Raw genomic sequence first — 121,896 nt, 5'->3', positions numbered from 1 at the left:
TAAACATACAAATGCATTGTAAGATGTACAAAGAAAGATTTGATCCTCCTTCATTTTATTATTTCCAATAGAGAAAGGGAGTCAAATTTTACATCAGAGTATGACAAAAGCACCCTAACTCAGCTGAAAGATTTCATTAGTGTTCTCACAAGTAAACAGGTTGGATTTATGCTGCAGCAAACAAAAAAAACCCCCTGCAGATTTCATGAGCACAATCTGTACATGTTAAGAGTCATTTTTGTGTGCTAGAGGTCCAGCTTTGCTGTATTTAAATCCTCCACGTCTTTTACTTAAATTATGTTATCTGTCTTGATAATCTCCAAATACATGAGCTAATCTTTCCATTTTCCTGTGAAAAGCTAAGGGTGTTTTTACAATTTGTACATAATATCATCTATGTTTTTTGCGAAGAACTAAATCCTTCTCCTCTTAGAGTAGCAAAAGAATTTGAAAATCATGATGGGAAATACTGTACTTAAAACATCTTCTTAAACTACTCCAAAACTTCCACCATATTATGAATGACCCATACCAATAGACCTGCTCATAGAGTTACACAGGAACCCATTTTAAATTCTGTAATAAAATTGGGTAAAAATACATATCAGATGTTCTGTTTTAATGCTGAATGCTGAATATTTATATCTGTATATAAGTATATACATATATACATACACACACATAGGCTGGTATGCTTTCCTGTCAGATACAGAATTTAATTTGGTTTAACTGATTAAATAGGGTTCCAAATAAGCAGTTGTAGACTGGTCTTCTCATGCAGAGGTACAGGGACATGCTAAAGGCTAGAAATCTCTAGCAGAGTATCTACTGATACATCAAGAAAAAGTCTGAGTTATCTAGAATACCTGTTATTGCCACAAAAAACAGAGACCTCAAAAACTCTATACTGCAGGTTTTTTTCAGCACCATTTTTACATGGTAACATTCTTTTTAGTGGCCTGAATCCCATTTTTTCTCTACTTAATTGCCCCCTTTTTTTTTTTGTTTAGGTGTAACCTGATTTATCTTATTGAGTGAGATTGTTTCACATGAACCTCGCTTTTTTCTCCCAGTTGTTCTACACATCCTCCCTCCCTAATTCCATGCAATTCTTTCAAGGATTCTTGCCAAACTTTTGGGTTTGGAGGATGGAAATGGAAGGGAAAATGGCCATGCAGGGAATTATCATGCAGCTGACCTGTATTCATATCAATGTATTTATAAATTGACTGATAGATTGCCAAAAGTTAGTTATGTTAAGCTTGAAACTGGCTGTCAGTTTCAAGAACTGTATTTGGACAGAGGAAGAGAGACTGGCAATCCAGCCACAAAAGCAAAATTATTTTAGGAAAGGTGGAAAATAAAAGTGCCCCAGTTTGGCTCAGATCCATGTGCTTTTTAAAATCTTCATTTGCATCTGCTTAGCAGAAATGGATTACATTTCATTAGATAGCTTTCTAGAGAGTGCTCCTATCTTCTCCATGGCAGCAATCACTACTCAGTGATTCTTATTATTAAAGTCTATTGTGGTGCTAGGCACAAAACCTAGGGGTGGGCAGAGACTCTCTTATGATCTTTCTTGTACGAGAAAAATGTGGATCTGCATCTGCTTGAAAAAGGGGAAAGCCCAGGGAGCCAAGACAAGGATATAGGAAAAGGAAAAGATAGTAGGCTTAGAAGCAGAACCACCTTGAAGTGACTGAACAGGGCATTCGAATTTGGAGAGTTGTGGAGACTAACAGATACATAAAGAAGGTAAAGATTTATGGAGTCAAGCACTAAGAACTCTAAACCACCAGATTTTAGCTGCACATGCAATACACTTCTCTCTACACATGCACTATGATAGTCTATGTTCAGAGCAGAGCTCACATTGACATTAGTTGCAGCTTTTGTTATTTTGCATTTTGGTAAAGTCCAAATGTCAATAGATTACCAAAATAGTGTCAATAGTGTTACCAAAAAAAGAAAGGCAAAATGGTGAACAACAAGAAGAAAGGCAATACTGACCATGTAAAGATGTTAGATAGAAATGATGTGACCAGCCATAGAAATGCTTCAGCAAGAACAGACAATCCACTTCTCTGTGCTGGATTCAATTGATTCTAGCCTTCATCCCTTCTCTTCCTTTGGTTCCCTGCCTCATTCTTTTTAATTTTTATGTATGCTATGTACACAACACATGCAACAAATAAATCAGAGGAATTTACAGGCAACTCACTTCTAAAGCCTTGAATCATTCCAAAGAAAGTATGTTCCATCCACTGATTAAACCAGCCTTATGCTTGTATTTAAATACTTTTTGGTTGTAATATGTAAAATTAATTTTCATTTTTGAGACAACACAGTGACAATACTGTTTTTCTAAGAAGTGAAAGGATTTGCAGTCACTGCAGAAGCCAAAAACTCTCCACGTTGATGAAGATGTCCTTATTCCTAGGTGAACACCTGCCTTTTTAAAAAAATCCTGTGCACATATTAGCACTAGTATTTGTATCTAGAGATTCATAGGCCAGCTTGTTTTCTCATTTACATGTCATAAAACTACTGCTTGCAGAGGAATTATTCCACATTTATATATGCATAGATGAGAAGAAAAATCTGCCCATCTGTTTTAATTTGGATTGATTTGCTAAAAGATTAACTAGATAAATCATCTTAATAAAATACTTAAACAATATTAGGTTGAAAGTCTGCTGGTCTGACCTTCATAACAACAGATTTCAGAGAATACCACCACCCATGCCAAGTGTACCAAACAATCCCGTTGTCTGTCTTCGCAGTATAGGGGCCTTTGTAGTACAAACCGTTCAAGTTGGCAGAGTGACACCTGGTGGAAAAGTAAAGGAAAACAGAAATAAGGCCCCCTGTAGGAAAGTTGCAAGCATTTGTAGTTTCTGTGTGAGTCAAAAATTTTGCCATGTTGGTAACGGCCCAGTTTGACAGCTGCAAAAATTTGCATTTGTGGACTTCAGTGCACCTAAACAATAATAGTTTAATTAGGGCACAACTGCAAGTGTTCTTAGCTTCTTTGAAACAAAAGTTCTTTTTGTTCTTTCCACATGTTTTCTGACATTACTAGCTCTGAGTTTTGCCTGCTAATCTGTTTCCATGGAGAAGTATTCCAGAGTTGTTCAGGTCATGTGTGGCAGCAGGGCATACACCAAGCAAAACTCTGGAAAAGAAATACTGTTCTGCCTTTTGTTGCTCCAGAGTAGCTCCTCTTAACTTTTGCAGTTACCCCACATGGTGTTTCATATGACAAAATCTGAATACCACCATCAGTTTGCCTATTCAGCTGTGGACTTCTATTTGCAAATAGATGAAATCTGACAGCTAATTAAACATATGTACACCAATTCACTGGATCCTCCGAGCTGGCTTTTTATTTGACTGTACAAAGTCCTTTTTTTTTTTCTTCTTTAACACACTGAAGCAGAAATGCTGTTACATTTCAATAAATACAGTGGTTAAACAAACAAACCCTAGCAAAACCCAAAAAGCTGGAATAGGGACTGGCACAACCTTGATACTCATTTGGTTTCTACAAGAAAGAAGTTTAGATCCTTATGTGACCCTATGGAGAGCAAAACGGTCGTTTCTTCTGCAGGACATTGAAATGAATTGGCTTGGTTTATCTGCCAATTCAGTATTTTGTTGTAAGTGCTGTTAATATCTAACTGTCGAACACCATGATGGATTTCAAAAGCAGACTTCAGAAAACATGCACACAGAAAACAGTCCAAATGAACCTTATGGATATTACTACTGGCAAATCTTAGTCTCTTTGCCTTTGCTTACACTTCATTAACAAGTTTTTGAGAACTGAAATAAAAACTGTGATAAAAGCCTCATAGGACAACTCTCATATATTTATGCTTATTTATTGCTTACAATTTTTAAGCTCGATTTTGGTAATGTGTTGGTTGAAAGCGTATAAACTGCAGATATAAAAAGTTATTTGTTTTTAAGAATGACAAACTTCTATCAGAGCTGACATAATATTTCTAGCCATACAAATTCTGCATTGAGCAGGCACTCTGTCTACTTTGAATCAAAATACAGGTTTCAGCAGAAGAATCATGATTGCTAAGAGGTATCTAGATCAACTGAACTGCTTCTTTTACTTCCTTTGATAGAAGAAGGCAAAGCGTGATTTTTGTCAACAGCAACATGAGCCAGTAACAACTCTTAATTAGTGCTGGGAGGCACTAATAGCAAAAATATACAGTATTCTGTAACCGACTGCATGCTGTCTGAAGTAACTGGACATACTAAAGAAACAACTGGCATGTGATTATTGATATGATATTCTGAAGCAACATTCATTATTCACAAGTCAATAAACACCTTAAAGTTAGCCTATGTTCCTCCTTTCTTTCTGATAGGCTAATTTTTAAAGCAAAAAACCTGCACTGCAATAGTTTCAGAAGTACAGTCAACTTCCAATTTTCCATGGACATTTTATCTGAATTATATATTCACTGTATGACAGATGTGGAGAGATGGAGTTGGTTCCCTAAAGAACTGTTTGAATTCTACTTGGACTTACTGACTCCAGTATGGCCCACTTGGATGCAGCTATGCTGTCTCCAGGATGATCAGTCAGGCAGGAAGCCTGAGTGAGTGAGACCTGTGGCTCCGACTTGATGCCTGGCAGATCCACTGTGATCATGGTTTAACTAAAACTGGGAGTGCTGGGGAGAGAATAAGCTCATGTCCAACTAGACTTGTTAGCTCTTCTTTTACCAGTTATGAACCTACTGACCTTTGCAACACCCTGGAGCAGGAAAGCTTATGACCTTGGTGAGTACCAGAGTGAACCCAGCTCTGTGGATTTGCATCCAAGCTGAAAAATCTCTTCTAGAGCTTTGCTTACAAAAGAATGCAGAGAGGCCATTTTTCTGCAGAAGTCCAGGATAACAAGTGCTGAGCTGGAGCAAGACCAATGGCTTTAAACTACATCTGAGCTACTTCCATGTAGCCTCACTTGTGTCACATCCCTTGGTATTCATATTATCTGGGTGTTTCTGTATTTCATTAGTCCAGATAGCATAAAGCTGGCTATAAAACATTCCTTCATAGCTGGAAGCTCCTATAAAAACCAGCCAAGAGCACTAATTCCTTCTATATTTGCTAATCTGTGCATGACAAATACGTGTTCCGAGTGCTTTCCTCTCTCTGCCAGTACTGTTCTTTTGGGTAGTATTTAAGGATACTGAAATTTTATAGTATTTTGCAGTACTCAGTCTTATGTTAGGCTTAACATAACAAAAGTCAGTAGCGAGGCAGTTGAACAACACTGATTAGTAACTCATTTTCATTATCCAGATAGGCTTTCACTTTAAGAGCTTGAGCTACACAGCCATAATAGGAACTAGCCTGGTAGGAGTCAGCTATCTTTAGTAGTTATGTAGCACCAACTACAAGGTATTAATAACTGTCAAGTTCTGCCATACAGCTAGTTTCGCAAAGGGGTCATTCTTTTGCCCAGACTAATCCAATGTTTAAAAAAAAGAAAAACATGTTTCTAAAAGACAAAAAATGTATGCAGTTATCTAAAAGCAATCGGTGATTCACTTTTAATGACTCCATGGCATGGTATCAGAGTTTTATGCTACTTGAGGTCTAGATATTCCTTTAAGTCCATGAAAGTTCTGATTTCACAGGAAAAGGATCTCCAACACAGTTGCCTTTCTCTTTTATATCTTAGCTTTCGTAAGAACTGCAAAAAAAATCTTTTTCTACATGTGATTTTTTCCCATATGTCTCAAACATTATGCTGGCCCACTATCCATGCAAATATATTAAAATGTATTAAAATAAATAATTAATTGTGAAACATTGAGTTAATAGCTACATCACATCAGCTAAGGTGGTCACAGACTACTGATGGAAACAGAATTTGGAAAATGAGGAGTTAAAAAACAGAAACAAAGGATGACACAACAGAGAGAAACAATGGAGTTGATCCAGCCTGGCAGCTCTTGCCAAGTGAACTGAGATCACAGTGAGAGACTAGTATGCTTCCCTGAGTTGTATTTTAAACCTCTCTATTATACAGCTAGATTGCATAGTTTCTCTTCATGGCTGTATTTAGCTAATTAATTAAGGGAAGGAACACAGCTGCCTCTACAGACAGTGCTAAGGCTACCAGTCAGTTTTATCCTTTCTTTTTGAATTGGTATTTTTTATGTAAGTAGGATTTTAAAATTCTTTTACTGAACACTATTTAAAAAATTATTCTCCTCAGTCCAGACATGCTCACTGACAGAAACTGAGTGGACACTTCCCCTCTTGATATAGAAGGAATAACAAGAATGAGATGCTGTGAACTGAGGTGAAAAAAAATAAGGCTTAATAACCCAGCACTAGTTTAACTTGTCAGATACTCTGCAGTATTGCCACATCTGGTCTAGTGCAACGCAGGAGAAATGCAAGAATGAAGTACAACACGGATACATCTGCAAACTCTATGTGAACTACTTGTGTAAAACCTGGTTACCTTAAAGGGGCAGAATTATCTTCTCCTTACTGTCTGGTAACAAAGATGACAAAGCCTATGGCAAATACCATTATCACAGACCAGCTTGAGCTGTGCAGCAGGCGCTGTCCCTTCTAAGGTGAGTTTCAGTCTTACCAGCACTGAGATCTCTGGTAGGGGTCAAGGTCAGATTGCAAATATAATAAACAATGTCAATCCTATCTTCTACCATACGTTATTATTGTTTGAATATGCATGAAGCAGAATAGTTGACAATACTGATATAAAATCAAAATACCTGTTAAACCACCAGCCAGCCTTCTCCTCTTCAGCACAGTTCCCTTCATAATTGTCATTATCCCTGTCTCTAGTACTGAATTTCATTCCTCGATGGTCAGCCCACCATTGTACTTCAGGATGAAATCCGCCAGTAAGGGAATCACCAGCTGTACCAGAGTATTCACCACAACTCATCTTGTACGAATGCTAATGAAAAATGTGAAGAAAGGGAAAAAAAAATTAATCCAAAATGTCTTTAACCTTTAGTATGTCAGAGAGTAAAACCCCAAAGAGGAAACTTATCTGTTCCTTTTGCTACTATTTTTATGCTCAGAAGTGTCATGCCACTTAAACAATGTGTACCAGATAATGAAGGGGTGTAAAGATGCTTACTAGGGGTAAAATTTGTCAATAACCTTATGTAGAAATGACAAAATAAAAACAGTATTAGTTTGCAGTACGTATTAACAAATCACAACATCATGTAACATTATTGTTGCTAATATCAACAAAAATAGAAAAACTGCTTTTATCCATGGCTGCTAAACCAAATGATTCATACAGCTTACAGAAAGTGTGAAAGTGACGTATCAATGTAAACCACTATTATTACATATTTGAAAAACCCAAGCATTTGTAAGAAAGAAAATATGATAATAAGGTTCTATACAAACTTTATGAAAATTAGGGAACCTGTATTTTTATTAGCTGTCTACAGAATGCACATTTTCATTAAAAACCCTAGTCATTATTTAGTATTTTATTACCTCTTCACCTGCAACTCCGAATCTTTCATATTGTGCAAAACGCCGTTCTCCTTCAAAATCAGTTAGATCAATTCTTAAAGTATAGTTCCCTTAAGAAATAACAATACAAATTATTTTGGTTAAACTAGCCTATCTCTCTACTTTTCAGAACAGAGTGTTATAGTACAAGATTAAAATACTATGATTTTATCATGAATCTTATCTCTATCATCACAGCATATTTTATGGGGTTTTATCTTCTTTCTTTATGTATATGAAAGCATATCTTGCTATTTATTGTCTTTATTCGCCTGATTCATCTTAGAAAATTTTGGAGTTATTCCAATACGGGTTTTCAAGTGTAGACAAAAAATACCTAAAAAAAAATATGGCCTTACAGGATTTATATTTTAGTAAGGTGTTTGAGGTGGTAATGAAAGGATGGTGAGAATCAATCAATAAGCGTACACCTAAGAAAACTAGATTTTTATACTCTAAAGATAAAAGAGTTAAACTAGGACCATGTCCTGGAGGCACTGATTTCCATATGAATTAGCTGGCTAAGTCAATGGGTAAGTTTTGCATATGCAGCATTCTACAGCAAAGCAGAAGTTATCTTAGACTGAGTGACTATTAGAAAGATGGAAATAGCTTTCTAAGACTAGCCTAATCAACAGGACAGGCCTAGATTTACCTTCATGTAATAGCCTATGCAGTCATGTAAAGCCCTGACTAAATGAATTGGTACAGCTTATTACCTGACTCTGGACTGGTAGTGATGCTGACTGTGAAATGGGTAGAGACAATTTTTTTAAGGTATACTCTTGGCTACCGTTCCCTGTTTTGTGGGGGCTCCCTGCATGCCATTGGCCCAATGACAGTTTTGAACCTTTGGTTAGAAAACATATATTCAAATGTGTTTTGTTCTGAAACTTGGACAAGTCTATGCAAACTAACAACAGAACTCAGGATTTATGCTAACAAAAAGGGTAACAAAAAATGGCCCAGAAAAAGCAAAGAAACAGAAACAATAGAAGACTATTGTTACAATATAAATCTTACCTTGATTAGTCAAATAATGAAGATTTTTATTTCCAAGCCAATATTCACCATTTGTCAAAACAAAATTTCCAAAGCCTTCTTCATAGTCAGTCCAGACTCTGAAAAGAGTATAAATTACTAATTTATCAAAAAAGCAATTTTGCTTGGATGTTTATTTTATCATGCAGTCATAGTTCACAGAATAATTCAAATTGGAAGGAACCTCAGGAGGTAATCTAATCCAATGTCCTGCTCAAGGCAGGTTCGGCCATGAGATCAGACCAGGTTGCTCAGGGCTTGTCCAGTGAGGTCTTAAAAACCTCCAAGGATGGAGGCTGCACATCCTCTTTGGGCAACGGGCTCACTGTTCTCACAGAGAAAATGTTTGTCTTTATATCCAGTCTGAACCTCTCTTGTTTCAGCTTACGTACTTTGTCTCTCATCCTCCCACCAGACACCAGGGTGAAAAGCCTGTTTACTCAAATTGCTCTGTTTTCTTAGTAACTTCCTTGTAGGTACAGGCAGGCTACTATTAGGTTCTTCTGAAACCATCTCTTCTCCAAGCTGAACAAGCCTTAGCCTGTCCTCATAGGGCAAGTGCTCCAGCCCTTGATTATCTTCTAGTCCTCTGTTGAACTCTTTGTAGGTTCATTATATATCAGAACATTAATAAACAAATATTTTAGACTTTATTATCTTATTTACGTTATTGATCTTCACAGAGTTATTTCTATTTCTCATATGTGAAAGGCTGAATCCCACACTACACCGGTCACTGAATCCCAGTCGAAAGAATAGCTCTAAGAGGTACATTCAAAGTGGTTTAAGATTAACAGATTTTAAGACCAGAAAAAAACCACATTAGCACAGTCCAATCTCTGGTACAGCACAATTTACCCAAAGTGAAAACATTTTTCTTGGTTAAATCCAGAGGATCTAAGTGAAAGTATAGGCGTATCACAAGCATTGTTTCTTTATTTTCTGTGATTCAATTAAGCTGTGAGACTCCTGCAGCTGGATATATAATTTTGTAAATTGAGCTATTAGCTAGCCGTTTCCAGCTTTGATGTATTGACTGATTCTAACAATTTTTGAGCTCATACTGGTGCATAGTTTCAAGAATTAATGTGTGTACTGAAAGCATTGAATCTTTTCCCTGTCTACAGTAGCTTTGAAACACTTTCTCAATGGTTTTGGTTTCATGACATGTTCTAATAGGGACAAAAATATGATCTATTTCCCTGATGAGAAGCAACTGTATTTCAACCAATGGGTGAAAGTATGAGGCTGTGGACAGTCAGTCATAAGAGAAAGCAGCCTCTGTGTCTTAAGTAGCTGGTAGTCTCTGGCAAGGAAGATGAATGGATGGTGTGTGGTGGTAACAATTGTAAACTGCTACAGATTGCTTTTGTAGCTTGTCTAACCATAATTTATAAAATAAGAATAGCAAAGTTTTCTTGGCTGGATTGCAGTTTTTCATCCTCTCTGGGGATCACTTCTCTATTTCATAAGGGTATTGTAAAGTTAGTTACAGTATTTATAAACACAGGTAAGACACAAATCCACAGAAGGATGCAGATATGTGAAAAGCAAATTGGGAAAAGTGGAGGTCCTAAAAACCTTCTTGTTGCTTCTAATATCTGTAAGTATTTGTGGGGTTTTATATTCAAGTCTCACAGCACCAAAAATTTCTCTTCTGGATATTTCCCAAAAATGCTTGAGTCTTGGCAAAGACAATGATGTTAGGTGTCCACACATCAAGTTCCCACCCATCTTATCTTTCCTGGAGGCATTTCACCATGAGCTACAAATTACTCTGTGGTGGGTTTCTCTCATACTTGCTTGCTGATGGTATTTTGGTTCAAGCAGACAGCTTACTTTTTTTTTTTTTTTTTGATTTTTACTCTTTGCAAAGACAAGGTAGTCCTTTACTTGTCATTAAAAGTTCTTGCTCCAACAATTGTTAATGCATTTGACATTGAAGCATCCTCATGTAAAATGCATAAGCTGTCAGACTAGAAGAGATGTCTCCCAGAAGAGAGCCAGAGCCAGAAGTAGTATCTCATCTGGAGGCTGTCCCGCAGAATAACCATTCCTTCTTTTTTTCTGAGATAACAACTTATTCATATAATTCTAAAGTAAAGATTTAACTTAGCTCCATCTGGTTTAATGTTTCTCCACTTTGTTTCCAATTTTAATGACTAAGTCTAGTACCTACCTATCAAAATTCTGGCTGCCATCAGAACGTCTCTGAAAAACAGTCCAACCACCCCCTTCAGACATGTCACAGAAGGCAAGGAATTCAGTAGGACTCTGGATAGGTTTCATCTTATAAAACCCACTTTGCTTATGGCCATCATTGTAGATTTCTGCACAATCTGTTCACAAAACATTCATTGGACAGTTTTTTTAGTCCTGTACTTACTGGCAAAATCAGAAATCAAGTCAAGTCATACAAGAGTCACATATGAACCATGCTAATACAAAGGAAATACCTCTGCAAACACATTTTTATCACCTTTGCACATTTACTTGTATATGTGTTGCTTTAAAATTTTATGGAGCTGTAATTATTTTGACATTTCTTTAAATGAGTCTTTTTTCCACCATAAAATACTATCATTTTTGTTTTCATTTGACTAGCAAAATAATTCCTCTGGTTTAAGTGGTGTCACTTTTCATTTACAATGGTATAATCCACAGTAGAATCCTGTTACAATTGTATAACTTCTCTACATATAAAACAAACAGTAACTTTTAACTTGAAACATATACTTCTATGTCCAGAAAGTCCACAGGAGAACTGCCAAAACCAAGAGTATGGAATCACCAGTGTTAGAAAAGGGAAACAATTGCTGGACCTGATACTGTTGTCCCTCGTACCAAAAAGTAGCAAAAATATATAGAAGACTACCCCCAAAAAGTGCAATGTATGTGTAAAATGATACCACTTCAGCTTGATAACATCTACAGTCTTGTCTCCATTGGTGTTAATGACTAATCAGAATTTACAGCAATGACAAAATTCAGAGCTCATGAAAATGTAACAGCAATGTAATTGTATAATCTTATCTTTTTTCCTCTAGGAGTTAAGAAATTAAAGGAGTTCTTTGTTTATATGTAATCTACCATCAAGCAGTCATACAGGAAAGACGTATAACTTTCAACATCTCTGTTTTTCCTGGCAAAGGTAGGGCTGATTAACTGTGAGATTGTCCCTGAAACATTTATGAATATGTTGGCTGAACTTCCAGGCCAATTTGGAACTTTCTGAACTATTGTATGTCTTCTCAGTGAAAGTGTCAGTGAAGATTACACATAGAAAATAAACACTTTATACTGAAAACAAATAGCTATGCCAGGATTTGAATAAACGCTAATAGAAAACATGATTTAAATAACAGCTAAGTTGTCTTTCTGGAGAATGTTTGGTTGGCTTATAGAAAATAGCTTTTCTTGTCCATTTTTTTCTTAGTAGGTAACAAAACACTTAAGCATATGTTCATTTTTAGCAGGTGTATGTAGTGTGGATTTTTACCCTCACTATCTAACCCCAAATTATCCAGCTCTGTTTACATTAAAATGCTACAGCAGTTTGAATGAAATAATGAAGTATCAACAGGGAAAAGCATTTTCCAAGCAACAAGGAAAGTGAAAAAATAACGGAAAAAAAAATCATCAGAAACTGGAACAACTTGGATCTGTTATTTAGAACCACATTTTAAGAAAATAAACTGAGGCACACGCTAAGAAATGACAAATAGCTTTCAGCTAAAAGTGGGTTTAACAATCTTTTCCAGTAACAAATAAGTCAGCCATAATAATAAAAAGAAACTATTCCATGATGCTGAATACATAAATATACAGCTAAAATTTAAAGTCAAACTTACAACTGCTTTTAATTTCATTTTAATGGTGCTTTATTATATTTGAGGCCTTGTTATATGTTGTGATTTCTTCCAGCAGCATAAACACTACAAGTATGTTCAAACTAGGCTATTAAAAATTATATATGTTTAGACTCTGTAGCACTGGACAACTAGAAAATAACACCATCCAAGTATCAGGCCCCCAAATTGTATTTTCAATCCAGCTATTGGTTTGGATGGTGGTTTATTATTTTAAGAGTTTGAGCCTCATTCCAGCTACTATGGGCTAACACACTTTGCCTTCTTCCACTGCAGAGGGACTGGATCACCATCAGAATGCTGGTGAGATTACAAAAAATTACTTAAATGCAGTATTTTAGAAGCTGTGATGTCCTGAGCTGAACCTAACTCAGTCAAAATGGTACAACGTACAGAATATTATTAAAGTGAGATGCAGATGTCATTATGCCAGGCTTATGTGTGTAAATATGGATGGCACAGGGACTTTACAGATTAGAACAGAGTTGGTGTGTGCTTGTAACCCATGCAACCTTGCAAATGTGTGAATGTGAACTGACCCTGTGGGTTAGAACTTTTTGAGATTAGTCAAAGGTTGTTTAGAAATCTCTAACTGTTTATTAACATTTTGTAAATGTCTATTACTGGCTTTTATCTGGTTTATGGCTGATATTTATTCTGAATTTATTGTTCACTGATTGTTTTTTACTTATGTGCTATTAATAAATCAATAAACCGCTTCAATCCTAATTTGATTTATACCATGTGACATTAACCATTTTCCCCTGCAGCAGTACGCCTAGGTAAAAGCTGAACACTGTGTTTTAAACAAACAATTTTCTGTGAGCTTTTACAACAATAAGTCAATGGGCCCAATTGTGCTAAAGCTTCTGGTTATCATTACAATGAATGGAAATGAAAAGAATAGCTTCATTTCTAACCTGAATACTGTCTTTTTCCTCCCAAGTCAATGACACTGTTTTCATCTCTTCTGTCACTGTACTGAATCTCTTTCTTCTCTAAAAGCTGTATAATTTTTAACTGCTGCTGTTTCACACGATGTTCCAGAAGCCTCACCTGGCCCTGAAGTCGTATTTGCTCTTGAAAACAGTTCTGTAGATCCTATAGAAGAAAACATATCTTATTAGAAAATAATTTTTTTGTCACATTTAACATGTGACACAAAAACCCAACCAACCAAACCGTAAATAAAATTCAACTTGAATAAAACATTTTTATCACAATTTCCTATGGACACTATGTTGACTTCCACCTCAATTGCTACCTCTGTTGAAAATTCATATATTACAAAGTGTCCAAACATATACACGCTTTGCAAAGAGACCTTCTCTGTAGTGGCTGTAACTACCAGGTCTCACTGCAAAGATGCAGAGGGGATTTTAGGGAAAAACACTACAGTACAGACCCTATCATAAAGATTGCTTGTTCTCTATCACCTGTCATGCACAGTGATTTACTATCTAGTGACGCCTGCTACTAACATTGGGAAGGTTCTAAAATTCCAGAGTTTTAAAGAAATACAGTCTACACTGATAAGTTTTCAACTTCATTGTGCACTTTTCAAATGCTTTTAGATTACACACTTCTTATGATAAGAATCTTAACATTGCCAACATAAATATTGTAAAGTTTCAAGCTCATTTTTGGCATGCTAAAATAAATAGTCCTTAAGAAGCTGTGAATATGCATGAAAAATAAAAGTTAAAAACTTAAAGTCAATATTGTGCTGTGACTTGTACACTCAATTTTGCCATGCAGAGTGGATGAGAAATGTGGCGATTCTGATATGGTGATACCTAGCACTCATTTAAACCTGGTGCAAATACGGATACACGACAAGAGAGCTGGAATAACTGTTCCAAATTCAAACATGCTGAATGTACACAGAGCAATAAATAATTGGTTTTAGATTAACACAACCTAATCTAGGGAGCTTAGATTAAAACATTCTGTACAGTTTCAAATAGGTATTAAACAGATTTGATTTCAACATGGGGAAAAAAGCCTTTGGGATTTTATGATACATTTTACAAATGTGACATGAGGTTTTGCATCAGTAACATTGTGTCAGCAATTTTATATGAGCAAAGAGACTTCAGCAGTTACGGTGCTTGCATGGAGCACAACTAGCACTGTAAAAGCAAAATCAGAGGGCAACTTTTTGGAAATCCGATATGCAAGATCCAATATGCAGTAGTTCTAAATTGGTGCAACCTTATTCATAGGGCAACATTATTTACATGAGCTAAGGATGTAGAACTGTAACATTTGGCATCCATATGGGAAAGCTGATCTCTTAGAATGTTGCCCTATCACACTGAACTATAGAGAGATCTGAAATAGCATACTGATGTGTACCTCCAGTGGCATCCACATACTTGTATCAGGCTCAGGCTTCACCTATTTTCTGTACACTCCCACCAAAAAGTTTCTTGTCACTTTCTTGCTGCAGTGATTTTGTTTTTCTTTTATCTGAAAAGCTGATGCCATTCTGTAAGTTACTATGCAGCAGAAACAGTTCTGACTTCCTTGTGGTACCATTCACCAGAAGTCCAAGAATAAACTTTGTGACTGAAACTAACAGTATTAATTAGAATCTGCATTTTATAACTCTATTACATGCAGATTTTTTTCATAATTAATTTGTGGTACTAGTTAAAAAGCAGAGGAACTTCTGGTACAGTCAAGAAACATCCATATAAACTGTGACATGACTATGACCAGTTATTTCTGATAGAAATAAATGTTTCAGGCCCCTTTGCTTTTTCACTAGAGAGGATGCAATTCATTTTCAACAGATAAGCAAATGAACTAGAGACAATTCAAGAGTATTTGAAGATAAAAGAATCATTGTCGATGAGTTCAGTAAAATGATTCCTAGCCATCATGTTCCATTGGCCTGCAATATTTAGTCACACTGAAAAATCTGATGATCAGACTTTGCAGAACAATCCTGAATATGGGCCTCTAGTTCAAGTATTTCTGAAGTGTATCAGATGCTTGCTTTAATTCATGCTTAACTGCAATCTAATAGTCATGGTGGAATAAAAGAATGGGCAATACACATGTGGCAGGACTAGGCAGTTTGTCAGTGACCTGTTCGAGGGGAAAAGGTTGACCTGCCTCTCTGAGTTTGGGCTGCCCATGTCAGGCTGCTTTGACAGCAGGTGTGTCTGCAGACTCCAACTGTCTGCTTGCTACCAGGTCCAGAGAGGCCATTAAGATGCTTGGCCACAAGGAGGAGCTGTAAAGTAAGAGGCATGTTTACCAAACGCTAACATTTTTAGAAGAATAAACAAAGCAGTCAATGACCTAATATCCCTAGAGTCCTATCTTATTTAAGAATACTCCCTTGAAAATCTTCTTCAGTTGTTGATAGTTATACGAGACCCCTAGTAAGCCCTCCTTTTCTTTCAGCACGAAACGAGAAAAGAAAATACTTAAAATACATGCACTTACAGAGACAAACTTGCTACAGTGGCTTAGAGGGATGTTATTTGACTATAAGCACTGGTTAAGTAATGTGTGACATGTTGCATATTACTATTATGCAGTCTTTCCAAGGCAGTTGTCTCAACTTGTATCTGCAGCATCATATAAACCCTTCACAAAAGCTGAGTTGAATTGGGAAATTCAGAAGAGGATTCCTTGACAGGTCTCTGCAAAGTCTCAGACTAGTCCTGAGCACATACAGAAAATTATGGTGAACTGGTAAGCTGCATAGGTGGGTTGAGAAAGAGTGAATAAATCATAAAAAAAAAAATCTTCCAGGCTCACCCTGCTGAGCTAATGCTAACTATGGAAGTAAAGCTGTCAAAAAAAACCACGTTAACAGTCAGACCAAATAGTAATCCTAATCATATTAAGTTAAGAGTGATAAAGGAGCCACCATGCCTCACTTACCAGTTTTATTACAGCTTTTGTTTATTGAGAAAGTTAGCCTTTGTCAGTCTTAACTTGGTACCTTTGAGAACATGGTAAAATACAATAGGAAAGACCTGGGTGATCCTGGAAATGGTGGCCCCTCTCACCAGGCCCTTGCAATTTCATAGGCAAGACTTCAGGTGAGTAGTCTCTTTAAAACATGGCAAGGTCTGAGCCACGAACAACTGCTTTCAGTTCTGGTGGGAGCATGAGTCTGTGTGTGTGAGGAGAGGTAACTACAGGCAGCTAAGTGTGTTTCTTTCAAATGTAGTGAAAATGTATCTATCAATTCACCTATTCATACTGTTAAAAGCCATTCTGCTATGGTGATTAAATTATATAGTAAAAGTACAGAACTTCTCAAAAAATATTATTGGACCTTAGAAAGACTTGGTATCTAAATTCAGTATGACACTACTTCAGATACCACCATAAAAGGTCCTTTCCTCTGAATCAAAGTAAACACAAGCCTGCAACAGGCTATGTCTCTAAATATTGTTCTTAACTTTGCATTTTAAATTAATCTTCTCTTTTTTGTTTACTTAAAAATTGTGAATTAATTCATAAAAATTAAAAACGCTGAGCCGATTCTCATCTGCTTTACAGACAATACACTCATTATGGGGTAAAGAATAATATATCTACATTACACATAGCAATTTCCTGATGAAAAGGATTTAAGCTCACAGTGCTGGTAAATAGTAAGTGACAATCAAGAAATCACCAGCCGTACTGAATAGCTACACAATAAGAAATGACTGAGCAGAAATAGAGTTTTGAAAGTAACATACATATGAAAAGTACTGGTATCTGATACTTTGCTTTCTCTTCCTGACTGCAACCTCCTCATTGGTGTCTCTTTCTGTCAACTCCAGACAAATACTATTACACTTTGCTGCTGGACAGCAAAACCACAATTCTTGTATGTGGAATTTTTCCTATTTTCACCTATTTTTCCCACAGGCCAATCACAAGTTAGCTGTGTAACTTCAGGGTGGCTCAATGTGGCTTTTAGATCTGCAGGTTACCAGAATGTTCTTTTAATGTACTACTACACTTTTTCACAGGATAACTCTTTTAAAATCATTGGAGTTAAATCAATGCACAGCCAGAGTAATATAGAGGCAAAATGTAACTCAGGATTATAAGAATCAGCATCTACAACATGTTGCTATTCCTTTTGTTAGATATGGACCAAAGTTAAACTATTACAATGCTGAAATAATAAAAACCCCGTGAATTTTATTGTTACTGTCTCCAGTGGACAGTAGTGCCCACTGATTGAAACCAGACTGAACATAATCTGCTCTGTTTCAGTGAAGCAACTGTTTGCACTACACACTGAGAAGCAATTATCTAATAAGTGCTGACAGCTCTGCTCTTGGACATGCAGTCCCATACTTAACCAGCTGCTGCAATTAATGTGCATTCACAATCTTTATTTCATTATTGTGTGAATTACTTAGCAGGTAGTGACCTTCCATTAAAATTGATGCTATAAATTAGACTCTGAATGCTTTATGAAAACTATAAAAATACAAATTTTTTACTTGAGGTGTTATTTCTTGTATTTTTAGAATTTAAATGAGCTCCAAAAAAATCTCTTTTGAGATTAGTGCTTTGCTTTAATGAGATTAAAACGTGAATACTTAGAGATAAATTTCAGAATATTCCCAGTTTTTGGTCACAGGGTCAGCTAAAGCCCATAATACTCCAAATGAAAAAAATCAAAAGAAAGCAAATGCATTTCATTGTAATGCCTTTTTCTCAGTAGGCTTCTATAGAAATCAGTAATATTTTTCTCCACTGAGCAGAAGTGATTACAGAGGCAGGTGCTTCCTATTCTGTCCTTACAGAGTTACTTATCTGAACAAAAGGCTTCCCATAAGGTAATGTAAGCCACAAACAGTGATGCTCACCTAGTTGTAAATTCAGCAACCACTTTGACCTAGGCAATTATGAATCAACAATTCAATCATCTCCCAGGTCCCTCCTAGTTAGGACCTGAATATCAAACTAGGAAGGAAAGCCAAGATAGATGGTACAGGACTGGTGAGGTTAGAAGTATTTTAAGCAGTGGAGTAACAATGATTGTGTTAGGGGTTTTGTTGGAGAGGCAGAATACATAGCAGAAGGTTTTGGGAGCTAAAAGTAAAGGAGCTTTGATCTTTGTTTCTGAGTGTGAATTATAGTAACATCAGAACAAGTAAGAATATGAAGCTGTGGATCTTATTTGAGATGAAGTTATATGGCAAGTGAACAAGGTAGAAAAGAATAGAAACATTCTTCATCCTGAGTGTCAATGACGAGAAATACTACTGTGGCAGCTGCTGCTTTAGGAGTTCCTGGGGTTTGCCTTTCTGTAAGTATGCTGCTCAAAACTAAAGGTGTTATTCTGAGTTAGCATTACCCCTGAACAGTAGTATAATTTTCTTGTGTGCCTTCTGTACCACATGCCTGTTAATGCATCATATGATACCTTTTTAATATTCTATTACCTTCTATTTCATGTTGGATCCAGTAACAAACTGACTGGATTACTTTCTTTAGTGCTATGGCCCAGTCATTTATCTTCCCTTGTATATTTATGCATTTGTTTCCTCTTTCCTTATCAGAAACTTGTCCCCACCGAACATCATTTGAGGTTATTTCCCCAGTCTTTCAGTTTTGTTCTGAATTCTAATCTTTTCCATCAAAGGTTCTGCCATCCTATGTAGCTGAGATACATTGTAAACACTACGGAGGATAAGGTATGAACTATTCTGAAGAAACTCTATAGGCAAATTTAATTACTAGAACTTACAGAGCTGCCAATGACATCCATCAAACTAGCTGCAAGGACAAAATCAATCATTATCAAAATCTTCATTCTTTGGAAGCTGTGAAGTAGAGGAAGAAACGAAATAACTAGTTAACTTAAACATTAAATATTTACACCTGACATCCTAAATTTTGTTCAAAAGAATCTATTTAAGCTATAAATATTTTCATACATATTGTAAATATAATGTATATTTAGGCTTCATTACAAATGTATAAAATAATGTGATCAAGTATAACTCCAAAACCCAGTAAAAAAAGAATTTATCCTTTTAGGCCACTTCATATCAGAGCTTTCCATGTATTTTAGGTCAGCTATTCAAGATTCTAACCCATGCATTTTATTGTGAAACATGACAAAAGCAAAATAGCATTTTAAAATTATCTGAAAAGCAGGGCAATATTCCTTGTTGGCTCTTGAATGTAACAGAGAGCTTTCTCCCAACTTTAAAGTAATTTAAACCTGAATTGGGCTAGTTGTCCTTGAACTAAAGATTTGTGCAACTTTTGTGTGCCAGGAGAGAGTGGAGATGATTTTACTGTTATAGAGTAATTTTGGGGAAAAATGCATAATAGTTATCAGCTTTTATTGTAACAGTGACAAGGATAACACCTTTCAATGGATAGCTATGCATATTTTGTACTGTATGACCCACAGGATTTTAAATCCCATTATTTCATACGAAAATTATTTTATATACCAAAACAATCATCATTGTATCTCACTGCCTTGCAAACATTAGCCAGTATAACTCACAATTTTCTGTAAGGTAGCTGTGTGCTTTTGGGCTCACAGATAAGAAATGAAGGCCTCCAATTACTAAAATATTTACATAGATTATACATAAAGCAATTCTAAATTGATTAGGTAAACTGCTGCAAGCTATCAACTGAGGAATTTTTCTTTTTGTTTTTAAACTTAAAATATTTTCATTTAGCATATGCTAATGCTGTTTAAATGAAAATGTGTCCACTCTGCTTTTTCTACTTATTAAACTAAATCAGCTAACTACATGTTAAAACGTTTGTAGATAGACAAAGCGTGAGACCTATAATAGAGATTAATGATTCAATGTCAGCACGTGCTTATTGAAACACCAAGTTTATGGATTGTTCTCCTGTACTCAGCACTGGTGAGACCACACCTCGAGTCCTGTGTTCAGTTTTGGGCCCCTCACTACAGGAAAGACATTGAGGTGCTGGAGCGTGTCCAGAGAAGGGCAACCAAGTCGGTGAGGGGCCTGGAGCACAAGTCTTATGAGGAGCTGCTCGGGGAACTGGGGTTGTTCAGTCTGGAGAAAAGGGTGCTGAGGGGAGACCTTATCGCTCTCTACAACTACCTGAAAGGAGGTGATAGCGAGGTGGGTGTCAGTCTCTTCTGTTAGGTGGCTGGAGATAGGACAAGAGAAAATGGCCTCAAGTTGTGGCAAGGGAGATTTAGGTTAGATATTAGGAAAAATTTCTTTACTGAAAGGGTTGTCAGACATTGGAACAGGCTGCCCAGGGAAGTGGTTGAGTCACCATCCCTGGAAGTATTAAAAAAGCTCATGGACAAGGCACTTCAGGACATGGTTTTGTGGGCATGGTTGATGGTTGGACTTGATGGTCTTGAAGGTCTTTTCCAACCTAAATGATTCTATGATTCTATGAAATTTCCACTCATGTTTCTACAGGATTTAATATAGAACACCAGTGGAACTTTGGCAGACTCTGTTTTTTACTGTACCAAGATAAGCAAGGCGCTTATGTGAAGTATGTTTTTAAGATCTTGTAAAATTGGATGAGTCCAACTTTATTTTCACCAACCTCAGACTACAAATTATAGCCCAGCCAAATTTCAGGTTTTCAACACCTACCTATAAAATACTTAGGATGATTTTTAAAATTACAGTTATCTTATTTAAGTAAGAAGCTTGTTTTTATTCTTAGTTCTGAGTTTTGCTGGTTTGAAAGCATCATATTCGAAAGCATAGAGTTGTAAGACCTGAGTATATCTGTATAAAGCTCATTATACCACTTCTTGCACTGGACTGATGCAGACACAAGGTGTTGAGGGTACTCTGTACCCACTGACTCATATTACAGACAGCTCAGAAGGTTTTTTTAAACATCTTGGACATATGCAACTTCAACCATTAAGCTGCAAAGCACTATACTAAGCTAGTATCTATCTCTAAGGAATCCAAAGGAATCCATTAAAAATTACCTATAAAATGTTTCTTGAGTACAACTGTGAACTGAAGGTCTCAGGCTAAGTTATTTCTATGCCATAAAATTTCTGAATTTTAAGTTGTAAGTTGTTCTTAATGCTTACCAAATAAATGTTATATCATTTGAATTAGAAACTTTATCATTCAATGCAAGAAGTTCTGCTACTGTTTGAAGTGGTGAATCCTATGAATTTCAGGCTTAAAAAAAGGAGGGGGGAATCTGCAAGAATTGCCAGGATTGAATTCTGTTATTAATTTAGATTTTGGAGGTTTCTGCCATGATAAAACATGCACTTTCACCTTACAGCAGTAGTAATTATGGCTATTGCAGCCACCACTGTTTTGAAAGCAGCTGTTGCCATCTGTTGCAATGGCACTGTCTGTGAGAGGAGTGACCAAAGAGTACGTTAACTATCTGGCCAACCTACAAATCATGTCTCTCTGATAATTGCTGTCCCAACTCCATGCGTATCTTAAATATGTTTTCCAAGAGAGAAGGGACTATATTTTTTTCACCAGAAGATTCCTATTTAACCGTTCTGCTTCATTCTCTGTTATTTTCATTATAAAAGCACACTGTTCTCCCTCACATTAGTCTTAATATTCTATTACTATAACTGTTCTATCATGATTTCAGTGACTGTGAATGCCTGAATACCACAATTAGTCCTAAAAGGGTTACACAGCTTTACAACTATGGTATTCTTATTTTTTTAAAAAGACTATCAAGTAAACATTGCATACCGTTTAGAGAAATTTATGTTAGTAAAAAAAAAGTAAATAAATTAGACGACCATCAGGCACAATCAAGGCAGATCACGTCCCTTACAGCATGTGTGAGCTACTATGAGCAAGTTGCACAAAAGGATCAAAGAGCTGTGGAGCATAGAGTGTGTGCAGTTGGTTTGGTTTGTCATCTTCAGATGAAGTTACCTTTCTATTTAAAGGGCACCTCTTTCTAAAGCATGTTCCTGCTGTGGGAAGCTTTGTAAGGGCTGCACTTGAAAGACAACTTTGCATGTATCAGCTTTAGTACTGAACTAAGATATGCTCAAAAGCCATACTGAAATATAGGAATAGTCTCATAAGTAAAATTCTAAATGTGATGATTTAAATACATTGCTCAAGATATTTTAATCCAGGAGTTTAATTTTTAAGAAAGGATATTGGACAGTAAACCCAAGATGGATTATTGATCCTGTAGTCACTTGCAATATGAGCTCACTATGGTCGTAAGAGAATTAAAAGGCGTATAAAGAGCTCCATTTACCAGACCTGTCAGTCAGAAACAGGGAATACATTGAAACAGAGAGGACACAGGAAAAAGAAGAGTGGACCTGAAGTAGGAACAAGGGGTAGGGGGACTGTGCTGTTGTCCTCTCCCAAAATGAGAAAGGTCAAGAAGACTAGGAAGAGACATGAAAACTCAAGCTCTGAAAGGAAATGGCTGACCTAATGGTGTTTCTCTGCTTCTGTCACTGCCTAGTAGGGAGACTCAAACAAGGTAGAGGACAAGGAACAGTGCTGATCCTGGAAGGGGCAGTACCTTGTACCTTTGAGCCAGTTTCTCAGCAGGTATAAACTCCTGTAGTTTATCTGATTCCACAGTTGCAGTCACATGAGATTCACTGAGTGGTCAACTCTACAGTGATAAGAAAAGTCGTAAATAGGGTCAAGGCCTGTATATGTTCAAAGCGCTTTGCATACACTAACTGAATCAACAGGTTCAGTCTTGGAATAACTGTTTACTTCGTTTTCCACATTTCTACAAAAAGTTTCAGAAAAGGTTGTATTAGTAACAGTTCTCTGAAAATGTACATCCGTGGTCTTTGGTAATATGTAAAGCTAAAGTTTTGTTCAAGGGAAGCTTAAAATCTTGCTCTAGAAAGACTGCTTTGAAAGGCAGTTTCTTAAACTAATTTATCCACTCATTTAAATATTTACCCTGGCTGTTATATAACTATTTAAAATGTATTCTCCAGAAATGTACGTGGAGGGTAAAATAATTTAAAATTCAGAGAGAAAATACAACCACTGATAAACATTCACACACAATGCAATAAAAACATTCACTCAAAAAAAAAAAAGGCAAAAAAAATTACAAATCTTAATCCATGTCTCAGATGAAAACAATTGCATAACTTAGCAAATATTTTTGCGTTGTTGATGCTAGTGAATCCAAAGAGTTAGTAAGTGCTGAGAGACTTCCAAGACTTTTGTGATAACACCTGTGTTGGTTTAACAAAAGCAAAAACCCAGATTCGTGCAGGGGAGGTCCCTTTCCAGGAAAATCTTAAGATCAGACAGTAGATATGTGGATTAATTACCACACTTCATGATAGAGTGAGAGAAACTTAGTGTAGTATTATCAAGTTGAAAGCACAAGCCCTTAACAGTTAGCTGAAAAAAAATATTAAAAAATCACTGTTTTAATAAAATTGAAGTTTAAGGACAATTTTTGTGAAACCTTGAAATTTTATCCATATGAGATTACTCATTTACTATTCAAAGATTACACCTGGAATGTGCACTCGCACAGCTGTGCAGAAAGATTTCTCCAAAGCTACGGAATAAAAATTATAGAAAGGTACTTTTTTCCTTCTCTGTGCCTGGGCTTTCTTCACAGGCTACTCAGACAACCAATCCTATGTTCAAATTTCCCCTAAATTTGATGTTTTCCCAAGTCTTTCTGTAACAAGTTACTAAATAGATTTAATGACATTGGAGAAAATCTGTGCTATGAAAACTCTGAGCTGTCAGCCTGTTTTCTTGTTCTTGAATTCTGGAGACAGCAAACTAGATAGAATTCAGAAGCCTATTTCTGTTTGTACAGTGTCAATAAGAACTGCATTGCTAATAATTACAATAATAATAAGTGAGAGTCTGCCAAAAGAACAGACAAGGACTTGAAAGAATTTTGTTTGCTTTCTTAAAATTCAAACCGATTTTAATGATTAAACTCACGCACAAGTTTTGCTTTGTTTTCAATAGGTAGTGTTACAAATATTGCCCCATTTTCCTCATCTGAAAAATGGACAATAATTCATGATTTGAACTACTTTTAGGCTTAAAAAGCAGCCTTATTCATACAGCCATACATTATTATAAATTTAGAAACTACAGATTTGAATATGAGGTTTATTAACTAGATATAGTAGCAAAATAGCTAGATCCTGCTAAAACATTCATACAACATTGGCAACATTGCACCAGTTTTATGGCCTTCAAAAACATATTACTTTTAAACCATAACTATAGCAATTACCCCAAATTCTTCCTTCTTCCCTCACAGGTACCTAAAATGTTTACCTTTACCCTCTCGGTAGAACTCAAAGTTGTTAAATCTTCTTAAGCTGATGCAAAGAATTCCAGAGCCCTTCCCAGGCTGCGATTGTTTTTGCTATTAAATTCTGTAGAGTTGAGGCTTACATCTGCTATGAGTCACTGGGCAGGAATGTTACCGAGAAGTTGCAGTTATCAAGACTAAATTGCAACATAAGAAGACGACAGTAATTCTCTGCCTAACACAACACTTCTGAAATAAAAATAGACCAAAAATAACGAAGGATCATCCATTCCCTTTTACTGCTCTGAACCAGGAAATTGCTCTCAGCATCATATTCAGATATATATACTCTAGTGCTTTCCTGAATCGCAGCCTAAATCTCTTAGGCTTCAGAGGTATAGAGAGAGCATAACTGATTCAACGGATTTAAAAATAAAACATAATCATTCAGAATAGAAGTTACATGTTAAGGTGATAAAATAAAAAACAAATCTGCTAAAAAAACCTGAAAGTAACACACATAGCACAGACAAAGCCAAAGGGAACAGAAAAAAATAAAAAAGAATCTTGTTTGATTTAAGTCAGTATTTTTTAATTGGAAGGCACTGAGAAACACATGAACCCAGTGACTTGGTTAGACAAAATCACTTTCTTTATAAGCTTTTTAGAGCCAGATGAATACATCAAATAATGTTTTAAAATGCAATTTAGTTTGAGTGTTTGCCCTCCTTCTATGGTGGCTCTTCTCAAAAAGTTCCACAAATGAGTATGCTTAAAGGAATGCTGCTGGGAAAAGTGAACTCTTAAGGACATACTGAACAAAAGCAGTAAAAGGAGTTTTACATTCCACAATACAAATATTCACACCATCAACTTCCTTTTGAAGACTAATACTTGTTGTACACTTCCTCTAAATAATTTCTGGTGTATTATTTGGAATCTGTTTACCTGGAAGTACTTCTCTTTACTAATTACATTACATCAACTAATTAACTTCATATTCTGAATTTCAAATATTTAATAATTGCAATAAATTTCTCATGAGTAGCCTACACTAAGAATCATTCAAAATTTAAAAATCATTCAGCAAGTAATTTTTACTCAGAATCTTTATACAGCTAATGACTTTTGTAAGGAGGGAGATACCTGTTCATAGTGTAACTCAACTGATTGTTACTCAGTGGGTGGGCTGTGAATTTAGAAAGTGGAAAAAAGGCATGGCATTTTAAATTCAGATTTATTAACCATTTAAACAATTTATTGAGGGTTACAAGTAGATTCTCCATCACTTGAAGTATTCAAACAAAAACTAGATGGCTAAAATGTATGGCTGTGGTTCAGTTAAATAAGAATTATATCCAGCATCAAGTCAGAGATTTGTATTATTCAAGAAGTCTATAGGCTACCCATCATCAGAAGGATTTTGCATGAATAAACATATGAAATAGAAGAGTCTCAAAGAGTATACAAATGGAAGTCATAAAAGCACAAACAGAAGAGAGAAAGGTCTGTCTTAGACCTGTTGGATACTTCCAATACTGGAAACTGGCAAATGTCATAGACCTTAATGTGGCCAGTAAAGACCTGGCTGTTCAAACAAATCTTACTCAGATTTGCTGCTCTTGGGAGAGTTTGCACAGAAATGAAGCAAAATATGGCAGGGTTCATCAACTATTCTTTTATCAGTTTTTTGACAAAAGTATATATAAAGGATAAAATGCTGTTCCTCACTTCCACACTGAATCAACATGTTTTTTACTTCCTATAAGCAAGGTAAAAACAGTCAGTTGTATTAAATCCATCTTACATCCTTTGTGGATGTTTAAAATAGCTAGCACAAGAAATCAGTCATCTTTGTTTCCATTGTATTACCACTTTCTGACTGACTACCTTCCCAGGTATTTAACTGACAGAAGTTTAACAGCTTTGGGCAATCCCAAACATGGATACAGGCTGGGTGATGAGTGGACTGTGAGCAGCCCTGTGGAGAAGCACTTGGATGAAAAACCGAGTATGAGCCAGCAAGATGCGCTCGCAGCCCAGAAGGTCAACTGTATCCTGGTCTGCATCAAAAGAAGTGTAACCAGCAGGTCAAGGGAGGTGATTCTCCCCCTCTACTTGGCTCTTGTGAGACCCCACCTGGAGTACTGCATCCAGCTCTGGGGCCCCCAGCAAAGGAAAGACGTGGACCTGTTGGGGTGGGTCCAGAGTAGGGCCATGAAAATGATCAGGTGGCTGGAGCACCTCTCCTGTGAAGACAGGCTGAGAGAGTTGGGGTTGTTTAGCCTAGAGAAGAGAAGGCTCTGGGGAGACCTTATAGCGGCCTTCCAGTACTTAAAGGGGGTCTACAAGAAAGATGAGAGGGACTCTTTATCAGGGAGTGTACTGATAGGACAAGGGGTAATGGTTTTAAGCTGAAAGAGGGTAGATTTAGATTAGATATTAGGAAAAACTTCTTTACTGTGAGGGTGGTGAGGCACTGGAACAGGTTGCCCAGAGAAGTTGTGGATGCCCCATCCCTGGAAGTGTTCAAGGCCAGGTTGGATGGGGCTTTGAGCAACCCGGTCTAGTGGAAGGTGTCCCTGCCCATGACAGGGGGGTTGGAACTAGATGATCTTTAAGGTCCCTTTCAGCCCAAACCATTCTGTGATTCAAAAATTGGCAAACACAAGATAATGTGTTCATAATATCATCCTTTTATCATGCAGACTCAAAAGAAGTTGCAAACACAGAAGAAGCTCTCATAGTACAAGGAACCACTTTTTTTTTCCTTATAAGCTGTAACGGAGGTGTTAAGCACCCTTTATGAAATGTAATGCTTTTCTTTTTCTCATGTGTATGATTTTTATCCAGGAAAGTTCTAAATCACCTTCAGCTGCCACATAAGAATATGGAAGGGCAAAGATTGTACAACAACATCGTAACTCGATGTTTGTCAAAATGTACTTTCATTCCATCTGTTATGAATTAATTTGTTTATGCTTTTCTCTGCATTGCTTTAGTTCACATAAGGCTAAGGCTAAAATAGAAAACATGTAATGGACTTCATTCTAGAATTGGCTGAAATCACTTATTTGAAAATGTACATTCAGCATTGTACATCCAACAAGATGATGATTAAATGGTCTTTCACATATGGTAGACAGTAACAATAATAAATTGAAAATACTTTTACATGGAATATGCTGCTTGGTTTCATAACTTAGACACTAGGCTTTTTTCTGAGGGGAAAAAAAAACCCAAACAAAACACCCCCCAACCCCCCCAAAAACTCAACCCGACTAACTCCATCAAAATTATGATGTCTGAGTAAATTTAATGTTGGGGTTTTTTTTTTTATTTTTTAACATATAAAGTAGTAGCAATGTGTTACTTCCATAATAATATTTTGTTACTGAAACAGAACTGAAATCAAAGATAAGCCAAACTCAGCTTTATGACTAAAAATCTCTGTATGTCCATGTTTTTAAAGGTAGCTTCCTTTCTGAAAGTAAGTGTATAATTTTTTTTAATAGACTGACTTATGAATTGCATGGTATGTTTACAAGAAAATCTGGTTAGTTATCATAATTGGCAATGTGCCAGTTACCAGAATACTATTATATCTTCCCATTGTAAGTGTATTCCACAAATAAAAGCATTGCGTAAGAGTTTCACACACATAATGCTGTGGGTGTTTGCATAGCTGACTGACATGTTAAATGGCTTCCAACATTCCACGGCACGCTACTGATGAAAGCGAGTACAATTCTATCTGCTTGAGTGGAGTTACTTTAGAGTGCTCAATAGTTCATTTTAACTATATTTATATAAGAGGTGGCCCACATATTCAAGAGAATAAAATGATCAAAAAGCTACACTGGATTTAGTCAACAGTTTGGACTGCTGTAAAAATTTATATCCACCAAGCTTTTGAAAGTTAAATATAGTTATTAGCTGTTAATATTTTATGTTTATTTGGAGACACATAAAAAACCCAGATTATGTCATACTTACTTCTGCATTAATAGATTCTCAAGGTTCCTTTTTACTAAAGCAATTTGGCATTTCCAGATTCCTTTGGAATAATCTATACCAGTTTAACATGAGTCCTACTTAGTCATATGACAGCAACTGTCTTTGATGGACTCTGTCATTTATATACAGGAAGCTTGCTCCGAAGTATTGAAATAGTTACAAAACAAGATCAAATTAAAGTTACATGCCCTTGGCAGTACAAATCCCTAAAGTTCATGAGATCTTGATGATGAAAGTCCTTGATGTAATTCTGGTTATTCACAAGGAAGCATATGAAGAAGTCCTGTTGTACTGAACACAACAGAAATCAACAAAAGGAAGCTGCATCACTGCTCACTGTTCCAATTCTCCACTTACTCAGTACTACCTTTTTCTCAGGGTTACTGATTTTTTGTCTCGCTCTAGGACATTGTTGCCTTCTTCCTATATTTCTGTTTTCTGCTTCTTTCATTCCACTGACATGCGTTGTTTCATGAGGTAATGTTCAGTGTCACTGCAGTAGTCTTCAGGCTTCAGGCATGCTACCTTAGTGTACCTGATCCACCACAGACTTAAGTCTTTGAAGCAAACAGTGGCCTTTATTGTTGTACTTGCGTATTTCTTTAAGGGATATAATGCACTTGCTTATGTGTGACAGTTACCCATCTCTCTCATACAATTTATTAATAATATTTTACTTTTTCAACATTGGATGATTTAGAGTGCTACAAGCCAATACTTTGCTTACTTTTGGGCAAATAAGAAACATCAGAGTATTTTAAAGCTCTTGATTCTCTTAACATGCTGTCTTCAAAATGCTTGCCACAATCCTAACAAAAGGAGTGGTAGAAACAAATTATGGCAAAAATACAGAAGTCCACCTATAAACTTATGAAAATTTCACCTACTATATAAATACATTGCACAGAGTGACCAGGGCCTATGACTGCAAGCTGAAGCATATGAATAACATAGCTCTAAAACTTGCATAATCACATGATTAATCTGAAATATTAAGACAATAAATGTAATTCCCTGATAAGCCCAAGAGATAAGCAGAAAAGAACTTCCTGCTTATTCTGAAATGACAGAATGAATGCACTTTATTTTTTGGTGTATGGATATAATATGCAACAATAAAATGCAGTTTTTAAATAGTTCACCTGGTTCTTGTGTAGTGTTCTAAGAAACAGGTGCATAATTTAGTCATTTCAGTCATTTTGTAGGCTGTCATTTCAGATACACGGTACGGAAATCAGCAACACACCTTTATTATCATGGATTATAAAATCAGCAAATTCAACATATTTAGACATTATTTCATCACACTCCAAATAGGGCAACACCCACCAATTCTTATCAGAAATATAAAACGAGCAGTCCCTCCCATCTTTTTCAATAGACGATAGCAAAGACAGTATTACTAGCATAGATGTACACACCACAGAAGTTAAAGATCTAACAAACATCTAGATCTGTCCAAATCTCCTTTGCAGAATATAGAAAAATAGTGGATTTGGTGAAGGCCTAGAGTAATTTTTAAAAAAATTATCACAGTAAGTTCCATTGCTCGTGTTTGTCTTCTGTTCATTAACCCCAAGATCATAAAAACATGCATTAAGCTGTGTTGTGAGGAAACGTATATGGCAGACAAGTGACTTGTTCAAGATCTTCATGTGAGAGCCAGGAAGAGAACGTAGTCCATAACCTTCTGCCTTACAAAAACAGCTTATATACCCTGCTTTCTCCTGACTGCCTCCTTTACCCATGAAGCTTCCTGCTGGCCCCAATTTTCCTTTTTTTCTCTCCAAATACATCCTTCTCCTATATTCTACTTTGTGAAAAGTATGTGATCTCTTTGGAAAAGTGCACCAACTAATATCTCTTCTTCAGTATTTATCAATTTAGTGTTGTTATCCATCTGTACCAACCCTAATCAGCAGTGTAACTGGAAACACTTAGCACTGAATCTCTATTACCCCTCTTATCATCAGGGGGAAAAAAAAGGAACCACAAATGCAATTTTATTAGAAATGTGACAGAAAGATACAGGTTACAAAGTTATTTAAAACACTTCAAAGTTACTCTAAATCCTTGCACACATATATATATATATTTATAGTCGTTAGATATGCCAGGCCATCATACTTTACTCAATATTTCTATATTTGCAAAACCTGTATCAGAAAAGCAAATACCTATTTCAAAAACATTATTGCCAGAGGATGAAATGCAGTTTATCACAAAATTAATCAACTCTGTGCAGCTACAGTGGAACTCCTTATAATAGCTTTTTTATAAAAAGTCAACAAATACTAGATTATGAACGTAAAGTCATGTAATTATTAGGAATTTTTAATTTTTCTGGATCAGATGTTCACTATCAAACTGCATATTGGCTATAAAATGAGCTACAACTTCGGCTGATTTTTTTTCCATTTGAAGAAATATGAACATATATGAAAATAAAAATTAGGTGGCTTTGAAGAATTCACTGTAGCTTTTATATGCTAACTCTTCTAATGCTGATATGCTTTTAACAGAACTGAAGCCATAGGGTGTAGAGAAAGCACTCAGTTACGAATATGCAGGAATGACTGCTATCAGATACATTTTAGTTTCCAATTACAAAAGAAAAATTGGAAAGTATCTACAACTTTTTCCTCTTAGAATGAACTCTCAAACAGTTGTACAGTATCTTTCATTCTGTACATTCAGAATGAAGGAAAATAAAAAATGTAAAATTATTTCTTTAATTACAAAGTGGAAAAAAAAATCTGGGGCTAGGCAGAGAGTCATAAGAATTCTTGGTTCTGAACATTTCTTTATAACATGTGGTGGTGTTGCTTATTTCTTCCATATTCTCATCCTTTGATTCAGTTCAGAGGGAGAAATTCATGTGGTATTTCTGAGCCATGTAATCATTTTATCTTTCTCCTGCTTACTTTTTAATTTTTTTTTTTTGTTTCAATGTAGCACATACGTAGGTTGTGACTTCAGAAACCTAAATAATGTAGAATTGGCTAGGCAATATCATGATATACAATGACTCTCCAAGATATTATGAATTAAAGGTTGTTCCTACTCACTTTTCTGAGGAATCTGCAGATATGCTTATTTAAGTCAAATCTCTCATTTCAGAACAACGGAAGTATTTTGTTTCTTCTTAGATTGCTTTTGTTAGCCAAGGAATAAACTGAAGATGTTACTGGACTGGAAATACAAAAAAATGAAAGACAAGACTACGTAACTAAGAGTACAGCATATCAAATATAATGTTAGAGGGACATCCAGATTAAGCGCTGTATTTGTAGATTGGTTGTGAAAGTGCATCTTAATTTCTTACAGTGAAATAGTCCTTATGACCTTGCTAACTTCTGTGCTATAGAGACCTCTTATAAAATGATTTTCAAAATTGGCTTTAACAGAGCCTGACTTCAAAGGGGACAGTGAGAGAAATGTGGTCCTAGGGCTTCTAGGCAGGGCAACAGTGGTGCTCCTGATGTGTTTTGCTTGTGTGAAGTAAGCATGCTTAATAAACCAAAACTGGTTATGCCTCGTGGCTCTACCCCATCACTTTTTAGCACTAGGTTTGATACCAGTCACTAATATTTTACTAGAATGTAATACCTCGAGTGCATGTAAGAGCAAATATTACAGACTGATGAGATAATACCAGTGTCAAGAGGATTACTTTCTCCACCCTTATGGATGTGGGGAAGATTTACAACAGGGATCCGTTCCATTCTTCAGCTGAGACTCAGGTGCTTTCCTGGGGTCTGACCAGGTTAGCTAATACCTAGCTCCCAGTTAACTCTCTTCTTTCCTTTATTGCTTCTGATGGCTATTATGCTTGAGTGGATCATCAAAAATTGCTTTCTTCTTCACTGGTAGTGAATTGGCTAATCCTTGACCAGCTTAACGCTTGGCTTTGGGGTCTTAAGTGACTGTGCCTCTGCCCTACACCTTCTTAATTTATTATCAGACCCCATAGGGATAAGTGGACACTTTATCTTCCTGTATAAATCAACTCAAAACTCTTTGTTAATGGCTTAAGAGATCTTCCCAATCTAAAGTTACGCAAAGAAAGAAAAACGATCTTTAGTATAGTAACCTGATAGTCACTGTGTAGCCATATTATGGTAGACTAATCATTTTTGGCCAGTTAAATTTTTGCAGGAAAAACCTCTTTGTCACAAAATCAGCAGAAAAGCAGACAATTACTATTTGAACCGAATGCCCTACTAATTACTGCCTTTGTTTCAGGGCTTTTAAAAATCTCTGTCAGCAACTACTCCTCACATCCCCTCTGTCTCAGTAAAACTTTAATCCTTCAGTTCTTTTTGTCTCTAGTCCTTACATGCTGTATTTTGTTTACTTGCTTTCCTTTCACTCTGGAAGAATAAAGTAAAATTAACAAGATAAAGCCAGCAGGTGTGCAAGGAAAAAATCATCACGTCTCTCACATAGCTTTCAATCCTAATTAAATTGGGCTATCTCGAAGATAATCCATTCAGTTTCTGTGAGGGTGAATTCATTAGCATGTCTGCTGATGGAAGCACTTATAACAGAGATCTTTGTAGGAGGAATTAGTTACTGTCAATCTAGAGGCTCATTAGTCTTGATATAGGCAAAGTTGGTTTTGTTTTTTTTTTTCATTAACAAGACATTCTTTAAGCCATATTAACTTTGGCTCACAGTCATTCCCAAATCCTGAGATTTATTTTACAACAGTAGTGGAGAACCACCTACTGCACCTACCGGAAATTATGCTTCTTGACATGCCATCCATGATTCCTTAATGCTTACTGTATCTTTCTTCAGTCCCTCAGTCCCCATTCCCAATGAAAAATGGCTCTGAGGAGCTGGTACTGTTTTATTTCTTTGAAGCACTTAAAAAAACAAAAACAAAACACACACACGCTCCCCTCCCCCCCCCCCCTCCCCCCAAGTTTACAGCCAGTTCCAGATGAGGGACAGAAAATAAGAGGAGAAAAGTCAACCTGCAAATGTCAAGCAGGAATCAGAGTAATGATGCTGTAAGAAATATACTACCAATATATGACATGCCATGGTAAGGAAAATATGCAGTTACGACATGTATATATGGGGACTATAATAAAGACATTGTTACTAAAACATACTAAAACGTACTAAAATCTATTTAATGTACTGTTTTTCCTTAATAGTGGATTATATTTTTACAGAAGATTTTTTTTTCCTTGCAGGAAACAATAGGAATGAGGGAGATGTATTTTAAGAATAAACCACAGAAACAAAAATGATAGTAATTGTATTAAGGCACTATTTTCTCTTATATTCTGCCTCCTCCTGCTGGGCAGCGGGAGGTATGCCACCGTGACAATATAAAGCCTCTTGCCAAGAGCAACATTGCCAATATTGTGCTGAGTATCCAGACACGGTACCAGAATCCAGGCTGAAAGGACATTAGTTAAAAGTATGATAAAAAAAAGCTCATAAATGACCCTCTTTATTAGCTGCAGAATTGCAATACAGATGAATAATATATATTCATTACATAGAGAGCTTCCATCAAGTTGTTGAAGATTCTTTTTAAAGTGTTTCAGTTATGGATATAAAGTTATTTAGCCCGCGGTAGAAATGGGAGAAAAATGCTGCTATAACAGGCAGTCTTGTGCTCACCTCTTTTACACACTACGTATTGTCCAGAACTATTCCTTTGATACAGGGGTGCCTGCTGGAGAAAAAAATGATATTTTTATTGAAACATTATTTCACAGGTTTTCCAATCATTTAGTTCCTTTTCTAAATTACAGATAGATTAATGTGTCCTTGAAAAGGATTCATGTGTCGTTCATTTTTTTTGGTGGAGCAAAATACACAGGTGTAAGTACTAACAGAGGAGAAATGAGGGGTTAACTACATTTTCATGTAGTACCAGTAGAATGTTTCTCGCCTAGGATGGGTTGTGAGGCCTATGTAAATATTTAATGCTTCTGCATTTTCTGTACTTCCGACATCGCAGAAAAAGAAGGGTAAAAGGTAGAACAGACTACAATGATTTCCACCTTTTCACCGCTGCATTTTCAGCTGTGACTTCCTACAGGAGACCAAACGCAGGCAGGAACAGACTCTGCAAGTCGATGCTGCCCCAGACGAGGACAGGAGCTGATCCTCGTCCACGCTCAGGCTTTTGACATAATTTTACCACTCTTCCAGTCAGGTAAAGCCCTTGACAGGGCTTACAACATCGTTTTCCTACTTCATTTTACGAGCAAAACGGGCCCGGCGCTTCGCAGGCCGGCGGTGGACAAACCGCTCATCCCGTCCGGCGGCTGGGCAGTGCCCTGACTGGAAAAACGGCCGGCGCCAGGAGGCCCCGCCCCCGCCCCCGAGAGGCGCTACCCCGCGCCTCGCGCGCTGACGATCTGCCGCGTCGGTCGCCGCCGACTGCCGCGTTCCGGTGCGCGCGGACCCGCCGCCAGCAGGCGCCTGGAAGCGCGGGAAGGGCCGCCCTGCCGTCACGTGGCCCGGGGAAGGCGGCGCTTGCGCGGCGCGGAAGGGCATGGCTGGACGGAGGTTACTAGGTAACGGTGTGTATCCGTCCGCTGGGGCCCGCCTCCCGCACCCCTCGCGAAGTGGCGGCCAAGATGGCGGCGGCGGGGGAGGCCGCTGAGGCAGGGCTGTGAGTCCCTCCACCAGCGCTGTTCCGCGGCGTTGAGCGAAGCGAGGCCGCTGCTCTTCCCCACTGCCCGAAGGGGAAACGTTCGGCCGGATAGCCCGGGAGACCCGCGGGTAGTGAATCGGCGGTGGAGGAGAAACGGGGCCTGGGTGACCTCCCCTCCGCCGCAGGGTGAGCCGCCCTCTCCTCCCTCTGGCGCGGCGGGCTGCCCCCCTTCTCTCGCCGGCAGCGGAGCGCGGGGAGAGGCGGGGGCCGTCGCTGGTGGGGCAAGGCCGCCTGGCTCGGCTCGGGCCGGCCTTTGGGCCCCTGCGGGCCCGCGTGGGTGGGCACCCGGCCGGCGAGGAGAGGGGATTAGCCTCGCTGCCCGGCCCGGCCCGGGGGGTGGGGGTGGGGGTGGGGGCGCCGGGACCGGCAGGCCCAGGGAAGCCTGGCGGTGCCAGCAGGTTGGGTGGGCCGCTCCCCTCAGCCCCGGGAAAGGTTGCGTTACTCGCTCTCCAGGGAGACGCCGGCGGGGCCGTGGCAACGGCCGTGCTTCTGCCTGAGGCGCTCTGAGCGGAGCCCGCCTCCCCCGCCCCGGCGCCCCGCGTTTTGGGGCCGTGAAGGAGCGGGCTTTCTGCGCGCCTCCTGGCCGCCCCCGGCCCGGGGAGCGCCTCGCCTGCCTCACGCTGCGGCTCGGCCGGCAGAGCCGCCGGGGGATCGCTCCGTCTGCCGGCCCCGTTGGCGGCGGCGACACCCGCCGCGCCTGGGCTCGGCGTCCCGCCGTGGAAGTGGACCAGGTCGGGCCGGCGGGACGCCGGGAAAGGGCTGAGGTGCGCGGCTCGGCCCCGACTCCGCAAGCTGGGAGTGCTGGGCATACCCTCCTGGGTCCGGGTGTTGGGAGTTTGCAGTTCTCCTAGCGCCTTGCTCCTGTGAGGGCTGTCCGGTGCAAGAAGAGAGGCCTTGCTGCGTTGTCTGCTTCTGTTTGATGATATTGTATGGTTGGCTGTAGGCATTTAATGTGTTAATGTTAAGGTAATGCTCGGTGAGGAGCGCATGTCTTAAAAAGCTAAACTGAAAGAAATGTTTGATCCAGTTTCAGTTTCTATGGCTCTATGATTACTTTTTGCAACTTTCTCTTTCCCGTTTAATTTTTAATTTTCAAATGTTTCTACGTGCAGGATTAAGTGCTCTTCAGAGCTCTTGCAGTTCACATGAATGCTCTAGGAAAAAAACCCTAAAAAACATCTCCACTGTAGAAAAAAACCCTTTTAAAGTATGTGTCTGGTTTGTTAGCATGTTTTGTAGTGATACGTCTGAGTGCTTTGCATATTGCTATTACAGGTACAAAATATGTTTTGCCGACAATCTTACGTTTTGACTACAATCTTAGATGTTACCTTAAGTTGTTATTTGTGTAGAAAATATTCTTAAAAGGTTTTGGTTTTTTTTTTCCAAGTCCCTAGTAAATGTTGTCAGGCAGTATACACATGGTCAAATAGAGCTTTTATACAGATTCTATAATGTACATGAAGCTCAGATGGGTAAGGAGTTGCTGGAAGTAGCATAATGGGAGGATACCAAAGCTTTTATAAGACAATTTCTTCTGGGAATAGATGGTAAAATGAAAAGTAAGAAAAAATACAAATCAGTGACATGTGTGGGGGGAGGTGAAAAACACTGCTTCATCTGGGAGAGTTTAAGAAAAAAGCAGGCTGAACCTCTTTGTGTTTTTTTTTTTTGTTTTTTTAACTGAGTTGAAGGGTTAAAATAGCAGTATAGCTCTGTGATCTTAAGCTTACTTGAATATAACTTATTTGGAAGTATCGAAGACTATAATACGAATGTTTAGAAACTTGCTGTCTGGGAAGGGCACAGTTCTGTTAGAACACTTCAAAATCTGCGTGCTGGAAGTAATTGGGATGTTGTTATTTTTGAGCTGTATTTATTAGGGTGCATTGGTGTATGCCTACTGTCCTTGTTTGAGAATATTCAGAATGTTCCATCTGTGGCAGTGAATTTACTTCAGAGGTAATTGGAGACTCCTACAGCAAAAGTAGTTGAAGATAGCTTTTGTGAAAGTTTTAAATGAAATCAATGTGAATAGGTATTTGTGTTATATAAAGATGAATACTGCCACTTGTTTTTGCAGCGGAAGGTAGGGAAAATCTTCTTTTGCTATGGTTTTAGTAGAATTGTATAACATGAGGATGAGGAAATGGCTTACTGAACTGGATTGTAAACTCAGATGGCCTCTGAATCTGGTCAACATGAAATCACTATGCTTAGTGGCATAGGTCAGGATAGAGTGCCAGTTGAAATGTTGGGTCTTGAGCATCTACGAAGCTGAACAGTTTGTCTGTAACTGAAGAAAGTTGTTACAAAACACAGCTGTTTTCTAAAGTAAGTTAAACTGATAAATATGCATTTGTTTTGAATGCTTGTCAAATTTACCTTGGGTTGCCAGGAGAGCTTCCCTGTGAATAGAGGATGCTTCTGCTTCTACATGAAAACAAAGAAAAAGTGGAAGGGCATTGTGTTCTTATTTGCTAAATAAATATGACAGTTCACATGGGTGAAATTTGCACAAAAGGTGTGGTTTTACAGTTGATCTGTCTGGGTTTCGTTCCTCCGGATGACATGGCTTTTATTTGCTTTCCTTGAGCCTACAGTTCTTATATAGTCATAAGGTTAGCCAGATCAGGGAGCTTATCCAGTTGAGAACTCATCTATTTTTTTTTTTTAATTTCAGTTTTATTCGTTGGCTAGCTAGTTTATAGAAGGTACCCTCTAACTGCACAGCCTAGTGGACACTTCTGTTGGGATGAAGAAGGGAGTATGAATGAATGTACAAGGACAGTAGGGGACAGATCTGCCAATTCCCAAAGGAGCAGGCACTTAACTTTATCTGTGTTGTGATTCTGATTGTGAGATGCAGGAGCTGAATTACTCCTAACTGTGTTAGTGTGACTTAGGTTGGTACACTGCCGAGTGGAGATGTGGTTATGGTATAATGAGCATTCCTGGTAGATCCCCTTTCCTTAATGGTATAGTAATAGGCTGTGTTTGCATAAAAATACTGCTTCGTGCATGTGTGCCTACTGAGAGGGCTGTACTGTGTGATTTTGATTGAATATACCTAAGCAAGATAGGTGTACTAGTACAGCTTTTAAACTTAGTTCAGGATTAATCATTTTTCTTCTGGAACTGATTATTAAAAAAACCCCCACCTTCTTGGATACTTCTTAATCTTAAGTTTTAGGTGATTTCTTCACATGCACTGTGTGAAATCTTGGCCTGAAAATTAGTAGTAGATAGGTTGCAGTAAAATGTTAGAAATAAATGATCCTTTTTGATATAATCCTATAAAGCTAGGATTATGTCCTAATGTAGCAGTTAAACCTAGTCGGAAAAAGTAATTCTCTGCAAGACTGTTTTTCTTCTACATCTGTAACAGAACTTCGTAGCTGTTACAAAGAAAAAGTTTGTAGTGTTGTGCAGTGGAACTGTGCCAGCAGCACTTAGGCTACACAGTTTTTATTGCAGCCTGAGAGTATACAGAGTTATGTATTCTTCACCTTTTTGAACAGGCTAATTTAATTTTACTGCTGTAAAGGGATACTTTGTTTCTGATCTTTCAGCTTTAACAACTTTTTTAGTAACACAGTTCACTAAATGGGGTTTAGTTTCCTAAAACAGTCTTGTGTTTGCATTTTACAATGAGTATATAGTTGTCATCTCAGATTGTGAATCTTTAAAATATTTTGCATAAATGATTTTAATACAGCACATTTCTTTCAACTATTTCTTTTAGAGTCTTTTTATTGATTGCTTGTCATGGCAACAGGAGGTGGTCCCTTTGAAGAAGGCATGAATGATCAGGACTTGCCTAGCTGGAGCAATGAGAGCCTTGATGACCGGCTGAACAACACGGTATAATTAATCTTATCTTTCAATTGCCATTTTATGCTGGTTGTTAAAATTACCAGGTAGATTCTGATAGTGGCAGGTAACAATGCAAAACCCTAAGCTTTGCCAGTACAGCATTACAGATAGGTGTCTACAAAACAAATAGAAATAATTGAGGTACAAGTAAGCAAGCAATGAGTGTAATTCAGAGGTTGTGAAGTCTAGATGTGTTTATGGGAAGTGTTTTGGATAAATAAAGTAGCTAGACACAAAAGCAAAGTTCTAAACAGCTGAAGAGTCTTCAGCAAAGAAGAAAAATACAATTTTAGCTTCATTTGAAATTAATTTAATGCATTGTAGGATGAAATGGGTTTAAAATTTCCTGAAAAGTTCTTTTTAGTTTATGCAGTGGAAAAAATTATATTTTGTAATGTGATGTTTGCTCTAGAAGACTTAGTGCATATTTTGATATTGCCTTTTATTTTTACATCTAAAATGGAAGCAAACTCTTTTGCTGAATTAAAACTTACTTTTTGTCTATGTGGATAAAAAATGACTTTTTTTCTTTCCTCTCTTTCTCCTTAAGGACTGGGGAAGTCAACAGAAGAAAGCAAACAGATCTTCAGAAAAAAACAAGAAAAAGCTTGGTGGGGAAGCTGAAACAAGGCTTACTAATGATATATCTCCAGAATCCTCACCTGGAATGGGACGACGGAAGACCAGAACTCCTCATAGTTTTCCTCATGCTCGATATGTGACCCAGATGTCTGTTCCAGAGCAGGCTGAACTAGAAAGGCTTAAACAAAGAATAAACTTCAGTGATCTGGATCAGGTTTGTGTGAATACTATCTCCTGCTATAAATATGACTATAAAATTTATTTAGCTATCTCTTAAATTGACAGATGAATAAAGAAAGCTTTCATAAGTGATTAAGTTAAAAAAAAAAAAAAAAAAAAAGCTTATAGGCACCATGGGAGCCAAATCAAAGTTCTGATTTTGAACTTGAGAAAATTTTGGAAAGTTCAGAACCGTGGCATTCCTATGCTTAAGAGTATGCTAGCTGTCTTCACTTTCTTCCTCTCAATCAGTCCTCAGATCAGTATTTCTTACTCATCATACTCGTCTGTCACTTGAAAATATCTGTTACCTTATTCTGAAAATCTGTTGTTGAAGTGCCAGTTTGTGATTCTGAACATTGTTATCCTTGTGGATTAAGCAGAAGAGTAACATTAAAAACCTCTCAGTAGAGTGTAGAGAAATGTATGGCATGAATTCTTGAGCCATAACTGCTTCTTTGGGAACAGGGCACGTTCATACTTCCCTTGTCCAAAACAGTGAAAAGTATGAGGGTTTAATTCTTTGGTGACAAGGCATAAATTTGTGCTAACAGTTTTAGAATAGAGGCTTGTTAATATTTGCCGGAGTTTGTTGTTATCGTGTTTGGGTTGTGAAGATTCTTTCAAATGTGAATCATTGCTTTGACTTAGAATATAGAATATAAAGACTGGGCATAACTTCCTTCCCAACTGTATGTTATGGCAACAAGTTGCTATTCAGAAGCTTCTAAAGAAAAGCTGAAGTTACGAGGTATCGTATTCTGCAAGTGAATGTGTTGCTCTTTTATTATTGTTATTCTCTCAAATGTACCTGGAGAAGTACAATGCCTTTCACTGTAGTAAAGGTGGAGGCCACAGCCAAGGATGAGAAACTAAACTCTGAGGAGCTGCAGAACCCTTTTGCTTTTCAGCTGTCCTGGGAGGGTGGGCTTGCTTTCCGAAAGCTATAGGCAAAAATCACCAGCACTGTCTTTAGCTGGCTTTTGGCTAGTTGGTGACTAATAAGGTAACTTTAAAATCAGTCTAATAATACTGCAGAACTGGTAATCCAAGCAGTGAAACTAATCGGTGTTGAGAACATATTGGAGGAAAAAAATAAAGCAATTGTTCTTGGTTTTTGTTTGTTTGTTTATAGAGAAGCATTGGAAGTGATTCTCAAGGCAGAGCAACGGCTGCTAACAACAAACGTCAACTTAATGAAAACAAAAAACCATTCAACTTCCTGTCGCTGCAGATCAACACTAACAAAAGCAAAGATCCTGCCTCAGGTTCCCAAAAAAAGGAAAGTGGGGTTTCAGTGCAATGTAAAGAGTTGTTTGGAGCTGCTCTAAGCAAGGATTTCTTGCAAAATCGTCAAGTCTCTGCTCAAGAAGATGGAAGGGGAGAACCAGCTATGGATAGTAGCCAGGTAGTTATATAGCCTATAAAATCTACAGAATATTGATATATAGAAAGATTTTAATTACCTTGTTACTTTTCAGTGCATCTTTCTAAATTTCTGAAAAGTGTAACTTAAATCTTTACTGGAAATACTTATCCTCCCACTGTTCTAAAAGGCAACTTGAGGAATATGTGAAACTAAACTTAATCATGTATTGTTCTTTAGAAATTTGTTTATTGGTAAGAGAAGCAGTATTAATTTTCATCTTGGAGATGGTTCTCTTATACAGTTCCAGAAAATAATCTCACAGTTTAATATTTTCATATGTCAATGAGCTCAGTTCTGTTTTAGCCTATGGTGACAAGAAGCCCCATGCTTCAGCCCTGCAACTTCACGCATGCCTAAATCTATCCTTATAAAAGCTGTTGACTTTCAACCAGTTGCAAAAGTGTGCTTATAGGATTGAAAATTCTAGTATGTCACCCCTTTAATTACTATTTTGCTGTTGCTGTCACCATGTCTTGTGCATTAAATACATTAAAGCTGTAGCTGAATGCATTCAGTAACTTCAGTGTCTTTACAGATTGTGAGCAGACTAGTTCAAATTCGCGACTATATTGCTAAGGCCAGCTCCATGCGGGATGATCTGGTAGAGAAAAATGAAAGATCGGCCAATGTTGAGCGTTTATCACACCTTATAGATCACCTTAAAGAGCAGGAGAAATCCTATCTGAAATTTTTGCAAAAGATGCTTGTAAGTTTGAGAACATAATATATTTGTTTCTGCACTGTAAGCTTTTTTTAGGAGTTGACCATTGATGTTTTGATGGTGCTACTGGGGGTGTTTGTTTTGATGTAGTACCTTCCATAGTTCATTTTTACTGCCCCTTTATATAGCTTTTGATTTATGCCAATGAAATATTTCAGGCTAGAGAAAATGAGAAGGATGATGTTCGGACTATAGATTCAGCTGTGGGATCTGGTTCTGTAGGTGAGAGCACATTGCTAAACATTGATGTGCAGTCTGAAGCTTCAGATACCACGGTAAGCTGTCTTTTAGTAATTAAGGTGCTAGAAATGAAGACTTTGTTTTCGTGATTGTTGTGATAGTGTCATAATCTGCAGTTCAATTAAAAAATAGTAAATCCCCAAACACTCTGTTCAGGAGGTGTTCATGCATGTGTGGATTGTTTTAATTATTAGTTTTTTTAATATGTGGAAAAAATTAATGATTCTGTCATGACAACAATATTATCTTGATTAGTTTTTAGAAAATCTTTAGTCTTTCTTGAAAGTAAGATGACAGGTTAAATACTTACTTTGGCAGAGCATCAACTGTTTTGGTGTAGGAAGGAATAGTTTTCTACACAGTATTTAATCTATAAGTCTGTTTCTGTTAGTGGGGAAAACTTGCTGGAGTTGGGTTAGGAGAGGGTTAGAAATGAGTATTAGTGGGCCATTGCCCAAACATGTTTCTAGTGATATGATAGAAATATTGACCTAACACAGAAGTTTCTTTCGTTCTTTTGGAGATGAGCACCTTTTAGAAAACGTGCTCTGAATTTAGTTGAGATACACAGACAATCTTCCTTTCTACTTATAAAAGCTTTTATATTAATGGGGTAAACAATTCTTGTAGTAGATACAAAAACTTATGTTTTACATCTTCCAATACTACTATACTGAGGAAGAGTGAGTACTAGAGAGCTAGTACTCCTTTGGCCAGTTAGTACGCTGAATGTTCTACAGATGAGGAGAGTTTACGTGCTTGGAAGTAAAACAGCAGTTAAAACATTAAGAAGTTTTAAAATAATTTTTAGCTTTGGAAGAACTCTTTCTATCCCTGTGAAGGAATTAAATGGTGGACATAGAAGATGTACTTTTAATTTTTAAAATAAACTAATGGAAAAATGCAGAAAAAGACCAGTACAGTTTTTAGGAAGTATGCATGTAAACTTGCATTTTTCTTCATCTTTGCAAAATGGGGTTTAGTTTTACGTTTGGCTTTTCATTTTGCATCTAATTTCTCTGTACATGCAGCTTAAATATACTACATGCAGAATGAATGCTTTTAGTCTTATAAGGTTAGTTTGCTATACGGAGCCTTATTGTTACGAAGATTCCTAAGAATGACTAAAAATGTTTTTGCTTTTTAGTAGATTTTATTTGATACTAGTTTTCATTATTCGACAAGGTACAAGTGGGTAGGTTTGTAACTTAAAAATGCATGCTAAGTTGGAGCACATGTTCAAAATCTAACATACTAAACTATTTAATAAAGGAGGTATCTTTTAGTTTGAGCATTCGGCCCCGCGTTGAGGACAAACTAGGGAATTCAGCTTCACAGGAACAGGTTACAGACATTGATGTTACAGCAAACCCTAAAGGGAAAAGTGACAGAGCTGCTCTGAATGACAGGGAAATGTGGCCTTGTAGGATTAATAGCCAAGAACATGGATTGTCTTCAAAGGTACACTTCAATATTCAATATTACTTTAGCCTCAAATGGGGTTTATACATGCTGATTTCCTCCCCCCCAGCCCCCGGCTTGTTAACTGCTTCAAATGTATTTGTTACTTACAGTGAATGTTCCCATTTGGCCTGCTTATCTGTATCCAGCTGTCTTTTCATTGAATGAATTTTCTTTGCCTAGAGTTTGACAACTTTCGCTTCTGAAGTATCAACATTGACAGAGAAAGTACTACAACTATGTATAACTCTGTACAGCAGGTGTTCTGATTTTATGTAGATGATCCTTCCAATTTTGCTGTTCTCTTTCTGGGAAAATGTATTGTAATGTGACTTCTGGACACTTGTCATGTTTACACCAATAGTCTGCCAATGCAAAATTAAACTAATACCATATAGAGAAAATAAATTAGAGAGTAGTAGCAAATGTTTTTGTAATAGCTGTTTATATAAGTATTTGGTTGGAAAGGGGAAGACTAAGGGGCTTGGAGTCTAAAACTTCTTTTGTTATTTGTTACCAGCTTTTCTATAGCTAAGTTTGATTATTTTTTTTTCCATAAAATAAAAGGCTTAAATGTTTTGTCAAGCTTATTAGTCTAACAGTAGAACTAAGCTTGAAAAATTTGCTATGTGATTTTAATTAACTCAAGCAAATCTGGTACTTTTAGATAAAGCTTGGATTATTTAATAGGTGGGCAAGACTGAGACACATCTCCTTTTTCCCTTCCTTTCCTTCATTCCTTCCTGTGTTGATTTCGTTGTGTACTCTGTTTTGCCTCTACTCTGCTTTTTGTATATAAAGATGAAGGGTTAACAGAAATGATCAGTGCCAGCTGCAGTGCATGTTTTAGTGACACTATGAGAAGTTTAGAATTCTGGATGTGTTCTTTCTTTGCTGGAAAGTTGAGCATTCCCTGGTACCCAGAACTAGTTAATAAGATGCCTGCTTCTATTCTGACATTTGATGCAGATTTTTTGGACTGAGAGAATTTTGTACTTCAGGAATTCAGCACTATGTGGAGAGAAGATGATGCTTTTAAGTTAGTAATGTTCTTTTTAAATACTTGTCAACTCCTAACAAAAAGGAGGCAAAATTTTCCATGATTTTATCTGCATAGTGCAATAATCGAACTTCAAACAGGATCAAAATCTTAACTGTGGATGTCTCATTAAAATACTTAATTTGCCGACCATCCTTGAAAAAAGTTTTGAGGCAAATCTCCAGCTTTTAATTAGGGTAGGATGAGGGCAATAACTTAGTTTTACTACATTTTTACTGCTCAACATGCTTTTGTTCCTTCAGATCTATTTTCATGTGTTTGGAAATATAGTATGGGGGGGATTCTGTGCATGTTTTTATTTTGAAATTGGTTTACCTAAACTGGTCTATTTTAGTATCTATGGCATAAATGTTGCATACAAAACTAAACACATTAGAGAAGAATAACTGCCCCAAACATTTTGCTGAAAACTTAGAAATTTTAGGCCAGTAAATCAGTCTAGATCTTGTATTATATGTTGCTCCATGATGCTATGCCTTATCTTGCTTAGTTTACTAGTCTTATAGCTGAATATCCTCTTATATGATTTAAAAGACAGGGATGCTTGGCGTAGTCTTTGGGACATGTTAGGATAGCTGACTGAATTTCTAAAGAAAACTTAACTCCCAGGAGTGGTAACCATGTCTTGGTGGTACAGGCTTCTCCCTGTTGGATGTCTAAAATTTTTAGACTGAAAAGGACTACTGGAAAGGTGAAGTCGTTTCATTTTCACCTTTTTAGACCTATCAGGCTGTTTGGTTCTATTAGTCTTGCTTGTTTTGACACTTCTGTCCCTAGTACTCAACTAATAAATTGTCATGATTATGGTAATGTTCTTCCATATCTTGCAGGCCAGGGATCCTCAACAGGAGGCTAAAGAGGAGTTGGAGAACTTGAAGAAGCAGCATGATTTATTGAAAAGGATGCTGCAACAGCAGGAGCAATTAAAGGCTCTTCAAGGAAGACAGGCAGCTCTTCTTGCTTTGCAGCATAAAGCAGAGCAAGCAATTGCTGTCATGGATGATTCTGGTATGTGGAATGTTGGTGCCTTTGATAGCATGTTAGCATGCTGATTGAATGATTAAAACTGGGATTGTCGAATACACATTAAAAAGTCTTTTTTTTAATAATGCACTTTTTAAAAAAATTACTGCAAGGCTTCTATTTCTGAAAAGAGTTGACAATGTGACATTGTAAAATGATGTGGCAGCTAAAAACCACACAGCCGATTTCTGTGGTTTACTTGTAAAATCCTAAGTGTGGGTTTTTCTCCTAAGAATTGGTCTACCATGTCAGATTAGGAGTCTGCCTCTCATCTCCATCATTGTACCAGGCCTTTGAAGGAAAGAATCGGAATGGGGTATACAGAGTCTTCTCTCGCTTTCTGCATCCTTCTGGCTATAGGCAGTTGGTAGTTTGAGTTTTTGTTTGCATTTTCATGGGATTTTTTTTTTTTTGGTGGCTAGTTGCTTGACAGTTTAACAGCCATTGGGAGACTAATGGTTTATCCAATAAAAGAAAGGAGGAAGTTGCTAGAGCAGTTACATAAGTAAATATGAAACGAGAACTCTGAAATTCTATGGAATGTGAATTGGGGGCATGATTCTGATAATAGAGCACCACCATTATGTTATAACCTTCAGTTTTAAAAGCATTCTTCTAATTGGTGTTCATATTTTCCCAACTTTTCAAAAATTATCTCTGGGACAGAGATGTCTTTTTGTATCTCCTTAAAGGTTGTCAGCAGAGTTGTTTTTTCAAGAGTTCTATCTTAAAAGGGAGACAGTTGTCCTTGATTTGTGCACTGCTGACATGTGAATTATCTTTTGTTTGTTGGAAACTCATCCTGCCCTCCACCCCTCCCTAAATCCTGTTCAGTTTTCTTTGGAAATGGAGTACAGTTATGTGTGCAGTCATAGGGAATGATATTTTTGCACTGAGCAAGCTCAGATTTAGCCTGTGTTACTATTCCATGACTCTTCCCCATAAGAGTTGCCATTAGGCTTGATTAGATGGTATATGGGTGTCCTGGTTTCAGCTGGGATAGAGTTAATTGTCTTCCTGGTTGCTGGTACAGTGCTATGTTCTGAGTTCAGTATGAGAAGAATGTTGATAACGCTGATGTTTTCAGTTGTTGCTAAGTAATGTTCAGTCTAAAGTTGAGGATTTTTCAGTTTCTCATGCCCAGCCAGTGAGAAAGCTGGAGGGGCACAAGAAGTTGGCACAAGGCACAGCCAGGGCAGCTGACCCAAAGGGGCCAAAGGGGTATTCCATACCATGTGACATCACATCTAGTATAGGAACTGGGGGGAGTTGGGGCAGGGGGATTGCCTCTTGGGGATTAACTGGGTGTTGATTGGCAGGTGGTGAGCAATTGCATCATTTGTATATTCCAATCCTTTTATCATTACTGCTGTCACTTTATTAGTGTTATCATTATTAGTTTCTTCTTTTTATATTCTATTAAACCATTCTTATCTCAACCCACAAGTTTTACTACTTTTCCTGATTTTCTCCCCTATGCCACTTGGGGGGGGGGGGGGAGTGAGTGAGCAGCTGCGTGGTGCTTAGTTGCTGGCTGGGGTTAAACCATGACAATGGGATAGCAGTTCTTACTACAGTTAGTTTTTGTATTTAAAATAGCTTAATTTGTGGAAATATAAGCATTGGTTTCTACATTTTACAAAAAGTCTCTCCTTAAGGTTCCTTGCTTTTATGAGCTCCTCTTTCTGCTTTTTCTCCTGTCCTTGATTTGATAGACTATAGGAAAGAAGGTGGGACTAGTTAAGAAAACTCCAGATTTTAGTGTAGGAAGAGAAGCAGAGAAATTGTTAGGTAGAGAGCTTTTAGAAAGCTACCACAGGAGCAAGAGAAGCAAGTGCCTTTGAAAGGTGTTTCCTTGTTTCTTAAATGATTTTCAGTAATTGCTTTTCTGCTATCTGCTCTACAGCAGTAGACCTGCGATGGAATATGCTTTCTCTTCTTTCCTCAAATATACAAAACAGCATCTTGATGAGGAGTGGGTAGATGAAGTGGGTAGAAAATGGGATTACTTATGATAAATTAGATTATTTTTTTTTAATTCTTTGGTGGTGTTTTTACTTTTTTCACATTTCCACTTATGTCACTCTTAATAATGGTTTCTTGCTGCTGTTTCTGTTGACTGACTTCAAGATGTGGTATGTGCCAGAACTGTAGGGTAGGAAATGTAAAGATTCAAATTCAACATAGGGCAAAATAAATGTTTTTAAACTTGAAAATAGTAAAACTTTATTTTGCAGGTAACAAAGTCATGATCGATGGGGAAAATAAGTAATATTTGTGCTTGATTTTTCTTAAGAAGTGTTGTTTCCTATTTGTGAACAAAGAAAGAGTTACTTGGATCTCTCAACTGCCGTTTCCGTGTCTTACTACTGTTTGAGGTTTTGGGGAGGGGAAAAAAGCTTTCTTTTTAATGTATTCCTGTCATAAAGCTTTTTGAAGGACAAACCCCCAAGACTCTGTTTGCAGCTGTAAAGATTACAACTTATAGCAAGATGAGAACTTGGTGTCCTGTTCATCTATTATTTTAAGGAAGTAAAATTACATGCACTGTTCTTAGTTTGGCTATACTGAGTAATAACAATTTTGTTTTGAACAAGCAAAACATTTCTATCAACCCTAGTCAACTTGGTTCTCTTAATTTTGCTCTGACCTTTTTAGCAAAACACAGAACAGACTTACAAAGTCCTTTATATGGTTCTGAATTCACAAAGGAACTGTGAGTTGGCTTGTTAGAATTTCCATAATGAGGTAACTTTTCAAGAGTAAAATTTGTGGGAAGGACACAACATTAAAAATAATTGCTGTATTTTTAGAGTTGCAGTATATTGATGTTCTTGTTAAACCAAACAATTTCATAAAATAGCCGTTATTTCATCACTATGGAAAATATTTACATTTCTTCCTCCTTCTGTATGCCAGTTGTAACAGAGACTACAGGTAGTGTTTCAGGAGTAAGCCTTACATCAGAGTTGAATGAAGAATTAAATGACTTAATTCAACGCTTTCACAACCAACTTCATGATTCTCAGGTCAGTGCTTGGATTGCACTGTATAAGTTTTGCCATTGCTCATTTTTCTTACTCTTTTGAACAGTGCAGTTAAATGTTTGTCTTGCTTATTTTGTGTGCATTTGGTAGTGGAGTAATTAGGATTTCCCCAAACTTGAAAGCTCAGCATTTTTGTGTTCCTAAGAGTTATTGGGTGACTGATCTATGCTTTCTGTCCCACAGTTTTTCATGAAAGTCCTGAGAAGTAGTTTCTGTATTGCAGTATAATTGTATATTAACTCAGTATATAATTGTGATATCGCGAGAGTTTACAGTATTAGTTTCCCTTTATAATGTTCTTGGTTCTGGTGTTGAGCCTAGCAAGCCTGTAAGAGGGCTTTTTTTTATTACAATTTGTTTGGCTTTTTTCATAGTACTCTGAATAAAATGAAATTACTCTTTTTAGACACAATCTGTGCCAGATAATAGAAGGCAAGCAGAAAGTCTTTCACTTACCAGAGAGATTTCACAAAGCAGAAACTCTTCAGTGTCCGAACACCTGTCAGATGAGAAGGTGCAACTTTTTAACAAGATGAGAGTGTTGCAGGGTAAAAAGCAAAAAATGGACAAACTGTTAGGAGAACTTCATACTCTTCGTGACCAGCATCTAAATAACTCCTCTTGTAAGTAAATATAGGCAGAATTGTATCTTTTCAAGAACACAACTTTTTCAGTGTGCATGTTTGTAACATGGTCTTTCAGCTTGCAACTGGTTAATGAAATGTGGGTGATAAAGCTATGCTGGGGCAATATTATGTAAATGTTTTTTAATGCTGTATAAGTTTCTGGCTTAACGGAGAGCTCTACAAGTAATGATGATGAGTAGCACTTAGGTTTATAACATTATCAAAGTTGACTGATGTGATGATGGGATTTTTTTTCTTCAAGACTTGTCTGTGACATCTGCCTTGTGGAGTGTAACACATGAACTTTTGTATTTTTATCACAGTGCATCTGTATTTATGTACTCGACACTTCAGATGTTAGTAGCTTTATGGCATTATGGGGTTTGCTTGTCCGCTGTCAAAAGGCTTTCTCATGGACTAGGCACAGGGACTTCAGTCATAGGCCATACCAAAGGAACGTAACTGTCTGAATGGACTAAAGTTTTGGCCTGTGGCTTAGATGGCTTTTTTTTTTTTCCTTAAAAGTCTTGCTGTGGGCCTACTTGCTGCTTTCGCTTTGTATTTCTAGAAGTATATTTGTACTGGTGAAGTTTGTCCTACAGCTAGAAACTGAGGGGTTATCACAGTGTATTCTGGTTGACATTAAAAAATGAGGCACTTGAAGCATGCTCCTGGAGAAGTGCATCTAATTTAATAGTTACATTACCATACCCCCATCTTTCTACATGTACTTAATGCATACAATATGAACATATTTAGATATGATTTCATGTAGCTGGAAAAAGTGAACATCAAATCTATGTTCTACGGCATATGGATGAAAGAGCAAAGGAAAAAAATTGATAGGATTTTTCTTTTTATCATGTTGAAATGTTAAATCTCAAAAAAAGCAATTCAGCCATAAATAAACCCTTGAAAGAACACTTTGGCCGGATTCACAGCATGAAAGCTTCCACTTCTGAAGTTCATTAAAGCTAAAAGGAACTGACTGAAGTCTTGTTTACAAAAGCTACTTATTACTCTATGCCTATTGGCATTGCATGTCATAAAACTTAAGACAAAAGCTTTTGTTGTTCTAAGAAGTTATTAACTGCTGGTTTGTGTGTTTGTAATATTTTCTGTAGTTACAATTTAATATAATTTAGTTAAGCGGGTTCCTTTTTGCAAGTTGTTCTTATGAGCTATATTTCTTTTCTGTAGTTTTTCCTGGTTCAGGTTCTCCTCAAAGGAGTATTGATCAAAGAAGTACAACTTCAGCTGCTTCTGGTCCTGCAGGCATAGTGACTGTTGTCAATGGTGAATCAAATAGCCTGGCATCTGGTCCCTATCCTCCTGATTCCCTGGTTTCTCAGAATGAGAGTGAAGAGGATGACAATCTAAATCCAACAGAAAAGCTTCAGTAAAAGTTCTTTAATTTTTTTCATAATGTACTCTAGTGATTTTGAGTGTTACTTCTTTAATAAGTTCTGCGTTAAGTCATTTCATATTTTAATCTACTTATTTTAGTATTATAGACCATTTAGTAAATGGTCCAAGACAGTTAAATGAGTTCAGAGCTTCAAGCAGAATGTTCTTACAGCTAGGAAAATGGCAGTAAACTTTTAAGAACTTTAAATTATATATATGCTTTTCAACTCTACGTAATTTGATTAATATGACAAAACGCATAGCATATTCTTTTTTTCTCCTCAGGAAGCTAAATGAAGTTCGTAAGAGGCTGAATGAGTTACGTGAGTTAGTTCACTACTATGAGCAAACATCTGATATGATGACAGATGCTGTGAATGAAAACACTAAGGAAGAGGAAGAAACAGAAGAATCAGAAAGTGATTCTGAACAAGAGGATCCACAGCCTGTTACAAATATTAGGTTGTCATATTCTTTGTCATCCTGAATCTTTATAGCTAAGTTGTTGTAGGTTTTGTGAAGCAATACATTATTTCAGTCAACCAGAAATAACTTAATTCTGTGACTACGTTAATTTTCCAAAATTTTAAATTTGAAGTAGCTTTCTTGTACAGATGATTAATAATAAACTTGTCCTTGGTAATTTATTTATACAGCAAATGTAGATTAGATTGGACATTTAGAAAATCACTATAAGAGACTTCAAAATCTGTAATTCCTTTGGGTTTAAGCACTGAATTATGTGTATGGAATTCCACTAGAAGGTTAACAGGCCTAGACTAGAGAATTGGAATAAAAATGTCAGTTTAGAGAGGCATTTAGAGCTTTAGTCTTAACACAGCAACTGTGTGCATCAAGAATCTTCACTGTGCAGAAATGAATACTAATTTAGCTGTTAATTATGTACAGCTTTTGTAATATATACCTTGAAAGCCTCTTGTATTGTTGTAGATCTAGCAGGGATAATTCATAGCTGCTTCTGATGCCTTTAAAAAAAAAAAAAAAAAAAATCTATTGGAGAGGTGGGTATTGAGAAATTCCAAATGTCTGGACTGATGTTATATGGGGTTGATTTTTATTTTTTTAAGACTCAGGACACATTCCTATAAAAGCCCATTAATAAAATGGCTGACGTAAAATTCCATCAATATCAGTTCTTAAAAGGTTAACATGAGTAATGTATTTTACCCTAGAAACCCTCAAGGAATCAGTAGTTGGAGTGAAATAAATAGCAACTCAAATGTACAGTGTGGTACTAATAACAGAGATGGAAGACATCTTAATACAGACTGTGAAATAAATAACCGATCTGCTGCTAATATAAGGACTCTAAAAATGTCTTCTACTCTAGGTATGTTCTAAAATTTTGTAATAGTTATAAGTCTTTAGTGCAAATACTTCTGGTAGCCACACAGAATTTGAGAGAACCTTGTTTGATGAGGAAAATGTTCAAGAGTGTAATCATTAAGCTGATATTTTTCTAATGTCCAGTAATTATAGCGGACTTCAGAATTTCAGTAATGTGTCATTGGTACTGTTTTGTTTCCTCCTCTCCCCACCTCCAGACTGTCATAATAGGGAGGGTGAAAAAGACATCGACCTACCCCAAGGTGAAGATGATGAAGTGGAAGAAGATAGAGTTAGTGAAGATTCCATATCTAGTCACAGAAGCAGCCTGGGTGATGCTGCTGGCGATGCTGAGTTTGAGCAGAAGATCAATAGGCTTATAGCTGCAAAACAGAAACTTAGACAATTACAAAACCTTGCTGCTATGGTGCAGGTATTTTATACATATAAATCTGTGCACAAAAATGTAGCATTCATTATTTCATGTAATGTATAACTTTTAATAGGGGGGAAAATACTCTGCTTAGTGTAACATTTAAAATGCCCATTTTTAGGCTGGAAAAAAGAGATAGTTTAATTTTTCTGAAGTCAAAGGTGATACTTCTGAAGTTCAAATCTGGAATTTTTTGGGGGGTGCTAACCTAACAGAGTAATAGCCTTAATGCTTAACCTTAGCACTGGATTACAAAATATGAACCAAGAAGTCTAGTATTTTTTTAAATAATATCGATCTATATTTTTAAGCTTATAATAAATATTCATCAGTATTAGTGTTTGAGTCCTAGGTTTTGCAACATTGTTCAATCAGTGAGGAAAAATTACTTGTTTTCAATTAAAATCTTCAGATGTTGGAACATGTTCGAGTTGGGGTATTATGGTTTGGGGGCAGTGGTTTTGGGTTTTTGTTTGTTTGCTTAGAATCTTGAGGGCTAGCTATGAATTTGAAAGTATTTTTAATTTAGAATATCTCGTGCTAATTTAGTGATGTGTATTAAAAACATATTTTCATGTATCTAATGTCCCTACAGAATGCTCACATTTGAGCACCATCTAATGTAATGTCTGCATATTGAATACACATAGGTGTATCAGAAAAGTAAAGGCTTTGTGAGAACTCTAAAATCAATCTCAATTAGAACATGTTTTACAATAGCAACAGTATAAACGCTATATTGTTATTTGAAGATTATTCTGCTCTCAAATTTCTCAGCATCTGAATCAGTCTTGGTTTTTATCATCACTATAGAGATGTTAACTGTACAGTGGTATAAATCAGAATTAGAGATGATACAGCAGCTTCCTTAAGTAACCTAATTAATGGCATGTCTTTAATTTTTCCTTTATATTTACAAGGCTTTTATCTGTATGTACTCGGTAACGGTACTGTAGGTCTGCATAGCTGTGTCATAGTTGGTCACTGATGATGATTTCTCCTGTTCAGCAGTTTCTGTATTAAGAACGATCATGTTGGAAAACAAAAGAAACAGTGGCTACAGCTTTAACATTTTCAATTTGAGAACTGAAAATACAAAAATTATGAAAACAAGAAAAGTGGAATAGGAACAGTAGAAGACTGTTTCTAATATATTTTAGATTCAACTTAGAAGAGTAGTTTTGTTTTTAATTTAAGCTGTTAATAGTAATATTTAACTTCATGACTACAGTAATTAGTCTTGTTCACCTCAGTCTCCTTCTAGTCCTTTTTTCACCTTCCCCTTTGTTTCTTGGCATGCCTGTGTGTTTCTATCCACTCAGTTGTAGGCATGAAATACAATTCAAGTGGTTTATGCTTCCAGAATGAGACAAGTTACCTTGCATTTATAGTGGAAGTTTCAATAGTGTGAGCTTTATAACTTTAAATTCTCTCATTAATTTATCTTAAAGTCGTGGTGCCATGAAGATGGTGACTTCTCAGTTTATGATCTGAACTAAAGATAAAGCTAATCAGACTGTTTAATTTCGAAAAATTAGTTTGACAAGCTAAACGTGTTACATTTTGTGTATCAACTTGAATATAGTTTAACTGCCTTTCTGACATCCTTTCAGGATGATGATCCAGAACCTCAAGCAACAATTGCAAATGCACCTAATATTGGTGACTTGTTTTTGGCTGAGGTGGAAGAGACAAAACAACAACCAAACAATGTCCGAGCTAGTACCAACAAATTACAAAAAGATGTAGAACTAAATGAAAAAGCAAGGTATGCCTTTGTCAAAGGATGGTAGAGTCATGTTTTAGGCAACTTCTTGCCAAGTAATATGTGGATAACTTACTTACACAGAGAGAAGTTTTATGAAGCTAAACTTCAGCAGCAGCAACAGGAGCTTAAGCAGTTACAAGAAGAAAGAAGAAAACTGATTGAAATTCAAGAAAAAATACAAGTGTTACAGAAAGCTTGCCCTGACCTTCAAGTAGGTAGAATGTAGTTCTTCGCTCTAAGCTGTTGAGTGATGAAACATAAAATACCTATAAAAATACTATAAAAACTGGAAAAAACTTAAAATTGGTAATATTTGTATACTGTAAGCAGCTGAACTTCTAAGCCTAGAGACAAGCTCTGGTTATCTCATCCCACTGGAGGTTCTTGCTCAGTGATTGCTGTATCAAGCTCTAATGTCACTGTAGTTTGTCCTCAGAAGCCTTGATGTAAAGTCTTCAAAGATAGAGAACCTTTTGTCTTATTTTTAGCCTGCAACTTGTCTGTCCATACCTCCTAGTCACTGCATCTTCACTCCTCTTTGTAGTCATTTGCAGGGTCTGTTATTTTGAAACAATATTGTGTCTTGTAAGCATGATCAACATTTTGTTGTACTCAACTGCACAGTGCTGTACTGTTTCTCTTTGAAGATTAACTTTTTTCTATGAAGTAAGTAGTAAATTATCTATACTGTGCATCTACAGCATTATGTAATACTACATTACATAAAAATATTTTGTTGATTCCTGGCTAAGTTCTGAAATAAGTATTTGGCCTTGATTCGAAAATTCCTTTTCAATGAATACTAATTCTCCTTTCTCATCAAGCCTGAACTGTGTTGGGTTTTAACAGCAGGTAAGTTTTAGAAAGCTATTCTACTGTTTTGCCATTTTGTTTTCTCTTTCAGTTGTCACCTGGCCTGGGTAACTGCCCAGCAAATAGGCAGACTTCACCAGCAACCTCAACTCCAGCCATGAATGAGTGTAACACAGGTGGCAAGTCTTTACTTGAATTTGATGAATCTGTACCAGTAGGCAATGAGGTATTTCATACTTGATATTCTGTGACTTAAAAATTGTTTAGAGGAAAAAAGTTGTAGGTAACTTGGATACATTTTTAAGTACTTGGCATGGGGAGTGGAGTAGTGCCATTTTAACAAAGTGTGTATACCTTTTTGTAAATGTTGACCTGAACTGGCAAGAGATCTTTCACCAAATATAACAGCTGTTGCTAAATATTAATGTGGAAGTTGAATGAATTTTGATTTTGTACTGTGAACTTTTGATAGTGTATACCACAGGCAAGTCATCCCTGAAGAAAATGATGGCAGTATTTGAAATGTAGATTATCTTCTATGCATATTCCTTCCCCTTTTCACCCAAAATTCATGTCTTAATGATCTGGATATTACTCAGTCTTTCTGAAAATTATGCTAGCATTTGTAGGGGTGGAGGGATATGTGATTGTTGTGGTTTAACCCAGCCAGCAATTAAGCACCATGCAGCCGCTCACTCATTTCTTCCCCCCAAGTGGGATGGGTGAGAGAATCAGAAAAAAACTAAAACTCGTGGGTTGAGATAAGAACAGTTTAATAGAACACAAAGGAAGAAACTAATAATGATAATAACAATAGTAAAATAATAATAATAAAAGGATTGGAATATACAAAACAAGTGATGCACAATGCAATTGCTCACCACCTGCTGACTGATGCCCAGTTAGTTTCTGAGCAGTGATCCCTCCCTGCCCCACTCCCCCCAGTTTATATACTAGGTATGACATCACATGGTATGGAATACCCCTTTGGCCAATTTGGGTCAGCTGCCCTGGCCATGACCCCTCCCAACTTCTTGTGCCCCTCCAGCCTTCTTGCTGGCTGGGCATAAGAAGCTGAAAAATCCTTGACTTGTTGTTAAGTAATATTTAGACTAACTGAAAACATCAGTATTATCAACATTTTTCTCATACTGAACCCAAAACATAACACTATACCAGCTACTAGGAAGACAATTAACTCTATCCCAGCTGAAACCAGGACAGTGATGGAAAGTGTTTCCTGGCTAGACTAGATATCAGAAACAAATATCTGAAGAATACCTTTTTTAATAGACTTTTCTCTGAGAGTTGCGTCAGCATTCTTGTAAATTTTCCTTCAACAGTTTAGGTGAGGCTGATTGGGCAATGCCTGTACTGTTGTCGTTGAAAGCCAAATTTTCCTTGTCCAAGAGGAGAATTTCAGAACTTTAGCATCTTCCAAATAAGCATTATAGGACAACTTGTCTCTCTTCACTAAATGAAAGGTCTGAATTCTTCCTGCTAAGAAGAAACTGTTTCTAAAATGAATGTGCTGATGCAGTTGCTAATACTCTACAAACAGGTTGGGTTATTAATTATCAAAATATGTATGGATTTTTTGTTGGAAAATGTCTTGGCTCCAGTACTACCAACTAGTTTGGTTGCTTTCAGGCTTGAGAACATTGTCACTTGCCTGTCTCTCAAGTCTGTGTTTTCTAGTCTAGTTCACTTACACAATTGTTTCTGTATGTTAGGCTTTTATGTTGTGCTGTTTCTGTGTTTGTGAAAGTATCTTGCCATTTGTGCTTTCATTGTATCTAATTTAAGGTAAATAAAGTCCTCTTCCTACCTGTACCTTTCCGTTTATGTGCTCTGTTGTAAATCATGGCTTCCTTAAGTCTTGTTCAAACATACACTGCAACTTGAAGTTTCTGTTGTTTTGTCCTCTACTTTGCCAATTATTTCACTGATAACACAATTTTCAGATTTCTCCAGAGGGTCGTATTCTGTTATGCTATTTAAAGAGCTAACTAATAATGTGTAAATTATGTGATAAAAACAGTGTTAAGTGACACACGCTGTTTTTCTTAAAATAATCTGTCCTGTAATGTTTAATTACCTTCTTAGATTTTGCAGTATTTGGGATAAATCATAAATACAGGATATATTTTGCAGCTTTCTGTGGTGTGGCTTCGCTTACAGTATAATACCAATGCCTGAACAAAAAGTTATCAGTGTAGTATCAAATATTGAAATTTTAATGTGCTTTAGATTGTATGGTTTTTGTTTATGTTCTAATGTCTTCCATTTTACTGCAAACAGTTATGGTCTGAGATGAGAAGACATGAGATTTTAAGAGAAGAATTGCGACAGAGAAGAAAGCAACTTGAAGCTTTAATGGCTGAACATCAGAGGAGGAGAGAGCTCGCAGAAACAATATCTACTGTTGCTGCATCTGTTAAAAGTGAAGGATCAGAAGCTCAGCGTACTCCACAGCAGAGTAGGACTGAAAAGTAAGAACACAAGTCAGTGGATGCTTCTGTTGTTTAGTGAGATGTCAGTCTTGGGGCAGTCTCCTGTTTTCAGCTGAGCACTGAATGTCATGATGTAACAGAGCAGTAAATTAATTTCTTGACTTCTAAAGTGACTGTTAGTTGGCAACTTGCCAGTTTTATGGGTCTTCCCAGCATATTTAGTCTCCCCTACTCCATAAATGGTGATAAACCACCTAAGGAGTGGAGAATGTGTGAAAAATGCCAACTGCTCAGAGTCATTTTTCTTCATCTCTACACCATTTATAACAATAGTAAAGTAATTACTTTCCAAAACAGTAATTTTATTTAACTGTGCCCATATCAGAAGAATACTAGTTTCATTTTGCATTGGTGAGATATTTAAATTAATTTTGGTGCAGCTTGATTATTTGAAGATAGACAGACTTGTAATTGTCAACAAATTGTTTTATTAATTTGTCATAAACTAAAAAAACAAATACTCTTCCCTTCCCAAACACCTCCCCCCCCTTTTTTTTTGTCATTCCCCCCTTCCCCCCTGCAATGTTCACTAGGACAATGGCTACCTGGGGAGGTTCTACCCAGTGTGCACTAGAGGAGGAGAATGGAGATGAAGACGGTTATCTCTCTGATGCAGTTGGTCAGGCAGAAGAAGAGGAAGAAGATGCGTCAAGTTTGAATGACAGTTTCTCTATTTATCCCAATAACAACATACCAGATAATGCATATTTTGTTAAAGAAAACAAGGATAGGTTAGTGGCATTACTTGTTGATCTGATCTTTGTCAGAGTATATTTGGAAGGGGTGGAAGAAGCATTGCATTAACTACAAGGCATCCTTTTACAGCAAAGTTAAATTTTTCTGCTTGCTAGGGAGCTGTAGTGGTACTTTCTTGTCTGAGTCTCTGTAGCTGCAATGCGTATAACTAATTTGATTATGTCTTCTGTTTTCAGTCATATTAAATGTTTGCCATTAAGCTCTCCAGCTGTGTTGCAGAAGCTCCTTATGCTCCCATGTTTTTTTATCAGCTTAAAAGATAACCCGTGTAAAATTTTTGCCATGATATTGATCAGTCTCTTGAAAAAAAGTAATTCAGACAAACTAACTCTGAAATTTCTTTCAAATTATTGGCTTTTGCAACTTTGAAAACTATTTCTGATTAGATTTTTTTAATTGACATGAATATTTTTAACTCTACTTACCTGATTGATTTCCCTAATAAGCTTTGTGTGACTAAATGAAGATGCCATGTTGAAAATAATGTATATAACTTCAATTGATTTCCTCTGTTTTTGATACCAAAGTAATTTTAGTAGATAGTGGCCTTCTAGTCAGGAGCTGGGCCTCTTAATTCTTAGCATATTATGTTGGTGGCTTCTATTTTCATCTGAGGACATATTGTATATCAGCAATGGATGATACTAAAAGCAAGATCCAGAAGCATCCTTAGTAATTCTTTTTTGACAGGTGTTGCCAGTTGGGTGGCTGTTATTTTCCATTTGTTTAGCATAACATTGGATTGACAAAATTGCATGGGTGATTAGCTGGCACTGTGACAAGTGAATTGTTGGATGTACAACTGAAACACAGTTTGAGTAATGGAAGTATCATTAGAAGAAGTTGTTTCAGAATGTCAGCTTTTGCCTCATTCTTCCTTTTCTCCTTACCCAGGTGGAAAAATTGCCGTCCTCTTTCAGCAGATGGGAATTACCGTCCATTGTCTAAGGCCAGGCAACAGCAAAACATAAGTATGCGACGTCAGGAAAACCTTCGGTGGATGTCAGAACTTTCATATGTGGAAGAAAAGGAACAATGGCAAGAGCAGATCAATCAGTTGAAGAAACAGCATGAATTTAGTGTCAGCATTTGTCAAACTTTGATGCAGGATCAACAGGTAGATCTGAGCAGTTATTTTGCTATTCTTACCTTTTCTTCCCCCCCTCCAAAATCTTTCCAGCAGTAACTTCTGGTTGTGGTAATTTTGTCACTGTCATGTGTTTTCCTTCCACAGACCCTCTCTTGTCTACTACAAACTTTGCTTACAGGCCCTTACAGTATGATGCCCAATAATGTTGCATCTTCACAAGTACATCTTATTATGCATCAATTAAACCAGTGTTACACTCAACTGACTTGGCAGCAGAATAACGTCCAAAGGTTTGTTGACTTTATTAGTGTTTGACTGGAATTTGAAATGTTTCAGTAACAGAGAACATGGTTATGTGAATAAAAGATTACAGATAATGGTTAAGTATGAGGCTATTGAACTTCTGAGTTGATTACAAGCTTTTGAAATTGTATACAGCATTTTTGGTTGGTTTTTTTGACCACTGCTTTCATGCCTTTGAGATTTGTTCTTTTTGAGTAATCTTTAGTGAAGAGAACCAAAAGCTGACATCACTTCCAAAAATCTGTTGTGATAGCTTTATTTGGCTTTTTTGGTTTAGACTTGCTTTCCTTGAATATGCTTTTATGTCTGTAGCCTTTGCTAGACTACCTGGCAAGATTCTGGATTCTAATGGTTATGGAAAGATGGTGGAAAAGCTTTTTGTCCTTTCTTAGTGTTGTCAGTCAGAAGTTGTGCTTATTTATTCTCCATTTGGATTTACCACTTTTACCTTCTGAACAATGATCTTTTTAAAAAAATATATATATAGTAGTCATTTTAATTCACTGTATTAAAGTTCAAGCTCTTTATCTCCATTTTGTATTTGGCAATTGGTATGTAGTTACTGGCCTTATAATATTTTGAAGTAGATTTAGTGCCACTTCTGCAAATATTTTGTATCTTCAGTTGTTTCTAATTAAGTTTCCTTTTCAGCCTGCTTGTTTTTTTTAGTATCTAGTCAATTTTTTGTTGTTCTTGCTAGGATGTTTAACTTCTGTAAATGTGATGGCTAGTACAGAGTGGTTGGTTATAAAACTGTTCCTGTCTGTTGCTCAGGATTAAATACAAGTTTTTCTTTCTTTGAGTCTTATTGTTTTACTAGCAGTACTTTATGTACATTACATGGAGCAGGTGAAATAATATGAATGTCAAATTACTTGAGTAAAAATTTACAGCCTTCCCTTAGCATTCCTCCCCCCCAAGTGCTTATTTTTCCTTGTTTTCAAGGTTGAAACAAATGTTAAATGATCTGATGCGCCAGCAAGAACAACAGTGTCAAGAAAAGCCATCAAGAAAGGAGAGAGGCAGTAGTGCACCACCACCTCCATCTCCTGTTTTCTGTCCATTCAGCTTTCCTCCACAAACTGTGAACCTGTTTAATGTACCAGGATTTACTAATTTTTCTTCCTTTGCTCCAGGTGAGTATTACTACAGGTGTGAAAAGTAGCATGAATTTCAAAAATTTCTGTTCCCTCATTTAATTGAATTCTTAATATGAATTTGCTGAAACTCTGTGACATTTCCTTTATATTGAAATGGTCTTAAACAGTACTTGCACAAGTCCATATTAGTCTAGCAGGAGTTTCTTAATGTTTATTGCTGGGCAACTGTATATTTTGACTTCAGTATAAAAAGCAAGACTTTCTTTCTAAGTTGGTTATAGTTGAAAATACCCACTCCATAAAGTTAACATTTTAAATGTTCTTCACCCAGTGTGTTAAAAGTAACGTTTGAAGCTTTTGCATACCTTCAGCAATCATTTAATAGTGTTTTGACTAAGGGAACTCTCTAAATTTAAGGTGGCACTTGGTAATTATTTCTTTTTCTTAGAACTTCCAGCACTCGTTTTTGTTTTAAATGCCTGTAAATGGAGCATGTTCCTAATTTTTTTCCCATCAGAGGTATAGAGTAACTGTTGACTTGGATACAGTTTTCCTCAAATCTCATTACCAAGTCTACTTCTACTGTTGAATTTGAAACGGAAAAAAATGTAGGTATTTTACTGTATCATTAAAAGTTGTTAGAGCTGTCTTAATATATTTCATCTTTTTCAGGAAACAAGGAAATAGGCATAGACCTAGATTGTAGCTTTCAGATTCTAAAGTCTGTTTTCTGTTTAAGAATATATTTTAAATTATATGGAACATGTATGGAAGAATAGTTATGTTCAATTTGCCACTACTATGAAGATACTTAAGTTAAAATAAGTATTATGAATTTATGACTTTTTTGGCCCTACGAGTTTCATATTCCAACTTTACTGTTGGAATTTTCTGGTCAATTTGGTAATTGAAGTATTGATAGAGTCTTCATGCAGAAACAACTCTGCCTTTTTTGGAACTGACATCAGTTGTAGGAGCTCTTTACTGGGGTTTTTTGAGTACCTTCATCTCCCCACTGGTGGGATTGTAGTGGCATGTGTAGTATCTAGAAATGTTTGAAACCTGTGTGTAAGAGAAATTCTGATTATTGCAGTGCTATCAGGATGAAAACAGTTTTTGCTTACTTCCCCACTGTATTTTTTTTTTGCTTCATAATTTTATGTTGCTACACAAATTTGACTTTTATCACACAGATAAATGAGGTAGTATCTTCTGACTCTCTTGTTTACTTTGTAGGTATTAACTATAATCCAGTGTTCCCTTCTGGTTTTGGAGATTTTGCGCACAGTATGTCCCCACACAGCAGTGAGCAGCAGCAGCAAGACCATCCTCTAGATCATAATGCTTCTGGGAAAACTGAGTATATGGCATTCCCCAAACCTTTTGAAAGCAGTTCCTCTAATGGAGCAGAAAAACAAAGGTATTTAATGTCACAGTGCAACTCTCCTTTAATAATTTTTCCTCCCTTTTCTGGGGCTTGTGGGATTTCATCATTCTTTTAGGGAATTTATTGTAATAGAATTACAAGATGACCTTTACTTCTGCAGTTTCCAGTTTAATTTTTTTACTTTTTTCAGTGAAGTTTTCTGCTTTTCTGTAGATTAACTAACGTATCATTTAATGAATATTTTAAGATCAAATGTAGTGTTGGATTGGTTTTGTAATACTTGTAAGTGGAGGAAGATTTCGTTTCCATGTTTTTTGAAGCTGTTTGAATAACTATAGGATGTAATTTCAGTGAATGCTTATTTTCTGTGCTACAGTAGATTGTAATGAATGTTTTAAGAAATGTTTTGTCCTGTAGTACTATTTAAATGCAGCAATATATGCATAAGTATATTCAGGTTGAAATTGGTGATAAATGTGAATTTCTTCAGATGTCGATGTCTTCCATTTTCCATTTGGAAGGGTTCTCACTAGATTCCACCCCCCCCACCCCCAATGTTCAGTTGATGACTAAGTAGCTAGGGCAGATAACTAGCATTATGGATAAAGCTCTTTTGCCTGGTAATGCATGCTGTTTCTATCTGAGAGACTAGGTTATGATATATTGTGGTCTGTCTGTCTTTTTTTCTTTCTGGCAGAAGGAGTCATAGACAACCTGAAGAAGAAATGGAAAAAAGATCAACTTGGCTTAATGATAGCCAGGAACTGAAAAAAGATGATCAGTCTCAGCTGAAATCAGGTTTTGCAGTTTCAGTACAAAACGTTGCTTCTGGTCATAAAAATCAGTCTGATATGAGCAGGAGAAGAGAGTTTGATGAAGAGTCTTTGGAGAGTTTTAGTAGCATACCTGATCCTGTAGACCCAACTACTGTGACAAAGACATTTAAATCTAGAAAAGCATCAGCGCAAGCAAGCTTGGCATCAAAAGATAAAACACCCAAATCGAAGAACAAGAGGAAGAGTTCTTCTCAGCTAAAAGGCAGAATTAAAAATACTGGTAGGTTGTAAAGTAGTCTTAGATACCATGGCAAACTCAACTTGGATTATAATCATTACTTTCCAGAGAATTAATTCTCCATAAATGGTACCTATAAGAATGAAAATAAGTTATTGAAATATGAATTCATTTTACATAACGTAACTACATAAGGTTTTTTAGTATTTCGGTAAATAAAAAGCATAACTGATTAGGACATCATGATTTGAATGGATAGTGGATGCAGATACACTAAGATTTGGAATAAGGTACCAGGATCTTCCTTTTCATTATGTCTTTATCTTCAAACTGGATGACTTGCTGAAAGATGTGCTTCAGTAAAATACTGAATGAGAAGAGAGGGACAGTACCAGCATGTATACTACTGTTGCAGTCACTGAGGATTTAGTGCTACTGTAAGGCTTCAGTGTACAGAGGAAAATTCTTGGTTAGGAAACTTCATTGGTGTTTTACGTGTTTGAAATTGCCCTTGAACAAATTTTTAAAAGTAATAAAACATTTCGTAAACTTTTTTTTTATTTCTTCCTTTTCATTCTTACTCATTAGGTTATGAAAGTGCAAGCGCTTCTAGCGTGTGTGAACCCTGCAAGAGCAATAAAAGCAGACACTCTGAAGAGGTTGTTCATGCAAAGGTGTTCAGCAAAAGGAATCGGGAACAATTGGAAAAAATAATTAAATACAGTAGATCTACAGAAATGTCTTCAGGTATTCTTTTCTGAATGTCAGTAATTATTTTGTGAACTTCTCTGAGTAAAGGACCTCCACACTTAGTAGCTGGTGTATCATTTAAAAGCAGTGTACTATGACAAGAAGACAATACTGTATATTTAGCATGTGGATTTTGCTTTTTAATTTCTAAGGATGCTGTAAACATAAAAGCGTGTAAAAAGTTGGGTATTGATTGCTTTTGGGTGTTTTCTGTAGATTAGGTACTTGATTACAATAATTTAGAAACAAACCCGTTACTGTAAAACAAAAACCTAGCCAACCAGAAACCTCACCCGTTTGTTGATGTTTTTATGGAAAGTAACTGCAGAACAGATGAAACTTGTTTAGCGTTTAAACTATATCATATACTGCATACGTGTTTTCCTTCTATTCATGCTTAAAGGAGCTCTATCAAATATCATTCAAATTCAATCTTATAACATCACATAAACCCTTACATTTTTGCCATCTGCACTGCTTTTCTTGCGTCTAGATCATAAAAAAATTCTCTTCTGTGTCTTTTTAGGTTCTGCCAGTATCTTTTTGTTTGAAAGATGCAGAAATTTTAGTCATTGTAGCACAATGTACAGCTTTGTCAACGTAGCTGTGTCCACACTAAGAGCTGTTTATTGGTATACGAAATAAACTTCTACAGTTGAGTTCTCACAATAAGCAGCTTTGTTGTGGATTGGATGACTAAGCAGTCTTCCTCCTGCTGTTTTGTATAGACCCTGTCTTTATTTCTGGTGCGCATTTTTGTGTTTATCACTGTCTATCCCCACTTTCCTACAGCGCATGCTAGGAGAATTCTGCAGCAGTCTAACAGAAATGCATGCATTGAAGCGCCAGGTAATGCATTCACTGCTTAGCTTCAACAATGTCCTATTACTTTTTTTGTTTCTTTAGCTTGGGTCCTATAACTCAGACTGTTTAGCAGATGTTCAAAATTAGTACTATTTCACCACCTTCTCTATGAACAAGGCAAGAGAAGTTACTTGTAATTTGCATGAAATGCAATGATACAAATTACTTTGAATTATAATTGTGGAGAATGTGCTTATGTTCTTGGTTAGTCACAATTACAAATAGAAAATATGCAGGTACATTTAAAAGCTATTATTGCATTTTATTAAGGGGGAAGGGAAGCGATTTCTGGTGTCTTATTAAAGGTTGAGAAAGTTTGTCTCTATGCTTAAAAAGACTGGTAAACTATTTGCAGATAATCGAATTGCATAGTAACATTTGCTCTATATGCTAATAACTTCATTAACTTGTATACTAACAAATATGCATCTGTTAAACTAAGCTGAGTTTTCCAAGTTTAACTTTTTTCCATTCAACACTTGCCAAAGTATGTATGTAATGATTTAACTGTTGTGATGCAAGGATAGTCCTTAATTTTCAAAGGAATGGGAGACGTATTAGGGAGCATGTTGTCTTCTCATACATCTGTAATAGGGCTTAAGGGTAGGAGGTTTTATGTGAGCCTCAGAAGAGATATTAGACATGTATGAGAGTGTAAGATTTATGCTTGTGTGGGAGGTGTGGGAAGGAGTGGCTTTCTTGAATTCAGTCTAGAGCTTTCTTAATGTTGTTGCTTGTGTGGCAAAAGTGTGGACTACTTGTATTACATAAACTTGAGACCTTTGGCTGTCTCATTTGAAATGTCTTAAAACTCCATTTTCAGTATTGAATGCCTATTCTGAAAGCAACATTGTGGTGTGTGTGATATTCTCTTTAAGAAAGAATACTTTCTGAAGGTATTGTTCAGAATTGCAAAGAAAATTATTCCAATGAATGCTTTATATTTTATTTCATATATAAACGATTGCATTAAGTATTACTTCGGAATGTTTATATCTTTGTTGCCCTTCAGGAAAGGAGTAAAATTTAAGAAAGCAGCTATATAATGGATTCTACAATGATAGAGGTACGATTGGTGCACCTGTAATGTGCATGTCAAGGACTTAATGAGTTCCTTTTTTCTACAGAAACTGGTAGTGATCTCTCTATGTTTGAAGCTTTGCGAGACACAATTTATTCTGAAGTGGCAACTCTTATTTCTCAAAATGAGTCTCGTCCCCACTTTCTTATTGAACTTTTCCATGAGCTTCAGCTGCTAAATACAGATTACCTGAGGCAAAGGGCTCTATATGCTTTACAGGTATGCACAAAATTTTTGATCCTGTGTATGAATCAAACAAATCTTAGATCCTTTTTTACAGTATAGATTTGCTGTCTTTTCCAGGATATAGTGACCAGACACCTGTCTGAGAACAATGAAAAAGGGAAGTGCACAAAATCACTGAATTCTGCAACATGGATGGCATCAAATTCTGAACTCACTCCCAGTGAAAGCCTTGCTTCTACAGATGATGTAAGTTTTTGAGTTCAGAAGCTAGTTTACTGTCAACTTTTCATATCTTTTCAATTTACATGCATGCTTGTGTACTGAAATATTCATACTAGCAATTGAATTTTTCTAAAATTATTATCAACTCGCACAGCTTCTCTAAACAAAGAAATGCAAGATAATCTTAATGCAAAATGATTAAATATGGTAGGATTCTTGATGCTGGAAACGAGTCATGTGTCAGGGAGGAATAGAACATGGAGAGGGGCATAAATCTGGAAACTGATATTCAAAAATAGCCAAAATTCTCTCGTGAGTAATGTCAGGGCAAGTACTGATGACAAGATTCCCCTAAAAATGTTGCTTTTTGTATTTAAGGAGTCACTGATGCCTCTGTACAGTTTCTTAGATGTTTTATAGTTGAAGTATTTGAAACAAACATGGTAGAATCACTGGGATTTCTATCCTCTAAGTAAGGTTATTCCCCAGTCAGGCAGCCTGGTGACAGGTCTTGATACCACAGCACATGACTGGAAAGAATTGCTGGCTTGTTGACACATCTGTGAGAGGATGGTGCATTCCTGCTTTGTATTCTGTTTGGTGTTTTTTAGGAAACTTTTGGCAAGAACTTTTCTACAGAAGCATGTCAAGATTGTGAACAAAATGATGCAGACAATGGGAGTACTATGTCTACATCTTCAAATTTTGAACCCTTTGCCACTGATGACCTTGGTAGGAATGATGTGATTTAAAATGTTGTTACTCCTTCCTAAAATGCCTGTGATTGTTTACACTTAAACAGTATATCATTCTTTGATTTTTAGTGTGTAATCACATGTTTTGTAAAACAACACTTGGAGAAATTAGCCACTTGTGAAACACTTTGAGTTGATCAAAGTGTGCAACAAAATATTATAATTCAACTACAGTTATACATAGATTTCAAAACTTGCGGCTTTGATTTCATTTTTATCATTGTTTACTTGTCTATCAATTGAAAACTTTATTTAGATTAAAAGGTGTTTTTATTCTAAATATAGGCAACACAGTGATTCACTTAGATCAAGCTTTGGCTAGGATGAGGGAATATGAGCGTATGAAAATTGAAGCTGAAAGTACCCTTGACTCTGAGGGCTGCTCTAGTAATTTTCAGGTTGCTTCTGCTGCTAAATTAGAAGGTATGCACATATATACATATTTTGCTTAGTTTTAGAAAATAATTATTCTAACTATCAAGAATCATTTAATTGGCTGAATTCCTTTCCTCTTCGTTTATATTGAAAACTTCGCAAAGTTTCAAGGATCTTTACATACTTAAGCAAATATGATTTATGTTAAAAAAAAAAAAAAGGAAAATATATGGTTTTGAAATTGGTATTTCTTTAACAGTAATGTTGAATTACTTAAATGTGCATATTTTTTTTTCTAATGAGGTCCAGGTACCAGTGAATGTCTTCCTGTGCCACAGTCAAGTGAAGTTCCTGCTGTTCCATGTCCTCGTATAGATACTCAGCAGCTTGACCGGCAGATTAAAGCAATTATGAAAGAGGTCATTCCTTTTCTGAAGGTAAGAAGTCTTTTCAGTAATGTGTGAATTAGATGAATAGGAAAAGGACCTGCATAACTGCATAGAAGAACATTATTTAAAATTGGTAACTTGCATCTTGGCAACAGCTGCCAATAAATGTGTTAAGTTGCAGACATTGCTGAGGATGAAGTAAGAATTAAATACTCCAACAGAAAGATTCAGTGGAGTTTTTAATAGGAGAAAGAAATGATAAGGTTTCTAGATTGCACAGGGCTGGTGGACTTGACATCAAGAAGAATAGAGATTTTATCTGGAGCTGACCAAATTCAACAGAAATGTTTGAGAATGTATCTATCAGTTTTAATTAAAATTATCTCAGTTCTCTTTGCTAAAAGGCAGCAAATATTTCAGAAGTACAATGTAACGAGATATTTTTGAAGACTAGCTCTCTAAGTTGATTTTTAGCGTTTTCTCCTGTTTACAAATATCTTTAAAGTTGTTGAGAGCTTGTAAACTTCTGTGAATACAGAGAAATATACTTCTTTAAAGCAGGAGAAATAGTCACAGTTCATTCTTTGCAAGGTTAAAGAGTAGAGAAGATTAAGTTGTAAGATGCTTAAGTCATGTCCCTGTTCCCTTTTATAGTATGCGCAGTTTATAAGCTTAGGTTTGTTTAATAAGGTACTTGGTTGATACTAAGTTTAAAAACTGTATATTGTTGACATGCCACAGTCTCAGTGCCTGAAGACTTCTGTTTTGTTTGAAATTTTAAGTAAGCTTACAGCAGTAGATTTCTTAACGTACACTTTAATACACTTGAGTACACAACCACAATATACGAAGATTCTTTGTTTCTCCAAATGTTAAAAGATGGCATGTACTAATGTGTTGGAAAAGTGAGATAAAGCTTTGTGTGACATGGCCGATCAGTCATTAATGAAGTATGCCATCTGCTATAACTGTGTTCCAGCTAGTTTCTTTTGCAAGATGGGTTAGGACCTGTTCATGGAGTGCTGTTCCTTTATTAGACAGGTGTTTTTTTATAAATGAATTTTGGTATTTGAGTTGATGGCTAATTTGTTTTGTGTTTTGTTTTTTTTTTAAAGTGGTAACTAAGCTCATTCTGTGATAATTGTTTAGGAACACATGGATGAAGTATGTTCTTCTCAATTATTGACATCAGTAAGACGTATGGTCTTGACTCTAACACAACAGAACGATGAAAGTAAAGAATTTGTGAAGTTCTTTCATAAGCAGCTTGGCAGTATACTTCAGGTTAGTAGTTTTTCACTGTTGTTTTGCAACACTATTACAACTTGGGTAATGAGCAACTGATAAACCAGCTTCCCTGAAGTTATAATTTACAACTTCTTCAGCTTTGATACAGCAGTGAGCCTTGTTTCCTAAAATTATAACTTTACCATTCATGGAACTTCTTTCCTGGGACTGCCAGATAGTGAGAAGTGTATCTCTTGCCTGTGGCTGTTTTCAAGGAGAGGTCTGGTGATGCTCTTCGTGGACATTTTGTGTAAATTTCTGAAAATTGATAGGCTGCTCTTTTTTTTTTTTAGCATAGAGTTTAAATCAGTAACTTGGTAAGTTCTGTGTTATGTGACTAGAGATTCTAATTAAAACCTGTTTAAGACACTAAACCATATCTTAAAAAAGGTACAAGCTATTATATACCGAACTAATTTTGAGTTATTAGAAATATGAAAATATTTAGTCTTTGAAGTTTGAAAGCCTGTTTCAAAAACTGAAGAATTATTTCTCTTCACAGGATTCACTGGCGAAATTTGCGGGTAGAAAATTAAAAGACTGTGGAGAGGATCTTCTTGTGGAGATCTCTGAAGTATTATTTAATGAATTAGCCTTTTTTAAACTCATGCAAGACTTGGACAACAACAGTATTTCTGTAAAGCAGAGATGTAAAAGAAAAGTAGAAACTACTGAAGTGATACAGTCTTATGCTAAAGAGGTTTGTTTTATTATATTTTTGAAAAATGTAGCTTTTCTGAGTTTCTTAAATATCTGTATTCCTAAACTACTTTGATTAGCTTAGTTCATATGTCGTATATGATTTTTTTTACAAATTACTGCTGTGTAATCACAGTATTGCTTGTATAGAAGCATGAACTAGTTTTTCTCAATAAGGGAGATGTCCTGTATTATAGATGAGTGTCTGTTACAGATATTTAATTTTGTAGAGTTTGTTGGTAATTCAGAGGAAATGTGTTTTAGTGGTTTCATATATGCGCCTAGGAAGGAATAGTAAAGTGTTAAAGTAGTATTAATATCTGGGGCCATTGAGGAGTAGTTGTGGCTTAACCCCAGTAGGCAGCTAAGCACCTCAGCCACTTCCTCACTCCCCTGCGGTGGGATGGGGGAGAGAACTGGAAGGGTAAAAGTGAGAAAACTCATGGGTTGAGATAAAGACAGTTTAATAGGTAAAGCAAAAGCTGTGTGTGCAAGCAAAGCAAAGCAAGGAATTCACTCACTACTTCCTGTTGGCAGGGAAATGTTCAGCCATCTCCAGGAAAGCAGGGCTCCATCATGTGTTACTTGGGAAGACAAATGCCATCACTCTGCACGTTACCCCCTTCCTCCTTCTTCCCCCAACTTTATATGCTAAGCATGACATCATATGGTCTGGAATATCCTTTTGGTCAGTTGGGGTCAGCTGTCCCAGCTGTGTCCCCTCCCAACTTCTTGTACCCCCCCAGCCTACTCGCTGGTGGGGCGGTGTGAGCAGCAGAAAAGTCCTTGGTGCTGTGTAAGTGCTGCTCAGCAATAATGAAAGCATCCCTCTGTTACTAACACTGTTTTCAGCACAAATCCAAAACATAGCCACATACAAGTTGCTATGAAGAAAATTAATTCTATCCCAGCTAAATATTTTGACATATGGGGGTCAGTTTTCCTTGCAGTAGCTTAGTTAGGCACCATCTTTACCTGATTTGAATAAGTCCTATGAAGTCATCAAATAGTTGGCTTGTTGGCATATATAGAAAATATCACTTTCTAGACTTGGAGTATAAAATTATATATAAACTTTTCAGAAATATTTGAGACTGTAGTACATATTCTGCTGTAACAAAGCAAGTTTTGGTTGGTTTTCGCACCACTTACATTGTTAAAGACATTGCATCACCATTTTTAATTTTAGTGAAGTTTTTAGGAATGTAGCTCTTTTTAGTTATATGAACTGTTTACAAAACAAACACTAAAACAGGTCATGTTTGTATACTTAAATCAGTCAGGAATCTCAGTGTTTCTTCTTGTATAGTATAGTTACAACTTCAGTGTCCTTTCAGGTTTCTTTTAGAAACACAAATACCAAAGCAAACCCTTAACTCATTTTAAAATGTCAATGGAAGATATTTTGTGAATCTGTCATAACATCCTATAAGTAGTTTTAAGCATATCGTCAGCTATATTTCAAGATAGTTCAATTTAGATATACCAGTAATATGGCTAGTATGAGAAAGACTGCAGAGTGCCTTGTAAAGAGGGCAGAGAAACACTCTGAATCCAGAAGGATTTGAACATGACTTATTATTTTATCTGAAGTTGCTCGTTGGATCTTTGTTACATAAAGGAATGGTTAGATCTGACATTCCTTCTCTCCTGGAAGACAGAGAATTAGGGTTAAGGTCAACATTTGCCTTGTTGCTGTGGCAGCAGTTCAGATTGAACAGAGCCAGAGATGAGCCGGAACTGTTGAGTCCTGGTTACTTTGTACAGTCTTGCACAATTATCTCTATATGGTCTTCTCACATCTTTCAACTGGCATCCCGATGCAGGCACATCTGATCTTGCTCGATTTTGTGGCTGTCCTGAGGGGCCAGTAGGCTAAATGGTTTTAGATTCCACGCTGAAAGACACAGCACTCTGTCTTGACCAGAGCTGGTATATCTAATTCTATATGTTAAATATGATTCAACCACAGACTGGAGAATTAGCCCATGTAAACATAATTGTTTAAATAAAAAGGGCTAGCACAGTTTTTTGTAAAGTTTTGCAACTCTAAAATTTTCAAGACATCTGCGTAAACATATCTTGTAGTATAGAAGTCCCTGTGACTTACTGCTGTTTTGAGATAGCAATTCTTGGTGAGATTGGCATTTCAGCCAGGCTTTCATGAAGCCCTAGTTTGGTTCAGTATTTCAGTTATTTCAGTTTAGAATTGAAGACAGTTTGTGTTTCTTCTAGGCAAAAAAAGGTCTCCAGGTGGATGTTTGTTCATCTGCTGAAGATGTCGATGAGGACAAAGTATGTTTATGCTTCTCAACTGTCTTTATTCCTCAGATAATTTCACAGTTCACTTAGTCTGTTTTCTGTCATATAAATCCAATATCTGTAAGCAGCCCATTTCCTAGTGTTCGTAAATTTATTAAACATCATGGGGTTTACCTCCTTTCTGTTATTTTCAGTGATTTACTTTATCAAAGTAACAAAGTAAATTATAATTTCCCTTTTTAATTTGAATTGATGGTCTGGGAAATGACTACCAAAAAATCTGCCTTCATCAATAAGTCTTTGTTATATGCATTCAGTAAACATGACTTGGGTACCAGTTCCTTGGTTGCTTTTGTTTTTATTCCTGTTTCTGCTGCAGAACCATTACCAGCATAAAGACTATTTGATGTATTTCTTTCAAAATATTATGTTGTTAACCTTTCAAGAAGTGCATTCAGTTCAACAAAGATAGTATTAAAGATGCTTTTCTATTTATTGTTGGTGACCTTCATGTGGAGTGAGCTTTGCTTTAGGACTGACAATTTGAAAGTCTAAAAAGAGCAAAGTTTATGTTGAATGCTATGCAACTGAAATGGAATAATTTGTGATACTCGCTAAGCAAATTTAGGGTAGGATCTTGCTTTTCCTTTTCGTATTAATTTTCTGTATTTTAAAGAAAAAAGAAAAGACCTGTTCTGAAGGTGTTTATTGTGGGATTTGGTCTGGGGCTATTGCCTGTATTCTCGGCTCACCATTGTAGTCATTCATTGAAAAAGTAAATAACAAGGACAGTTTAACTATTTTTAGCAATTAACATTTTCTTTTTTTAATGGTATGGAATAAGTTAGTTTACTTTTCATCTTAAGGAGAAGGCAGATGTTCTGAGTTGGGAGACATGGTACTTGAGGTCCTCAGAGTCAAAGTCTGTGTGTGCTCCAAGTATTAAATGTTAGTGCCCAAAGGTTTTCCCTTTTCTCTTTTAGTTTGTTTTGAAAAAACACTAAAATAATTGTTTGGGGAGAGGGGTTGTGTATGAAGTTTTGTATTTACTGCTGGAATGTTCAGCTTTTTCCAGCCAAGAGAAAGATATAGGTAGTGTGCTAACTAGAATGTTGAATGCTTTCCTAAATGGGCATAGGCATATGTGTAGGCATGTATGGGCATAGAGTCAGTGCTTTCTTCTAGGGTGTAGAGCTTCTGTCACACTGCTTTGGAAGTAAGAGTGGGAAGCTGTATATCACTTGTTATGGTTGCTGTAGTACAGAAGAGTACTTTCAAGATTTGGACCCAAACTCAGGGCTTTACTTGGGGTTCCCACAGGCTGAGGAGAATTTTCTCACTCAAGGTATTTAGCAAATCATTAAGCAGAGAAACTGCTGAGAAGCTATTACTAAAGAAATGAGAACCTGCAGTTGGGAATATTTGTAATTTTTACTAGAGATCATCTAGGAGAAGCAGGGAAGTCACTAGAATGTAATAATGCAGGTGTGTCTTTCTTCCTCCTGATAATGACAAATCTAATTTAAAGAAAATTTTTTTAAGCTAGCATGCTGATCAGTGAACCTTTTCAGATAATGAAATACTCAGTTACGATGTTCTTGATAGCTGTGTCTGAACAGTGCATGATCTCTTATAGTAGGTTCTGATGCTCTGTTTCAGGATTAGCTTTGCAGTATTCATTGCAAGGCCTTAAGAACTGCTTAAACATTAATTTTTAGTCTGTAGATTTGTTTGTTTTGGAGAAACAAAGGTGACTTCTTGATGCAGAAACTAAAACTTAATCTTCAGATAAACAAACATGAATACAATATTCCTTGTTTACCTAGGACAAGGATGAGACTGAAACTGTTAAACAAGTACAGGACTCAGAAATGTATGATGGTAATGGAGTTCCTGAAAGTATTAGGTCTGATGTGTCTGATCAAGAGGAAGATGAGGAAAGTGAAAGTGGTCCACTGGCAATAAGTAAGTGATTTTTATATAGCTCATTTTTAAATGCTTACACTGTAGTTTTGACCAACTAATTTTACAACAGGATTTGCATGAAGTACTGCTGTGTAACACCGTCTCTCCCTTATTTTCTAGTCAGTTCTTTTCCAGCTAAAATTTTCCAGTATGTATTTACTAGTATTGTGTCAAGGGTTAAACATTCCAATTAGAGGAGCTTTTTCTCTTTGTAATCAGTAGATCTGTAAAAACATGTTAGAATCAGATTCATTGTTTAAGTTACATAACCTGTCTCAGCTAAACTTGAAGTTTCTCAACGTTTAACCTGAATGATGTGGAACCTGCTGAAATTTTATGCAGTTTTTCATTTAAATGATCTATTTTTTTTATGTGCTTCTACTTAAGCTCACATATTTTTAATAATTATTTTTGTCCTGTTTGTTCCCTTACACCAACTGCTCATGGCTTGGTTTCCCCTATATTTACATTCTTCACACCAACCTGTTTAATAACTTAGATATTTCACACCAGCACAGTGGTGTTTGTTCATAATATAGCTTATGTGGAGCATATGAATCTTAGAAAGTTAAGTCATCACTGTATCTTAATTTCAAAGAATGTTTTGAAGAAAGAGTTGTGACTGATCATTGCAGTAAATTCCCAAGAGGGACTTTGGATTTTGCAGCCTGACTTTTACTCTGTCAGGCTCTGTCAATATGTAAATCCAATATGAAGGTGGTTTTACATTGATTTGCCTTCAGGTTTGTCAAAAGCAGAAACCCAAGCTCTGACTAACTACGGCAGTGGAGAAGATGAGAATGAAGATGAAGAAATAGAATTTGAGGAAGGACCTGTTGATGTGCAGACATCACTACAAGCCAGCAGTGAAACAACAACTGAAAATGAACAGGTATCACCAAAGCTGTAAATGCAGAGCAAACCTAAGCCAGTGCACAGCTTTTCAGTACATATGTGTATGTACCTCAGTTTTTCTTGTTGTGCTGTTTTCATACTAATGAAAATAGGAGAATGATACAAGAAATTACATGAAAGCAATAGCTGCTACATGCAAAATGTAGCATTCCCCACCTGAATTTATTATTGGTATAATTGATGCCAAAATAGACAAAACTAATGTTTAAATCTGATGTTGGGGAGAGAAAATGTCAAGCTGTAGTAGAAAAGATAAACTTTCAAATAACATTCATGTTTTAAACTGTTAACTGGTTCTTCCTCTGTTTGCTGACATCAAGTCATAATGGGGCTTTACCTTTGCAGAAGCTATTGACTCTTGTATTCTAGCATGTCTTTGATTTGTCTTTCCTCTTTATTGTATAATGATTTTTCTAGAATAATGGTGAAATGTTATTGGCTGCTATTGTCATTTCACTGTTAGTTTCCTTAAAAACATTTGGATGTGTGTGACTGTTGTGGTTTAACCCTGGCCAGCAACTAAGCACCACACAGCTGTTCTATCAGTCCCCCTCCTCAGCTGGACAGGGGAGAGAAAATATAACAAAAGGCTCATGAGTTGACATAAGGACAGAGAGACCACTCAACCAATTACCATCATGGGCAAAACAGACCCGACTTGGGGAATATTAATTTATTGCCAATCAAACCAGAGTAGGGTAATGAGAAATAACCCCAAATTTCAAAACACCTTCCCACCACTCATCCCTTCTTCCCGGGCACAACTTCACTCCCGATTCTCTACCTCCTCCCTGCCAGCAGCACAGGGGGATGGGAAATGGAGGTTGTGGTTAGTTCATCACATGTTGTCTCTGCTGCTCCTTCCTCCTCAGGGGCAGGACTCCTCACACTCCACCAGTCTGAGGTCCCTCCCGTGGGAGAGTCCTCCGTGAACTTCTCCAGAGTCTTTCCCATGGGCTGCAGTTCTTCATGAACTGCTCCAGTGTGGGTCCCTTCCCACAGGCTGCAGTCCTTCAGGCACAGACTGCTCCAGTCTGGGTCCCCCATGGGGTCAAGTCCTGCCAGCAAACCTGCTCCAGCATGGGCTCCTCTTTTCACGGGGCCACAGGTCCTGCCAGGAGCCTGCTCCAGTGCAGGCTTCCCATGGGGTCACAGCCTCCTTCAGGCATCCATCTGCTCCGACATGGGGTCCTCCCTAGGCTGCAGGTGGATACCTGCTCCACCGTGGACCTCCATGGGCTGCAGGGGGACAGCCTGCCTCACCATGGTCTTCAACATGGGCTGCAGGGGAATCTCCGCTCCAGTGCCTGGAGCATCTCCTCCCCATCCTGCTTCACTGACCTTGGGGTCTGCAGGGCTGTTTCTTACATGTTCTCAATCCTCTCTCCAGCTGCAGTTTCTGTGCCCCAGCAACTTTTTTCCCCTTGTTAAATATGTTACCTCAGAGGCGCTACCACTGTCTCTGATGGGCTCGGCCTTGGCCAGTGGCAGGTCCGTCTTGGAGCTGGCTGGCATTGGCTCTTGTTGGATGTGGGGGAAGCTTCTAGCAGCTTCTCACAAAAACCACCCCTGTGGGCCTCCCGCTACCAAAACCTTGCTATGCAGACCCAATACAGTGAGCTGGTTCTGGAGACTTGTCAATTCTTTACATTTCAGTAAATAAGATTGACTTCTGAATCTCTTGAAACGTTGGTTTACTCAACAGCTATTAACATTAGGCAAGGATGTAACTGGAACATTTTACTTCAAAGGCTTGAACAACAGATCTTTTCAGTGGAACCAAAGAGTTTACCTGGGAACTACTATAGTGAAAAGAAAATGAAATATGCAGATAAAACACATATCAGTGTTAATAGTTTTTTAAAGTGTTGTGCACTGACTGGCTGATGAATAGCAAGTAGAACTTGCTGTCTTTATTTCAAACTCATGAAAAGACAGAAACATGGAGCAAGTGTACAGTGTGTTTCTAGTTAGCAAGGAAGAGTAAATTAGCCAATAAGCTATGAAGGTGATAGTAGAATTTGTTCTAACTTGTTTTCATGTTCCCCAATAGAATTCAAACCAAGAATTGAGTAAGACAAAAAGCAGTGAGATTTTGTCATCAGAACAAGAATCTGTTAAAGGTAAGCCCCATATGCAGTAACTGAGAGATATGACTTTCCATGCTGTGAGAGTTCTTGGACAGTGCCAGTTTACTGGGCTGGGTTTTTTTTTTCATGGAACCATATCAATTGACTAGACATATCTGTGTTGATATAGACACAGCAAACCTTTTAATGACGAAACCTGGAATAATCTTACCCAGGTAGATGTGGTTTTGATGCTTGACAATAGCATGAATTTCAGTTGATTGTTGCAGCCCTTGGCACACAACTGTAGCAGAGTTAATTTGTCTGTTATAGTATTTTGATATTTAGATTTAGTAGGTACTTGCTTTTTCTGCTACTACCATTTACTAGCATTTGAAATCACTTTAAAATATAAAGACTTCTTTCTGTGAGTAATGCTGTGTTGTAAGTGATTATAGACTGTGAAATCATTTCTGTCAAAAGACAAACACTGCTGGGTGGTATGAATGTTACTTCTAATCTAACTGTTGTTACCACCTTCTTTTCCTGTGTTTTTCTGTTGCAAATAGTGGTTTTGTTCTTGGTCTTTTTTCATATACTAAAACTAGTACTGAGTAGATTCTGTGTTGCCAAAAGAACGTGGCAAAATGTTAAGCAATTTACTGTTCTGTATTGTATCTCCTTATACATAGAATGAATATTTTACAGTAGGTCATATAGTTCTGAAAGTTGTTTTTTGTTTTGTTTTGTGTTTTTTTAAAAAGAACCTGTATCAATTCAGAAATTTTTTAAGTCACATACTGTCTTGTGATAATTGCTGATACTTAAGTGTATGAGAGTACAAATAACTGATGCTTTTCTTCAATCAGCTTTGTGTTGATCTGAGAGACTATAATTCACTTTTATTGCTCTTTTGTAGCTTTGGATCATAATTTGTAAAAAAATAATAATCTGGGATTTTCGTATGCCTGGAATCTTTTACTATCTCTACCTAGTTAAAATGTAGCTTTGTGGTTTTAGGTGAACAAGAAGCTACAATGTTGCCTCATTACCTCAATGTCATGGAGAAGACACCACCTTTAACAGTCAGTACCCCAGAATCCTTTATAACAGCCAGTATGAAAACAGAAGAATCAAGTTCATCGTTACCAGTAAATGAAACTCAAACACTAGATACGTGTGTAGGAAACAAATCTGCTGCAAGTTCTGAAAGCTCCATGGCTGGCAGCCCCGATACGGAGTCACCTGTGTTGGTGAATGAATATGTGCGTGTATTTCAGTTAAGATACATCCAAGAGAAATGAGAAGCTTTTTGATTTCAGGGTTATTTCTAGTTTCTACTGTTCAGTTTTCATCTGCAAATTTGATATTTGCATTTTTTTTAATGCACTTTATTACAATAGTCAAAAATCTAGTTTTGGAGTGAAAATAAAACAAACTAGCACTGTTCTCTTAAATGTCAACTGTTTTTATTAACAGGAAGCTGGTTCTGGAAATGTCAGTCAAAAATCTGATGAAGATGACTTTGTGAAAGTTGAAGACTTGCCCCTTAAACTTGCAGTATATTCAGAGGTATTTTGCTATTGTTCGTTGGGTGGTTGTTTAGAAGCGCACACCCTAAATATCTTAATCTAGATAGCAATAAGAATTATCCTGAATTTTGAGTTTCACTTTATCTGTTACAAAGGCAGATTTAATGAAGAAAATGGCAACAGAAGCTCAAACCAACAGTTTGTCTGATGAATTACTGGATGGAGGCGGAGCTCAAGATCAAGAATTAGTAGGAGATGCCCAAACTTTGAAAGAACCTGGTAAAGATTATTTTCTAAATCCTCTATACCTATTGGAAAAACACTCTGGAATGGCATAGAATTTAAATATCTTTTTATCATGGAAGTAAGCAGTTACTGTGGTGCTGAAAGAATATCCTTTTTTTGTTATTATGCATTTGAAAATGATATATTGATACGAAGAGATTTTTGCCTTTCATATTCCTTCGTATATACTTCTGTTAGATTCTGTGGCTAATAAAGTCATAAAAATTAACATATGTAAAATGTATGTTGTAGTGTAGTGGTTTTGAAACTTATTAAAATGGAATAATATTTTTGTTATTACACAAGCGTGGGTTTAATAATACTGTAAATTCTAATTGCTATTATCCGATTTAATAATGCTTAATATAATTTGCTGAGAGACCGCTTAGTGTTTTTGTAATAGAAAAGTTCAAGAGACTTTTCAGAGGAGTAGAGTAAAATATCTCTTCAGGGAAAAGAAAATTATTTTTTGTATGAAGCACACCATGAGGCAGAAAAAACTTTCAGTGTGTGTGACAGCAGTAAAAATTTGTCACTTTCATGAAACAGTATTTATGGAGCTACAAAAACTTAATGGTAATGCGGGTCAAAAACTTCTCTCTTTTAATGTAATGTTCATATTGTTACGCAAGTTATGGTGTTAGAGGCTTATCTTCTATTGTTAGGCTTGTAGTTTTCCAGTGGAGGGTATATAATGGCATATATATATATATATATATATATAAATGCATGAACTGGGTATTCTGATGGTGGTAGTTTTCTGCTAGTGTAGCTAGTTTCCAGTTCTCAAACAGTATAAGCTGATGAAAATGCTTTTTTTTTTTTTTTTTTAATGCATTTGCAGTGACAGCAAAGGATTTTCCAGAATAGAGGGTGAAGGAAGGTGTGTCTTCCCTTCCATTTCAGTCACTGCCCATCACCATTCTGCTTATCATAGCTATGCTAGCAGAAGTCTGTTATGTCAGTTTGGTGAATACTGATGCATATGCCTGGTGTGGGAACAGTCTGGCAAAGAACACCATGCCACACAAAATTGGTAGCTAGCAACTAAGCCATTCATCTGTGTATGGGAGATGGCTGTAGCTGTTCAAGTAAGCCATGGCTCAGAATGCTTATGAAAAGAGTAGGGGATGAAATATTTCATCAAGGTGCTTTAAGGGATACTTACAAGGAGCTGAAATGTGGTCAAGAGCTGTGTTTGATCCATTGTAGCTGTTAGAGAATAATGAGTATACTCTTATTTTACAGAAACTTTTGGAGGTCAAAGTGCATGAGAATAACCTGAAGATATATCTGCATTTATAAACTCCATGTATACAAATGCATATGGAAGATCAGCACTAATTTCCCAGAATTCTGGAAGTGTATAAAAATGTAAAATTTTGACACACTGCCTCTTAGGATAGGTATGCTCACTTCTGCCTGTGGCAGTCGGAACAGCTGGAACTGAATCATCTTCTAATTCAGTTTTGCTGCACTGTTCTTCTTCTGTCTTAATCTTTTTTTTTATTTTTTATTGTGACTTGTTTAGTAATTTTAAAATTGTTCAAAATGGTAGTTTTAAATAAAGTTTGGACTTGTCTGTAAATTTGTCTTTTGAAAAACTTTCCTCTGGCTTACAAAATGGTATGCAGATTGTGTTGTTGGAAGTTAACTGACTTTAAGTGTTGGCATGCTTGTAGCAGTTTGTTACTCCTCTTCAGAGAAACACTGCTACTTTTCCTGGGACATGAATCTCTTGTCCCACTAAGTTTCTCCATCCCCTACAAATATGAGTATAGAATAGAGTATAGCTGGTCTGTGGAAAAAAAAAAAGTTCCTGTTCATGGCCTTGTGGAATTTGTTTCTACCAGCACATTTATCTGAGGTGAAGTAAATACCCTAGGTTTGTAGTTAACTGCAGAAAGCATTTGTATTTTTCTGCATATTCTGTTCCATACTTTCAATGTGCAAAGGGATAAACCTGTCTGGAAATTTTAGTATCCTCTCACAGGTAATACTTAAAATTGCTGCAATTGAAAGCCTGTAGAATCTGTTCCTGAAGTATTTTGACTTTGTGAAGAGTTTTCATGTAGAAAGGAAGAAATTTAAAAAATTTTAAAAAACAGTTAAAGTCACTACCTAATGAAGTCTCATAGCAAAGGCGGAATTAGGATTGTAGAAGAAATAGACTGGAAAACTTGAACCAGAACAAAAATTTTCTTCATTTTTTCAGATCAGAGTTACTAATAACAGTTAAGTCCTAAAATTGAGCTAGAAATATCCTGAATAAGCTATCTGCTGCATTATAGAGATCCTATTTACCTTAAACACCAGGCTTCTCAAATTAGTTGAAGAGCAATGGTCATCTTTAATTCAGAATTGTCTTCCTTTGGAGGTTAGTTTCCCACAGCATATAGCCATATTATTACACTGTCTCGTGACAGTGAAGCCTAAACATGCCTCAAGTTTGAATAAAATAAGAGTGTGGTTCTTCTGTGATTTCTTTTTATAGTTTGTTTGTTTTGAGTGTCTCTGGATTTTATGAGTGAATTTTGAAATGGCAGATTACAATCATGTGCCTCTTGTCTCCAAAGACAAAAGTATAGCACGAGGGTTGAAGACAGCTTAGTTACTGTGCAGGCTTTAAACTCATGGTGGTACTGTATGCAGAAAAAACTTTACAATTTTGAGGACAGAGGAAATACATTGTGCTAAACCTGTGAAAGGGAAACAAAATTCAAGTGTTTAATCACTAACTTGGCACAAGAATAATTCAGTAGACTTAAAAGAGGACATTTTCATAAAGCAGAACAAGAAGATTTGTGCATATTTGAGAGACCTCTAGTTTATATGGTAAATCATTAAACTCTAAGCTCAAGAAATAGCATGAGCACACACCATTCCTGAATTCTTGCCCTGGAATGGCAATGCATTGAAATGGTATTTCTTTGTCATATTTTCTCTACCCTTTCTTTACTGAATCACAGACTGGTAGAGCTTGGCAGGGACCTCTGGGAGTCCTCTGGTCCAACCTCCCCCTGCTCAAGCAGAGCCACTTAGAGCTGGTTGCCCAGGACTATGCCCAGGTGGCTTTTGAATATCTCCACTATGGGGGACTCTACAACCTCTCTGGGCAACCTGTGCTAGTGCTTGGTCACCCTTACAGTAAAAAAGTGGTTCCTAACATTCAGAGGGAACCTCCTCTGTTTCAGTTTGTGCCTTTCTAGTCTACTTTCATTATCCATTGCTCATGTAGTAGAATTGCTGAAGAAGTTAAGCTCTCTCAAAGTCTGGTGCCAGTCCTTCTACTCATATGTAGCTCAGTTCAAGTAGAATGTATTTTTCCAGTGGTAGTAGAAAAGATCTTGCTTAAAATAAGTACAGGAGACATGAGAAGCAGAGTCTTCTGCTTGATAGATTGCTTGCTTCCTTACCAACCTGGACCAAAGTGAATGTTGTATTTTCCTGTCCAGTATCCATTGCACAGTTCATCACTTCAGCGGCAGTTCTGTGGGGCAATGAGTATAAAGAATTCAGATAGATAGATAGTAATTTTTAAGAGGAAAGTTAAAAGGCCAGAGCTGATTCTCTTCTATAGCTAACACAAATTTAGTAACAGCTCCTCCCTTAAAGGGAGGTTGCTGTATAACACCTGTCTGTTACTGTTGTATAGTGAATGACCTAACAAAACAACAGAATGCACTGGTGTATGGAGTGAAACTAAATCATGTTGGACTACTTTGACTCATTTTCACTACTGGAAGTATCTACTATTTCTGGGAGGAAGGTGGAATAATTGATTTCTTGCAATCTATTGTAACATTGCTTTTGAAACTTTATTTTAATCAAATTCCATTGTATTCTGAAGGGATTCATGCTCCAACCCCAATTACAGCATTCACAAAGTCTAAGCATTAAGACAACAGAAAACCCATAGTAACTGTGGGTTGCTTTTGCTGCAATGCCAGTATTTTGAACTGTAGTTACCTACTACAGGATTACTATCTTGCATAACAGCAAGGAGTTCAAACAAAACTTAACTTTCAGTGGTAAACTTTGAAGAACATAAGTTAAACTATTAGATGAACTGTCTTATTTCAAAAGAAGCCTTCACTCATTCCATACAAGTTTGCATATTCACATAGCAGTATTTATTCAAAGACAGACTGGAACATTTCTTGCCCTACTTTTATATAAGCTTCTCTCTCTTCATTTGTCATGAGAGAGACAAGCTCTGGATTTTCACTAACTTCGCCATATGAACAAGGCTGACCAGCTACCATCAAAATAGGACCTCGTGTTTCCTCTTCCTCCTCTTGTTTGAAGTTGCTGCCTGCTACTTCCATTCCTGCTCTTGAGTGCTTGCCATCTTCCTCAGACTCACTGGTATCACTGCCTGATTCAGGTAGTTTGCTTCTGACAACAGGAGCCTGGTCTGTGCTAGACAATGACTTTGATTCATGGATCAGAAGAGTCTTGATGATTTCATTTTCAGTGACAGTTTCTTTAACACTTTCTTCAGTTTCTTCAGAAGCATTTACTCCTAATACACAACACTGAGTGTTAGAGGTATCAATAGTTACAGTTACCTTAGGCATCCTACATAAATTATTTTTTTCTGCTCTGGATCTTTTTTACCCACACTTTAGAATTCTCTTGAAAGTGCAGACATTTCCAAGAGCTTTCAGCTTTAAAGACGACCACTAATGTTACTGCATGGTTACAGCCAAACATTTCAGGACGTGGTACCTGACCTCTGGCTTTAGGAATACTACTTAAATCAGTCTGAAGACTAGTTTTTAGAAACTAAGATCTGATAGGCACTGGTGCAGAATCAAAGCATTGCTCTATATTCTAAACCAAGCTCACTACATTTTCAACAGGAAAGCTGTATTTAAATGCAGTAAGGCTGCTGAACTTAAGGATTTGCTAACACTTGAAACATACCGACACTATTGTTGGTGCGTGTTGTTGCTCCTTCCACAGTGCTCTGTGACATCCAGATAGGTTGCTTTTTAGCTGCTTTTTCTCTTATTTTCTTCTTGGACTCAGAGTCTTGGACATCAATAACTAAGTTTTGGGTGTACATGTTGCCAGAAGAGGAACTTCTGTCAGCCCATTTTTCAGGTCGGCTGCAGGGTTCCAGCATACTTGACCCCACTTTCTGATCAAAGCTGAATGAAATGTCACCCATTTTGGACAGGTTAAATTCAGCAAGAACCACCCCAGTTCCCATTCAAAAAAAAGACAACCCCCTCTGTGTTTTGTCAGCAGACTAGCTTTGACAAGTGCTTTATACTAAAACAACATGCATTCCCCATTACCTCATCTCAGAGGCAAGTGGTTCTGAACCATTGATTTTTACATGGTCTCTTCAGTAGTGCGTCTCTGGATAAAGCACACTGATAGAAAAACATTACTTTCCCACAGAAAAGGCTATGAACATTAGCTGAAAGAGAAGTCTGGAAAATGATTTCTAAAAGGTAGCAAAAATAAGCCTGTAACTGCATAATAATAATAATTTAGAATGCCTTAGATATTACAGGCTTCTTCATTAAGAAGCTAGCAGTACTGAACAAAGCAGAATTGAGTAGAAAATAGGCTGCAAGTTCAGTATTTCAAAGATTTTACAACTGGAAAGTTGCTAGGGGCTTTATCTTGATCAGAAGTTCTAGGGTTATGTTTATACCTTTCTGATAGTTCTGGTATTTCCATTGGCTGAGGCTCCAGCAAGTGGTACGGCAGAACAATATCTTCAGTCTCACGCAGCAGCACAAAGATAGGTTCAATCTGCTCATTGAATTTTGCTAGCAAGGTTCGAGCATCGTGCTTAGGAAGTGCTGAGGCATCTTCCTCAACTTCAGTGTTGCAGTAAGTACAGCGGAAAGTCTCTGCAATGTTACCCAAATTGGAAATCTTGTGTTCATAGGACACAAGAGATCTGCAGTACCTTGTTAACAAATCCACAGCCTGGACAATTACCAAAACATTCTGACTTTATCCATTTGTTCACATTAACTAGGGAACTCAAGTAAAAAAAGGCTTGCCCTTATTCCCTCTTTCCCCCCCCCCCCTTTTGGAAAGACTGGTATTCACACACTTGCTGTGCAAGAGAGAAATGTCTATATTGGGGGGAAAAAGTTAAGTTGGCTAGGCATGGATAGTAAGGTTTATTTTTTTGTTCTCTGATCTCATCTTTTTTTAGTCCATAAATGTAAGAAAAAAGACATTTGCAAGCATAAGTAGCATCTGGTTTTAGTTGTTAGAGTTGTTTAGAGTTCTGAAGTTCAAAAAGACTCATTTATGGTCAAAGCATATGCTACAAACTTATTATTTATGTCAAAGAAAAAAATAATTAAAGCATGTTCTATTAAAATATATCACCAGCCTCAATGTTTGCCTTTCAGTAACTTGACAAAGTCCCTGCGTTTAGAACAAAGGGATGATTTTACGAAGTGGCAGTACACTAATTTCACCTTTGACGTTTCAAGTTAGTCATATAAAGTTCACTCCCCCTGGCTCTGGCATCCTTTCCAGATACCATGCCCCAGATGTTCACACAGCAGCTGTGCTTACCATATTGCAACATGATGCCATTTTAACTCAATTTGAAACGGTACTCTCTATTTAGTTGTTTTGATTTTAGAGAAGAGAAGCCCGCAAGCTCTGATGCCACTTCTGCTGTGGATGTGTCATGTTGCCCTGGGAGGAGCCTGAACTTCCCCGTTTCCAGCACAGGAGTGACAGAATGCCTCCCTTCTGCTGCTGAGCTGAGTACACTTACTACAGTAGGTGGCTGCAAGCAGTTTTATCTGTCTGTCCACCTCTTCCATCAGAAGAGTTGAACACACAAATGGATTAACTAACACATTCAAAATGGAGTAAAGCGAGTACTGTATTCTCATTTCCATACGAGGAAGGGGTACTCACAAGATTTGGATGAATAATCTTAAACCGGGTTAAGCATCTTGTTCATAGCAAAGCTGAGGCCTGGAATCCGATTCCCAACCCCAGCTTGTATATTCAAGATTATTCTTCCTCTTGCTTGGCCTGTTCTAGAGAGACAGCTTTTTCCTCTTACCCTCACCTCCCAGCTTCTCCTGTCCCAGGCCCTTGTCCACCAGCAAACGAGAAGTATATCCTAACAAACATGCTTTTATTGCAAAGTTCGCACAGGAGCCAATTTTGTGCTATCAGAGTTATGCTTTACGATAAGAGCAAATAAACAATATAAGCAACATACCTGTAAATACATCAAAGAGCTGATTGCAAATAAACAATATAAGCAACATACCTGTAAATACATCAAAGAGCTGATTGACTTCCAGGTCCGTGTAAGCGCTGGAGCAAAATGGACATCTAAAAGAGGACCTGGTAGTTGAATCCCGCTCATCCGCTTCTATTTTCCGACGTACATGATCCAGTTTGTATTTCACCACATCCACCAGCACCTTGTAATTGATGTAGTAGTAATTGTGCCTGGTGCTCTTCCCATTAGGCCCCGTTTCAACTCGCATGCGCAGCTTCACAAACTTGTCTGCCTTGAGCGTGTTGAGGATAGTTCGCAGTTGTTTACGTTCATACTTTAGCAACTGTAACAAGTCATCCTCTTTCACACAGGGGTAGCGGATCAGTATATCGAGGGCCAGGGAGTACTCTACTCCATAGAAACCACGCACTATATATTTGGCCAGGCGCTTTAGGGTTGCTGGGACCTCTGTGATAATGTTTTGCTCTTCCATCAGGAGCTGAACCACTGTCAGAGAGAGAAGTGCTGTACAACAAACAGAAGGGAGGTGAGCTGTAGTGAACCTTTCTTAACCCTCACGGGGAGGTGTAAAGCAGGTCATTTGCTGCGCTTCACTTCTGTAAGAGTCTTCACTGAATAGATTAATGTAAAATCCTTAACCCGCACCTGGATCTGGGGAAGGTATCAATAGATATCAGAGATTACCTAATCCTTAAATACAATAATTACATCTGAAATATTCATGTCCTCTTATGTAAAAGCCCACAGAAGATGTCGAGGAAAATGGGTTACAGCAAGTTCGTAACAATCCTCTTTACAGAAGACAGCACAGTTAACTTGCATGTCTAGGTCTGCGTGAAGTATCTGTTTCCATTCATGGCCAGCCAGGTAAGGTCCGAGTGAACACTACATGCCTTCAAAAGCAAAGGTCAGGACACAAGCTGGGCAAGAAATCTTTAGCTTAGTTCATAACAATATGTGGAATAGATGAGACTGCATCTCCCTTTGTGGCAAAGCCACAAGAGGTGTTTCAGCACCCTTTAGTTTGCTGTCTGTGATTTCTCTGCTGCATGCTGTGGTCAAAGGCCTAGCAAAGCTGGGGCACAGGATGCTCCATCTTCTTTGGCACCGCCCTCATTCAGTACAGGGTGTTTGGGGCTGCGCCTACTTGTTCCACCACACTAAATCACCAGGGAACATCTGTAGCAGAACATTTTCCTCCTCAAGTACTCTTCTCCCCTGTAGAAATAGGGCTTCTGGCAACAACCAATTCCTAATCCCATTAACTAGAATGTAGCTAATTTTAATCAGTAAAACTGTCCTAAATGTTTCTTATGAATAAGGAGTGGAGGGAGAAGAAAAAAATTGAGGTATGTTTCCGTAAAGCCACATCCCAAGCCCCTTCTTTGAGGCATGTTAAGATCCTAGAGTCATATTTGATACCACAGCCTCTAGCCAGACTGCTTTGCAGAGACCCATGCAAAGTGCAGCCAGGTGTACTGTGCCAGTGTAGCCACTGGATCAGAAGGTGGGCGGGTAGTGGGATGGCATGTTATGGCATGGTACATTGCCAGCACTGGCATCCATGCTGTGGGGCACCTTGCTCGAGCCCAGGTAATTGCATATTGCTACATAGAACTTCCAGGTGACCTTCATCAGAAACCATAGTTAAACAAGCAAAACCTATTTGCAATAGCCTAGTAGTTGAGCCATGATTAAACTTGCATCTCACAGGGGAAGCACTTCCTTTTGGATAAACTAAACCAAATGTAAATGTGCTGGTCTGAGGCTCTGGAAACCCGGAAAGCCATAGCACCACAGTGAGCTAGATTTCCCACAGGAAGAGTGGGGGAACACTAGAATAGGCTGTCCAGGGAGGAGGTTGAGTCTCCATACTTCAACTGGACAATAGCCTGAGCAGCCTGACCTTGCTTTGAGATTAGTTGTGCCATGAGCAAGGGTTGGACCAGATGGCCTCCAGAGGTCCTGTCTAACTTAAATTCTTCTGTTCTGTTCCAAGAGAGTTAAATTTGACCATAGTAAGGAGAGAAGCTTTGGGAATGTCAGCCAGCTCCTTGACAGTCCTCCTCAGACTGTAAGAAGAGCATTTCTATGCTTTTTCCCAAAAGCCTTGAGGAAGAAGCAATTTTATAGTTTTACTCTTTCACTTCTCCTTTGTCCTCATCCTCAAAAGAGGCTTAGCTACAGAGCACGTGACTGTCAAGTGTTAGCAGGGCAGCGTAGTTCATTGCATGGCTAGACAAGCAATATTCCCTTCTGCAGGCAGGAAAGCACAGGACCTTGAGTTTGTGTTCAACCAAGTCTCCCAGAAGCTAAACCCTGTTCTTGCTGTGAGTCAAGCCCTAGCAAGGGTAGGACATGCCATCTGTGTACATGCGTCCAGACGTGTCTGTGGTGGGACAGGGACACACTCTAGTCAGGAGTCAGGTACTCCATCTGCCGAAAAGAGAATAGGAGTTTAATAAAATCTTGCTGACTGCAATCCCGTCTCCACCTCTTTCCCTGATGGATGAGCTACCTCAAGTTGCCAGTGCATATTCTGCTAGATAAAAGCATATGCAGACCTACTGGATAATGAGTTAGCAAGCGTGGTGGCTATCCTTAAGCCACTCGACCATGTTTATGCCCCAGCTGTACTCAGCAGGCAGTTTTCCTTTCCCTATCCACAGCAAGGGCTCTTTGCTGTTAGAGCTGAGTAGGCTTTCCTTTGAAGTCAGGATAAGGGTATGCAGAGGAGATGATCTGTATGTTGAGAATTGCCAAGAAGCTTCAAACAGAGAAGCCACCAACGCGCAGGACAGCTTGGATTTACTGCTCTTGACCCAGGGCTCTGGGCTGGATTCCCACATCTACTCTCCAGTGGTTTAAGCCCAGGGTCACTTGAGCATAACCCACAAGATTTCTGGAGCACAGACAAACATCACACTTCTTCCACAGAAAAATACGCTAACATGCTAAAGACTTCTCTTTCTTCCTCTTTCTGGCCGCACAGATTTGGAATTTGTTTCTGTGCAGTGGCTTATACTCAGCAGGAAGGAAGGATGGACAGTGTCCTGAGCCAGCCCCAGCTCCAGAGCTCAGGAGCATGGCTTTGAGTCACCTCAGGCTCTGGAGAGCACCAAGCCTTGCCCTTCTATGTTGTGGGCAAATAGCCCACAGAACAGAGGCACTGTAGCCTCCAGTACAGGCCCAGAGGAAAGCAGCCATCATGTATTTCTGTAACCCTGTCCAGCCCTTAAGTGCAGCCCCAGCATTTGTGCTGGATACAGTACCAGTCAAGTGCATTAGTCTGTGCTAGCATCTCAGAAAGGGCCAAGGTGCCCTCTGTGTGGATTAGTTTTATATGAACACCAGTTGGATTGTGGCACTATCAAAAATAAAGAACAAAACCAATTCTGCATCTTGTCCTTGGCTAATGGGGGCAGAACCCTGACACTTATAGGACTTGCATTAGGAGCAGGTTTCATGACTTTTTTTCTTACCCTAAGTCAAATACAGAATGAAGTAATTTCAAAGGGAGTGTGATAAGTAGATAACATCATTAAGGAAGAAGTAGGACCTGAAGTGTAAGCTTGAGGTTTGCTGACTTATCAAGTCTCTGGATGACTCCTTATCCCAGACCTGCATCACATACTTGCATCTCTAAAGCAAGCAGTACTTTGAAGTGCTAGGAAGTCTGGACTGCACTGAGCTGCTTCCGAGCACCTTGATGTTAAAAACTTTTCAGGTCCAGAGTCTTACAACAGTGTAAACTATTCAGGAAAAGAAAAATAAAAAACAAGCCCACACTCAAAAAGCCCACCACACCCACACAATAGAACCACCCCATACATAAACATGTAGTGTAAATACTATTAATATATCCTGGGAGACAAGTGGAAAGCTTTTTTCAAGAACAAATCCATAGAACTCACTGTCCATTTGCAGTGGAAATTTAGATACACAAGCCTTTGGTTCAATGTAAAAGGAAACGGCTTTCTTTTACAAAAATGGCTGAGTTTGCCCTGAGTAAAGAATATTCATGGAAAATAGAGACCCCTCAAGAAGTGTTCCTTTAAGCTACAGAAGGGCCAAAACTGTATGCATTTTATAGTAAAAACTACATAAACTCAAAATGGGGGGAAACATTCTCTACAGTGCTTTGGTGTATTTGAGATTGTATTTCTCCAGCCCATTTTGAAAAACCTCTCCATCTTATAACTGTCAAATCTGAAGCCTTGCAGTTCAGGAAAACTGCTGATTTTTAAAAGCTGTTGTATAGTTTTCAGTTCACAGGCAGCAGTTCTCCTTTAAGAGGAGCTTGAGACCACCCTTACCAAGGAAAGGAGAAAGAAGAGGAGCAGCTCCCAGCAGAGATAAAAGAGCTTTAAATAGGAAACTGCTCCATAGCTCAACTGCAATCTGCATCAAGGAGACAGGTATTTTGCTACTTATGTAGGTTTTTTTTTTTTTTTTTTTTCCAGCTGATAGCATGTACGGACAAGATACCTTACAAGTCACAGTCTAGCTTTGACCTTTAGCTGCTTTTAAAGTACCTATTTTTACAAGGGTAGGAGCTACCTTCTTATTACATTGATTATTTTTAAGATTATTCAGCAACTTAGATGCCTGAGAAGCCCTTCTGCTTGTAGTTAACATGGAGCCATTATAGCCTTCATTAAGGAGAGAGGAATGCAATACCTTGTTTTCCCCATAAGCAGGAACTACCTTTAGGATCCTCTTTTTGCTTTGGGAAACCTACACAGAGTTGCTTGTTATGCTGGCAGGCAACTATCAAAAGCAGAATTTCAAGTTAACAGGCATCATATAGAGCAAGTTCTGCAAGGTTTCTCTGAAGCCAGTTGCTTAATTAACATTTTACTTGAACTGCCTGAGAAGGCAAACTACCCATCTCACACTTTAAAAGGCACTAAACCAGAAAGATTTACTAAAGTAGTCTTTTGTCAGACTTCATCTAACTATATCATTTGCAAGTAAGTTAAAAACCTCACCATTACCTCTCTTGTATCGGCAGAAAACTTCAGGGTGATAACTGTAGAACAATCACTCCCTTCCTAAAAGTTCAAAGTAGCTGCAAAACAAGCTTAAGTATTTTCCAGCCTTTTCCTAGACCTATCTGTGATAAGCCCTAATTATCACCAGCTGGAGCAAGAGGGTCCCCAAATCACATTTCATTAGCAACTGAGTGAATTCAGCCTCGTAGACATTGCATTATGATGAAGTTATAAATCTTATTGCTCAATGAAATCCGCCTACACCAGGCAAGGACTGAAAATGTAAGTGACTGTAATCTTTGATTAGTGTTTTCATTAGCATGACTTTAGAAGACTAAAAGTAACATATTAATTAACTCTTTTGTTGTTGTTGTAAACCAAATATTTAGTACAGGTAATTTACATAATTTTTTAGAAGCTTTTGTAACCAAACCAACCTGGAAACTTGAATATCTTGTAAAGGAAAAAGCTGGAATTTATACGTTTGCCAGTTTTTTTTCATTTTTGCTTATTAATCTTTTTAGGTGGTTTATGTATTCAAAAGGAAACAAAAAGCAGTTTTTCAATTTTTCTCCAGAAGACAAAGTTATGGGTACTATTATTTCCTTTTATGGGTTAGACATCTGTGTTTAAAAACAATGTTGAAATAAGGTTGCTAGACATTGTACAGTCCAAGGTTAAAATGCTGAATTCTGTTAGGATTGCAATCATCATATTCCATCTCAAATCTATGTGTATTTCATGGGGTTTTTATACATGCACAGTGGAGGCTGGTGTTTTGTGGTGATGTGACTTAGGTCTCCTTGGTACGTGCTGCAGCATGTACTGTGCTTTTGTTACTGCTGTTCGCTGCTGGAATTCTGACTCTCCAACTTACCTGGCACATGAGTCCATGGAGAGCCCTAAAGGTGGGAGCACCTTGTCTGCATAGGACAGGTTGTGGGACTGGCATCTGTAAATGCCACTACAAAAGGTAGTGCCTCTGAGAAATAGTCAATATCAGAAAAGAAACCTCATATTTTAGTAGCTGTAGCAAGAATTTAGATTTGAAAATACTTCAAAGGTTTGAGACTGCAGTTTAGAAACTGCAGGAACAGGTGACTATAAAAAAAAAAAATCCCTGAGCTTAGCTGTGCTCTTGTTTGTGATTTATAGTAGCAGGGATCAGTTTCATGCCTTATGCTGGGAAAAACCATGCTACTGCTCTTTTTTTCCCATCAAATAAGAAACTATTCGGCAGATATCCACAGCTGAGAAGTATAATTGGCATAAACCTTCAACTGCAAATTAAAAATGTTCACACAGGTAAAATTAATCAGATATACCTCATTCCATATAGTGGTTCTCAAGTATGCTCCTTTGTTGTCCTGTTACATTAGAAAATGCAAAGGAGCAAGACTACTTGCTCGTACCTGTTGGGTTTAGTCTCTGGGAAATGTTTACAATGAATAATACCTGTGGGTTTCCTCGCCGACTGTTTTGAACAGGGAAAGTGTCATGTAACCTCAGCGCTGTTATTCATTCTACAGTCCTCAGCCCGCCTGTGGAGGTGTGGAACCAGATCACAAGAAAACACAAAACAGCTTTCTAAATTAAGGAGAGTGATGGTCTGGCTGGTAACACCGCTTTCAGAAACAGGAAATCACAATCGCCTGCGCAAGCTGTGGCTGACAACACAGGGGTTGTTCGGCAAGGACAGTTAACCTCCACATAGCAGAAGTAAATCTCTGTAGCAAAGGTACTGCTCAGCCAGGTGTCTGCCTCTTTGGTGGCTGGGAGGCAATTCTGTATGGGTTTATGCTGTGCTGCCTTTGTCCTGTACGCTCAGAGCAGGAGTGAAAATTGCACCACCACCCCCCCAAAAAAAAAAAAAAAAAAAGAAAAAGTGTGGTTTGAGCAGGTATTTCTGACTGCGGGAAGCCCTGGCACCGAGGGCCGTGGGAAGCAGGATTTGTGCCGGTATGTTGCTGCGATATTGTGTAACAGGGACGTTATTGAAAGCAGGAGCTTGAGATGGGGACAGGCAAAGTCGCCTGGCTTCATTTCAAACCCATTTGGATGCCTGGGATGTTTATCTTGAATGGTGTGGGCATGCACTGCACTTGCAGGCTACTTGATGCAAAGGAAGCAGATAATCAACTGAGCAGTCTCAGGTTGGAGAAATAGATTCTGATCAGAGGCTGAAGGAGAAAATTAGTGGGTTGCTGCTTTGGGGGGCAAACATATAATCAGGATCCTCACAGAGGAAATGCAGTATGTTCTACCTGTTGGCAGAGCAGAGGTTGGTGTAGATGACCTCGTGGGAGGCTGTGATGTGCACCTTGGATAGATGGGAGCTGTTATAAGTTGCTTTATTGTCCTCTCCAGGTGACCAGCTGCTGTTTCCCAGACAGGCACATGGAAGCTGTGTTCTGCTGTATCTGGTATTTTCCACACTATCTGATACTCAGCCCTCAATTTTAAAAATAAAGTTTCTAGCTGTCTAGTTCATACATTCAAGAACTGGAAAATGAGAAAACAACAGGATTATAGTAAGTGCCTGTATGTAACCTGCTGCCCTGTACACACAGAGCTCTCAATCACACCTCTCCTCTTTTTCCCCATGCTGGCCCTTTCACAAAGTCTCTGCCTCAGCCAACAAGCTGGATGTTAATGTTCAGCACTCATGTGTATGACCCTGAACCCTGCTTATTTTGTGAACCATCCAAACCTTGCACTGAGGTGATTCATTTTCTTATCAGTTTTCCTATGGCACTCTCCCTGTATTACTTAATTCCATGATCCTTGAAGATATGCTGGTATTGAACTAAATCAACTTTGTTTGAGGGCTTTAGACCTCTTTTTGGATTAGTTTATGTTTTAATCTTACCGATATCTAGAAAGATAGAGGATATTGTGCCTGTGTTACATATGGAGCTCTGAGGTACAGAATTTGATACCAAGATTGCTGGATCGTTTTAAGAGACTAAACTGAGATGTAAAAAATGATATGTTTCATAGCACTTTATATGATTGCAGCATACCTCCCTCTGTCTTGACTGCTGTTGTGATCAGTATTTCCAGAATACAATCACTGGTATCACAGACTGGGTACTGGCCAAATACAACCTACTGGGTTGCCTGTGCAGCACCTGGCAGAAATGGGGTGAGAATTCAGTTGTCCCAGTAGGTACTTAGATGTGCCTGGTCTGTAACACCATCCTTTCTCTCACAAGGCTTTATCTTATTTACTGTCTTGAAAGCTGGAACAAAGCAGAAGCCTTTCTCCTTTATTATGCCATCCTCATTCATCACAAGAACGCAGCCTGTCCTGTGCAGTGAGTGAAACAAGGGATCTCTGTAAAAGGAATTTTGGGATCATACAAAGAGACTGTATCCCATCCAAGAAGGAATGGGAATGAGTGGCTGCTAAGCTTGTATGTTTCACAGCCTTAATATACATTTAATGTAATTTATCTTGGTTTTAAATCTAAAGAATGGTTGCTTGAGATAATAAGTATTTTTAATTTCTATATTCTTTTCTTCGAGGCTCAGTTTAGATCTACTGTCTCTCAGCATAATTTGAAAAAATGTGGCAACAGCAGCTACTAACCACATAGGCTGCTGTGGGTGGGGAGGCACAGTTTGGTTGGGGTTTCAGATGACAGCAATGGAAAGAATAATTTAGGAATTAATGGGGTCAGTGGAGGAGTATACTGCAGTTGCTAGATCTTCATAGCTTGCCATTCTCAGCTGTCTTGCTGTTCTATTTTACTTCTTTCCTCTGACATCTCCAGACCCTCTGGCTCCTGCTCATCTCTTCTTTTTTTTTTTTTTTTTTTTTTTTCTTTTTCCTGTTTTCCCCCTCTTCATCTAGTTGCTTCTACTTCTTTTCCCACATGGTTCATGCAGAAGGGATACCTTCTGCAGCTGGACGTGGCTATCTTAAGAGAACTGTTTTCAGCTCTCAAGAGATGGTGCATGTACACCTCTTACAGGAATGCAGAGGTAGCATTTGGGGAACTAAGTTGATGCAAATTATATGTAACTACATAAAGGTTTAAATACTGGTGTAATTCAGTTGGTGGGTGTAGCCTGAGAAAAAGCTATGTCTAATCCAAACCTGTCCAGGTACTTGAATTAAAGTTCTGCACTAAAAACAAGATGGCACTTCAGCACTTAGCTAGAACCCAATGCTTGTGATCTTTTTTTTTTTTTTTTTACTACAGAGAAAAAAAATTATTATTTTTCTTAACAAAATGAACCATTTTCACTGAAATATAAAGAGGGAAAAGTCTAGGGATGAATTTTTTTGTACGATGGGTATCTGCCTAATAGAAAAAGCTTAGCAAGATCATAAGAAAGACAAGACTAATAGTGGAAAACCTTAAGCAAGCCTTATGACTGGAGTTACCTTAAATACAGAATACCCAACAGAGGCAGCCTCACTACTGGGATTATCCTATTGCTTGCACATAACCCTTGAGCTAGGAGAACAAACTTTGCAAAACAGATTAGACCGAGAGAAGTTGTCCCATATACAATTAATATAATTCAGAGCTGATTCACTGTAGATCAGAAAACGTCCTGTGTACAGTGCTTCTTGGTATGTAAACACACTAACTCCTTTATAATTATTGTCCTCTCTTCTAAGTAACAGAGTGTGGGAGCAGACTTAGCTACAAAAGGCCTTTAAAATCTTTGATACCTCAAGTTATGATGCTCTGAAAAACGGGTAGGCAGACTTAGAGGGAACAACCACATCATCTGCTTGCTACTTGATACCAGTATTTGGCCAATCAGTATGTCGTGTTTCAGACTCTTTCAACAGTCAAAGGCAGCTTCTTATAAAAAGCATAAATATCTGGAGTTTTCTTCCCAAGGCAAATTGTGGTTTCTGCCACTGCTTTCGTTGAGCATTACTCTTTCTGGCTCATCTTGTTCTTCTGGTGCAAAGGATGAGAAGTTTTGCTGCTTGGTGAGCTTGGGTGTGCCTTTCTCACCAACACTTTTGGTCCTCCAAAAGCAGGAAAGTCCATCTGATGATCTGTGGCATAAGCAGGTCATTTGCCAGCTGTTGCCACTAAGGTGAAATCCAAGATTTTGAGCCTTCTGTTAGCATTTCTTTCTCCTTCCACCTGTAGCCCAAAGGGCTGGCTGTGTGAAGGTGGGACAGGTGTTTGTCCTGGGAGGGAGGGGTATTTTGTTGTTAGTTGTGGTGCCTGCCTAAGGTTCTCGGTTGCTCCCTGTCAGTCCACTCTCCATCATGCCTGCTTGCTCCAGCTCGAGTCTTCTCTTTACTCTTCGTGCTTTCCTTGCAGAGAATTTCCAGGACATCTGTGGGTGCTGCTCTGGAGTTTTGCTTCAAAGCAAAGCCTTAACTTGTAACTGACTCTAATGCAAACTCACTCGCATACGTGTTCCAGAACTACTGCTTGGTTTTGTTACAATCAAATTCCTTTCCTGGATTCTCCTGTCCTCGCTAGCTGCCAACATTTTGCTTTTTGACATGGGAGATGCCATTCTTTCTTCCCTCTGAAATTGCATGGGGCTTCACTGCATGGGTTTCTTAAATTGTAGAGGTATAAAATTTTCTTGGCAAACTGACATTTTTTGCATTTAAATGTCAGTGCCCAAACAAATGCTTTGTCTTTCTTGTAATGCCTTATTTAATTAAGTTCAGAATAAACTGGATTAACTCTTTGTATTTACATTAACAGTTAAAATCTGCTGGAAGCTAAAATACTGAGGCTGCTCTTCATAGAACTAGACCATGCACTAATAATAAATGTTTGTCTTGTTGCTCACATTTGTTTAATTTTTTTTTTTTGCAACCATTTGATGATTTTTCACAACAGAACTAGGAAAGCTATGTAAACCTCTTATTTAAACTTAAAAGAGAAAATACATACAGTTGCTTACTTGACCTGGGGAAAAAACAAACCTAAAAAAAATAAAAATCAGACCGCCCTCTCAGTGGTTGTGAGGTACCTCCACTACATGTACAGCAAATGAATATGAAGAAACATACCTCTTTTCATTTCTTGGGTCTTTCTGTTTAAAAAAACCAAAAAAGCAGGTACATTAAATTCCAAAGTTGCAAGTAGTTGTATATGTTTCTTCAGTGAAATGGTCTTATCTTCCATTACAGTGCCTAGGGCAGCAGAAGCAGGGGGAAGGCAGTAAACTGATGCCAAAAATAGATGTCTCTATCTGTAACAAGAGCAAATTGAACTTTTTGTCAGGCTTGAGAAAACCTTCAGAACAAGTGCTTTTGGAGTTGACAGATGAAGGTTAAATCAATAAGCAACCACATTCATCACTTTTTCTATATTAAGACAGACACAGTAAGACAGTTGTTGGTGTTTTTGTTTTTCAATAGTTTTGTTTATTTAAGTCAATAGCAGGCATAGGCATTCAGGCTCTGGACAGACATCCAAGGGATTTAGCTGAGCTTTTGCAATTGTAAAGCAATTTCCAGTGTGGAAATGTGGATTGTCTTGCACAAGGTACATACCTAAAGCTCATTAGTTAATGACTGTAAATAGACTACACTGCCTTGCTCCACATATGCTAAAGTGGGACAGGACTAATTAAGGAAGTAAACTTACTTATTTTTAAATGACAAAGTAATTTGATTATGGCTATTACGCAACTAATTCCAAATAAATCTGAACAACCCCCTACCAGATTAAGGTACAAACGCAGAAGTATATGAATTGCTCTTCACGGTACAGACTGTAACATCTGACTTGGTTCAGCCATTTTATGTGAATCAAATGTCCCAGAAGCTGCATTTCACACTATACATCCATTTTTCCCTAATCTAAATCATGCTGCTATGTTGATTTTGGTTTACATATGTTCAGTATTCATGACTGAGATTAAAATGGACTCTGGTAGTACAATCATGCTAACATGCTTCTGCCTGCATACTTTAGTTAAAAAAAAAAATCAGATGTACAACTGGACTAGCCCTTTTTTTTTAGCATCAGTTTAAATAGCGGGATGCTGATTTCTGCATGCTCTCGATCTGTCAGTGCTTTACAGCCCTTTGAATTGCTTCTTGCTGTGCTACTACAAGCATTGTTCTATGGCCTAGAATATCAGTGCTTCATTTTTTCAACCAGAAGCCATGTTTCTTTATCAGCTGCTAAAGCTATTTGGCAAGTAGCACTGCTTTTGTCCTGGCTTCTTCCAGTGGTGATGGAGGGAGAGCCTCTAATAAGAACAGAGTTTGCTGTAAGCTGGTAATGTAGTTACTGAAACATGGGATGATTAAAGGTTATCTTTTAGTCATACAATACCAGGCTGGAAGGGATGTCAAAGATCATCTGTTCCAACCTTTCTTGGCAAAAGCACTGTCTAGACAAGGTGGCCCAGCACCCTGTCCAGCTGAATCTTAAAAGTGTCCTATGTTGGGGAATCCACCACTTCCCTGGGGAGACTATGCCAATGGCTAGTGGTTCTTGTTGCGATAAATTTTCTCGTGTCCAAACAGAATCTCCCCAGGAGTTACTTGTACCCATTACCCCTCATCTTTTCTGTGTGACTCCTTGTAAAAAGGGAGTCTCCATCTTCTTTGTAGCCACCCTTTAAATATTGGAATTTGGTGATAAAGTCTCCCCTAAGCCTTCTTTTCTCAAGGTTGAACAAGCCCAGTTCTCTCAGCCTTTCCTCATACGGCAGGCTTCCCAGGCCTTTCATCATCTTTGTGGCCCTTCTCTGGACCCTCTCCAGCCTGTCCACATCTTTCTTGTGTAGCAGGGACCAAAACTGAACACAGTATTCCAGATGTGGCCTGACCAGCGCTGAGTAGAGTGGGCTAATGACTCCTTTCTCTCTGCTGGTGTTGCCCTTGTTGCTGCAACCTGCATCCTGTTGGGTTTCATGGCTGCAGCAGCACACTGTTCACTCATATGGAGCTTGTTGTTCACCAGGACCCCCAGGTCCCTTTCCACGGAGCTGGTCCCCAGCCAGGTAGATGCCAGCCTGTGCTGCACTCCTGGATTATGTTTTCCCAGGTGCAAGACCTTACGCTTGTCTTTGTTGAACTTCATAAGGTTCTTGTCAGCCCACTCTTTCAGCCTACCCAGGTCTTCCTGTGGGGTGGCTCTCCCTTCTGAGTGTCCACTTCCCCATTCAGTTTGGTATCATTCGCAAACTTCATCAGCATACACTTGATCCCATCATCCAGATCCCTTATGAAGATATTAAACAGCGCTGGGCCCAATATCAGTCCCTGGGCAACCCAGCTTGTGACAGGTTGCCAGTTTGAAAAGGAGCTATTTACCAGCACCCTCTGGGTGCGGCGTGTCAGCCAGTTCCCCACCCACCACACAGACCACTTGTCTAATCCATAACCCATCAGTTTCTCTAGTAGGAGGCTGTGGGAAACTGTACTGAAAGCCTTGGAGAAATTTTAATATTTCTTTCAGAAAAGGAAGCAATACTAAATAAAACTTGGCAAGTCATACTTGGATGAAAGTTGACTTTGCATTTCAGATTCACGGGCAATAACTTGTTTCCCCTTCTTTAAGCTTCTTAGTGTTAAATTTGCAATTATTAAAAAAAAAAAAAATCTTATAGTAGCCTTTACCGTTTGGAACAGAAAACTGTAGTATCCTCTGTTCTGAACTTCTGTACTACAGTAATACTGTTCTGCATGTCCTGCCTATCAAGAATCCCATTGTGACTGGATGTCACGAACTTGCAGGTTTTAGTTGGAATGCCTTATGCAATACCATCTCTGCAGACACCAAAGGGACAGAAAACGCCCCTTACACCAGTGGCAACTTTAAATTCATGGCTCAATGGGAATATTAATACGACCTCTTTCCTTGGGCGGTTAAGAAAAGAAAGACAAGTGAACCGCCATATATATCAGCCCCTAAGCTTACTCTCCAGTGTCTTCTCTTTGCGTGTTATAAAACACAAGAGTTGGCACTGGAAACTAGTCCCAGCAATGCAGCCAGTGACATAGATACAACTAGTGCCTTCTATATTATCTGCTTCCTAGGATATAGGGTGCCTGTACTTCTTCCTATTTCTAAAGGACCTTTACTTTCTGAATTTTAATTCCAGCCAATGGTGTAGTCTGACCTGGCTTCCCTCCCCCACTTTCCAAAACCAAACCAGCTAAACAAAATCCCTCCAAACAACCCAGCCACTACTAGCAGCTGACTACTTCCCACTCTGGTAATAGCTTTAACTGTCAGTTTAAGAAATAAATCAGTTTTTCAGTCACTGTTAAAATCAGTCTATTTGGAAGTGAATGCCCTTTCTGCCATGTGATATGTAACATGCATGGTGACTTCCACTGAGGTATGAAATCAGTGCATGTGTACTTTGGTCAAAGAAAGTAGTTCTCAAGAATATTTATTGTATTAGTATTTTTTTGAGACAACAGAAAAATCTGTGTTAAAAAAAATTTGTTAACAGGCCAAGAGCGAGCTTCAGCAAAAGATCTATAAATCAGTGAAAATACATTTTTTGGCTCAGATCTCATTTTAGATATTTCCCCAAGACCTTGTTTCTGTGACTAGATATGATACTTGGTAAATTATTTTATAACAGGGCATCTTAGACATAACCTCATATTGGACCAGAACACTAGCAATTCATCTTAAGTGCTTAAGAAAGGATAACAGAACTGTACTGTCCCAGGTGGCCTTCTTATACCCAATTCTTTTTCATGCTTGACAGGTGCCATTTTAACTTATGTGTGTTTTAGAAGTATTTTCATCTAAAAAAACACCCAACCAAACAAGAAATAACAAACCCACGAACCAACAACAAACCAAACCAAGAATACTGTCAAGGCTGAGGAGATCTAGAGCTAACCGCTGAACTCGTTTGGCAGAAATGGCTGAAATCAAACCAGACATTCATTAGTATACATTTCTCGTCAGCAGAACTGCTGATCAGAAAGCAAGAAAGTCTGCTATGAGATAGGGTCCTCCACTGTTAGAAGCTCATTGACATTTCTATATAGCCATTAGATTTCTGAAGAAAGGAGTTAGACTGAGGAATCTTTTTCCAGAAGTATTTCTTCTTGGAGGACCTCCAATTCAGACAAGCAGCTTCCAACATTGGAAAGGTACAGGACTACCAAGGACTACAGGGATCTGGGCATTCCCGCAGGTAAGTCTCTGTATGACCGTTATATACCTCCATCAGCGTTGTGCACACAGTCAGCTAACAGGCAGGTGGGAGAAAGAAGAAGGAAGAAGGGGAAAAAAAAAAAGCCTCATTACAGCAATTAGTGAAAAACTTTCTCTGATACTAGCTGAACATTTCAACTAAAATGAGGATTTATCTTATTTAGTCAGCAACATGCAAGTATGAATAGTTGTGTCTTCAGCCAAGAATGCTGCCTCCACTTAATATAGTAACTGAACTTTATAATTCAAAAACTCTTCTCAGCCCTTTAGTCTTTTTTTCTTCCTAAACACCAAAAACCTCAAGTTCAGACTAAAACATCTTTTGTTGCAAGAACAATGTGCCTGTAGTATGCCTAAACCATGAGGTATATTAACTTGTTTCATGTTGCTTATAAAGGCATGTATCACAGGTTAATTCAGGTTAGGAGGGTCCTTAAGATGCCTCAAACCAGAGCCAGCTACAAGGAAAGGGCTCAGGCTACTCAGAGTTTTAAAGCTGTAGGGCCTTTGGAAGACAGCTATTCCAGCAATTACATTTTGCTTTTATGAAGTCATGTGGACTTTATTTCGGTTTTATGTGCATGTTTTCACCTAAAAAAACCCACTGTGACCTCCTCCTTAGATGTATAGTAGTTAGTGGTCTGCCCCCCACCCTAAACTTTCTGCAAAAATAGAAGCATTACCTTATTGAGGACAGGCTTTGTGGAGAGAACATCATAAATTGTTGGTAAGGAGATGTTCTGAAAGAAAATAAAGACATTGATGTTAATGAACATTAACCTGTTAGTGTAAGTGCTGAGAACTGTAACTTTTTTACTGCTCAGATAATAAGATAAAGCTTTAAGAGTACATGATACCCATACATCTTGAGATCAGAAGAATATGGGTTGCAAAATCTTGAGAAGACCAGATCTCAGTACAGCATAGGACACTTGAGCGTGTTTGACACAGCAAGCGTTTGAATTTCACTGGTGACAAAACAGCACAGGAAACACTGAAAATCTCTCTCAAAGTATCTCCAGATTATCCCCCTGCATATGCAGCCACAGAAAATGTCTGCAGGAAACCTACCTAGATGAAGAGAAAGCCTAAAACTAAAAACCATTTGTGTAAAGAGCCAGCTGGTACCTTATTACCCAGCAGCACAGACAAATAGTCACAAAACCGTTAGCCACTTCTGTCATTACAGCTGTGCTTGCAAATGCCCTGAATCCTCCTGGCTGCGTCAGATCAGTTTTGGAGTTTCCCAACAGCAAGATAAGGTGTACAGAGGATGTCTACCTCTTGCATTGTCTGGTTCAGGCATTTCATTGCAGGTGTTCTACGATTATCCAAGATTAGCGGAGGCTTCCAGCGATCGTAGTTTGTTTCTAACACGTACCATGTGCCTTTCTTGATATCAAGGCTGGAAAAGAGGTATATGTTTGTGTTTTTCTTCTCGAAGTATGTAGTTAAGTACATATATAGTATATATTGTACACAGCTGGATTTTTTTTAGGCTTGCTGTGGTATTTTTCAATGATGCTAAAGAAGCGAGTTCTTGCACAACAGGAGTCACAAGAAACATAGGACACAATTATTGATGGAACCTGTCCTCTTCTGGAAGGGTCAGGTCAAGCATACTCACTCCCAGATATCCAGACTAGCTGTCCTGGAACGAGTTATCACACATCCTTCTCCAGAATTTTTTCCACCCAGTATAAAGTAAGCTGGAGCCAGCAGTCTTGTTTTTGCCAGTTTGTCTTTTGCATCCTGGTAACTGCAGATAACAAAGTAGCGTTGGACTATTAAATGCTATAAATGGTTCAAGTACTGAAGAACGAATTTCACAAACCCAGGAGAAGTTTGGGTAGTCACACTTTTCTTCCCCTTTCATGCACATATGAGGAGATTCTATCACAATGAAGGAACACATTTAAGCAAAGCTCTTCCACTCACTTTGTACTTAAAGTATGGTTGTTGAGAGTTGCTCTTGGCACTTTTTCAGGATTAAAATGATGACATGCTATGTCATATTCCACCTAATTCATTTACTGCATGAAAGCTTTGTTTCTGTTTACTTCCTGTAATATGCTACTGCCTGTTGGATGTGTTTTGATGCAGAATGCTGTTACACATTCAGATACCAAAAGGTTCATTAGGAAAAAAAAAAAAAAAAAATCTGAGAAAACAATTTGAGGAGTTCTAAGGGACCATGTATGATGCCTCTCCCACACCAGAGTACCAGCAAAACCAGAACTAATGTTAAGGTTTCTAGGAAGATACCTGTATCATTAGCTATAGTACTCATGCCACCTGAAAGCAAAGCAGATTAAAGCAGTAGAATATTTAGAGGGGGGGACGGGGAATACCTTGTAGCATTCTCTAATACTGTTCTCGTAAGAAAGCCCATCCACATACCATCTCTTCTACCAAGAAACCATTCGAAGATTCCTGCAAAATATTGCTGGTTACAATGTTTTCAGAAGGTTCACTCATGCTATTCTAACTTTCGTAGCCTTTAAAATGAACTGTGTTTTATCTTACTCATCCGGAATCTCTTCACCATTTGTGTGCCCATTTATTAAGGTAACTGGTGTGCCCAAGGTCTGGAAAACTTGTACAGAAATCATGAAAGAAATGAGCATTACTCACCAACATAACCACCATCAAGACTGAAACGCTCATTCATTGTCAGGGTGAACAAGTCCTGAAAAGCATTAAACAAGTCAACCTTCATCCATCCCCAGCCCATTAATACCAGTAACAAACAAAAGGCAGCATTGCAATTCACATGCCAATTGAGCTTCTTGTTTGTTAGACTCTTTCCCTTTGAGTAATGGGCTGCAAGATCAAGACCATGCAGAGAAGAACCTAATTTATCACTGCTTGAATAAGTAGAAATGATAATTCATAGTTTTCTGACCTGGCATAGCAATCCAACAAACCATGCTTTTATGCTAAGCAAGTCAAGCCTATGGCCATTTTTCCTTGGTCCCTGTTGCATCACTGAATTACCAGTTTTCCTTCCCCTGCTGTGTGTAACTTTCTTCTCAGACCTCTGAATACTATTCTAGTTTAAAGGCAAATTTTTAAGTCCCAGTGCTAAGTACACCCTGATATGGTATTGCTGTTCACATGAGCATGCAGCTGTACACAATTCAATCCGTGCTACTTGCAACACACAATTCAGACTCAAGTCCCAGTCTTCTCCAACTAGTGTTTCTTTCAGAGGAAAGTGGAATTGAGCTAAACTGGATCATTTCCAGAATGGACTCTTCCCAATTTATTTGACCAGAAGACAAAAATAAATTGGTACAATGCAGGGATTTATGCCAGAAATAGCCTACTATGAGAAGGACCACCTATCATAGAGGATAAAGGCAGAGTGTGTAAAAAAGGAGGAGTTGTGGTAAGATGGAGACCCTGGTATGGTTCTGTACTGCTGTTTTTTAAGATGTAGATAAAACCTAGACTTCAGGTGTCTATTAAAAAAAAAATAAAAAAATCTTGCAACATAGGACTCCTTTTCCAGGAAGGATTGGACAAAGAATTAAAACAGCACAAGTATGCCATTTCACCTCTGGGATCACAGCAGTATCTATTTGCTAGAAAGAAACTCCAACCACTTGAGCACTTTGTATTCACTCCTGTTCGTATTCAGAACTGAACATTGTTTTTAAGAATTGTCCAAATATAAATAATTCATTTAGGCACTCTCCTTTTATAAGGAAGAGTGCAGCATTGTTTTTTTTACCTTTATTCAAATAGCTATACTGTGTACCAGAACAATTAAGAGATCATTTATTAAAAAACATCCCAAGGCAGAGGATGAAAGCAGAAAAAAAGAAAGTATGAAGCATTATTAACAAATTGACAAGCCCCCCTCCCATGCTTACTGGTTTGACTCCAGACACCATGCCTATGTATCCAGCAAAATTTGTAGACTTGAATACTGTTTTGTTGTTTCTCTGGAAGTCCAAGTTTACCACTAAAGGCTTCAGTTCCCGAGTTAAAGTCCAGGAATTATTTTTAACATCCCACCTGCAAAAGACAGTACAGAATTTGAAACTTCCCCCCCTCAGTAGCTTTTAAAACTTCACTTCACAGCACACAGATTTCCTGTGTGTGATGCCTATCCTCTGATCTTACTCGTGTCAGCCATCACCACTGCTCAGTAGTTACCTCAGCTGCACCAGCAGGAGACAACAAGGAACTCTAAATGGATAGGCAGTCAGTAAAAAGAACTGTTTTGTTCAAACCAAGAGCATATACACTATTCAGTATTAAACAGCACCACCATTACAGCTGGTAGGTTTTGAACACACATAACTTTGTTCTATTCCTGCTGGCAAAGGGAGGCCTCTACGGATACTGCCTGTGACACCGAACCTACCGTGTCCTGAAAGCACATGTAGCTTGTTCTGCAGCAGAATGAGCCAGTTCCCTCAAGTTCTTACTTTTCAAAGGGAGAAAACAAACCACATACTACTGGATGTGCTATGCACAAAGTCCCAAATCTAGTTTGTAAAATAAGCCAGCACAGTTTGTAGGCAAGAGGGTGCTAAAGAACACTTAGCAGACCATTAAATTCTCTGGAAATGATCCAGATTCCAGGAACAGCTTTCAAAATTGCCTTACTTTTCAGGGAGCATGTTCCCAGTATTTCTGACAAGTGGGAGAAGTTCAACACAAGCCAACCAAGGGACAGGTGGAGTCACAGTTGATTTTTTGATAGGCAGGTAAGAATTTTAATGAAAATGGACATTTAAATTCCATCGGGGCATTGAGAGTCATCTGGAAGAGTGACATTACAAAATATACTGGGATAATAAAAGCAAACACTGAACTACCTGATCATGAGGTATGAAATGAGAACTAAAAGAGAATCCAGTGCTGGGCAACAAACTACACAGTTTGTATCCAAATGAATGATAATGTTAGATAAGTGGAATACAAATCACTGGCTTCTAAGTAGAAATGATGAATGATGGGAAGTGCCAGTAGAGCACAGTACAGTAACTAGGGGGATAATTTGGAAAAAAAACCAATCACAAAAACAAGCCCCAATCCAATCCACATTTCACTGCATACACCAAAATTGATGCTTCTGTCCCATCACGTAAAGAACAAGATATACTGTGCCTCAGAGATAAGGTCACATGAACTGTTCTTTGGATCAAGACAGTTTTAACTGGAGCTGAGAAAATGCTAAGTAACACTGAACACAACTGTTTCTCAAAGTAATTCCCAACATGCTTGGAGTAGTTTGACATAAGATCAGCAGAACAATCCTTTTATTTGTTTTAGCCTTTTTTCTACAACATGCAATGCAGAATTACTTGTCACAGTCTTAGCAATACCTGATTCATCATTTAGACTCAAAGAATGCACATAGTAATTCCAAGTTTAGCTAGCTTTTTCTTTGGGTTTAAAAAAAACCACCAAACAACACAAGTTTAAGTACTTACCCAAGAAAGAGTCCAAAATCCAAGTTTCTGGCATGGTACAGCTTCCCTACATAACAATCAATCAATCAATAAATAAATAAATATTTTTTTCTGAAGAAAGAGACATAAATTTCAGCTTAGAAAACCAGGAAATGAATAAGCAGGAAAAATACCTGGGAAAGCAAGCAGGGAAAATACCATTGTCTAGTTGCCCTTTTCATAAGCACAGAAAAATGGTGGGGGTTTTTGGATCAGAGAAGTGTTTCGCCATAATTGCAATCAAGTAATCTTGTAAACTGCTGTTCATCTCAACCTCGGATGCTTTCCACATTGTCTTAATGTAATGGTAATACCTGAGCTTTCTCCAAAAGTGAGACATTTGTAAGCCCTCTGAGAATCCCTCAGAAACTTCCTAAGCTGGAACAGGTGCAGACAAGGGCTGCAGAACTGAGTAAGAGAATGAGAGAGTCTCTTTTCTTAAAGCAGACTATCCATTTTTTCTAGCACCATACATATGTGATAGCTAGAAACTAGATGCAAAATGGATTGCACTAGAATCCCTCATGGCACTGAGAAAATATCACGTCTGGCTTGCGTTTCTTTCCCCTAGAAAAACAAATGGCACCTATTAAAAAAACCAAAACAAAACAACAAAAACCCCACAAAAACCCCCAAAACAAAATCAAAACCAAACCATCTTTGAAAGTAGTTTTTCCTTTTTTTTCCTTAAGACACCTGTGATCTCTTATTCCCTTCTCAAGGAATACCTTTTTATTATCATTGCTTTTGGTCCCTCCTACTAGACCTTCTTGCCTGCAGTTCAGAAGGACTATGTTTGTGCAATTGAGGTGGACCCTCTCCTACATAAGAGAAAACTGTTCTGGGTTGTATTACCTGTTTTATCTTCTGCCACTATGGATGTACATACAGTAAAAATTTCATAGAAGATGTTAAAAATAACAATTTCCCCTAGAACAAAAGAAACAAAGTTCAATAGTTTGAAACTTCTTCCATGAACAGAAAAATATGGTTTGAAAAAAGCATATTGCAAAGTTCAGCTTCTATAATACTTCTCTTAAGAATTTCTGTTTAAATCTCATTTGACCTTTGAAATGACTGGTTCAGCAAAATCAAGAGCTTCCTGAAAGGCAAATAGAAGGATCAGAATCCCTTGGCCTTCTGCCTTTCCATACAGAAAGCTGACAGTCATTGCTAATTCCTCCTCTGGAAACTTCAAAACAAGCTGTGAAATTCACAGTAAAGAAGAAAGCTGCTATATGTACCACTATTCCCATATAAGAGCTGCTGACTAGCACCAAGTGTACTGCTCCTGTATGAGCAAAGCAGTGGAAGCAGGTCTATGGACCTTCTCTGTCTCAATTCTGGAAGAATTCAGTGTCTACTTCTCACCTGGAATTGCATTCTTTTGCAGTAGGTGCAGAAGGCAGGCATGAGGATGTGGCAACGATCACAAGGAAAAGAAAACACAGCATGAAACTGAGCCTTGCCTTCTTGGTATGTCAACAGAAGACATACAGCTGAATGGGAAACCAATGAGAATCAAGGATTCCCCCAAATTTTGGTGTACAGGAGCCGAGGCTCACTCCAGTTCCCAAAACTCAGGAGCAAGAAGCTACAGCTCTACAGAGAAGTCCCAGCCTGATGAAAGGCTTATGTGATTTATTGCCATTCTCCTCTAAAATACTGTTTTCATTTAGTGTGAGATGCAATTTTTTTTTTATCTACTTAATTAATAATTTATTTGTTAAAGTCACAGATGACTACAACTATACTGCAAATTGGTACATATACTAATTTTAAGCGAGTCAGGATTCCTAGTTTTCCACTACGTTAATAAAGTGTTAGAAACTTACCCAAAGGAATCCCAGATGAATTTGCAATCCCTTGGAGTTCTTCATTGAAAGGATAAGGAAGCGTGGCAGTCAGACGAGCCTGAAAGGAAAGGTTTTGTATGTTGGTTGCGTAAATTAACGCTATTTTGTCACTTAAAACAAACCTCTCCCCGACAGGTACCTCCTTCTCACAACTATTCAATTGAGTATTTAATTCCTTTGCAGCCTGTAGAACCTGAGGATGTTTGTAGAGTAGTTGGAAGACAAGTACGTACTTAGGGAAAGTAAAAACTATTACTTATCAAAATATTGACATGTGAGCCATGGAGATTATTAGCACAGTATCTTAATTATTGTTAGCAGCAACAGACAGAAGAGAATGAAATAGGACTCTCATATGTTAAGAGCTCAACTGGAACTGATCTTGACATCAGTGTTTAAGGGAATCCCTAACTTTCACACAGTGGTATGACTACCTCTATATGTTACCTTTATGGCAACTCCACTCAGGCACACAGGGATACAAGTGAAGTGTGGCCAGCATGACTGATGGCTGCTGTAAATAAATATGGGGGACAGATTTGACCTTATGCTGTCTCTAGTGCTACACTGTTTTCCCCTGCCCTGATTCTATGCCAAAACCTATTTTAATCAGAACCAAATTATTTTTTGAAGATGAGGCCTGGTCAAAGTTGCCCCTGTAATCAGACATTTATTACAGTTTTCAAAACCTGATTTTATTCTACTGTTTAAAAGGAGTTGAACATGGCAAAGAGAATTTCAGTGTTTTGCTACAGTGACTAAGTCAGTAGCATGTATGTCTAGCATGAATAATCCAAATTTGAAAAGATCTTGGAAAAAATAAAGCGGAGGAAAAGACACATGCACTTTAGGTTTGATGGTTTCAGAGTAGGCAAAGCGGCAAAATTTCACACAAAAGGTAAAATTTCCAAGTAACTCTTCAAAACAGTATTTTTGTTCTGGAAGTGGAAGAATCATCACTTGTCAAGCTCTTAATTGCCAAATTTAGTAGCATTCTAATTCTGGTAGTCAGAGCATACAGTAATAAAATAATTAGGCTGAAAATACTTACTATTTTGTTATCCACTATGTCAACAACTTTGCCGCTGGGGAAGAAGGTATTTGCTATATCTTTAATATTCTGGACCACAGTCTTCAGCTAAAAAGAACAAGGGTTGTTATTGAATAGAAGATCTTGAGCATAAGAATTGCTAGAATACTAACAGAATTCCTCACATACTTTTCAAAAAAACATTTTGTTGAAAAAATATGTATTTAAAGAAAGTGCTGAATGTAGCGTTCTTGGTGAGAAAACCAGCCCCAATTCCCCATTAAAGAGTCTCTCTTCAAGCTTTATTCAAGTAACTTTCTAGACTAGCTCCAACATGTCCCTCTACCAGAGAAAATGAATTACGAGAAAAAGCCATCCTCATCTTCTGCTCCTTTGATCACATTTTAATACTCCACACTCTTCTGTCTTTAAAAACATCAATTAAAAGCTCTTTGCTTAAGCAGTGATGTTCTTGAAGCCAAGAAGACTCAATAAATTTCTTATAAAAGTACATGCTATCCATTTGCAACATGAATGGCCACAAATAGAGTTCCACTCCATGTGATCTAACTCCAAAGTACATGAGAGAGGAAAACCTTTCAGAATTTAAGGTGCAACCTGAGGCTTCCAATGCCCACTGGCTTAAATGAGACTTTAAATATTACGGTGTAAGCAGAATTTGTCTGGCTTTGAGAGCTGAAAGGTCAAAGTCAGCAAGGATATAGCAAAAATCCCTGGCATTTTTTGAGAAATAAAACATTACTGAATTGAATTTACGGCAACCTTCAGAAGAATAGCTGCTCTAAGTAGTGTGAAATAGGCTTGAGTATTTATAAAATTATTTCTGCTGGGTAAACACCAGTGCTGCAACCAGCATCCCTGAAAAGGGCAGGAAGTTCTTCATTTCCCCCTTGCTATTTAATCATCTCATGCAATGTTTTGAGAGAAACAGGGATGTGCAGAGGGGAAGGGATGCTGCCTCAGTTTCACTTCAGTTTACTGAGTCTGTCCCTTTGGTGTACTCCTCCCCCTTCATTCTGTATTACTTCATGACTAAAGAGCTTTGATAAATGAAAGCCTGCTCTATGCCGCACGATTTTTTATTCCTCTGCATCCCAAACATAAGTGCCCCTGTACTTGATGCAGCTAGCTCAAGTGTTGAACAGAAAAAGTTTTACTCAAGCAATTATTCTAGTCTAAAATCATATTAAAAAAAGTAAGCTAGAAATATTATCCCTTTCAGAGAATTTTAGCACAGGTATTCCTTTCCAAAAATAAAAGGCCACATGCTAGTTTTATACCTGCTGAGCTTCAAAGCAAGCTCTGCATTTCATACCTCTGTCTTTTTGTCGTGCATCAAGTTATCCCATCTTTTGCTGGGAGGTAAATCAAGATTTATGACATACGTGGGTACATTCCCTTTGAACCTGAAAGATAAGTAACAGAGTTCAAATTTAAAGGCAGCTTTGAACAAACAGTTGACAAAATAGGTGCTTCCCATCTGTAACTAGCAGTTTCTAGGCCTGCAACAGGAAAAGTTACAAAAAACCCAACCTTTTCAGACTTGCAAATCACTACTTTTCTGTAATTTCTTAGACAAGTTGAATCAGATTACTTACGTTGGTCCTGAAGGAGGGTATGTTTTACTCCTGCACTCTTCTCCATACTGTAAAGACAGTGAAACATTACTATTTAGCTTTTACTTTTTGTTAAAACACTTTATTATTCTAGCAGACTTAGTTTTGAATTAAACCTTCAGGACTAGTCAGCTAATTCAATTAATGATGATTTAATAACAAATGAAGAGAAGGTCTTGGGACTTTGGAAAGGGTGCAGAGGAGAATACAAGAAGTAGGGGACTAACAGCAATTTCCCTGTGCTGTCTGACAGACCTTCAGACAAGGCAAGCACAAGTTTATGATAAATATATAAACCCATTTTTACTCAGTATGATTCAATGAGGAGCACTTCAAAAGCATACTCTTTAGACAAGTTCAGAAACCTTAAATGTCAGTATGGACTAGTTTGTTCCGTTCATTCAATTCATAATCTCATTTTATAGTGTCATTCATAATTACGCTTAGCGTTAAGCTTCATTGTATAGCTGGGGCAGAGAAAGCAAACTGAACTTTGGACAATCACTCAGCTGGAGGAATGAGCTATACGGCATGACTTTTTATTTAGTGTGGAAGTGTCGCTGAACTGGCGCTAAATATGATGAGAGGCGCATTTCAGAAATATAACTAAAAACTAGTTATCTTCATTCCTGTCGGCATGGCTAGTTACAAATGAAAGTTTGAGAACTATATTTAGGCATACTCAAAATGAATGCAAGGGTGTTTTCCTATCAATTACATAAAGCATGCATATACATATAGAAACATATGCATATATATGCCACAATTATAATTGCATGTTTTACCCAGTGAAATACAAGCAAATGCCTACTAGCCGCACTTGTGCTTCAAGCCAGTTGAAAGCAGACCAGATTTGGTCCCTGAGCTATCTGAGCAGATCAGTAAGCTCCTAAGAGCACAGTATGTCCCACTAGGGAACAGGAAAGGTACACATGCTATTCCAGGAGTCCATACAAAGGCTCCCAAAGCACAAGTGTTTGGGAGAGAGAACAGAAACAAAAATATGTAAGGATCCTGCCACCACTTCTCCCCATCCCCACCCTCAACTTCCAGTATTTATTTGGCTCTACTAATTAGATTACTTTACTAGTGTGTCCTTGTAATGCATTCTGGCTCCAGTAAAAACTGAGACAGGATCTCTAGCAGCTACGTATGTGGGACAAACAAGCCAACTAATGTCCATGTTTTCTTTGGGCTAATCACATTATCTGCTTTTAATGCATTAATCTAGAAAACACAATGTCTTACACAATGCCACGGAGTTTAAACACTGGCATAACTTGTTACAACTGGAAACAGGAACTTTAAAGTGGGATTAGTTTCTGTGTGTTATCATGTGTCTTCTTTTTGTATTGTTTCCAGTAGCTAAGAGAAAGCATGAGATGAATTTTGGTTTTCCTACAGGCGAGATGAAGGTATAGGACCAGTAGCTACGTCCTTCCTAGATTTCACTGCAGTGCAGTTACAGCCTTTGCATAGCTGGAACAAAAGGTCAAACATAAGAAGCCCATTTAATTTTCAAAATGAGGAAGGTTCTAAACAAGGAGGGGACGGGAAGATATCATATGACTAATTAGGCAACATAAGTCAGAGGCTTTATGCAAAGCCAAGCAAATACTTAACAGAATTAATGCAATTGTCTTGTGAAATTTTCCATCCTGCAATACTAAAATCAATCAGAAAAAGTGACATTACATACACATCCTACTGCAACAGATGCACAGATTTGCACCTTCAGGAAACATCTGCTGTCAAAATATGCTTCTTGACAGATAAAGCTTGTAACAAACAATTATCCGAAATGGATGAAAGTTCAGTTGATCTGTCAGTATAACCCATGCATACACACAGGAAACTGTGGTGATCACGCAAGCTGATTTCAGAGGATTTTAAGTGATGTTCCAGGTGCTAAATGTTATGTCACTCCTGATGCTCTCTCCTGAGATTTTAATCTCGTATTTGAAGTTATTTTTAACTGGCCAGCCCTTTGCAACCTAAGCCACAAAAGAGGTAGGGAAAGCAACAGTTAAAGGAAGAGTTAAGGGAGAGCTACAGAGAAAACATTGTCTCCTTACATGCCAGTAATTTTAGACTTCTCACCTGTCCATGTATAAAGCAAGCTAAAGAAACCAATAATCCCCAGAACAACCCATATATCTTCCAAAACTGCTACCATTGATTGAGATATCTGAAGAAAGCCAAGATTATTAACAGTTTCTTTAGGTAAACTATTATATGCTGGCACATAAGCCGTAATTTAAAAAGTTGTCAAGATAACCAGAAAACTAGAAGTGGGTTTTTTGGTTTTGTTTTTTTTTTTTTTGGGGGGGGGGGGGGGGGTATGATGTTTATTTTATTTATTTATTTATTTTTTAATACACAATGTTCTAATGAGGAACAAAAAAAAAAAAATGTTACCTTTTGCAACCAGCTAAAAGACTAACTGCAAAATTTTCTGACAAGGTAATAAGAAAAAAAGATACCTAAAGAATTTTCTTACAGCAACAGAAAAACCACCAGGCACTTTCCATCACCAGACTGAAATAAGCAGCTATTAAGTTACTGTTGTGGTCAGTGAGATCCTTCCCTCTGCAAAGGCTTGACACTGGAAGAGGAACAATAAATTCTGTCCGAGAAAAGCTGGAGCAGCCTTCCAGCACTAGAGGATCGCCTTGAGTTTCCAACATGACAAGCCAGTGGTGGTCTATTAGAAAACACCAGCAGAAGCTAGCTCCAAACAGGAGGTCATCACTATAAATTTGCTTTTCAAACATGCATTGAACCCCCTAGGAGGAATGCAGCTATTCTTGAATGATCAAATGCTTTCTTTTCTTTTTTTTTTTTTTTCCCCAAATTGCCTGTTAATAGTAGGTTGCATATTTTGATTATCCAACATACTGCTGACTTTCAAATTTGCATGGATGTAATGATACAAAAATGGATGCACAGCAGCATAGGATCAAAACACTAAGAGAAAAAGAACACAGTGGAGGAGCAAGAGAACATGGTACGGGGAAAGATGGAAATAATAAGAAAAATGGAAGTGGCACAGAACATATTATGACTGGTTGTAAGAAAAAAGAGTAGAGCAGAACAGGAACCAAATAGCTAGCAAACTGTCAAAATGAATTGCTACCTGGAAAAAACCCACAAAGTAATAGTTATCATTCACTGCAATAAAGAAAATTAATGCATGGTTTAATGACTGCTGAGTAAATATTTTAAAACCTAGCCTGATTTCATTAATATGAAATAGGCTGAATGTAGCTTGTCCAGTCTAAAGAAAGCCAGCACTTTCTTTATCACCCTCAAAAACATTTTTGAGGTGGACCATCTCTGGCATCCTTCCTTAATATTCAGCATTTCTCATCTTTATATTTAAAAATAAATATAAAATGACCTCTTCAAGCTATGAAATACAATTCCATAGTTTAAGGACATGGCATTCAATCTCTTTCAGACAAAGTAATCTGCTGTATTCAGCATCTTCTGGTCTATGAACTCTGTGGCGTGACACATTTTTCTCTCTGCTCCTCTTCCCTTATGGGACAATGCCAGTGCAGCACTCTGTCGTGCTGCAGCAGTCCCAACACTGTCCACCTTTCTGAACATGAAAGTTAAAAGTAGTCTTGCAGCCCGGAAGAAAGGGGGACCAAGCCAATTTAAAGAGCAGTTTGGACAAAAAGTTCTGTATGGTTGACAGGTCCTTACCTAACACTAAAGGGACTGACACTCTGCACCACTGAGATGTAATTCATGGCATTTAGCTTCCATGTTCTTTGTTAACAAAAAGAGAAGAACCCAACCAGCTGTACGTAGGAAGACAACAATCGTCCTTCATTCTTCAGCAAATGATGCATCCCAGCATCTCAACTGAAAAAATCAAATATCCAAGCCCGATATCTGCCTGCACAGCAGCACAACCTGCAACCTGGACACCCAGTGGATATTGTGAAAGTGTGAAGACATACCAAGTGTGACCAAATGCAAAACCAAACTCTAATGATAGGCTTTGCTGATAGCTGGCACTTTCTCCCCCACTCCACACCCCAGGAAGCTTTTGGCTAAAATTCTGAAGGTGTTTTAAGCTGGAGCTGGCTTATAGTATTGGGAAGCTGCTCTTGCAAGGGGGAGGATGGGACTGGGTGCCTAGAGGAGGGCCTAATTCTGTGTGTAGTGTGGAAACTAAGGGAACATGGGTCATCCAGATGTCCACAGTCCTCCAAAGTCCTTCCTGCAGTTCTCCCCTCTCCCAAGCCCCATGCTAATTTTCCTGAGATCAATATAATTTGCTAAGAAAAGCTGTACAGAAAACACAAAAGAATATAGGAAGTAGTATGTTCCCCAAATATTTAAAAATATATTGCAAAAGAATATTTTGAAATCCATAGATATTTAAAAAGCTGTCCTCTTCACAGAGGGTGAGGAGATTCTGAAACTGAAGAGATGAAAGAGTGCTTCGCTGCTTCAGGAATAAAAAATACACCAGGAAGCAAGAACTGCTGTTTACATGCCCAGGGGATGGAAGCCAGCCTGTTCCAAATAACACCACCCCCCACACCCCGACTTCACGATTCCACCAAAAGTTACATACTTCACCTATTCCTTTAAAAAAACCCCAGAAAACAACCAAACAAAAAACGACACGCCAAGCCCACCTGCTCTACACTTCTCCCCTTGGGTGAAGCTATAGCAAATACACTAAGCAGATTCACAAGCTTATGTACTTTTAGCGAGACCGTCTTAACTTTCCTTTTGAAAATCATTGCTTTGGTGCCAACATTACAATATTTACGTTATAGACGTATACGAAATCGAACGCGGGAATGAGCAAGGAATTGTAAAACACACCCGATAAACACCAAGACTCGAAACCGCAGCCACGGCCGCGCCGGTTGCCAGAGGAGCCATTTAGAAGTTACGAAGTCCGCGAGGGCAGCGAGACGCTACCTTAAAATTCACCGGCGTGAATTTAAAGGCACGCTTGGCCTCCTGCGTGGGGAAGAGCGGCAGCGGCCAGCTCCCCTCACACCCACCCGTCCCGCCGAGGCCCCGCCAACCCCTCGGGCGGGGCCGGCCGCATCCCCCCCCTTCTCCGCAGAAGAAGACCCTTCCCCCTCAGGTCGCCAGCCTCACCGGGTCCGGCGCCCAAACGAGCTGCGCCACGACGAGCAAAGCGGCGGGCGACAACAGCTCCCGGCCCCAGCCCGCCATCCTCCTTCCCGGCTCGGCGAGGCCCTTCCCGGTGTGGCGGCCCACATGACACCGCCCCGCCCCGCCTGTCAGAGGAGGGAGGCGGCGGCGGCGGTAGGGCCGGGGCGGCGGCGGCGGCGGCAGGCCGCCGCCGCCGCCCCGGCCCTACCGCCGCCGCCCAGGCCCTCCTTTTTTATTTTTAATAAAGCGGAGGAGTTGGTTTTCAGTCATTCTTCCAAAAGAAGGAAGTTCCGCACGAGAAAACCTGAAATAAAATCGCCTCTGGTAGGCGACGCGAAGAGCAGACCCGTGGCACCGGTTTTCGCTTTGTGCGTGTTGTGATTTTGAATTGTGCTGTGTCCTTGGGAGGTTTTTAGGCAGGTGTTGCAGTAATGAGAGATGCAAGGGGGGGGGGGGGGGGTGCCTTTTTTGGGAAGAAGGAGTTTTCTCCGTCTTGCCTGCTTAAGAGGGCGAGGGAATGGGCAACTGGAGAGCCAGTCTAATGAGAAATGCTGGGTATGAGGTGCACCTGTCTACGCACGTTGCCTATTATTTATTTGCTGCAATACGTAAATGGTATATTTGCTGTAACATCAAGTACAAGCCAGCAGCAGAGTAAGGTGCAGGCTCCAAATAGCTTTCAATAAAAACCATATCATTTTAGTATGAGCAAATGAACATACAATGAGTGTCTACGTTAGCAACAGTTGTTGGAATTACCATGAATAAATATTAACCGCCTAGGATGCTTGTGTTTTAGCTTGTGTCTTGTGCTTTATGCAGTGCCCAACCCAAGACCTCTCACGTGTTTTTAGGCACACAGAAACAAAGCAACACAGTTTTTAATATCATGACTTCATTAGCTGTGCAATTAACTCTCTAATAAAACAAACCGGGGCTGGCAAGAAAAAGAAGGGAAGTCCTTGGCAGACGCTTGATTGGAAAGCTATGTGGCATTGCAGAAATTAAGCAGGAAAGGATAATAGAAATGAAGGGTAAGGTGTGAAAGCCTTGGGAGGAGGCTTGGGAGCAAAGGGAGGGCATGCAGCAATATGTAGGAAGGAATCAGCTCAGAACGTAAGCTTGGAATTGCACAAAGCTTTAGAGACCGAGGCAGAAAAGTGTTAAGCACTCATGGAAGCACTCGTGGCCATTGCTACGTTACACATTCACAACTCACTTTTTTGAAGCCTCTTTATCCTTCTGGTTTAGTACGCTAACCAGTAAAGAAATTTGCAGTTTAAGAAATGGTTAACATCCTCCAGTACCCGTGTTTCTCTGACTATGGCTATTCTGCTGCATTCCCATCAGAATGCCTTGGCTCCAGGGTCCACACCAGTACTTCAGGTCCTCCATTTTGTTGTCTAGGTTTCTTCTGTCTGTTTTCAAAAATCTAAGTCAGAAGAAAGCTCCTTAAGACATGCAATTTACTTGCTAACTGTACTACCTGACAGCTGGTGTCATTGACACCTAGTGCTTCATGTCCACCCTTCTGCTTTCTCATACTCGTCTATCCAGTACTGTATTACTACTCCCCAGATCTGTTCCTTTCTCCAGAAGTAGAGGCTGCACAAATTACTTCCCCTTTTCTCTCTGTTTCAGTTAAAGCTCTTTGTGCTAACACTACTGCCAGGACATAGTATCACCAAGGAGACTCCATGAATACCTCCAATGGGAAAATATCCCAGTGGACTCCTGACAGCAAGTTTAATACACATACTGATCTTCACTGTTTTGTCACACCTTTGATTTCCTTTTCCTGGGACTAAAATTCCAGTGGGTTCCCCAAACCTCTGCTTCTCCATTATCTCAGGTCACATTTTTTAGCAAGAACCCAGTGTATCATTAGTCCCAACACAGAGGGCAACTCCATTACTACAACGATATCCTTATTCCCTGCAGGGCTGCCAGTCCCTTGCCAAATCCAGTACTTCCTCTTCTACTTGGGGCAGTCTCATTTCTTTTGCTCTGCTTATTCCTAGCTCTGCAATGAACAGGCCTCTCACTTCCATTTTTCCTTTATTATTATTTACAGCTACTTACAGCACCTACACCTTGCATTCACCTATTTACATTGAAAAATATGAAATGGAAAATTCCCTTCCACAGGTAATTCTCAGGCTCTCCTGCAGATTCCGAGTACTCCTTTCAGCACCCTTTCCACCAGCATAGCAGATTTCTGCTTCCAGTTTGAGTAATCATTTTTATGAGTTCTACCAGACAGGATTTTATTTAAACAATATATTCTCGGAAGGAAAAACAGATGCTGTAACATCAGTCTACTTCAGCCATCAGCGTTCACTTCAGATGCATTTAAGATTCACAGTGACTGTGGATCATTGATGCCTACAACAAACTGCCCCATAAATAATTACTCTGGCCCACAGCCTGCTCGTCATGGTGCTGCTTCCTTCCCAGTATTTCTGGAAGTAGTTTTGGCAGTATGCCACTTCCAGGTCCATGATGTTGCAATGGTTGTACATCAGGTTACTTAAATTTCTGGGGAGGGACATGTAGCATGGTACCTACAACCAGAACGACTTAATGACCCCTAATGCCCAGGCCTAGACCAAACTGAGGGGCTCTGGGGAAAAATGAATTCTTTTTTTTCCTGTGATGGCCACAACCTGCAGCTATGCTGCATTTTCATCCAAGAATTCCTCAGACTCTGGCCAGGAACATTTTCTAACAATCACCTATTTGTTTCTAGCTTTTGGCCTTCTCCCTGCAAATTCAGTGCTCCCACTTCCAACAGACCTCCTGAGCATGCGTAATGCATCTTTTCCAACACATACGAACACAAAGTATGGCCTTCATTCACTGTGGGAAAAGGCAATATAGCTCCCTTCTTCACAAAAATTGAGTTACAGAGCACATGGACACACACTGCCATTCTAAAGCCTCCAAGCTACATATACAACCAGTTTCATCTGCTTGACCATTTTTGCTATTGGTGAAAGGCTAGCCATGCACTATGCCTACATGGCTTGCTTTGATTTATAGGGTGTCTGCTTTTACTTGAGAGCAATCAGGTTATACAGAGAGTTCCCTGGAAAAGCCAACTATTCTCTCTTAAGACTACTAAAAGCCAGGGAGCTCTGTCTCTGACCTACGTCATTGTACCATCTGTCTCCCAGGGCTTAAGCTATATGGCAAATAGATTACTATTGGTAACTTACATATCTTTAATTTTTCTTGGAGCCATTCCCTTAATACAAGCCAAATATTCACAAGTGATACAGTTAATAAGATTTTATAACTGGGTTATTGATACGTGAGGGAATCTTAATTCTGGAGATACTTAAAAAATTAGGATCAAAGATAAGTTCTGCTAATTAGTTTCTTTTTGCAAATGTTTTAATGCAGAGTCCCACTACAAACACGTTGATATTCCCAGCAATTACTTGCTTTGAAAGAATGTGTAGTTAATAGAAACTGATAGGAAATAAAGATAACTTTCAGTCATTCCTCCTATGTGGTAAGCTTAAAGAGTAAACTCAAACTTTTGCACGAGAACTAGAAAGAAAATCTGTGAAAACTTTAAAATTAAGCTATTGATACTGGTAAAAAGGTCAAGCATTTGATCAGTTTATGTGACCATCTGATACTACCACATTTTGGTTAACAGTACTTCCTGAAATACAATAATCAGATAAGTGATAGATACAGGGGAAAAGACAATTCTCTAGAAGATCATTTAAGTTCAAAACAAAACAGCTACTGGGGTGTGTGTGTGGGTGGGTGTGTGTGTCTTTTCTACTTCCAAAAACTGAGGGGAAAACTCTCATTTGATAATTCCATTTTACTAATTTTCTTTTCCATTCAGCATAGACCTTGGTTTTACTTAATTTCTCAGCATTCTGTTATAACTTCTATCAGCATTAAAATACAAAATCTTACGGAGCAGCTGGAATGATAGGAAAGTCTCTAAGGATTTGTCCATATAAGAAAGTTACAAACACAGCTGTCCCAATATAGCTGCACAAACCAGCTCCCCAGAGGGGGCATTTTGATTTCTTATTTAGTATCTCTACAGAAAAAGCTAAAGTGGGAAGAAAAGGCACTCATTCCAAAATAGATATACATACAAGGAACTAGTGAGTGCATCTATTTTTGTACAAAAGGTATTAAGTGAATACTAGGTTTAACAGGTATAAAACAAATAAATTCTAGTGCCTTAGAGGGAAAAGTCCTGTAGCAAAAATCTCTGTACTCAGTGGGATAGAGCTGGGTATGGAAAGCTTAAAAATGCCATCAGAGAAAGGTCTGGATTTTTGTTTGCCTTTCTAGAAACGAGTTTCTAAAAATCCCTCTTTTACATCATAAATGTGTCGAGCCCATGGAGATTTTCTTCTTTTGGTTCCATAAAATCTGTAAGGGCTCTATCCATACTTTTCTAAATTCTTTGAAAAATAAACGTTTTTATTGCTGACCTCAGCTAGCCTTCCCTAACCAGCTTTAATTTGGTTTTATGCTGAAAAGTCAGTAGAGGGTTTAAACAATTATGATGTACTTAAATTCTCATGCTTCTTCCTCAAGACCAACTGCCTATGAAATTAGACCAATATAAGTTGCCACTACTGACTAGACTTTATTGGTCTCTTCTTGTGCTCTTTTTAGACACATCATTATCTTGCATGAGCTTACATGTTTGTACTATGCGCACAGTTCAAATTGAAAATTAGGAGAAGCTCCACAGAGACAATTCAAATTATTACCATAAAAATCCTCAACATTCTTACCAAGTAATCTTTATGATGCAGACTACAGAAGCTGTGGAGAGAGTAAGCAATTGTTCTGACTGAGGTAGTTCCTGTGGAGATGTTGTTACTGAAAAGCTTCTTGGTCATCAAAGACGACAGGGGCAATCATATTTTATATGAGATACTAGGAATGCATATTATACCATGAACTTAAAAAAAGTCCCTGCTGTTTTATTAAACAAACTGAAGTCCATAACATAGAGAAACCAGCAAGTTTGCAAAATCAGTTTTTCCCTCTTGTAAAATAAGCGGCCTGCTAACACAAAAAAGCCATCCCCTTTTCTTATGAAGCACCTGCATTTTCATT

The 121,896-nt window shown here is 38.0% G+C and overlaps 5 protein-coding genes across 24 annotated transcripts in view; 1 reads left to right on the top strand and 4 right to left on the bottom strand.

Moving 5' to 3' along the window:
• Nucleotides 1-2,088: 2,088 nt before the first annotated feature.
• Nucleotides 2,089-24,798, bottom strand: FGL1 (fibrinogen like 1). The gene is made up of 8 exons (XM_049795965.1): nt 24,722-24,798; nt 19,186-19,261; nt 13,379-13,559; nt 10,769-10,928; nt 8,572-8,669; nt 7,531-7,619; nt 6,783-6,970; nt 2,089-2,830 (listed from the first exon to the last, which is right to left on the bottom strand). Exons 2-8 carry the CDS (start codon nt 19,249-19,251, stop codon nt 2,671-2,673), a joined length of 942 nt encoding a protein of 313 aa, XP_049651922.1. The 5' UTR covers nt 19,252-19,261; nt 24,722-24,798; the 3' UTR covers nt 2,089-2,670.
• Nucleotides 24,799-35,230: 10,432 nt separating this feature from the next.
• On the top strand, nt 35,231-80,842 carry PCM1 (pericentriolar material 1). Of its 20 annotated transcripts, none has more exons than XM_049797678.1 (40): nt 35,231-35,529; nt 39,149-39,267; nt 39,830-40,075; nt 41,216-41,488; nt 42,045-42,215; nt 42,389-42,505; nt 45,822-45,999; nt 48,934-49,043; nt 49,468-49,684; nt 50,888-51,086; nt 51,380-51,556; nt 52,288-52,445; nt 52,660-52,874; nt 54,488-54,642; nt 54,724-54,853; nt 55,547-55,681; nt 57,757-57,947; nt 58,502-58,699; nt 59,619-59,841; nt 59,959-60,104; nt 61,063-61,253; nt 62,454-62,637; nt 63,305-63,660; nt 64,207-64,365; nt 65,161-65,217; nt 66,360-66,532; nt 66,617-66,745; nt 67,333-67,453; nt 67,762-67,899; nt 68,155-68,288; nt 69,390-69,524; nt 70,030-70,227; nt 72,462-72,521; nt 74,315-74,453; nt 75,197-75,345; nt 77,422-77,491; nt 78,458-78,702; nt 78,917-79,009; nt 79,125-79,248; nt 80,503-80,842. In XM_049797678.1, exons 2-40 carry the CDS (start codon nt 39,172-39,174, stop codon nt 80,526-80,528), a joined length of 6,216 nt encoding a protein of 2,071 aa, XP_049653635.1. In that variant the 5' UTR covers nt 35,231-35,529; nt 39,149-39,171; the 3' UTR covers nt 80,529-80,842. The 20 variants fall into 20 exon arrangements, with proteins under 20 accessions (XP_049653635.1, XP_049653638.1, XP_049653631.1 ...); XM_049797681.1 differs by having other exon boundaries at nt 63,302-63,660; nt 68,161-68,288; XM_049797674.1 differs by having other exon boundaries at nt 63,302-63,660.
• Nucleotides 80,843-81,681: 839 nt separating this feature from the next.
• On the bottom strand, nt 81,682-97,640 carry LOC126037463 (general transcription factor IIE subunit 1-like). The gene is made up of 5 exons (XM_049797781.1): nt 97,511-97,640; nt 86,531-87,010; nt 84,926-85,127; nt 84,184-84,410; nt 81,682-83,779 (listed from the first exon to the last, which is right to left on the bottom strand). Exons 1-5 carry the CDS (start codon nt 97,623-97,625, stop codon nt 83,388-83,390), a joined length of 1,416 nt encoding a protein of 471 aa, XP_049653738.1. The 5' UTR covers nt 97,626-97,640; the 3' UTR covers nt 81,682-83,387.
• A 3,200-nt stretch (nt 97,641-100,840) lies between these two features.
• ASAH1 (N-acylsphingosine amidohydrolase 1) lies at nt 100,841-116,921 on the bottom strand. The gene is made up of 14 exons (XM_049797783.1): nt 116,770-116,921; nt 111,616-111,662; nt 111,333-111,423; nt 110,018-110,104; nt 108,946-109,024; nt 107,966-108,040; nt 107,093-107,138; nt 105,521-105,665; nt 104,277-104,331; nt 103,994-104,075; nt 103,270-103,401; nt 102,924-103,047; nt 102,326-102,382; nt 100,841-101,676 (listed from the first exon to the last, which is right to left on the bottom strand). Exons 1-14 carry the CDS (start codon nt 116,845-116,847, stop codon nt 101,587-101,589), a joined length of 1,188 nt encoding a protein of 395 aa, XP_049653740.1. The 5' UTR covers nt 116,848-116,921; the 3' UTR covers nt 100,841-101,586.
• Nucleotides 116,922-120,161: 3,240 nt separating this feature from the next.
• The window catches only part of FRG1 (FSHD region gene 1), a 9,505-nt gene continuing 7,770 nt past the window's right edge, over nt 120,162-121,896 (bottom strand). The window contains exon 9 of the mRNA XM_049797794.1: nt 120,162-121,896. This exon is cut by the window's right edge and continues 574 nt beyond it. The gene's annotated coding sequence lies outside the window, so the exon portion shown is untranslated.

The sequence above is a fragment of the Accipiter gentilis genome, chromosome 3 (genome assembly GCF_929443795.1).
Source record: "Accipiter gentilis chromosome 3, bAccGen1.1, whole genome shotgun sequence".
NCBI classification, from domain to species: Eukaryota; Metazoa; Chordata; class Aves; order Accipitriformes; family Accipitridae; genus Astur; species Astur gentilis.
This window is presented reverse-complemented; position numbering and strand designations above follow the sequence as displayed.

Coding starts and splice junctions, on each gene's coding strand:
- FGL1 (XM_049795965.1), bottom strand. CDS start 19,251: ATGAAGATTTTGATAATGATTGATTTTGTCCTTGCAGCTAGTTTGATG. Junction 10,929..13,378: donor AGGAAAAAGACAGTATTCAG/GTTAGAAATGAA, acceptor TTTTGTGAACAG/ATTGTGCAGAAATCTACAAT. Junction 8,670..10,768: donor GGCAGCCAGAATTTTGATAG/GTAGGTACTAGA, acceptor TACTCTTTTCAG/AGTCTGGACTGACTATGAAG.
- ASAH1 (XM_049797783.1), bottom strand. CDS start 116,847: ATGGCGGGCTGGGGCCGGGAGCTGTTGTCGCCCGCCGCTTTGCTCGTC. Junction 104,332..105,520: donor TGGTGTCTGGAGTCAAACCA/GTAAGCATGGGA, acceptor AATGCTTTTCAG/GACTTGTTCACCCTGACAAT. Junction 103,048..103,269: donor GCTAGTCTGGATATCTGGGA/GTGAGTATGCTT, acceptor CCTCTTTTCCAG/CCTTGATATCAAGAAAGGCA.
- LOC126037463 (XM_049797781.1), bottom strand. CDS start 97,625: ATGGAAGATAAGACCATTTCACTGAAGAAACATATACAACTACTTGCA. Junction 87,011..97,510: donor GACCCAAGAAATGAAAAGAG/GTATGTTTCTTC, acceptor TTTGTTGTACAG/CACTTCTCTCTCTGACAGTG. Junction 83,780..84,183: donor ACGCACCAACAATAGTGTCG/GTATGTTTCAAG, acceptor GTTGTGTATTAG/GAGTAAATGCTTCTGAAGAA.
- PCM1 (XM_049797674.1), top strand. CDS start 39,172: ATGGCAACAGGAGGTGGTCCCTTTGAAGAAGGCATGAATGATCAGGAC. Junction 69,525..70,029: donor AGCTTGGCAGTATACTTCAG/GTTAGTAGTTTT, acceptor TTCTCTTCACAG/GATTCACTGGCGAAATTTGC. Junction 72,522..74,314: donor AAGATGTCGATGAGGACAAA/GTATGTTTATGC, acceptor TTGTTTACCTAG/GACAAGGATGAGACTGAAAC.